Source organism: Cherax quadricarinatus, chromosome 66, assembly GCF_038502225.1.
Source record: "Cherax quadricarinatus isolate ZL_2023a chromosome 66, ASM3850222v1, whole genome shotgun sequence".
NCBI classification, from domain to species: Eukaryota; Metazoa; Arthropoda; class Malacostraca; order Decapoda; family Parastacidae; genus Cherax; species Cherax quadricarinatus.
This window is the reverse complement of record NC_091357.1, coordinates 11711710-11845646: the sequence shown is the minus strand read 5'-3', so window position 1 is coordinate 11845646 and position 133937 is coordinate 11711710. Positions and strand designations below refer to the sequence as shown.

The following is a 133937-nucleotide window of genomic DNA, read 5'->3' as shown; positions in this document are numbered from 1 at the left end:
GAGAGAGGGACATGGGTTATTATGGAGAGAGGGACATGGGTTATTATGGAGAGAGGGACATGGGTTATTATGGAGAGAGGGACTGTGGCATGCAAAGAGTACGTATTATTATTGTAAGAGTCTTATTTGCCTTCAGGAAAACTCAGAAACAACTGAAGTCAAAACCTTTAGAGATACTGGAGCATATTGCTCACTTATAAGAAAGGGAATATTACCCCTTTCAAAGAACACTTCTTGAATTCCTCTGTTTTATTGGAAGCATTTGGAGGAGCTATATATTCTGTCCCTTTGCATGAAATTTATGTACAGTGCAAATATTACACTGGGTACTTGACTGTGGGTGTATCCGAAGGATTCCCCATGAAAGATGCCATGGTATTACTGGGTAATTACATTACTACTGCTAGTGTGTGTCCTGAACCTATAATGATTAATTCTTCTCCGGTGTTGGCCATAACTCGGGCAACATCCCAAGGGTTGTCTGGCGAGAATGTTGACCTATCCTTGGACGACTCCGATCTCGGAATAGCCACGTTGTTTTACGAGGCACACCGGCCGGAGCCTCGTAAATCAAGTGAACAGATCCCGATCAAGCCTTCCTATTCCCAAGTTGCAGGATTGCCAGATATCTCTGTTTCCATGCCCGAGGGACTTTCCTTCCGGGAGGAACAACGAAAGGACCCTTCATTAAAATTCGCTTTTCAGGCAGCCATGGGTAAATCCTCTTTGGATCATCCCGTCAAGTATGAACTTAAAAACGATTATTTGATCTGCACTGAGACTGGAAAGGACTTGAAGGCACGGCAGCGTACCTGGATGATATTGTTGTGGTGTCTGATACTTGGGATCAACACCTATTTAGACTTAAGGCTCTTTTTGAGACCTTTCAGAGTTCCCATTTAACTGTTAATTTATCTAAGTCTTCCTTTGGCCAGGCCACTGTTACTTTTCTAGGCCATGAAGTAGGTACCTGGAGTTTACCTGGAGAGAGTTCCGGGGGTCAACGCCCCCGCGGCCCGGTCTGTGACCAGGCCTCCTGGTGGATCAGAGCCTGATCAACCAGGCTGTTGCTGCTGGCTGCACGCAAACCAACGTACCAGCCACAGCCCGGCTGATCAGGAACTGACTTTAGGTGCTTGTCCAGTGCCAGCTTGAAGACTGCCAGGGGTCTGTTGGTAATCCCCCTTATGTGTGCTGGGAGGCAGTTGAACAGTCTCGGGCCCCTGACACTTATTGTATGGTCTCTTAACGTGCTAGTGACACCCCTGCTTTTCATTGGGGGGATGGTGCATCGTCTGCCAAGTCTTCTGCTTTCGTAGTGAGTGATTTTCGTGTGCAAGTTCGGTACTAGTCCCTCTAGGATTTTCCAGGTGTATATAATCATCTATCTCTCCCTCCTGCGTTCCAGGGAATACAGGTTTAGGAACCTCAAGCGCTCCCAGTAATTGAGATGTTTTATCTCCGTTATGCGCGCCGTGAAAGTTCTCTGTACATTTTCTAGGTCAGCAATTTCACCTGCCTTAAAAGGTGCTGTTAGTGTGCAGCAATATTCCAACCTAGATAGAACAAGTGACCTGAAGAGTGTCATCATGTGCTTGGCCTCCCTAGTTTTGAAGGTTCTCATTGTCCATCCTGTCATTTTTCTAGCAGATGCGATTGATACAATGTTATGGTCCTTGAAGGTGAGATCCTCCGACATGATCACTCCCAGGTCTTTGACGTTGGTGTTTCGCTCTATTTTGTGGCCAGAATTTGTTTTGTACTCTGATGAAGATTTAATTTCCTCATGTTTACCATATCTGAGTAATTGAAATTTCTCATCGTTGAACTTCATATTGTTTTCTGCAGCCCACTGAAAGATTTGGTTGATGTCCGCCTGGAGCCTTGCAGTGTCTACAATGGAAGACACTGTCATGCAGATTCGGGTGTCATCTGCAAAGGAAGACACGATGCTGTGGCTGACATCCTTTTCTATGTCGGATATGAGGATGAGGAATAAGATGGGAGCGAATACTGTGCCTTGTGGAACAGAGCTTTTCACCGTAGCTGCCCCGGACTTTACTCTGTTGACGACTACTCTCTGTGTTCTGTTAGTGAGGAAATTATAGATCCATCGACCGACTTTTCCTGTTATTCCTTTAGCACGCATTTTGTGCGCTATTATGCCATGGTCACACTTGTCGAAGGCTTTTGCAAAGTCTGTATATATTACATCTGCATTCTTTTTGTCTTCTAGTGCATTTAGGACCTTGTCGTAGTGATCCAATAGTTGAGACAGACAGGAGCGACCTGTTCTAAACCCATGTTGCCCTGGGTTGTGTAACTGATGGGTTTCTAGATGCGTGGTGATCTTGCTTCTTAGGAACCTTTCAAAGATTTTTATGATATGGGATGTTAGTGCTATTGGTCTGTAGTTCTTTGCTGTTGCTTTACTGCCCCCTTTGTGGAGTGGGGCTATGTCTGTTGTTTTTAGTAACTGTGGGACGACCCCCGTGTCCATGCTCCCTCTCCATAGGATGGAAAAGGCTCGTGATAGGGGCTTCTTGCAGTTCTTGATGAACACAGAGTTCCATGAGTCTGGCCCTGGGGCAGAGTGCATGGGCATGTCATTTATCGCCTGTTCGAAGTCATTTGGCGTCAGGATAACATCGGGTAGGCTTGTGTTAATCAAATTTTGTGGCTCTCTCATAAAAAATTCATTTTGATCTTCGACTCTCAGTCTGGTTAGCGGCTTGCTAAAAACTGAGTCATATTGGGACTTGAGTAGCTCACTCATTTCCTTGCTGTCATCTGTGTAGGACCCATCTTGTTTAAGTAGGGGCCCAATACTGGACGTTGTTCTCGATTTTGATTTGGCATAGGAGAAGAAATACTTTGGGTTTCTTCCGATTTCATTTATGGCTTTTAGTTCTTCCCGTGATTCCTGATTCCTAAAGGATTCTTTTAGCTTAAGTTCGATGCTTGCTATTTCTCTGACCAGTGTCTCCCTACGCATTTCAGATATATTGACCTCTTTTAGCCGCTCTGTTATTCTTTTCCGTCGCCTGTAAAGGGAGCGCCTGTCTCTTTCTATTTTACATCTACTCCTCCTTTTTCTTAGAGGAATAAGCCTTGTGCATACATCGAGTGCCACCGAGTTAATCTGTTCTAGGCATAAGTTGGGGTCTGTGTTGCTTAGTATATCTTCCCAGCTTATATCGGTTAGGACTTGGTTTACTTGGTCCCACTTTATGTTTTTGTTATTGAAGTTGAATTTGGTGAATGCTCCCTCGTGACTAGTCTCATTATGTCAGTCTGGGGCTCCACGCATACATGTCTGAACCTCAATTATGTTGTGATCTGAGTATATTGTTTTTGATATGGTGACATTTCTTATCAGATCATCATTGTTAGTGAAGATGAGGTCTAGTGTATTCTCCAGTCTAGTAGGCTCTATTATTTGCTGGTTTAAATTGAATTTTGTGCAGAGATTTAAAAGCTCGTGTGAGTGTGAGTTTTCATCAGAGCTGCCTCCTGGTGTTATTACTGCAACAATATTATTTGATATATTCCTCCATTTTAGGTGCCTTAAGTTGAAATCCCCCAGGAGCAAGATGTTTGGTGCAGGAGCTGGAAGATTTTCCAGACAGTGGTCAACTTTTAACAGCTGTTCCTGGAATTGCTGGGATGTTGCATCCGGAGGCTTGTAGACTACCACAATGACTAGGTTTTGGTTCTCGACCTTTACTGCTAAAACTTCCACTACATCATTTGAGGCATTAAGCAGTTCTGTGCAAAGAAGTGACTCTGCAATGTACAGGCCAACCCCCCCCCCCCTTTTGCCTGTTCACTCTGTCACATCTGTATAGGTTGTAACCTGGGATCCATATTTCGTTGTCCAAGTGATCCTTTATGTGGGTCTCAGTGAAAGCCGCGAACATTGCCTTTGCCTCTGCAAGCAGTCCACGGATGAAAGGTATGTTGTTGTTTGTTGCTGGCTTTAGACCCTGTATATTTGCAAAGAAGAATGTTATCGGACTGGTGGTATTGTTGGTACTGGGGGGGGATTTTTTTTCGGCATTAGTATCTGTATCTGTTGGTTTGGAGTGGAGGCCATCGACTGTGGTTCCACTCCAGGAATGGCTGGATTTGGTGTACGATTTCTGCCATTTCCTGCCAGTTTTTTTTCCTTCCTGGCACTAAAAAACCTCTCCCTCTTGAGTGGCTGTGGCTACCCAGGTTTTCCCATGGCCTGGATGTTTTGTATCTTTTTGTCCCCTTTAGATGGTATGCCTGGCAATTTAAGTTATAGCACAGTCTTTCCTGTACTGAAGAGGTACACAGTTCAGGGTGAAAAAGCTTACAGGAAGGGAGTTTGCATTTTCCTGTTGTCATATGGGCATGGCATTTTCTAGGGTGGTCATAGTTGCACGTCCCATCTGTTTTTCCAGATTTCCCATGCCAGCAGATACCAAGTGCATAGTATGTGCACAGGCTTGGTTTCCGTTTGCCCTGGGTTTCTGTGACTGTATTCCCTGTTGGTGCATGTTTCCCTGTCTTACTTCTATCCTCCCTAGCACCAACAATGGAGCTCCCACCAGTTGTTTTTGGTAATATATCCTCACTATTGCTAGTGGAGTCCTCTTGTTTGCTATTTCCTGCGGTATTTCTAGTTTGCAATATTGGTTTTATCTTATCTTTGACTACACTTGTTTCCCTACTATGGCTCCTGTCCCCTATGAGGTCATTTATATGTATTCCTTCCTGCGTATAATTCCCGACTACCTGGACAAAATCTCCAGCTTCACCATTACTGTCTCCCAGGACAGCATCTCCAGCTTCACCATTACTGTCTCCCAGGACAGCACCTCCAGCTTCACCATTACTGTCTCCCAGGACAGCACCTCCCGCTTCACCATTACTGTCTCCCAGGACAGCACTATCAGCCCCACATTTACTGACTACCAGGACTTCATCTCCAGCCTTACAGTTTCTGACTACATGGCCAGTATCAAGGGCAGTACCATTCAGCCCAGACTTTTTATGTTCCCATCTGTTGTAGAAAGCTTCCAGGTTGTCTATGAAAGCAGCTTTGATGTTGTCCTCTTTTAATACCCTTGTGATTTTAGTCCACAGATTTATCTCATTTGGGTATACCCAAAAACACTTCCCTGTTTTAACACTGCTTGTAGCTAGTTCTTGGATATCTGCACAAGGGGCCTGACACCAATTTCCACAAAAATGACAATTTACCCATGTGGAAGCCCGTTTGTTTGACTGACCACAGACTACACACAGCTTCATAATGATTTGAATGGTTGATTTACTGCAATTCTACTAGGTAGTGGTAAAGTTGCTCCTAAACTTGCTAAAGTTCTTGCCATTAAAGATTATCCAGTTCCTCATGATAGGAAATCTCTTCAACGTTTCCTAGGCATGATAGGAGTTTACAGAAGATTCTGTAAGAATTTCTCAGATATTGTAGCCCCTCTTACCAGTCACAAAGTTCCCTTTAATTGGACCCCACAATGTCAAAGTGCTTTTGATAAAGCAAAAAGATTATTGTGTACTGCACCCATTCTTTTGTCTCCAGACTTCTCCAAACCTTTTTCATTACAGCTTGATGCTTGTGAGTCTGGGGTTGGGGCAGTACTATTGCAAAACGAGAACAAGGAGTTGCAGCCTGTAGCCTACTTCTCAGCCAAGTTCCAGCCGCATCAAAGGGCTTACTCTACCATTGAAAAAGAAGCCCTCGCGCTGGTACTGGCTTTGGAGCATTTCGATGTTTATGTTGGCCAGACATCGCAGGTGGTTACCGTCTACAATGATCACAATCCTTTAGTATATCTCCAAGCCATGAAGAACCACAACACAAGGCTCATGCGTTGGGCTTTACGACTGCAATCCTATTGTATTAAAATTTTACATATTACCGGCAAAGAAAATATGTTGGCAGACTCTTTATCTTGAGTCTAACTATATTATTTAATTGTATATTAGGTTAGGATGTGTTAGGTTACTTGTGGTAACCCCTTCCATGCTCTTTTTTTTATCCCCTGGTGTGGGTTTTTTTTTTAGTGAGGGGATGCGGGCTACCATCCGCCTGTATCTTGGACCTAAGCTAGCCCGACTGTCTGCTGTCTCGCTCTGAGTTTAGGGTTTGGCTTTTTGTCACGAGAAAAGCTGAGCTCTATCTAAGAGTTGGATGGTTGAGAGGAAAGGCGGTCCCATTATTTTGTGCCATGGTGGCACGGTTACCACTGGGAGGTGGCAGCCTAATCCTGAGCCTTCTCGGGGTGGGGGCAGGGCCGGATTAAGAAGTCTCCGGGCCCTAGGCTATTCAGATTGGCGGGGCCCCTTTGAGTTACGGGTAAGCAAAGCGACCCCTTCCAGCTTGGGGGTGGGGGGGGGTCGGTGTGAGCCTGTTTAAGGTCTAATTAAATACATTCTGGCTGTTTAGATTAAATTTAATAGGGAAAGTACATCAAGACACCCAAAACCATTTACCAACAGTCATTATAGCTATCTTGTTAAATCATGCATTTTAAAGAGAATAAACTCAAGACAGCATAGTATTACTAGATTAGGCTATTAAAGTAGTGACATCATGTACCTATTATATTCAGCATAACCACTACAGCACTATTATTCCCTTTATAAATCACTGACCATTATTGTTATCATTGCATCATGCATAAGACTATCAAATCATATAAACTCAAGAAAGTAAAGAATTGTTTATATTCACAGGCACTTCTTAAATAAACTTTTTTCTGGATTTCATATTGGCAAAATCATCAATTATATTCTGAAAATCAATATTTCATGTTAGATCAGACTCAATGGTCAACAAGTCTAGGTTACACAATTTGTCTTGGCTCATTGTTGAACGGAGCTGGTTTTTCACTCTTTTCAAAACAGAAAATGAACGTTCTCCTTCACAGTTAGTAGCTGGAAGTGTTAGGTAAAGGCGATACACTATGTCAACATTAGGGAAGGTTTCTGAGATACCTGCATTTCTTAAATGTTTCAAAGCAGCTGAGGGCGCACATTTTTCAGGTGGAGCTTTAATCTGATTCATATACCCAGAAAAATGAACTATTTCTTCAACAAATGTGTCCTGAACATCTGCTGAAAGGTGTTGTTGCAACTTTAATGCAGCTTCTCTCAATTCTGCATCTGGCATAGTAGTAATTTTGAACAGAAATCCAAACTTGTCATTGAGATTCTGGTAGATTTCTTTTCTTTTCACCAATTCTGTAATCACTGAATCCAGAATGACGAAGTATGTAGCTGTCTTACATTTCTGCCTTGGTAGCAACACAATTTCATTGTCTGGCTCTTCAAAATTGCGTTTCCTCTTCCTTGACCGCTGATGATCTGCCCGGTAACTGTAGTCTTTCACCAGCAGTTTAGCTTTCTCTTCAAACATTTCAAAAGCTTCATCATTGCGAAGTGAGCTTACAAATTCCACTAAGCCTGCATAGAGGTTAGCACAAGTAGCCATTTCAATTTCAATTTTCTGAAGTGTCTTGTTCGTGGCATTTAACCGTTCCAGTATACAGTCCCAAAGCACACAGAGTAAGGCCAATTCAAAATCTTCCAATTTTGATGCTAAGCTGGCTGCTTCGCTTCTTGTAGTTGCTGTCTGGTCTTCATCCTCTGCTATTTGGATCAAAGCAGAACGTATTTCAGCAAAGCTGTCTTTCAAAGCATGTGTTGCATCATGCCGCGCTGACCACCTTGTTGTTGATAATGATTTGATGACATCTCCATGAATGGTTGACTTGAGTATACTCCACCGATGCGTTGAAGCAGAGAAAAAATTAAAGAGTGCTCGTAAAAGTCCAAAAAATGAAACTGCAGCGACACAACACTCCTCAGCACATGACCCAACAAGATTAAGAGAATGTGCTGAGCAGGGCACATATTCAGCAAGTGGTTTGATTTGCTTGATACGGGCTTGCAATCCATTATATTTACCCGACATGTTACTTGCATTGTCGTAGCTCTTGCCACGGCAATCCATAATAGAGAGATCATGTTCAAGCAGAGTATCCAGTACTACATTCATCATTGTTTCTCCATCATGGCCTGAAAGAGGAATGAATTTTATAAAGCGCTCTACAGGCAAAGCGAACAATGAATGTCAATTGATCTGTATGTGAAATATCTGGTGTTGAATCTACACTTATTGCAAAGTATTTTGCAGTTTTCACAGCTGCTATGATGTTATTGAGGATCTTCTTAATCATCAGTTCAATAAATTCATTGCATATAGTAGATGACATGTAAGATACAGTGCCTCTTCCTGCATTCCCAAGGCGTGACACATGATTTGCTAAGAATGGATCGAATTGTGCTAACAGTTCTATGATCCCTAGGAAATTGCCATTGTTTTCCGAACCAAAAACCTCATTTTCTCCACGGAAAGCAAGTCCTCTTAGAGCTAAGAATTTTACAACAGCAACAACTCTTTCTAGAACTTTTCTCCAATAAGTGCGCTCTTTTTCAGTTTGATTTTCCAAATGAGAATCCAATAAGCCTTTTTTCTGTGCACGAAATACACTGGCTAAAATGCAGCTCCTGTGAGTGGTGCTGTTTTCATGTTCCTCGAAACGCTTGGAATTTTTCCAGTCATTGAACACCTGTGTGAAGGTATTTTCTTTGGTAGAAAATAGCTTGCATGCTGAACAGTACACTTTTCCTGAGCTTTCAGAGTATACCATCCATGATCTTTTCACAGTTTCTGAATTTGCAAGCTTCCTATAAAACATAGATGACTTTAAACAACGACGACTTCCATCATCATAAATCCTTGCTGATTTCCTAAAGTCAATGTTCAGAGTTTGACTGAAGTTTTCTGCAATGAAAGCATTACGTAGATTATTATTATTATTATTATAATCAAGGGGGAAGCGCTAAACCCGTAGGATTATACAGCGCCCAGGGGAGGGGGGATGTGGAAGGCATTCAGGCTTAATTCGGGGAACTGGAGCACAGATCCAATTCCTTAAATCAAGAGCCCCTCACCAACATCAAGGAACCTTCCATGAGGGGAGCATTACGTAGAGAATCTGGGATTACATTTGGCCATGAGGCAGGATCTTTTAAGACAAATCCTGTGGATGAAATGTCCATTGAGACATTGAGAGGAGACACAAAAGAAGTAGATGCTGGCTGAGAAATAATGGAGGGAGGGCTTCCTGTATGATCTGACGTATCTGCAGATTCAGCTGTACTGGTAACATCAGAAACTGTTTTCGTGAGCATGTCTGTGATCTTTCTGCAGCTTCCTACATCTTTCTTTTTCTGTTCTTCTTGAATTTTCTTCTTTCTTTTCTGTGACCCACTCGCATAAGAACGTCCAGCATCACGTTCACGAGATGCCATAATGAGGATGTATCACTGTCTGTAATCATGCAAATACAAATTTTTCATTATCAATTATTATTAATTTTTTAATTATTAAATTTTTTTTCTGTCAATTGGGGGGATATGGCCCTTGTAGCCCCATTTCCTCTGGCTGCGCATCTAAAAATTCAAAACGTTACCAGAAAGGAGTCATATACAGAACTTTTACCATAGATTAGGTTAGTGATTTGGGCTACGAATGTTTTACTAATTCATCCTCCTTGATCTCCAATTTACTTAAACAGAAATCATACCGAGTCCAAGAACAATGCACAATGGTATTTATATTACCATTTTCATAACTAAACTAATCATTATGTTTTGCATGATATATGGCCTACCACCATAGATAAGGACATGAGAATTAAAGAATGCAGGGACAATTTTCAGTTTCACCCAACCAACGATTTTCTGATGTGGCTTATGTGTTTCTGGGGAAGTATGTAGTTAATTAATTGATGTTCTACATCACTTCCGTCGCAACTTGAAAACTAAGCATTTGCAACGGAAGTGATGTAGAACATCAATCAATTGAGATCTGTTATTGAAATGATAAAGACTTAAAGACAGGACAAAGTGCTTTTAAAACCTACAAACGGAAGTCAGTTTGCGTTTTTAGGTTTTTCTTTATAGTATTTTTACCAAAAATGCGTCTTTACTGGTCAAGTAACCCTATCAGGTACCTCCCTTAACATTTAGAGGCGAAAACAAACATTTATCCATACACATCAATGTCTATCAACAACACTTCAGTTAATTTGTCACAGTACAAGTCTAGATAACGTGTAACTACTACAGAAAATTGGAGAGGAATCTCCCATACTCACCCATTAGCGGGAAAACACACCTGTTCTGATGTAAACAAAAGCGTGTTGAGTGTTGCCATCTATGGTTAGGTTTATTTATTTTTATTTTATTTTATTTCATTATTTATTTTTGTTTTGATTATTTTTTAAAAATAAATTTTACTCTCCAAACACTTGAACTTTTTAGGTAGGGACCCCTTTGCACTTGCACCATGTGTGCAGTCTTGGATGAGCCCCTGAACCCCTTGGACCGCAGGGCCCCCAAATGAGCAGGGCCCTAGGCAAATGCCTCGTTTGCCTATGCGGTAATCCGGCCCTGGGTGGGGGTGTGGCATGCAAAGAGTATGTAACCTTTATTCGGTGCATGTACACACCCTCATTTACAGGCTATCTCCCCCAACCAGCGAACCAGGTGACTGAGAGTTGACAATGGGGCCCCGTCATTCAACTAGTAACCAGGTTCCAGCCAATAAGAAGGTTTTGGCAATTGCAGAGGTTATGTGGGTACCACTCTCCTGTCTGCCCTTGTCATTTCCATTTTAGAGCTGGTTGAAGTGTCGTAGGGGTTCTTAAGGAGATACGAGGGTTGAAGGTAAACACCTTGTTGGATGGTAACACTATATATTGTCAGACTGTGGATGAGAGGTGGGAGCCCAGGCCTGCCGTGTTCTTGCCAGTTCGTAGGTGGTCCGTCGAGTGAGGACGAGGTAGCCTGTCCCGCTCACTCATGGAGCATCCCGTGACGTCATAAATCACTCGGCCTAATAGGGATCTTCTATATAAAGCACATGGATGGTACTATAATACGCTATACAACACATATAAGGGGATCAGCAACTATGCTGACAGAAGCACGGTCTGCTCTCTTGTGGCTTCTATTCTGCCTTACCGTGGAGTGCACTAATACCTATCACTGTACTTATTTATTTATTTAGTAATTTAGCATACATACAGAGGTACAAAAAAATACAGGTAAGAGCAGCATGCCAAAGCCACTTATATGCATAGCATTACGGGCTGGCTTAAAATTAACTTAAGATTAACTAAGCAATGATGAAATCAGTGATAAAACATTATTGTAAACAGATAACTATAAAGCACAAATGAGTATTACAAAGACAGGTCATATGGTTGCATGCATTGCTGTACATTCAGTCGAATGTAGTATTCTGTTAGGTAGTGTATTTAAAAAAATAACAAAGTTAGATTGGGTCCTAGGTTTAACATTTGTGTGATATAATTGTGAGTAACATATAGGATATACAATTTATAAGGTTCAGTTATTCAATATTTATTTGGTTTTGAGTGAGTAAGTGATCTTTGAGAAGAGACTTGAATTTATAAACAGGTAGTGTTTCTTTTATATTTACAGGTAATGAATTCCAGATTTTAGGGCCTTTTATGTGCATTGAGTTTTTGCATAGCGTGAGATGGACACGAGGAGCATCAAAGAGTGATCTGTGCCTTGTGTTATGGTCATGTGTTCTGTTGAGGTTGGCAAGGAGATGTTTGAGGGGAGGGTTAATATCAGAGTTAAGTGTTCTATGTATGTAATAGGTGCAGTAATAAGTATGGATGTTTTGTATGGTGAGTAGGTTGAGTGTTTTGAATATTGGTGGAGTGTGCTGCCTGTAGTGAGAATTTGTTATCATTCTAACTGCAGCCTTTTGTTGGGTAATTAGTGGTCTGAGATGGTTAATTGTTGTTGAGCCCCATGCACAAATTCCATAGGTGAGATAGGGGTAAATAAGAGAGTGATAAAGGGCCAGGAGGGCTGACTGTGGAACATAGTACCGTATCTTCGATAGTATGCCTACAGTCTTGGAAATTTTCTTAGAAATTTGTTGTATATGTGTATGAAATTTGAGTCTATTATCAAGGTGGATTCCTAAGAATTTTCCCTCTGTTAGCTTTGTGATAGGTGATCTGTTTATCGTAATGTTAAGAGGTATATCTGTAGCTCTGTTACCAAACTGAATGAAGTAGGTTTTGTCAATGTTTAGTGTAAGTTTGTTAGTCCTCATCCAGGTAGATATTTTCTGTAATTCGGTGTTTACAGTATTGGCTAGCGTGACTGGGCTCGGGTGAGAGAAGACGTATGTAGTGTCATCTGCAAAAAGTGTGGGTTTGAGTAATTGCGAAGCATTTGGTAGGTCATTTATGTATAGGAGAAAGAGAAGAGGGCCAAGGACACTTCCCTGTGGGACACCAACTGTAATTGGTTGAGCGGAAGAGCTTGCCCCATTTGCGTACACATATTGGCTTCTGTTGCTGAGGTATGACTTGAGGTAGTTGAGGGAGTGCCCTCTTATACCATAGTGTGACAATTTTACGTGGAGCAAGTCATGGTCAACTGTATCAAAAGCTTTACGTAAGTCAATGAAGATCCCCAGTGGGACTTCTTTTTTCTCTATTGCAGTGTATATATGTTCTAGCATGTGTATAATAGCATCACTAGTATTTTTATTAGGCCTGAATCCAAATTGGCAGGGGTTGAGAATGTTTTGGAAGATGAGGTAGGAGTAGATTCGTTTATGAATTAATTTTTCGAAGATTTTTGAGAGAGGGTGTAAATTGGATATTGGCCTATAGTTATTCAACTCTGTTTGGTCTCCTCCTTTATGGATCGGGGTGACCCTTGCTATTTTGAGAGCTGTAGGGAAGGTGGAGGATTCAATGGATTTGTTTAAGAGTGTTGCAATGATTGGTGATAGTACTTGTGACACTTTTTTGTATATAAAGGGTGGTAAGGTATATAAATCTCCTGCCTTGTTTTTTAGTGCGTTGATAATAAGGGAGACTTCGTATGGGTTAGTCGGAGCTAGGAACAGTGTGTTCGGGTAGTTGCCAGTGAGGTAGTCATTTGGTGGGGTATCTGAGCTTGGGATTTTATTGGCAAGGTTTTGTCCTATAGTGGAGAAGAAATCATTGAGTCTGTTTGCTGTTTCTGTTGGTGGGAGTTGGGGTTCATCTGATTTTGTTAATTTTATTTCGCTATTTCGTGATATCTTTTTTGTTCCCAGAATTTCTGATAGGGTCTTCCAGGTCTTTTTTATATCACCTCGTAAGTTGGATAATCTGTTCTCATAATACAGTTTTTTTGCCCTTCTTATCAGGCTGGTTAGGATTGACGAGTAATGTTTTGTTTGGTCTCTGGTTATGTGACCCATTCTGTACTGTTTTTCATATCGGTGTTTTGTATTTATGGATTTGAGAATGCTGGGTGTTAGCCAGGGACTGTTCAGTCTCTTAGCTGTCATCTGTTTAGTTTTTTTAGGGCAGTGCTCGTTATAGAGGTATTGGGTCTTTTTTAGAAAATTATTAAAACATTCGTCAATATCTGTATAGATTTCTAACTCAGTGTGCCAGTCAATGTTTGTTACTGCTGTTGTGAAGTTATTAATGGCTGCCTCATTGTGAAGTCTGAAGGTGACTTTAGTAGTGTCTTGGGGTATTTTACCAAGAGTTGTTATGAGGAAAGTAGGGTAGTGGTCTGTGGTATTATCTGTAATTATGCCTGATTTTAAAGGGGATATGGTGTTGGTCCAGATGTGGTCAAGTAGGGAAACACTAGTCTCCGTAACTCTTGTAGGTTTTGTTACTGTTGGTAGCAACATGCAGTTACTCATTGTGTTTGTGAATTCAGTAACGTGTGGGTCCTGGTCTTGCAGGAGATTTATATTGAAGTCACCTGAGAGTAGTAAGTGATCTTTGTTCATGCGTGCATCAGTTATCATACTTCCTAGGTTTTGACTAAATTGGCTAATGTTTGATTGTGGAACTCTGTAGATGTTTATCACTGTGAGAGGTTTTTGTAGGTATTTGGATTTGAATTTGGCTATTATATATTCCCCATGTTCATCCCTTGTGCAAGTATTAGTGATACATTCTAGTTGGTCTGAGTAGTATATAGCTGTGCCACCCCCTTGTTGGTCTGGCCTACAGTTGTGTATGGCTGTGTAACCAGGAATGGCATAGACATCTGTAGTATCAGGCTTTAGCCAGGTTTCAGTTAGTGTAATGATGGACATATTGGCATGCAAGGAATTTAGTAATGCTAGGAGGTCATCGTAATGCTTGCTTAAAGATCTGATATTGTAGTAAAAGATAGTTATGTTGTTGTTGGCTCTGAGAAGTGCCTTTGATTGTTCTGCTGTGTAGTAATTACAGCAACTGTTTGAATCATTTAAGTCATTAAATAAGAGGTTGGTATCAGGATCAATGCTTGTAATCATAAGATTTGTAGTGAATCTATAGTTAGAATTATCAACAAAGTAAATATTCTAAAGCTAAAAAAATAGCACCTGAATTATTTAACAAATGTAAAAATAATGAGCTAAGGTAGTTTTTTAAGCTAAAATAAAGGAGACAATATAAAAGGGACTAAAATAATTTGTGGTGAACAAATAAAGTGATGATTAAATAATGGAGCTTGGGAATATGATAGTAGGTAGTACTTTAAAGGTAATTCTTTAAAGTTAGAATTATAATATAAAATTATAATATAAAAGGGACTAATATAAGTTGTGGTGAACAATAAAGTGGTAATCAAATAATTGCACTAAGGTCTAATATAATGACTTTTGTGGAGTCTATGTTTTGAGCTAGAATGAGCTATAGTACAACTAGATTTAATCTAATAATATAACAATACAAATTAAAAATAGCACCAGTCTCTCACTAGTAATTGCAATATGGTCTAATATAATGAATTTGGTATTGACTATAGTACAACTGAGTTTAATCTAATAATATAAAAAAGGCACAAGACTCTCAATTGTAATTGCACTAAGGTGTTATATAAGTTGTTTACAAGTATAACTAGATTTAAATTGACAAGATAAAATATACAAGTTAAGGTAGCAAAAGAATAAAAAAAGGTAGAAATATATATATATATATATATATATATATATATATATATATATATATATATATATATATATATATATATATATGAGGTAGTTGGTACTAGTTAGCAAAAGATAGTTAAGGGCCTTGAACAATAATATAATTGAAATATACACTAATTGCACACACAATATAGTCACTAAGATATGAAAACAATCTTAGAGTAGGAATTATAATATAAACTTATAATATAAAAATACAAATTGAAATGGTACTTGCAACTGCACTAGAGTCTGGTATAGGTTGTTGACAAGATCAGGAGTATAACTAGATTTAAATTGACAAAACATAATTCACAATTAAAGTACCAAAAGAATACTAGTAAAAAATAACAAGGGTAATGTCTTGGTTATAATATGATATTAAGATGGTAGACAGGTAGACAGGTACACAGGTACAAAGGAAATATAAAGGTTGGAGTTGAATATACAAACTTGAAAATTTGGCAACAAAATGTTATGGGAAGTATAAAATAATGTTTAATGTACAAAAGTAAAATTGACTAGTAGTAAATATGGTGTTTAATAAAATTTTAGTAAGTAATAATGATTACAAAAAGTGAAAAAGTAATGTTTATTTCATTCAATATTGCACTGGTAGTTATACTAGAGGTTATATGGCAGTACAAGGTAATTAAGAGTACTCTAAGATAGTAAATGTGGTATTAAAACAGGTAAAGGTAATTAGACAAGTAATGGTTATTAAATGTCAAAAATGTTAAGAGTAAATTGAAATTATAGTAAAAATGATAATTATTAATTTTAGTAAGTAATATCAATTGATAGTATTTAAAAAAATATGAGGTAGTAATATGGACAGAGAAAGTATCAATTCAGCTAATGTTTAAGCAAACAATAGTAAATAAGAAAATTACATAAGGTGACTTATGCTTACTAGTAAAATCACAAAATGAGGTAGTTGATTATTTAATTACTAAGAGATTGTACAATGAAATTTGAACAATGGAGCAAAACATACACTACACTACGTAGGCCTTTAGGTTGGACATTGTTTAGTTATTCTCTGTAAGATTAGTATCCCTGAGAAATCGTGATAGATCATTCTCGTTCGTTATTGTGTACAGTTGACCTACATTTGTTTTCCTAACAAGAATTTTCCCATCTCGTGTGAAGCATTGGTGTATTGTGGCATTATTCTCCCGCTTAAGTTTTCTGACTCTATACAGGAGGTTCTGACGTTTTTTGGTAAGACACTCGTTTATGTATACCTCTTTCTTTACTTTAATAGATGCAATAATTAAGTCTTTTTTTCTGTCATGTGAGTGGAATCTAAGCATAACACTTTTTCTACCATGGGATCCTAGTAACCTGGCTTCTTTTATTTCTGACTCTGGTACAATAACACTTGTTTGGTCCTTTATGATCTGCAGAGTAATTTCTTTACTGTTTGTTTGGTTCATATCACTGGGAAAAAGTGGACTGTTAACTATTACTGCGTCAGATAGTTTATCTTGCTCAGTTTTATCTTCTTGGAGAGCAAAGTAGTCACTGAACTGGTTATCTAAGTTGTTCTTCCATTCTTTTACTGCTTCTTCAACCTTTGTATTAAGAGATATTATTTGTTGGGTATGGCTATCTATGACTGCTTGGATGGTCTTGTCACAGTTAGTCATTCCTGGTGTTGATAACTTTTGTTCAAGACTGAGGATTTTGTTTTCGAGTTGTGTCATCCTGGTGTCTTGTTTTGTTAGCGTCTCTCGAAGATTCATATTTTCAATAACTAAGTTGGAGATGCATGTTTTTAGGGTATCTGGATCGTTGGTCATACCTGAGAGACTACTTGGTAGGTTGAATCCGGGGAAGAGAGATGAGGATGGGCTGGCGGCAGCCATGTTTGTTGTTATTGTTGTGGTGTCGCCTTGAGTGGTGGTGAGTGGGGTGGTTGCTGGGCCGGCGTCCTCCTGGCTATACTTGTTGAATAGTTGATTTTTCGGTGTTTTCTTGCTGGCCTTGGTGCTGTTTCCTCTTAGATTGCGCCTCATAATACTACAGGAATTGTTGTAGTTAAGAAGAAGTTGTATTATTATTATTATTACAATCAAGGGGGAAGCGCTAAACCCGGAGGATTATACAGCGCCTGGGGGGGGATGTGGAAGGTATTCAGGCTTAATTTGGGGAACTGGAGCACAGATCCAATTCACTAAATCAAGAGCCCCTCACCAACATCAAGGAACCTTCCTTGAGGGGAGAAGAAGTTGTAGTTATACAAAGCTTAGGGTTACGTTGTTCGGCTGGCAGCGGGGTGTTGCTTTCGGTTTGTGGGCAGTCTTCCTTTGATCTCTATTATTTTCGATTTGTAGGTTTCACTGTTGGTAATCTTTGGTCATTCTGGGTGCTACGTTGGGTAGTGCAGTTTTGCTTGTAACTAGGTCATCATAGGAGCATTGGTAGCTCTGATAGTTGGAGAAAAGTACGGAGCTTGGAAGTCGCTGCTGCCGCTGCCGCTGCCGTTGGATTCAGTGTATATAGTGTATATAGTGTACATATTACTGTTCTAAATTGGTGAAGGATATTATAAGTCAAAACTTTTCTGCTGTGTTTATTTTGCTCCCTTTACGCCCAGGATAACAGGCCATTTGGACTCCTGGGTTGTAATAGGGACATGGGTTATTATTCAGAGAGACATGGGTCATCATGGAGAGAGGGTCATGGGTTATTATGGAGATAGGGACATGGGTCATTATGGAGATAGGAACATGGGTCATTATGGAGAGAGGGACATGGGTTATTATGGAGAGAGGGACATGGGTTATTATTCAGAGAGGGACATGGGTCATTATGGAGAGAGGGACATGGGTTATGGAGAGAGGGACATGGGTTATTATGGAGAGAGGGACATGGGTTATTATGGAAAGGGACATGGATTATTAAGGAGAGAGGGACATGGGTTATTATGGAGATAGGGACATGGGCCATTATGGAGAGAGGGACATGGGTTATTATGGAGAGAGGGACATGGGTCATTATGGAGAGAGGGACATGGGTTATTATGGAAAGGGACATGGGTTATTATGAAGAGAGGGACATGGGTTACCATGTATTTCTGGAGCGTCGGTTCTTGATCCTGCCTCTAAAGTTTCCTTGTCCGGTATTACTGGAATATCAGCACGATGGAAAAATAAACACAAGTGATTCCTTATTGACAACGTTTCGCCCACAGAGTTGCCTTATCAAGTCAAACACAGTCAGGTGATGAAATGTTGGGTAGGTTGTATTAGAGACGGACCTGCACAGGACGTACAGGTCCGTCTACATAACAAATGGCTTTTTATATATTATATCATTGATGTCATCTAAGTCTTTATAAGTTGCATCATGCACTTATAGAAATAAAGATTTTTATTATTATTATCACTCACTTTTACCACATGTTCTTAAGTATCAGGAGCCTACATTGGACATTTTGTCGTTATCTCTCCATTTTCTCTGATATAACTATAATACTTTCCTCAAGAGGTAAATCCCCCTTTTTCTTCCCCAGTTGGGAATACCAACTCGGAGGGATACCACATGTCCCACGCTGCCAGACGTAGGCCGTCTGTGTACTTTATTTCCTTGTCCGCTAACTATAACTATGCAAATTGAACCTAATTTTCGTAACTGTAACCTAAATTTCGTATAGTTGATAGTCTGTAAACCTGATAAACAAACCTGATAAACAATGAGATAAGTTTTTTTTATCAGTGTGTTTACGTTGAGAGTATTTTGTGATAGTTATTTTAGGAATAAAAATATTCTTGATCAGTGGTGAACAAGTTGCATGTTGTTTCCATAACCTTGGTGTAGCCGACAGGCTTCAAACCCTCATTAACCACCCACCCACAGGTTATATACACCGAGAGATTTATTCCCGTTTTGGAGAATAAAGTACATATTCTTGTCTGGTGGTGAAAATGTTAAGTACTGCCTTAATGACCCTCATGTAATTGATAGGTTTTAAATCCCATTGACCAACTAACCTTGTGGTCAGTTTGAGTGTCATAATATGTTGCAATATTGAACCCTGGAGATAAACCTTAGTGGCGAGTGTCAGTACGTGTTGAGCCGCGCTGGGGAGAGTGTGCTAGTACCAGCCAGTGTTGAAATTTATACCTCGAGTCCCCTGAACACTTTTAAGATTTCAAAATTGTTTGTAAAACCTTTGGTGAAGCAACTGCAGACGTTGGATCAGTTAGCCCGTGAGAGAGGTAGGTTTATCCTCTGGTGCTACACGTTCTCATGCCTGACACTGACTTTTTTTGGTTATCCTAGGTTCTCTACACATGCTGCTATGTATGGTAATCTATGTAATTATTTGTTTTTACCTGAATAAACTTAATTACCCAATATTAACATTTGCATCAGCAATCATGTCATGACTGTAGTACTAGTGGTCAAATTTCAGTTTGTTACACTAATAGTAGTAACAAAGTTGGTTCTTTATCTTGGTACACAGGATATATATACATATATACACACAGTCGCAAAACAACCACGGGGAGAGTTGAATGATAGTTCTAAGCAATCAACACGAAAGGCCAAGAGCTATCATTCAACCTCTCCCTTGGTTTTTCATCCTGTATTGCTTGTTCTCGATTTTTGCATAAGAGATGTATTCCTCTCGGCGTATATACATTGAGCTTAATCCCTATTTTGGGGTTTAAAGTATTCTTGTCTTGGTGTAAATGTTATGTGTAGTCTTAATGACCTACGTATAGTCGATAGGCATGTTGAAAATAGTAGAAAATATCTATAAGTTGATGAGTAAGGGATGCAACAGTTAGGCATCTTAGTTGAAACTTTTTACCTACACGGTGGGCAAAAAAGCAGCAGAAGTGACAAGGTAAAGCAACAATTTTGCTTTCTTTTGCGTCAACTTGCGTCTTGATGTGCACGTTGTCCTGGGTCTGGTGGCTCGGCATGTTCATCCAGGCCCTTGGTAACACACGTCATCAGTAGGAAAGAAATCGCCTGGTCGATCATCTGATTAAGAAAGTAATTTCCGAGACCACCTGACTTCATGATTGTAATACATAATCGCCAGGAACGAACTCCTGACACTGGTTTTTGCCAGATGGTGATCCATCACCTGACTTATCGTCATGTTAGGGATTCAGGGAAACTGGTCAGCCGGACTCGAGTCCTGGAGGTGAAGAGTACAGTGCCTGCGCTCTGGAGAGGTGGAGATATGTAGAGGTTGTTGAACTGTAGGATCGCCAAGCCTCTGGCAAGAGTGATGAAGCGAGTGATAATAAGTGTTCTTTTTTTTCGGGTCATCTTTCCTCGGTGGGAAACGGTTGATGTGTTAAAAAATTTGTTAACTCAACGGATCTATAGGCTGTACTTGTATATATATTATATATATGTATATATATTATATATATGTATATATATTATATATATGTATATATATTATATATATGTATATATATGTATATATATGTATATATATTATATATATATGTATATATTATATATATATATATGTATATATATTATATATATGTATATATTATATATATATATGTATATATATTATATATATGTATATATATTATATATATGTATATATATTATATGTATGTGTATATATATGTATGTGTATATATTATATGTATGTGTATATATTATATGTATGTATATATATTATATGTATGTATGTATATTATATGTATGTATGATATATATATATATATATATATATATATATATATATATATATATATATATATATATATATATATATATATATATATATATATATATATATATATAAAACCCATTATAGCATACACCACAGCTTTTAAACTCTCAAATTTATAACCCGCTTATGTTTATCCTGAAAAAAAAAATCAAAGATCCAGCAAATTTTAAATAGAGAACACTCCAGTAATTGGTTCAGTTTTGATCATTGCTTATTTTCCTGGTAACGTTGTAATTTCCTGGTTGAGAAAACAAACACGTTTTGTACCTTCTAAAACTTCATACTAGAAGCGAAGTTATGACCAAACTTCCCCCCCCCATGTACTGGTCTAACCCATTTGGGGTAACTTTTTAAAAATAGGTTAGACAAGTACATGAACGGGTGTACCTTGACTACAAGAACAGGCCTACTGGCCTAATATGAGCTAGTAGGCCTGCTGCAGTGTTCCTCCGTTCCTGGTGGGCATCTTGCATGTTTGTAAAATGGTAATAGCAATCACTGACTCTTGTGTCGGGGGAACGCTGGGAATCGCTAAAATAAGGGGAATATTAAAGTTTAAAAAAAAAAAATACAGGTAAGAAAAATTTGACGACTCTCCTAAAAACTACTTTCGACAGTGAAGTGTGTTAGTACACACCTTCAGATACATTAATATCTTTATTTCTACAAGTATATGTACAAGGTATACAGTCCTAGCTGACATCAATAACATACTACTATATAGAAAGCCGCTTGTTATGAAGAGTATTTCGGGCAAATTAGGTCGCTTTTGTCCCAGGATGCAACCCACACCAGTCGACTAACACCCAGGTACCCATTTTACTGATGGGGAACACAGACAACCGGTGTAAGGAAACACTCAATGTTGCCATCCTCCCCGGAAATCGAACCCGGACCCCTCGCCGTGTGACGAGAGCTTTAGCCACCACGGGGCGTGGTGGCATCTCTAGTGTAGGAGACTAGTTGATTGAAGGTGTCAAGCTGCGTCATTGACGTATACTTCAAGCAGCATTACGAGTGTGATGAGTGAATGGGTTTAGAGTGGTAGCGATGAGTGAGTGGGTTTAGAGTGGTAGAGATGAGTGAGTGGGTTTAGTGGTAGCGATGAGTGAGTGGGTTTAGAGTGGTAGCGATGAGTGAGTGGGTTTAGTGGTAGCGATGAGTGAGTGGGTTTAGAGTGGTAGCGATGAGTGAGTGGGTTTAGAGTGGTAGCGATGAGTGAGTGGGTTTAGAGTGGTAGCGATGAGTGAGTGGGTTTAGTGGTAGCGATGAGTGAGTGGGTTTAGAGTGGTAGCAATGAGTGAGTGGGTTTAGAGTGGTAGCGATGAGTGAGTGGGTTTAGAGTGGTAGCGATGAGTGAGTGGGTTTAGAGTGGTAGCGATGAGTGAGTGGGTTTATGTTATTACTGTTCTTGCTGCTGAACAGCGGTTTAGTGCCGATGGGGGTAGCGTAGGTAGCAATGATACGGCCATGGACTAGTTGGGCTTTAATTGGATAGGAGTGAGTACACAACGGGCAGTGTGAGGGAGTGACCGCAAGCCAATCCGTGGAGGGGGAGCACTTGTGTCTATCAAGTCGGTCGGCCTAGGAGTGAGAGCGAATGGGCTCAGCCTCCCACTGACCTGGGTGAGCCTACAGAGGGCAGCACCTAAATGCCGTGAAATATAAACTAGTCAGAACAGACAGCTAGGCTGTTTGTTCTGACAGTACAGGCTGTCTACATTTGCTCGGCCACGCACTTCGCGTCATACGGTGGGCCCGTAGGTATAAAGGAATTACTTACACTAGCTACCCCAGAGAGGGACTGGCTTTCACTCACTTGTAAATCAGAATTGGACATAAAAATGTAACAGGCAAAAAAAAACTCCCATCCAGGGGAAGAGAAAACTGGTTTGCCCACGCTGTTTCATTGAGGAGAGAGTCCGGAGACGTCAGCACTGGAACTAAAATCTTCTATATACAGGTTGTCCGCAGGGCTGAACGTCAGTTGACCACTCGTCTACGAACGTTGTTGCACCCTCACATCTGCAAACAATGACTGACAGTAGCATTTCCTAAGGTGTGACATGTGACTCAGAGGGCAGCACTGCCCTGACCGTAATACAGGCTTTTTTTTTTATATAAAAATACTGGGTGCACATACCTACAATAATACTATATCCATGGAATTCATTATACTCTGGGTACCCTTCTAAAAGTATTTACATAATTACATGATGTTGTCCACCCTGACTCCATTATCAACTAGCTATACAATGTGTGCACATTTATACCCATTTCTGCAAGCAAACAATTAGCATAACTAGCGTAGGAGTCAGACAAGTCAGTAGGTACGTCAATGTCACAGAAATGTACTGTTGTCCTGGGTCGCAGGCCATAAGTATGGAGCCTTACTGGGCCGTCTTCAGTAACAGTAGTAGTGGGAGAAGGGGTAGACGGGTTGTCCCTAGCATTGGTCTGATTGTGGCGTTGCAACGCACATGACTCCAGCTCTGCTTCGGCCTGCACATGGTCCACATACTTCATGTGATCAAGGTGGGCTTCCTTGATAGTTCCAGTAGCAATCTCCCTCACCTCGAAGTTATTGCCACGGAGCTGTCGGAGGACACGGTAAGGACCCACGAATTTCGGGACAAGTTTGTGCATACCTGGGGTCTGCGCTGGGTTGAGCAACATAACTTTGCAACCTGGTTCCACTTTGCTTTCCTTGGCAAGGGCATTGCGCACAGACGTGAACCTATCAGTAGCTTTCATAAGGTTCTCTCGTACCCGCTGGAAGACAAGCTGCGTTGTCTGCATCTTTACTACACTGGGGTTATCAGTATCATAAGTAGGTCGAGGTGGAGCAAACAGAATTTCGTATGGTAAGAGCTTGTCATAGCCATACAAAGCAAAATGAGGTGTCTCACCGATCGAGCTGTTGAGGGAGGAATTTAATGTACACTGAACATCTGGGATAGCCTCATCCCATGTAGTACAACTTGGGTTAACGTTTACCCTAAGCACCTCCAGGACTTTGCGATTTGTATGTTCAGCAAGACCATTACTCGCAGGGTGGCGTGGAGCTACTGGCGCTTGGTGAATGTTAAATCTGGAGCAAAGATCCTGCATTATGGCATTTATGAACTCAGACCCATTTTCTGACAGGACACTTGGGCAGGTATGACGGAGGACAACATGCTCACGGAAAGCACTAGCGACCGTTTCGGCGGTTTTATCAGGAATGGGTACTAACTCACTGTACCGCGTCAAGTTATCTACCATTACAAGCAGGTGCTTATTTCCCTTCTCCGAGGTCGAGAAGTTCGTCAACAGGTCGACAGAAGTTCTCTCCCAGGGCTCCTTTGTAATGGGATACTTTAGAATGGGGTTAGGACCTGTAATGGTACCCTTGTGCTGTAGGCAAACAACACACTGGTGTACATGCTTGACAATGTCCGCTGCCATCCTAGGCCAGAAATATTTCATTCGTGCCTGTTTGATACTGTGGTCCTTCCCGGGGTGCGCTACACCTGGGACATCGTGGATCAACCTAAGAGTAGCTGGTATCATGGACTCCTGTATCACCAGTTGGTATATGGTCCTGCCGGGGTCCACCAGCTGTGCAACACGGCACAGTACTCCTTGGTTGACCACCAAATCCTTCAGTGGAACGGGAGACTTGACCTGTAAGTCAACGTCCTCCTTGGTCAGGAAACGAAGGACTGGAGACCACACAGGGTCCTGTCGTTGGGCTCTCTCAAGATCCTTAACAGAGAATGAGTTGCCGACACTCACGAATGCTATATGCCTCGACAGGGCATCAGCTACAACATTTTGCTTACCTGGGACATAGCAAATTTCAGGGTTGTAGTCATTGAACGTGAGCGACCACCGAGCATGCTTTCCCGAAAGGTTCTTATTAGCAAAAAGGGCCAATAAAGGTAGATGATCTGTGTAAATCTTGATAGGATGATAGATGATATCCCAAAAATGACTCAAGGCCCATACAGTGGCTAAAGCTTCTAGCTCTGTCACTGAATAATTGACTTCCGCTTTAGTAACGACACGGCTAGCATAGGCAATAGGCTGTTGCTTACCATTAGATTCCTGTGACAAGATCCCACCGCTGCCACCACTGTTATTACTGTTCTTGCTGCTGAACAGCGGTTTAGTGCCGATGGAGGTAGCGTAGGTAGCAATGATACGGCCGTGGACTAGTTGGGCTTTAATTGGATAGGAGTGAGTACACAACGGGCAGTGTAAGGGAGTGACCGCAAGCCAGTCCGTGGAGGGGGAGCACTTGTGCTTATCAAGTCGGTCGGCCTAGGAGTGAGAGCGAATGGGCTCAGCCTCCCACTGACCTGAGTGAGCCTACAGAGGGCAGCACCTAAATGCCGCGAAATATGAACTAGTCAGAACAGATGGCTAGGCTGTGTGTTCTGACAGTACAGGCTGTCTACATTTAGAGTGGTAGCGGAGGGGGTGAAGGGCGAGTGAAACCAAAGTGATCCTAGCAACCCAGGTGTTACTCAGTACAAGTGTAAATTCTCCCTGGTATCAGGACTCGCGAAATCGTCGAAACACGATTGCAAACAAATTAGAGACCTTCAGCTGACTTAGGTTGGGCCTAACGCAGGCTTACCGGTCGACCCTTTAACAAAAAGGTATTATGTATGATTATATGATTATAACCATTATGGTTGTAAAGCATTTTTTTTACGGGTGGGAGCCTGAGATTTAGGACTCGCTTGCCATGGGTTCAAATTCCCACCCCTTTCCCCCGTTCCGTGATTTCTCTCGTAGGCAGAGTACCATCTTGCCACAAGTGTGGCTGTATTTTCCCCGTGATAATTGTGTAATATAAGCGCAAGTTTTATAGTCTGTCACCCAGCCTTACCTGACCTAGCTTGTAATAAAACATTTCTGGATGTAGGAAATGTTGACGCTCTGAACTCCTTAGAAAATTACCGCAGTAAAATCTGGTCATAAACAGTACTACAGGAACTTGGCTAGAGCCTCTTAGAGTTGGCCGTCACCTGATATCCACCACTGCTAGTGTCTACTGCCTGCTGCATCCTCTAGCCTCATGTCTGCCTTCCACCACTGTATTTTTTTTTTCTCTTTTTAGCGCTTTGTGACCCATGTGTGTTGAGCGCGCTGTGAATATTATATAGATGTCTGTAACAGCAACCAAAAATCCACTAGTGGGGAAACTTATTTAATACCCTAACCTATAGATAGTGAAATATGTTAAGGTTGCAGAAAGATTAATGTGGTACGCCTCTGTTCTTACCAGAGTATAAACAACTCAAGTTATAGCAGTAACCTTCGCTAGGAATAAAGCTAGCATACTCACGAAACGTGAACGAAAAATGATAAACGCTTCGTGTTCACATAATTGGAGTGATGGCCTGAGAAGTACTTGTGGTATGTAAGAGGTTTGGTCACTGGCGTCACAGATCATGACCTTGTTGGACATAATATCTAAGAGCAGTTTTGTTTTTCTACCTCTTTAATATTGAGGGTTGCATCCCTGGAAATAGACAACGGATATGCCAGAGTTTGTAAATAACATATCCTGGTGTTTCTTCGGTTATATAAATCAATCATTCACAGTAAACAGCTGTAGCGACTAATAATCATAATTACTTTTTATCAATATATATTTGCGATAACACAAATTCTGTGTTTAGTGAACCCCTGAAGTTTTTTTGTATTAGTGTTGAAACTGTCTTGATGGGAGGATAGACAAATAATCTCCATTGTTTTATTCAAAAATTTTGACACACACAGGCTGTAACAGTAACTAGGCTGCTGTCAACACTTTCACCAGCCACATGCTTCTTCAGAATTATACTGACTACAACTTGCATTTAACTCGGAATGTGACGGACACACTAGACGACGCTGCCCTCGGTCCTGTATCATTATCAAGCCAAGGCCAGTGTCTGCGTCAAGGCCACACTCTGGTATTTAGGTTCTGGGTGACTCGTAAGTGTTTTGGGCTTCATAAAAAAAAAGAATTCTCCCCCCCCCCCAAAAAAAAAATGTCAGGACAACCTGACCTCTCTGTGCATCATTGATGGGACCTCCGGAAGCCTCGTTGTTAGATATAAAACAGTATGTTAGTGATTTAGACCAACGATGGTGGCAGAAAGTGATGCTAGCACTCGTCAAACTGCAGCAGTCTACAGCCTCGCCGTCCCGAGCTTCCAGCTGTGACTGGGAAGGGCGAGGCCATGTGAACAGTCCCACCTGCATCGCTTACACAGTCATTTGACTTCCTGAAACCTTTTTATATTGGCAGTTTATTTCTTTAAGCAATATGGGTTGCTTGAACTTAGTGTAAATGTTTGTTGTGTGTTTCTTCGTGGTTTATTTCTGCTAATTTTATGGTTTGTATTTATGGTCAAGAGCACAAATTTATCCAAAGTTGGAATGCTCTAGATCTTTCATCTTCATTTCTAAGCTCTTTGAGAGTCTTGATACTACGACAGAAGAGCTGGATGATATTGCAGTACGGATGAATTCTAAAGAAAAAAAAACACTCATAATTCCGCGATGAAAATTACTGGCCCTCTGTTGCAGTCGTCCTTGGTTCATATTTGTTAAAATGGCTTATGACATTGTTGGAGGATTTTGTGTCGTCGGTGTACCCAGCAGTAGCATCGCTATTCACCAGCACAATGAACACTGTCTACAGCATTGAAATTTAGAGAATGGAAAGATGGAAGGGCAGATAATAACTTTTATGACTTCGCAAGATGGTAGGGAGAAATGGACATAAAAAAGATGGGGTAGAAGTCTACGAGGCTTTGTAGGCAAAGATGAGAGATAATACAGGCGACTGACACTACTGACTCTTCAAGAGCTTCGTGATAGTTTCAAGGAGGATGGGGGAGGGGGGATTGCCTTGATGCTAGTGAGGTCTTTTATAAATATACACTGAGTTTGTTGCAATAAATTCATAGTAAACGGGTGATATCACAATACGCATAACAACCACTAGAAAAAAAAATGGTTAAATTCGAAGTTAAATGAAAGCTCTTTCGTGTGAAATCACGAAATTGCTGGGAATTTCACGTTTTTTTTTCTACAGTGATTCTGCACACAATTTGTGTAGATTAGCTATGTGAAGAAATTTTAATGTTAATCACAGAACGGGTAGGGATGGAACACACGGCAGCAGTGTACCTTGTTTACAATTGTTATTGCGATTTCGTGAGTCACTGTAATACCTGGAGTTTACCTGGAGAGAGTTCCGGGGGTCAACGCCCCCGCGGCCCGGTCTGTGACCAGGCCTCCTGGTGGATCAGAGCCTGATCAACCAGGCTGTTGCTGCTGGCTGCACGCAAACCAACGTACGAGCCACAGCCCGGCCGGTCAGGAACCGACTTTAGGTGCTTGTCCAGTGCCAGCTTGAAGACTGCCAGGGGTCTGTTGGTAATCCCCCTTATGTATGCTGGGAGGCAGTTGAACAGTCTCGGGCCCCTGACACTTATTGTATGGTCTCTTAACGTGCTAGTGACACCCCTGCTTTTCGTTGGGGGGATGTTGCATCGTCTGCCAAATCTTTTGCTTTCGTAGTGAGTGATTTTCGTGTGCAAGTTCGGTACTAGTCCCTCTAGGATTTTCCAGGTGTATATAATCATGTATCTCTCCCGCCTGCGTTCCAGGGAATACAGGTTCAGGAACCTCAAGCGCTCCCAGTAATTGAGGTGTTTTATCTCCGTTATGCGCGCCGTGAAGGTTCTCTGTACATTTTCTAGGTCAGCAATTTCACCTGCCTTGAAAGGTGCTGTTAGTGTGCAGCAATATTCCAGCCTAGATAGAACAAGTGACCTGAAGAGTGTCATCATGGGCTTGGCCTCCCTAGTTTTGAAGGTTCTCATTATACATCCTGTCATTTTTCTAGCAGATGCGAATGATACAATGTTATGGTCCTTGAAGGTGAGATCCTCCGACATGATCACTCCCAGGTCTTTGACGTTGGTGTTTCGCTCTATTTTGTGGCCAGAATTTGTTTTGTACTCTGATGAAGATTTAATTTCCTCGTGTTTACCATATCTGAGTAATTGAAATTTCTCATCGTTGAACTTCATATTGTTTTCTGCAGCGCAGCCCACTGAAAGATTCGGTTGATGTCCGCCTGGAGCCTTTCAGTGTCTGCAGTGGAAGACACTCATGCAGATTCGGGTGTCATCTGCAAAGGAAGACACGGTGCTGTGGCTGACATCCTTGTCTATTTCGGATATGAGGATGAGGAACAAGATGGGAGCGAGTACTGTGCCTTGTGGAACAGCTTTTCACCGTAGCTGCCTCGGACTTTACTCTGTTGACGACTACTCTCTGTGTTCTGTTAGTGAGGAAATTATAGATCCATCGACCGACTTTTCCTGTTATCCCTTTAGCACGCATTTTGTGCGCTATTACGCCATGGTCACACTTGTCGAAGGCTTTTGCAAAGTCTGTATATATTACATCTGCATTCTTTTTATCTTCTAGTGCATTTAGGACCTTGTCGTAGTGATATACAATGACTGTAATATATATATATATATATATATATATATATATATATATATATATATATATATATATATATATATATATATATATATATATATATATATATATATATATATATATATATATATATATATATATAGAGAGAGAGAGAGAGAGAGAGAGAGAGAGATGTACCTACGCCGAGTGAGAAGTGGCAGACTCATTGTTACTTAACGTTATCCTGTTGTCTTGCGCTATCGTTCAGTGCATGAGCATGATTAAGACCCGATTCAGGAAACACTTTTCCTGCTTCCTGACGAACCTTGCCTATCTATGAGCATGTGGGTGCACAATAAACCCGCTGGTTAAGCGGCATAAAGTTGATACTCAGATTAAATCTGATTACCTCTTATTTCTGAGGCGTTGTATGACCCCGACGGGGTATTTTGTGGATACTATAAAGGGATCTCAGTGCAGTGTAAAGAATAAGAAGACGCAGGGCCTTGACTGGAACAGTACACAAATTACCCGCACATAGGACACCGAAACTTCTGACGACGTTTCGGTCCCGACTTGGCCCATTAACTAGTCACACAAATGGCAAATGGATAAGACTAAGACTGAATGAAATAAGTCTCTGACCCACCAGGAGAAATGGAAGTAGCAAGTGTACCAAGACGCGCGGTTTTTAATGATTGTGTGGAACTCGGATGACATTCGGTAGTGCAGGAGGAAGCTAGGGAATTAACGCTTGGCAAGTCATGATACAACTATTGTGATAACGCTCGGATTTGAATTTATAGTGCTCGTGAATTTGTTTAGTCTGTTGTGTGGTTAATGTGTTGTAGCCAGGCTACCACAACCTGAATGTCTGCCACCAGTGTTGTAGCCAGGCTACCACAATCTGAATGTCTGCCACCAGTGTTGTAGCCAGGCTACCACAACCTGAATGTCTGCCACCAGTGTTGTAGCCAGGCTACCACAACCTGAATGTCTGCCACCAGTGTTGTAGCCAGGCTACCACAACCTGAATGTCTGCCACCAGTGTTGTAGCCAGGCTACCACAACCTGAATGTCTGCAACCATTGTTGTAGCCAGGCTACCACAACCTGAATGTCTGCCACCAGTGTTGTAGACAGGCTGCTACCACTTTCATGTCTGCCACCATGAGCAGTAGAGAAATCTTTCATATATAGTTCCATTAATACAACGTGACCGTCTACAGCGATCAGAAACAAGTTGCTATTAACTACATTAATCTTGAAGCAGCAGGAAATATTCTCATAATTCAGGAAAGTCGCAGAGATCTAGGAAAAGGTCTCATAGACGACAATAACAGGCTTCAGATAAGCTATCACATCGTCAGATGGTGTTTTAACCTTAAAACGTTCGTAAAGATATTTTAGATAAATGGTTCAGAAAACAAAGTTAAGACACTTGTGCAGCACTTAGGTATCTTTATTCCACAATAAAAGTGCAGCACTTAGGTATCTTTATTCCACAATAAAAGTGCAGCACTTAGGTATCTTTATTCCACAATAAAAGTGCAGCACTTGAGTATCTTTATTCCACAATAAAGATACCTAAGTGTTGCACAAGTCTCGTACATCAGTAAAGATGTATTAACAATGTAACCGCTGTAATCTCTGGCAGGTAGAGGCATTCTAGGGAGATTCTGGTCAGATAACGTCCGAGCATTACACTGGCCATATCCGCTACACTGCCAATTGTGGTCATTGCCGTAGTTACAATAGTGATTTGTTTTTAATAATATAAGCTAGATGCTCAGCTAAGAGTCAGTTGGATCAGACATAATTAAAAAAGGAGAATCTCCCATTTTAATCCGATTATTAATCATGAGATGTGCTTAGTTTATACAAGCCACCCTTCTCGGGTGTGTGAGAATTGCTCTTGATCCAAGGGACTGGAGAATCCCTTTCATGACCCAGGTCCTGTATGATCCTTGCAGGTTTAGCGCTTCCCAGTGGAAATAATGCTGTATAGTAGCACTTTTCCCTAGCATGAAAGTTGACAGCCGCAGGTAGGAGTGTCTCACTGGATAACAGTTGAAAACAACAGGCGTGTCTGTTATCATTGACTCGCATGAAATTCCTTTTATCTTAACACTGTGAACTATAACTCAGCGGCAGGACGTGGAGAGGGAGATGATAGTGTATAGTTAACTATTTTGTCATATTTCTGGTGAATGCTTTCATCTTTTTATTTATACAATTGATCCGGATTATTTTCTTAATCTTTGCTGTACTCGTTGCACTCTGGCAGGGTCACTTGTTGCACTCTGGCAGGGTCACTTGTTGCACTCTGGCAGGGTTACTTGTTGCACTCGGGCAGGTCACGTCAATCTACTCATCATCTACTCTGTAAAGAAATACTTCCTACCGTTATTTTCACACTTGCCTAAGGTGTCCCTTCCTGATGCTAGCCCCAACCGGTTGAGTGTTTACTCAGAATTGGGAGATAGAGACCAGGGGGATATAGAGAGGACGGGGAAAATGAGCTGTGGGGAGGAACTGGGAGTACTCAGGTGACTAAGTGCTGTAGCAGTCGCTGACTGTTTGTAATTTCACTCGTTCTCCTTTTATATTCGCCCTGAAACCACACTATGGCGAGTATCATTCATGTTGGGGGAGGGAGGGTAACTTGGCAACTCAGAGCAGCCAAGGGAGTGGAAAGGGGGCTAAATCTCACCAGATGAAAATACTTTTCTTTATTTTTTTTTCAATTATTGCCCAATTGTCCCTTCATTATCACGACCAGTAAGCCAGCGAAAAGCCGGTCTAACCAAAACCTCCTCTGGCTTAACTCCTAAGTGAGGAACGCCCACCTCGGAAGGCATTTTTATATTTCTCCTGACAAATAAGACATTCCTACCTACGCTTGCACCGTTCGTTTTCTTATCCGATTTCCAGCATCAATTTCTGAGCGTTCCCTGGGTATTTTTTTTTAAGGTAGTCACTTGTATAAACGTGTACTTGTTAACAATTAACTGGCGGAATATCTGGGAACACAGAACACAGCAACGTTAACTCGTGCCCACGAGTTAACGTCGAGCTGTGTACTGGATAGTCATGCCCATGAGTAGTGTGACGTCTAGTTGTATATTGGATAATTATTTGTGACGTTTAGGGATTACGACAGTAGGAATATATTGAGCGAAGTAGGAAAAAAAAGGTAAACAAAAGTGGTACGAGTATAGAAGTGTTGTGGGAAGTGAGTGTAGCAGACGATAGTCAACATTATGCTGCATTTAAGAGTAAAAAAAAAAATGGACAGCACAATTAATTCATTTGTACACCTTATCTGGTAGTATTGTTATGAACGACTGTCTGGCAGCTTATCAGCACAAAATACTATATACCTGGAGTATGCCTTAATAGGGTTTCGGGGGTCAGCGTCCCCGCGGCCCGGTCTGTGACCAGGCCTCATGGTGCATCAGGGCCTGATCAACCAGGCTGTTACTGCTGGCCCCACGCAACCCGACGTACGAACCACAGCCCGGCTGGTCAGGTACTGACTTTAGGTGCCAGTTTCCCTGCGCTGTTTCAGTCCTACGGGTTGATCACTTTACTGTGATCATAACCCCGTGGTGGTACAAGTATAGAAATACCTAGTTGGATGAATCTTGGTAGAGCCAGTTAGCCACGTGGTTAACGCACTGGCCTTTGAGTTTTAGGAGTCACTTACCATGGGTTCAAACCTCAGCCGTTCCCTGTTAAGAATCCTAGGAGGCTGCATTCCAGGCGAGGATTGCTAGGCGTCAGCCCAGCTGCCACCTAGCTAGTATTGACTGCTGTAACCTTTCTGGAGACTGTCGCCATGGAGACCTGAATAACAGTAATACATCAGTAATGTATTACCTAAGGCGTTGTTGCAGTCTGACTCCCCCTCCCCCGTCCCCAGTCCCTATATGACCCTACGAGTGTAACGCTTCTCAGAATAGAATATAATCTCGTATGTCAGGGAGTAGTAGGTTGCAGCAGCGGTAGAGGCCATGTACCATCCACTTCCTCCAGTGTTGTACCATCCACTTCCTCCAGTGTTGTACCAACCACTCCATCCACTTTAATTACATTAACGGTAGACAACACAGGCAAGTTGATGAGCAAGACTCGTGTACAACACCCGGGTGTTCTGGCGAGAAGTCCCCTCAGGGAAGGTTCCTTGATGTTGGTGAGGGGCTCTTGATTTAGGGAATTGGATCTGTGCTCCAGTTCCCCGAATTAAGCCTGAATACCTTCCACATACCCCCCAGGCGCTGTATAATCCTACGGGTTTAGCGCTTCCCCCTTGATTATTATTATATCAGACTGTAACGCACAAGCCTGAGCATGGAGACTTGTATAGTGGAGCAGGAGGAGAGTGTAACACAGAAGCCTGAGCATGGAGACTTGTATACTGGAGCAGGAGGAGAGTGTAGCACAGAAGCCTGAGCATGGAGACTTGTGTACTGGAGCAGGAGGAGAGATGAAGCAGTTGAAGACGTCGTAACAAGCGGTCTGGGGCCTCCTGGTGGCAGTGGTGGTGGTGCTCACAATGGCACTAGTAAACATGTCATTATAACGTCACGGGGCTGCATACTGACCCGCCAATTAACTTAAAAAAAAAAAAAACTTACAAGACAATTGTTCCAAACTTCATGGAATGTTCTTAATACTACGCTTCATTAAGAGGGGCGCCTAGATGCCATAGAGGGCTCAAGGTCCAAGGTAATGGAGCTGTACATCTCTGTACAAACACTATCATGCTGAAATAAAAAAAAATAAGCAATCTCGTTTTTTTTTTTTAAATTCGGTGCCCCGCATGAACCATACGGGTTTAGTGATTTGGTTTTAACGATGTGAAATGTAGTTTAAGTTTTATTTTCGGTCGTGTGCGTAAGTATATACTGTAGTTTACACAGGAAAAATTACTGAGGGTAATGAACATGTGAAAATTATGTTGCATGCGTGTTGAATATGTGGTTAACATGGAGGAGTCATGTTGCATGACTGTTGTCACCTTCAACATGGTTTAATCACAATTATTCACTCTTGTTGCACTGTCACGGCATATGGTACTTGAAACACACACACACACACACACACACACACACACACACACACACACACACACACACACACACACACACACACACACACACACACACACACACACACACAAATCTCACTCAAGGAAAAAGATCTGGGGGTGAGTATAACACCGAGCATATTTCCTGAGGCGCACATCAATCAGATAACTGCTGCAGCATATGGGCGCCTGGCAAACCTACGGATAGCGTTCCGATACCTCAGTAAGGAGTCGTTCAAGACTCTGTATACCATTTACGTCAGGCCCATACTGGAGTATGCAGCACCAGTTTGGAATCCACATCTAGTCAAGCACGTCAAGAAATTAGAGAAAGTGCAAAGGTTTGCAACAAGACTAGTCCCAGAGCTACGGGGATTGTCCTACGAAGAAAGGTTGAGGGAAATCGGCCTGACGACACTGGAGGCCAGGAGGGTCAGGGGAGACATGATAACGACATATAAAATACTGCGCGGAATAGACGAGGTGGACAAAGACGGGATGTTCCAGAGATGGGACACAGACACAAGAGGTCACAATTGGAAGTTGAAGACTCAGATGAATCAAAGGGATGTTAGGAAGTATTTCTTCAGTCATAGAGTAGTCAAGCCGTGGAATAGCCTAGAAAGTGAAGTAGTGGAGGCGGGAACCATACATAGTTTTAAGGCGAGGTATGATAAAGCTCATGGAGCAGGGAGAGAGAGGACCTAGTAGCAATCAGTGAAGAGGCGGGGCCAGGAGCTATGACTCGACCCCTGCAACCACAAATAGGTGAGTACAAATAGGTGAGTACACAAAGTGAGAGTAGTCAGGAAGTGGAAAAGCCTAGCAAGTGAGGTAGTGGAGGCAGAAACCATACATAGCTTGAAGATGAGGTATGATAAAGCTCATGGAACAGGGAGAGAGAGGACCTAGTAGCACTCGGTGAAGAGGCGGGGCCAGGAACTGAGTCTCGACTCCTGCAACCACAATTAGGTGAGTACACACTCATCCCTAACACCCTTCAGCGGGTTTACATTGAGGCCGGTGAAAGGCTCTTGATCCAAGGAATTGGAGTTGTCATTCTTGGGCCCAGCCTCGGTATGACCCCGACAGGTTTAGCGTTTCCACGTGCATGTTACTAAGGATTCACTCACCGTGTACACATATAGTGTGCATGTACAAGTGTGCGTGTGCACATGACATTGCATAACATGACGTGCCTGGCGCCGGAAATGTTAGTGATATGACCACTCGCACGTCAGTACATCCGTGGTTATCTGGTTCACTTCAAGGCTTCGGCTCTTGCAAGCCCCCGCCTCTTACATAAAAAAAAGTTAAGCTTGCAGGAATAGTAATGGTTCTTGTAGCCTTTTAGCTACAAGCGATCACTTTTAAGTATCTCTGGCCTCCAGTCCTCTACGGATCCCTGGCCTCCAGTCCTCTACGGATCCCTGGCCTCCAGTCCTCTACGGATCCCTGGCCTCCAGTCCTCTACGGATCCCTGGCCTCCAGTCCTCTACGGATCCCTGGCCTCCAGTCCTCTACGGATCCCTGTCCTCCAGTACTCTACGGATCCCTGGCCTCCAGTCCTCTACGGATCCCTGGCCTCCAGTCCTCTACGGATTCCTGGCCTCCAGTCCTCTACGGATCCCTGGCCTCCAGTCCTCTACGGATCCCTGGCCTCCAGTCCTCTACGGATCCCTGGCCTCCAGTCCTCTACGGATCCCTGGCCTCCAGTCCTCTACGGATCCCTGGCCTCCAGTCCTCTACGGATCCCTGGCCTCCAGTCCTCTACGGATCCCTGGCCTCCAGTCCTCTACGGATCCCTGGCCTCCAGTCCTCTACGGATCCCTGTCCTCCAGTACTCTACGGATCCCTGGCCTCCAGTCCTCTACGGATCCCTGGCCTCCAGTCCTCTACGGATTCCTGGCCTCCAGTCCTCTACGGATCCCTGGCCTCCAGTACTCTACGGATCCCTGGCCTCCAGTCCTCTACGGATCCCTGGCCTCCAGTCCTCTACGGATCCCTGGCCTCCAGTCCTCTACGGATCCCTGGCCTCCAGTCCTCTACGGATCCCTGGCCTCCAGTCCTCTACGGATCCCTGGCCTCCAGTCCTCTACGGATCCCTGGCCTCCAGTACTCTACGGATCCCTGGCCTCCAGTACTCTACGGATCCCTGACCTCCAGTACTCTACGGATCCCTGGCCTCCAGTCCTCTACGGATCCCTGGCCTCCAGTACTCTACGGATCCCTGGCCTCCAGTACTCTACGGATCCCTGGCCTCCAGTACTCTACGGATCCCTGGCCTCCAGTACTCTACGGATCCCTGGCCTCCAGTACTCTACGGATCCCTGGCCTCCAGTCCTCTACGGATCCCTGGCCTCCAGTACTCTACGGATCCCTGGCCTCCAGTACTCTACGGATCCCTGGCCTCCAGTACTCTACGGATCCCTGGCCTCCAGTACTCTACGGATCCCTGGCCTCCAGTACTCTACGGATCCCTGGCCTCCAGTACTCTACGGATCCCTGGCCTCCAGTCCTCTACGGATCCCTGGCCTCCAGTACTCTACGGATCCCTGGCCTCCAGTACTCTACGGATCCCTGGCCTCCAGTACTCTACGGATCCCTGGCCTCCAGTACTCTACGGATCCCTGGCCTCCAGTACTCTACGGATCCCTGGCCTCCAGTACTCTGCGGATCCCTGGCCTCCAGTCCTCTACGGATCCCTGGCCTCCAGTACTCTACGGATCCCTGGCCTCCAGTACTCTACGGATCCCTGGCCTCCAGTACTCTACGGATCCCTGGCCTCCAGTACTCTACGGATCCCTGGCCTCCAGTACTCTACGGATCCCTGGCCTCCAGTACTCTACGGATCCCTGGCCTCCAGTACTCTACGGATCCCTGGCCTCCAGTACTCTACGGATCCCTGGCCTCCAGTACTCTATCATATTTACTCTTCAAGTTGAAAGGTCTTACATGTGCAACAGTTAGGCATCTTTATTTTGTATTGAAACTTTTCGCTTACACGGTCGGCTTCTTCAGTTAAATACAGAGGAGAATAAATTGGAGGCAGCACGAGCAGTGGCGAGGTAAAAATTTAACCAGTCCATCATCATCCCTGGAGAAAGTTCTTGAGGTGGTTATTGGTCAGCCTAGATAAGAGCTCTGCTGCATAGTCTGGAATAATGTGAAACAGAAGCACGAGAATGGTGTCTCATATACTGCCTCCTGCAACATCTTCGAAATCTTCCACGCCTCACCTTCGGTAGTATATAAGGTTCCATTCTCATGTTTCGGCTTTACATTGTTCCAGACTATAGAGCTGAACTGTTCTACGGGTTGAGGGACTGACCACCTCGAAAAAAAAAACACATTTCTCCCAGATCGTTACGTTATTTGACTGAAGAGGCCTACTGTGTAGGCGAAAAGTTTCAGTTGAACATAAAGATGCCTAATTGTTGCACAGATCTTCCATTTGTCGGTATTATACATCATTTTCGTCATACTGTTCAAGTTTCTCTGCCGCCTCTTGTAGTTCGTCCGTACTTACTAACCTAAGTCAGACACTACTGCCCTGCCTGGGCTCACCTGAGTTTGGGGCTCCCATCTCTCTCGTGTCTCCTACCTGCCTCTCTTCTAATGTGTCTTCTACTCGTCTCGGATCTCACAACTTCTCACCCATATTTGTCAGACAAAAATTTGACGCGAGTGTCAGTTATGATTCTCTAGTTCTTCATGAAGAATTTTACTGTCATAGGTCACCTATGGTGTTCACTCCCATTCCCCGAGTGATGTATGACCTTTATGGCTTTATTACCTCCCCGTGAACATAATATAGCCCTCGTAATAATAATAATATTTCCAAAAGTATATAATAGCTGATAGGCATAACTGACAACACTCGTATACTACAAACAAAGCCCTTGGTTATGCAGAGCATTTCTGGCAATTTAAGTTAATCTTTTCCCTTAGTATGCCACCCACAACAGTCGCCTAACACCGAGGTATCTATTTACTGCTAGGTAAACAGGGACAGCAGGTGTAAGGAGATCAATCCCAGACCCTCAGTGTGAGATCCCCTCAAGGGAGGTTCCTTGATGCTGGTGAGGGGCTCTTGATCTAGGGAGTTGGATCTGTCCTCCGGTTCCCTGAATTGAACCTGAATACCTTTCATTCTCCTCACATGTGCTGTATAATCTTACGGATTTAGCGTTCCCCCATGATTATAATAAGGTGACATCCCTCGGCAGCGGCAGCGGCAGCAACGGTATCCTACCAGCTCTTCTTTCTCAAAAAAACATCGCTCAACAAACTTGTGATGGCCTAAGTGAAAGTTCAACTACATGAACCCACGTAGACCACAACATGACCCAAGAATACTAAGAATGTAACCCAAATCTTGACAAAATTAGAAGATCTAAGGAAGCAGCCCTGCTAACCCAAACACTGCCCCCGCTGCCAGACAATCACTTAACCCAAGCTCCTAGAAAACAAGCCTTCTCCTCCATTGCTACACAGTATCTACTTCAGTGATACTATGAAAGGATATCGCAGAAGAAACAACACCAGTAATAAAAGAATAACAGCAAGGACCCTAGAACTCAACTTGTCTACCCAGCAGGACGCCAGTGTATCATCAACCCCCCTCACCGCCGCCACCCAGGGAACAACAACAACAACAACAAACATGGCTGACTCCCCCTCCAACTCCACTCCCTTCAAAGGATTCACCCATGATAACTCAGGTATGATTATTCCTGACAATATCAAGGACTACATCGTTGCTCTAGAAAATGAAATCAAAGATATCAAAGCAACACTCGAGCGACGAGAATCCAAGATAACCAACCTCGAGAATAAGATCCAAAACCTTGAAGAGAAGATTACATCGGGAAGTGTTGACACAGAAAATACTCTAAAAGCAGCTATAGCCAGTCACACTGAGCAAATAACAACAATAAATATGAAGGTTGAAGAAGCAATCAAGGACTGGAATCAGAACATGCACACTCGACTAAATGAATACCTTGATTTCCAAGACGACAAAACTGAACAAGATAAGTTGTCTGATGCAGTTATAATAAACAGTCCACACATTCCTAGTGACATAACACAAGCTCAGTGCAAAGAAACTGCTATCAGGATAATACAGAACCACGTACAAGTCATCGTGCAAAACAATGAAATCAAAGAAACACGTTTGCTAGGAAAACCAGGAAGTAAACACAGTATAATGATCAGACTTCATTCATACGATAAAAGAAAGGACCTAATTAAATCAGCAATTACAATGAAAAATGGAGTGTACATAAATGAGTGTCTAACAAAAAAACGTCAAAACCTTCTGTTCAGGCTGAGAAAACTTAAACAGGAAAACAAAATACATCAGTGTTTCACGCGATATGGGAAAATACTAGTAAGGAAAACATCAACAGGACAACAATATACCATCTCAAACGAACACGATTTCTCTACCTTCCTTAGAAAAGCTGACATTTCTTTAACAGATTAGATAAGTGCCCTTAATACATATATACGTGTGGTGCATATAGTGTACGTTACTATTATATTGTACATTATTATTTTTATTATTTTTCATCACTAGCTAATGAAATACCTCCAGTACTCTATACTTCCTTCTTACTGCTATTAATTGCTCATAATTTTAAATTACAAGTCAAATCTTACTCCAAATTAATAATATTCATTATTCTTACCTGTCCATTTAATTTTGTTTATCACTAATTGTTTTTTTAGTCACTTTTCATTGTGTATGCAATTAGTGTATATTCCAATTACTTTTTTGCAAGTACCAAAACTATCTTTTGCTAGCTAGTACCAACTACCTCATTTTTTTTACTTTTATTGTGCAATAAACTGCTCAATTTATTTAATATTACAAATCAGATCTTACTCCTAAACCAATATTATTTCATAGTGACCACCTGTCCATTTAACTTTGTTTACCATTACTTAATTTTAGTCCCTTATATATTTTCTCCTTTATTTTAGCTTTATATAACTACCCTAGTTTATATATTCACAATTGTTAAAATAATCAAGGTGCTATTCTCAGGTGCTAAAGTAGAATAAGTTCACAATTTTGCCATTATATTCCAAAGCTCATTTATTTGATTACCACTTTATTGGTCACCACAACTTATATTAGTCCCTTTTATATTATTATTTTATACTTTAATTCTAACTTTAAAGAATTACCTTTATAGTACTACCTACTATCATATTCCCAAGCTCCATTATTTTATCATCACTTTATTTGTATTAGTCCCTTTTTTATAGCTCATTATTTTACATTTGTTAAATAATTCAGGTGCTATTTTTTAGCTTAAGACTATTTACTTTGTTTTATACTTAATTCTAACTATAGATTCACTACAAATCTTATGATTACAAGCATTGATCCTGATACCAACCTCTTATTTAATGACTTAAATGAATCAAACAGTTACTGTAATTACTACACTGCAGAACAATCAAAGGCACTTCTCAGTGCCAACAACAACATAACTATCTTTAACTACAATATCAGATCTTTAAGCAAGCATTACGATGACCTCATAGCATTACTAAATTCCTTACATGCCAATATGTCCATCATTACACTAACTGAAACCTGGCTAAAGCCTGATAGTACAGATGTCTATGCCATTCCTGGTTACACAGCCATACACAACTGTAGGCCAGACCAACAAGGGGGTGGCACAGCCATATACTACTCAGACCAACTAGAATGTATCACTAATACTTGCACAAGGGATGAACATGGGGAATATATAATAGCCAAATTCAAATCCAAATACCTACAAAAACCTCTCACATTGATAAACATCTACAGAGTTCCACAGTCAAACATTAGCCAATTTAGTCAAAACCTAGGAAGTATGATAACTGATGCACGCTTGAACAAAGATCACTTACTACTCTCAGGTGACTTCAATATAAATCTCCTGCAAGACCAGGACCCACACGTTACTGAATTCACAAACACAATGAGTAACTGTATGTTGCTACCAACAGTAACAAAACCTACAAGAGTTACAGAGACTAGTGTTTCCCTACTTGACCACATCTGGACCAACACCATATCCCCTTTAAAATCAGGCATAATTACAGATAATACCACAGACCACTACCCTACTTTTCTCATAACAACTCTTGGTAAATTACCCCAAGACACTACTAAAGTCACCTTCAGACTTCACAATGAGGCAGCCATTAATAACTTCACAACAGCAGTAGCAAACATTGACTGGCACACTGAGCTAGAAATCTATACAGATATTGACGAATGTATTAATAATTTTCTAAAAAAGACCCAATACCTCTATAACAAGCACTGCCCTAAAAAAACTAAACAGATGACAGCTAAGAGACTGAACAGTCCCTGGTTAACACCCAGCATTCTCAAATCCATAAATACAAAACACCAATATGAAAAACAGTACAGAATGGGTCACATAACCAGAGACCAAACAAAACGTTACTCGTCAATCCTAACCAGCCTGATAAGAAGGGCAAAAAAATTGTATTATGAGAACAGATTATCCAACTTACGAGGTGATATAAAAAAGACCTGGAAAACCCTATCAGAAATTCTAGGAACAAAAAAGTTATCACGAAATAGCGAAATAAAATTAGCAAAATCAGATGAACCCCAACTCCCACCAACAGAAACAGCAAATAGACTCAATGGCTTCTTCTCCACTATAGGACAAAACCTTGCCAATAAAATCCCAAGCTCAGATACCCCACCAAATGACTACCTCACCGGCAACTACCCGAACACACTGTTCCTAGCTCCGACTAACCCATACGAAGTCTCCCTTATTATCAACACACTAAAAAACAAGGCAGGAGATTTAAATACCTTACCACCCTTTATATACAAAAAAGTGTCACAAGTGCTATCACCAATCATTGCAACACTCTTTAACAAATCCATTGAATCCTCCACCTTCCCTACAGTACTCAAAATAGCAAGGGTCACCCCGATCCACAAAGGAGGAGACCAAACAGAGTTGAATAACTATAGGCCAATATCCAACTTACACCCTCTCTCAAAAATCTTCGAAAAATTAATTCATAAACGAATCTACTCCTACCTTATCTCCCAAAACATACTCAACCCCTGCCAATTTGGATTCAGGCCAAATAAAAATACTAATGATGCTATTATACACATGCTAGAACATATATACACTGCAATAGAGAAAAAAGAAGTCCCACTGGGGATCTTCATTGACTTACGTAAAGCTTTTGATACAGTTAACCATGACTTGCTCCACGTAAAATTGTCACACTATGGCATAAGAGGGCACTCCCTCAACTACCTCAAGTCATACCTCAGCAACAGAAGCCAATATGTGTATGCAAATGGGGCAAACTCTTCTGCACAACCAATTACAGTTGGTGTCCCACAGGGAAGTGTCCTTGGCCCTCTTCTCTTTCTCCTATACATAAATGACCTACCAAATGCTTCGCAATTACTCAAACCCACACTATTTGCAGATGACACTACATACGTCTTCTCCCACCCGAGCCCAGTCACGCTAGCCAATACTGTAAATACCGAATTACAGAAAATATCTACCTGGATGAGGACTAACAAACTTACACTAAACATTGACAAAACCTACTTCATTCAGTTTGGTAACAGAGCTACAGATGTCCCTCTTAACATAATGATAAACGGATCACCTATCACAAAGCTAACAGAGGGAAAATTCTTAGGAATCCACCTTGATAATAGACTCAAATTTCATACACATATACAACAAATTTCTAAGAAAATTTCCAAGACTGTAGGCATACTATCGAAGATACGGTACTATGTTCCACAGTCAGCCCTCCTGGCCCTATATCACTCTCTTATTTACCCCTATCTCATCTATGGAATTTGTGCATGGGGCTCAACAACAAGTAACCATCTCAGACCACTAATTACCCAACAAAAGGCTGCAGTTAGAATGATAACAAATTCTCACTATAGGCAGCACACTCCACCAATATTCAATACACTAAACCTACTCACCATACAAAACATCCATACTTATTACTGCACCTATTACATACATAGAACACTTAACTCTGATATTAACCCTCCCCTCAAACATCTCCTTGCCAACCTCAACAGAACACATGACCATAACACAAGGCACAGATCACTCTTTGATGTTCCTCGTGTCCATCTCACACTATGCAAAAACTCAATGCACATAAAAGGCCCTAAAATCTGGAATTCATTACCTGTAAATATAAAAGAAACACTACCTGTTTATAAATTCAAGTCTCTTCTCAAAGATCACTTACTCACCCAAAACCAAATAAATACTGAATAACTGAACCTTATAAATTGTATATCTTAAATGTTTCTCACAATTATATCACATAAATGTTAAACCTAAAACCCAATCTAACTTTATTATTTTTTAAATACACTACCTAACAGAATACTCCATTCTACTGAATGTACAACAATGCATACAACCATATGACCTGTCTTTGTAATACTCACTTGTGCTTTATAGTAATCTGTTTACATTAAAGTTTTATCACTGATTTCATCATTGCTTAGTTAATCTTAAGTTAATTTTAAGCCAGCCCGTAATGCTATGCATAGTATAAGTGGCTTTGGCATGCTGCTCTTATCTGTATTTTTTGTACCTCTGTATGTGTGCTCAAATTTTAAATAAATAAATAAATAAAATAAATAATCAGTGTGAGATCTGAGGACGCTGTCAACCAATCTTATCTTCAGTACCAGTCTGGTATCTAACTTCAGTATCTTTGTGAACGATCAGGTGTGTGAGGGGGATGGGGCTCCATGCTGGCGCATATACTCGGATGAATTTAATACATGTGTATGAAGCCCGGAATAACTTATTTTCATTGTTTAGTTTGTGTTTAGGGCTTTCCTGAATTCATTTGGTTTGATTTTAGTTTCCAGCACTTGTTGCGCACAAGTTAATCCCAACCAACAATTCTGCGATTTTTTTCACTTTTAATTAACATCTGTAGTTACTTCCTCTCCTATTCCTTGGATTGAACCATACTGCCTATCAATAATCGGCAGGAGATGCAACATTTCCCCAATGAAAAGCAGGAGCGCAACGAGTACACTGAGAGACAACACAAGTGTCAGGGGCCCAAGACTGTTCAACTACCTCCCAGCATACGTAAGGGGGATTACCAATAGACCCCTGGCTGTCTTTAAGAAGGCACTGGACAGGTACCTAAAGCCAGTACCTGACCATCCAGCCTGTGGTTCGTACATCAGCTTGCGTGCGGCCAGTAGTAACAGCCTAGTTGATCAGACCCTGATCCACCGTGAGGCCTGGTCTCAGACCGAGCCACGGGGGCGTTGACCCCCGAAACCCTCTCCAGGTAAACTCCAGGTAATGCATTCCCCCCTCCTACATTTACTCTGATCAAATCATTATCTCTCATTCCCCAGGTGCGACCACAATGGAAAGAAGTTTTATTACCTAATTTTATTGGGGGTTTCTTTCACTGCATGTACATGTAAACCATACCACGGGCGGGGTTAGAACCCGTGATCAGAGTCTTAAAACTCCACACCGTTGCAATCGTGTCATTACGATTTCGTGAGTCATGTACATGTACATTTTGTGCTCAGAATGTGTGCCCTCGAGAACATTGATTTTTATGTATGTTTACATAGAATAAATAACTTATGGGTTTAGTGCTATCTTATGAATATAATAATCCCAATGTTGAACGTGTAATCATCTAGTGATAACGTTTTCTGTTCTTGTTCCCTGCAATGTTATCAGGATGTTATCACAGCGTGTATATACGTAAATGTTGTGTGTATTATCTTTGTGAGGGGATTGTGTGGGAGTTTATGGGGTCTCTGGGGGAGGGGGCCCCCCCTTCAACCCAGTAATAACCAGCCTCGGGGACCCCTCACAACCCTTCAACCCAGCAGTAACCAGCCCCCGGGGGCCCCTCACAACCTTCTAACCCAATAATAAAACCTCTAATAATATCTTTATTTCTAAAAGTACATGTGCAAGGTATACAGGCCATAGTTGACATCAATGACATACTACTATATAGAAAGTCGCTTGTTATGCAGAGCATTTCTGGCAACTTAGTTAAATTTTCTCCCAGGATGCGACCCACACCAGTCGGCTAACACCCAGGTACCCATTATTACTGATGGATGACCCAATGGACGACCGGTGTAAGGAAATGCGCCCAGTGTTTCCGACGTTTTCCGGGAATCGAACCCGGACCCTCACCGTGTGAAGCGAAAGCTATTGCCACCAGGCCATGGGCCACCGTAACACTTTTGACATTTTTATTCGGTTTTCCATACTTGTTACGCAGGCAGAGGCGTGGAAGAAGAGAATACATAACTGAGCAGATGTATTTATCAATATAAAGGCATACAATAGTGACAAGTAGATGTGTCAGACACTTGAACAACAGTTAAATACGTAGTTTTATCTTTTATATAAAACAAAAGCCACCTAACTATTGCACATACCGGTGTGTATTTATTATTCAAGTTCATCTTGTGGCTGTTAATATAACTTATCTACGGCACACTGATTGGAGTCTGTGGATATTCTGAAATATAGCCTCTTACACCCTCCCCTTCCCCCCGTTCCCTTTCTCCCTCCTTTGTCTGCTTTTATCTCCTCTAGGGAGGGTCCCATCCTTCTGAGGTGCCTTGATGCCGCTGGAGGGCTCTTCATCCAAGCAATTGGATCTAACCTCCATTAGACCAGATATGAATACCTCTTTCCCAAAGGTGCTGTATGAACCATTGGGTTTAGCCCTCCCCAGTGACTATAATATTTTATTAATTAATGAAGTCTTTCTGGTAAAGACTGGCATTCATTCTCATTAACTTGTGAAGATGTGCATATATATATATATATATATATATATATATATATATATATATATATATATATATATATATATATATATATATATATATATATGTGTGTGTGTGTGTGTGTATATGTAGGCTTATGCATAATTGCTAATAATTGTATGAAAAATTATTTCTTTAAATAAAAATTAGCGGCAAATACTAATTCTTATATAAGAAAACATGACTTTTGACTTTATTACATTCACAGGAGAGTTCTAAACCCCTAGTGGTCATACAGCTCCTAGGGAAATGGAAAGGAATCAGGTTTGATGCAAGGAAGGGATGGGTAGCTCCACTTCTTTGAATCGAGAGCCTTTCACCAGCATCGACGTAGCACACCTGAAGGGGCATTTTATCATGATAGTTTCGTATCTAGCAAAATATTTAATCTATCTTGCTTACCTTTTAATCCCTACGTTGAACATTTTCGGATTAGCTTCCATAGCGATTACTTGGACATTTCTCAAAACGTAGATTTTTTTTTTTTTTTTTGGGGGGGGGGTAACTTTCTTTTTTTTTTATCGAAGAAATACTTATATAGTATGAAGTTTTGTGTGAAATTGTTAGTGTGATATTTGGTATTGTCAGGTGAATTTAAACTATTGATAAAATACTAAATCTTTAATTTTAAATGTGATATTTATTATAAAGGTAAAATTTCTTTATTGTTGTAAGAAAAAAAAACGGAAGCCATGTTGATTACATTTATGTACAAGTTTGCTGGTCGCAGACTAAGACCTTAACTACAGTAAACATGTTCTAGATAACTATCAGTTTAATAACATGCATCTTGAGTGAAGGACAGACGTTGCAGAACAAACTTGTAGTAGCACAACGGTTACCTTTGTGGTTCTTTTTCAGAATTCGATAAATGTCTGCACGGAGCGTAACATTGTCCTAATGAAAGCTTGCTCTGTGAGGTCTTTTCACTTGTCGGCAGCATATTTGTCTATGGACCTTAGTGCTACCAGTCAGAGAAAGGCACTGTAGGAGTGTTTACCATAGTTGAGGGAACAGCGACTGGCAGGAGTCTTGGTTATTCCAACCAGTTATATATAGAGGTACGAAACTGTTTAAGAAGCGTAGTTGTAGTTTCAGACCAGCCTTGCTGTCCAGTCTGGGCTAACGGACGGAGAATAGTCTCTCCCACTGCGCTGAATGACACTCGCGAGTTTAGCAAGTCACGAAATACAATAGTGTTAAGGTGCCCTTTAAATCTGTAGACAATAACTAAAAAGGTTATTTGACAGCTGCCCAGCATGAATCTAAATGGCATCCAGTTTTCATTTCTAATTTGTAGCCTTGTGATTTGTTCTGGCCATTGTATCGTAATTATTTGAAACTAAGGTATTTTGCCATTTCTTAGCCCAGAGTATTGACAATATTGGTTCGAATCGCCACTGTCTGCTGCCTGTAGCTGTTATTGGTAAATAAGGGTGATTTAGAGTAGGCAATTTAGAAAGGCTTAAGCAACAGTAGCAAAATGCTACTTGGAAGTGGCAGATTTCTCTAGCTCCAGTCTTTGCCTTTCAATGTCGAGAAATGCCTGCTGGAAGGCGTGGTTCCTCTCGGAGTCTGTCTGCATCTGCCTGTAGATGTCGTGGAGGAGGCGCAGCTGACACTCTTGCAGGTAGACCCGTCGCTTCTCCAGCTGCAGGAATTCCTGGTCGTCGCGGTCGTCGTCCTGGTCGATGTCATTGCCTTCCGTGCGCGGCCGCTTCGTGCTGGGATGCCTGTAATTATTGTCGTCCTCTGGGCTGCCCACGGTGACTGTAGGGCTGAAGCTGTCGTGGTTGGTGTACACACTGAAGCTGTCGTGGTTTGTGCACACGCTAAAAGACACGAAATTTGTCAATTATGTTCGCGTAGACATTAATTAAAGGTGCACTTTCCAAAACCAGGAGGATAGTTTTCTCAGAATGATTATTTAATTTCTCCATGAGAGCAAGGAGCCTACTAAAAAAAAGATTAAAAAAAAACCTACATGCAAATACGCAGGAGGCTAAATGAAACATACAATGGGTGGTGGAGAGGGGGAAAAAAAAAGGTACCAAGGATGTTCGAAGGCGAACACTCAGAAGACTACGAATACAGAAGTACAATAGGATAGTGCGAGACATTAATTTAAGACTTTATATGAAAATGACTGGAAGATGTGGCCAGGGGCGGATCTACTATGAAACTAATGAAGCTAAGCTTCAGGGGCCCCAGAAGCGACTTAATCCACATTGCTTCAAAAATTGCTGGTTGTGAAGGAGCCCCAAAATGTAGGTACGCCACTGGATGTGACAAATGAAAAACATGAACATGAATATTCATAACGGATCGCAGGTCAGGTATAGTTCGTAAATATTGCGAGAGCTTTTCCTGCTGGAGGGGAACTGGAGATACACGAATTACATTTTATCTGGTAGATAAAAAACAGATATGACGAAATTATGCTGGAAAGTTGTAGATCTACCGAGGATGAGCAGACGAGTGGCTCTCCTGGACTATATGAAAGATTATTCAGCTGAATAAATTAAAAAGATAAAAGTAATTGACAGATGAGATCTTTAGCAAAAAAAAAAATCCCTTAAGGATGAGGACGAACGTTGATGAGACAGTAAACTCTAATCTAAAAAAAATTTAACCTACCCTCCTTTCCTCTGGCCAAATCTGATAGCTCCCTATATCCCTAATTTTGACCAGATTAGAGGTCAAACCCTGACCTATATCATCAGAAGAAACAGTAAGTGTTCAATTAAGGTGTCTGGGGTAAATGGAAGGCATTAGAAATTACATTAATAACAACTATCATAACGTAAAATATAAATTTTAAAATCACTATTTCTGCAAGAGGAAAGGAAGGATTCTTAAATAACACGACAAACCTTGAAACATTAGCCAAGAAGTTAGTAAGGTAATTACAGTGGGAAGGAAAACTGGTAGTAATTTTAAAACAAAGCTGTCTAATTCATGCCACAGACATGGACCTTTCTGATCATAGTAAATGGTGTATCGTACACTGTTGCGTTCCTTTAAAACAAAGCTGTCTAATTCATGCCACAGACATGGACCTTTCTGATCATAGTAAATGGTGTATCGTACACTGTTGCGTTACCTTTCTTTTTTTATGGTGTCCACCGCTGGTGTCGCTATGGCTGCTGCTCCCACACCAGGTTCTTCTGTAGCAACACAAGCAGTACATTAGTTAAACATTGCCCTGGTTTAAAAAATAATGGAGGCCTCACTGCGAAGCCCTCATTTATAGTATTGTTTTCACGATATTGTAAGTCTCCATTCATGAATGAGAATGGTTAGGTATGAGCAAGACCTGCCTAACATGGGCCAATAAGCTTATTGTAATGCTGTCATGTTTTTATTGATTTTTACAGTGGTTTTGCCGACATAATTAAGGGACGTAACAACTAGGGAAGCCGTAGGTTAGGTTAGGTAAGGTTCGTCAGGAAACAGGACAAATGTTTCCTGACGCGGGTCTTAGTCAGATGATGACCCGCCTTTGGAGCTTTTGGTCATCTGACCGAGGCCTTCCGCTGGCTTACCGGTCCACCCCTTTAAAAATTATGGTCATTTATAACCTTCTAAAAATAAAAAGGAAGAAAAAAGTGATATGGGGAAGCCGTAAAAATTCTACTGTCGTTGACAGTGATCTTGGCATCAGGTCACATAGTTTGATGTAGCCAACCACATATCAGTTGTAATATGTTGGTGAACCTCCCCCCTTCATTTTTTTAACATTTTTAGAATATACCATGCTTGTAGCCTGAAGAGCAATTGATCACTTGGCACACGACAGTGACATTTTTTTTTTAATATACCCTAACAAAGCCAATATGATGATTTACTTTACCTTTAAAGCACCTAGGCAGAAATACACCATGTGTATATACACTGTGGTATGAGGGTTCAGCTCATAACCAAAAGGACCAGGGTTAGATTTAATTAGATGGAAAGGAAAAAATGTGTGGTCAAATAACTTAACTCTTGCTGCCCCTGCTCACCTAGCAGTCAATAGATACCTACCTACCTAAGAGAGGTCCTAAGGTCACCAAGGGTGATAAGCCACACTGCTTGGTTTACTTGGGTTATTAACCCGCCTGAGATAATACCTAGGGAGGGTTTCGGGGGTCAACGCCCCCGTGGCCCGATCCGTGACCAGGCCTCGTAGTGGATAAGGGCCTGATCAACCAGGCTGTTATTGCTAGCCGCATGCAACCCGACGTACGACCCACAACCCGGCTATTCAGGTACTGACTTTAGGTGCCTGTCCAGCGCCTTTCCTCTACCCCTGCACTATCCACTGCCCCGCTGCACTCCATTACCTAATGGTAATGCTACCCATTACCCCTGCATCCTTCCCTGTCCGGCGGCGCTATATAACCCTTGTAGGTTTAGCGCTTCTTTGTTATTATAATGTCCAGCGCCTTGCTAGATTTTATTGTTATCTCTTAGTTTAAAATGTTTAAGAATTAAACAAGTACATGCCATATTTATCCTAAAAGTACTATAGGTAACAGGCGCACAAATACTGGCAAACTATATCTTCATATAAAGTAGTATGACATACCTTCGGAAGTTAGTGAATGATCCTGTAGACGCGAGGGGGAGAGAATCCCCCTTGAGGAGGTGCGAGACTTTAAATTGTGGTCCTGTTCATTAAAGTCACTTGACACTGATGAGGGTCTTATAGGCAGAGCATCAGCGTCTACCTCACAGATGAGGCCCTCTACTGCGCCTTCTACTGTTCTCTCGGTGGCATCTATCTCGCCCAAAAGTTCAAGAATTCTTAGATCTGTCTGGCTGTACAACACCTCAGAGTGACAGTCCGTTTTCTTTAACTTATTTCTACGGGAAACTTCTTTCTTTCTGTCGCTAAGATAATAATACCATTTTCGTCTAACTTCATCGGCAGTTCTAGGCTGAACGGTACACACCTCGTTAACTTTCTCGGTGATGGCTTGCCAGATAATCATTTTTTTCTCGTTAGTGATGGTACTGCAGAGTCTGGAGAAGAGCGTCGCCCTGTTCTTGTACACTTCGTCCACCAGGACGTCGATTTCATGAACGGAAAAGCGAGCTTTCCTCTTTTTCACTTCCATTTCACACTTGCACGGTACCATGAACTATACACTCGATGGCACATGAAGCTAAGAGTTATCATGGTACACTCGCAGGTGCCGTGAGCGACGGATAACTGTAAGATCACAAAATTCTCGTTAAGTCTTCTCGCTAAGATCTCGTTACACCACCGTGGGACAGTCTGGCGCCGCTGTGTGTACGCACTCGCACCCAACACTCTCACCTAGTCTATATTCTCACATTTTATACCCTCTTATAACACCACCCAGCGAGATGTATATACCCTGGTAATTAAATGACCTCCATGCCTAATTATGCTGAAGATTATTGGCGTGTGTACAGTTGCTGGCTGTTAAATGAGAAGAAAATAGAAATAAAAACAGATGGTGACGCCATTGGCATATTGTGTTACGGCGCATACGCAGACGATAGCAAAATGTCTCTCGCTAAACCCTTCTTTATTTACGCCTCCAGTTCAGTAACGTAACCAGGAAGGATATTAAACACGTAACTATTTCGAAACTAATTATAATACCGTGTGTAATATTTTGAGAGTCTTCCGGAGGAAAGGTGAGAGGGTAGAATGATGCAGCATCCGGGAGGAAGTAGAGTAGAGGCACCGCCCTCTTGTTCTCACCCAGCTGCTCTGGGCTTCACTTCTCTCTACACCTCACTCCACATCTACCTAAATACGTATATCCATGTACCATCGTCTTTTTGGACTAAATCAGCTAAGATTGCAGTATTCCTTTCCAAAAATACTTCCATTTTTTTTTATTACATTTAATGTCTTTGATTACATATAATGACGTTCCAATATATAAATTTTGCTTAAATAACATGTGACAAGTTTTAAATTGAAGATTTAGTGATGATACTATCTCTTGACCCGAATTTTTGGTTTATACGATGATCCAGCCATTTTGAAAAATTACGCTTTATTAAAACACAAAACCTGCTCTATATTCCGGTACAAGTTATTTGTGGAAATTAATTTGGAATAGAGATTAGCAGAAATACTTATTTTAGGACTTGCAGCACGTCAGGGCCAATCAGCGGTTAGTAATGATATTCTTGACCAATCACAGTGAACGTAAACAAAGACGAATCGAATGTAAACAAAGGTTCACCAGTCCCGTATTTACTGTGGAAAAAGACACTTATGTACAGTTCAGGACATTTATTAAAGGAAACGTTTCGTCACGAGTGGCTTCTTCTTCTGAAAAAGCCACTCGTGGCGAAACGTTTCCTTTAATAAATGTCCTGAACTGTACATAAGTGTCTTTTTCCACATCTTGTCGGTATCACCATACCATTTCCCCGTATTTACTGCTGGCAGAGTAAGGTTAAGTTAGTTTAACGTAGTTCAACATAAAATAATCCAAGTTTCTTATATTTGCACAAAATGTTGTCCAAGACAAAACCAAATTATTATTAAACATTTTTAGAAATTTGATTAAAATTAAGGAGCATATCTTAATTACAAAATTTGTTTGTTCCCCCTCCTTCCCCCCAAAAAATAATTTAATTACAAAAAGTGATAAAACGTTGTAATTTGCTCAGTTAGGATCTTGAATACTTAGTATTTCTATTCTGTGTCCTTGACGCTGGTGAGGGGCTCTTGATCTAGGGAATTGGATCTGTGCTCAGATTCCGTGAATTGAGTCTGAATACTTTGCATCCCCCCCCATGCGCTGTATAATCCTACGGGTTTAGCGCTCTCCATGATTATAATAATTATATATTCTATGATCCAAAAGTTGGCATACGTGATGCTTACAGTATTTTTAAAGCATTTTGTAAACTGTTAAAAAAAAAAAAAACCTAATATTGCTGGATGTTTGATGTTTTTGAGACAACAGGACTTTAAACTTGTAATAGCTTAGGAAACAAGACACAAATTCAGTATAATGAAATCCTTTTACTGGCAACATTTTGTCTACTCTGGGCTTTTTCATTATCAATAAAAGGATCTACTTACTCTGCATTTGTATGCTTGTTAAAATTATGTCAGTATTTTATACCATTCCTCTCCATCTATAATGGCTTATTTTGGTTATAGTTTTATTTAAGTTTCTTGTATATAACATTCATTTTTTTATTTTTACAATGGTCTTGAGAACCCGAAATGCTCAGGCATGTTAGTGGCTTTCTTTGTACTTAACAATAATTTATAACATGTAAATTACACATTGTATACTATGCAAAGAAATAAAAAAAATAAATCAATTTAATTTACAGGCACATAAAAGTTTATTATGTATATTTAGCCTACAGTAACCCAATAGTCAAAAATTGTTTCCATTGGGTCCTTTGTTAGATTGATATTATGTCAGTTATATGCCAGTAATATTAAATGTACAATGCAACATCGTAAATTCATGTGATGCATAAACACTCATATTAAAATAATATAACCAGGTAACTCGTTGGTAAAATGTTTGGTAAACGACCAAAAGTACAGAGGGTCAAACCCTGAGCGAGGCGAGACGTTTGGCTAAGTCTTTTAACACCTGCTGCGCTTGTTACCTTGCAGCAGACAGTTAATACTGTTAGTTATATCCTGGAGAAGGCCTTAAGAACTCCAATAAAAATAGGGAACTGCAATGCTTTCATGGGTTATTGTGAGTTATTAACCCTCTAGGACTACTAGTCCAAATTTTGTTTTAGATTTTGACTCTTGTTTCAGAGGCAGTGTCTCTTGACCTGTTGAGTTACTTAGCTGTTTTAGCTCTTCAGGTTTAAATAATAAGATATCACAATGACCCTAATAGAAATGTCACTGATTTTTTTTTTTTTTTTTTTTGGGGGGGGGGTGATTATCCTAGGTAATTTACACTGCAAGATAATTGTACTTGTGTACCTGTACCATAATAAACTTACTAATCTGGTTAATATTGACATTCAAAGAAAAGAATAAGAGAGATTTGGGTTTTGGGAGGGGTGGGAGTAACCCATTCAGTCTTTATTCCTAGAAGACAATGAATATCTAATAGGTGTCTTTATTAATCTAATAAAAGCTTTTGATACAGTAGACCACAGCATCCTTCTTCTTAAACTAGGACCTTATGATCATAGCAAAACAATATCTTCTATCCACCAGTCATCATTACCAGCCATCTTAGGGTTTACTGTAGCATGTAGCTAATACTATATTTTTTTTTTTCCAGAAAAGTAAATAGTGTCAGGCAGGGATGAGTGCACCAGGTGATTTTGGGTTTGCCCCACAAGCCCCATATCCACAGCCAGGATATGGCCAGTATCCTCCACCAGGCCAGTATCCTCCACCTGGCCAATACCCTCCGCCAGGACAGCCAGGTCAGTACCCTCCACCAGGACAGTATGGTCAATACCCTCCTGGGCAGCCTGGGCAATATCCTCCAGCAGGTTATCCTCTGCCAGACCAGTACCCACCACAGGGCTATCCACAACCAGGCCCATACCCACCACCACAGCAACCTGCGCAGGGTAAGTAACCTAAAATAAATACGTACTTGTGCATGTATGTACTGGTAATGCACTGCAATAATGCTTTTGGAAAAATACACATTTTAACCCGTAAACGGTCCAAACGTATATACGTATACGTTTTTTCAACATTTGAAAGTATGTAAAAAAAGTAGATCTTCTTTTTGTTTTTCTACATTTGAAAATGTGTAAAAAACTTTGATATATTTTTTTGTTGTTGTTATATTTGAAAATATGTAAGAAAAAAATTAGATCTACTTTTGTAGGACTACACATGTGAACGTAGATCTGCTTGGACCATTTACGGGTTAAAAGATGAATCTTTAAGGATGTTGTTTATTGTAATTACTGTAGATTATAATACATCATAACATCAGTAATACAGCACTCAATTTAGAATGATCGGTTGTCTGGTACTTTTATTAAATGTTTTATTTTATTACTGCAAGAGGTGGGGAGGCCATAAGTGGCCAGACTGCAACATTTTTTCTTACCTCCTGTTATGGAAATTAGTATACAGTGGAACCTTTGAATTTGAATTTAATTGGTTCCTAAGTGGTGTTCGAACTGCAAAAAGTTTGATGTCCAAAACAGTGTTTCCAAGGATTTAATTACCAGCCTTACACACTAGAGGATGTTGAACTGACTGCGAGTTAGGTCAGTATCAGAGGTCACCTCAAAGCACTTTTGAAACAGGTCTTTTGTATAAAGCTTTTACAGCTGAATTATAAAAAAGCCGGTGCATTCGACTCCAGAAAAAAAAACTTTCAAAGACCGGGTCAATTTTTTCCAAACGGAATTCTTTGGATTCCGGTTCATTCGAGGTCCGGTATGTTCAAACAAGAGGTTCCAATGTACATAGTTGGTATTCAAGAAATCATGAGATCTGAGAAGAGGTTCAGTTGTTCAGACTTGCTAACCCTCCTAAAGACAAATGAAACTTGTGTATAGATTTTGTATAATGCATTGTACTTTGGAAGCAAAAAGAAGCAAGCTTCTTTATACAATCACTCAAGTACATAATTTTTTTGTTTTGTGTATGTTCAGTACATTATGTACTGGGATTCTGTTACCTAACACTGCATAATGTTTTGAAGACTTAAAAACTTTGTGGAGAGTTCAGTGAACTTCTAGCAGGACTAACAAGCAGCATGTCTGTATTAGCTCTTGAACCATATTTTTATTAAGTACTGTTTAATGTACATCTCCTATGTTCATTAGCACCTGGGCTAATGCTTCAAACACTGCTTAGGACTACAGCACCGCTCGATATAACCTTGGTGAAGATTAGCTGATGAGTAAGCAGCAGACATCTTGGATTGTGAGATTAGTTTTTGATTCTTCCAAGCATTGTAGTGTGTTTGTCCCTTAAACCATGAACAGGAATCATGTCATCATCAATCAAAATAATGTAGAAGGCCACTGAGAATACTCATGCAGGGTACAATCTGTGAAAACTCAATATCTGATATGGGTCAATCATAAAACCAAATTGTCAATCCTTGTGAATGCTAGGAGAGGATTCCTTGTACAGGCTTTGAACTTGAGCTTAAAATTCTTTACTCATCTCCCTGTTAACTAGAAAAATCCTGATCATTGCAAACACACATGCACATATATAGAGTGGGTGTAACATCGCAAGTAATCTTTCACATACATCTTGACCCCAATCATCCTGTGTGTGGAAAAAATATTGGTGTTAGGATTAGACCCCTTTGGCCTAGACTTTGTGGTTCTGAATGGCTGTCTGGGTTTGATATTACCAATATTTATAACTGGTATGTCATAACATGCTTAAAACTACAATCCTGTGACAGGACAGTCACCAGGTTTGCATAATCTTAGTATAGTTGAGTTTAAGTTCTGGAGGGTAATGTGTACATTGACTGGCAGATGGCGATCCCTACTCCCATAAGTGAATTAGAGTATCAGGGATATAGCCTAAGTTATGAAAGGTGTCCTGGTGAAAACCTAGATTTTAGGATTTGATGTCCTCTGGAAGTGTCTGGAAGGTAACAGCTGTCAAGGGATTCATTGACGCTCATTAGCCGGGTTAGAGTTCTAGAGGCAGAAAATAGTGTTTGCACTTTTAAAGGATAAGCAAAGATGTTGCAATTTAGGTCATTTTTAGTTATGGTCGCACCCTTCTGGCAAGACAACTATTGAATGAAGGATAATGGAAGTTTCTTTTGTCATCCTTTCTTGGTAGGAAATAGCCAGTGTGGTAAAAATATATAAGTGGAAGGAGGGAGGAGGAAACTTTTACTTTTTTTTTTAAATTTTTGATCAAGAATGAATTAATCACATCATCAGTTTCTCTTTTAATGTTGTGGTCTTATGTGGTTGGCAGACAAATAGCCAACCAGTGTATCAGTTTGGGAATTAGTGTAAACTAACTGCCGTGTTCATTGTGATGCTTAAAGCTGGGCTATGCCAATTATCCTTGAATTAAATTTTTAGAAACTTTTTTTTTTATGCCTTTATGCCACTTATATTTCTACTTCCTCTGACTCACAATGGTTCAAAATTCCTTAATTAAACCTCTTAACTTTTTCCTCTGCCTCATTGTATTGGCATCTGCCCCTTATTTTCTTATTAACAAACTGGCCATCAAGGCTTTATCTCTTCTATTTTTCTAGTTCGCTTTTTTTCTTATGGGCTTAACATTTGCTAGGACTGGAATGACTTTTAATCAGTAACTGCCATTTCCAACTTGTATACACTTGTTTTATCCCACTGGAATGATCCCCTATCATTCTTGATTTTGAAAGCATCATCTCTTAATGGTATTGTATAATGAAAAGGGAAAGAAATTAAACAAAGTAAGTTTCCTTCTCATTTTGTTGGTTCACTTGTGTGAGTTCTCTGTTATGCGATGTCCCACATCTGTTTTTTATTTTGTACATAATGCACATTCGGTACGTGTGATCAGCGCAGTTCATAAAACATTGAAGTTTATGCTGAATCAAGGTTGATGGCCTAACTGAGCTTAGTACCCATGTCATAGGCCTGGAATGCATCTACTGCATAGTCACCTGCTTAAGGACGAGCAGCGAGGTGTGTCCGCCAATTTTTGAGTTGAAATTTCCTAGTGGTGTTAGAACATTTAAGTCAGACCACACAACCCCCGTCCCCCCCCACACACACACCTTTTTTTATTCCAAGATATGCCTTATTCATTTCTACTAGAACTTGCTCTGGGAGGGTTGGTAGCCTTGGCATTATTACTTCCTAGCAGTGCTGCTGGTGCCAGGGATCCTTGACATTTCTCATGTCAAGATATTCAGCATTTTGTTTTTTTCCTGTAAGTGAATGGAAATGGTGGCTGCACAAACTAGCAGGTGTTTAGTGTGGCTGTAAGTTACTTTATTTTGCAATTAAGATAAATACGAAGGATGGTAACCTCTTGACCTTTGATGCCCTTACTGCAAGATGTTGAAGCTTGCTACTCTTTTCACATTTCTCCTCACACCAAGCTTCTTGATTGTTATGCTATAAAGATGGCAGTACTACAGTCTGTGTAATTTATAGAGGAAAATTTTTTCTTTACTTTGTTTTTCACCCAAGAGTTCTCAATTCATTGCTGCTTGCCTAATACTGTATTGTGAAATCTTGGATGCCACTCACTGGCAGGAATAGTTTTTAATCTTAATTCTGGTTGTATTAGTTTTCCTGGTAGCACTGTCTGTAGCTTCAAGTAAAAAATGAAACTAGTTTGGTTATACACTGTACTATGAAATAGGGAAATACAAACTTATTTCAGATGATATATGGTGTAAGTCTTGAATTTTTCTGTGTTGAATGAACAACCCGGTCCTTGCTAGGACACCTTCTCCCCTGTCCTCCACACCCAAGTCACAACTTGACTCTAGGCAGTTTAACCAGCTGTATAGTATGCTTACCAACAGACGTTTTGATATTTGTCTAGCATATAATATCTTTCTTCTTTCAACACACCGGCCGTATCCCACCAAGGCAGGGTGGCCCAAAAAGAAAAACGAAAGTTTCTCTTTTAAATTTAGTAATTTATACGGGAGAAGGGGTTACTAGCCCCTTGCTCCCGGCATTTTAGTTGCCTCTTACAACACGCATGGCTTACGGAGGAAGAATTCTGTTCCACTTCTCCATGGAGATATGAGGAAATAAACAAGAACTAGAAAGAAAATAGAAGAATACCCAGGGGGGTGTGTATATATATGCTTGTACATGTATGTGTAGTGTGACCTAAGTGCAAGTAGAAGTAGCAAGACTTACCTGAAATCTTGCATGTTTATGAGACAGACAAAAGACACCAGCAATCCTACCATCATGTAAAACAGTTACAGGTTTTCGTTGTACACTCACTTGGCAGGACGGTAGTACCTCCCTGGGCGGTTGCTGTTACCAAACTACTACCTAGGAGCATATAATATACTGTCAATATTTGTCTTTGTGCTGTCTATGAAGTTAATGTAATACAGTACTGTAGTGTGCATTTGTGCTAGAGCTTGTGTTTAATGGTGAAATTTTTCATGTCACTAGATTGTAATTTGTCATGTAATGTATTTTCTTATAATATCAAACAGTTTTGTCAGGCTAGCACTTTGTAAACTACTACTTTTTTTTTTATCATGCATGTTGAATGTGTGTTAAACAATGACAGGTAAAAAATGTTATAAAATTATTCTGAAGAGTTGCCATTCCATTTTTACAAGTTTTGACTAAATTAAAATTCCAAGTTTTCTTGGACTAAAACACTGGGTAAAATATTACTTTTCACTCATTGAATATAATTAAGTGTAATTACAGTACAATATATTGTTGCAGTTAATGCTGTACTGTACGATCATGTACACTGCATAAGTGGCTGGGGAGAATGATGCGTAATATTTCAGTTGAAGGAAGGCATAATCCAAGGTGTATTTATTTCCTATTTTGCACTTTTTGCTTCATTCTGAATATTGGAGCCATTTTGCTCTTTTATTTACAAATTTGCAATTGTTTGCATGCAGCAAGCACAAAAATTCAATAATGTCTAATAAAATAAAAATTGCACTTGCTGCATATTTATTTTAGCTATAAATATATCATTGCATCGCACCTATATTAAGTTAGATGATTACTTTCCATGAATGTGGTTTCAGTCTTGTGCCTGAAAAATGCAGCAGTAATCTAAAATGCTGTACAGTGTTAAATTACCATGAAAGTCAGTTTAACGTTTATGAATGCTCAAGTAAAAAAGTTTTAAGGTGGTGTCTCAAGTCGTTTTACTGCTTCTGTTAACCACATTTTGATACTTTAAGATTTCCTAGTGTTTGGACAGTTTTCTAAAAGAATTCACTCTTATGCATGAATTATATAAAGAATTCATGATTCTTAGGCTATGGAGGACCTGTTTACCCACCATTACCAACTCCTGGACCTCAACCAGATGAACCTCAGCCTGGTGAGCAAGATAGTCGGTGGACTGTGCTAACAGTAGATTTGAATGTAATGAATATTACCGAATCAGTTTAAATAAAGTACATGCTCTAAGCTGTGTTACAGAAGGACCCCAGCTTGCAAGCTTCCCAGGTTATAATACACAGATCTGCACTGAAGAACAGTGCACATAAGACACCAGTTAATTTTTCACAACCATGAAGCTACAGTACAAACGTGTGAAGGGTTATTGTTCCTTGTACTAGTAATTATTTCTATTTGAACAGCTTTCAAATAAAAATAAAACACAGGAATGCAGCTGGTCTGTAAGTTGGGGTTCTTTGCTGATTGCATGCAGTTTACTTATATGCTGCACTAATTAACTCCTTTATTGGGAAAAGCATGTTTAAGAACAGTTCAATTCACATATTACTTGCACTACAAATCAGAAAGTTGACCTCTGATTGTTTGCTTTAAGTTCACCTGGGATTTTTAATCCTAGTACTCGAGTTCAGTTTTGCAATATTAAATAGTCGAATGTAGGGATCAATATTTATGGCAAGTGTGGAGTTTCAGATGTGATCTGCTAGACCTTTGGCCAATATTGTTGGTTCATCATGCCTGCATGATGCATGGAGCAGACTGTCTGGAGGCAACAATGTAAACACAGGTTGAATTTCAAATCGACAAGCTCTGTGTACTGTATATAGCTTTGTATTAGTATACATGTTGGCCTTAGGAGAAACTACGTATTTCTAAATCCAGCTCTGATGCTTGCAAATGTACCATAAACAATTTCCCTCAACTTTAATTCATATCCTGTGCAGCTGTTTCCTTGGTAAGATCTCTGATTGCCAGCTCTTAAATAGATTCTTGCAATAGGTAGATTATTTTAGAAGTTAAATACATAGTGTTTGCATGTGAAGTCAGAGGATGTGTGTTTGTCACACTGGCAGTCAAATGTGTGCCAGTAATAATGTTTACCTTACAAATCACAAAGCTTAATATTGTACATTATTACTTCTATACATTTATTTTGTTTGCTTTTCAACACTTCAGTCATCTCCCACCGAAGCAGGGTGACCCAAAAAGAAAGAAAATCCCCATAAAGAAAAATACTTTCATCATTCAACACTTTCACCTCACTCATACATAATCACTGTCTTTGCAGAGGCACTCAGATACAACAGTTTAAGATATTATTCCAAACTGCCAATATCCCAAACCCCTCCTTTAACCCGTAAATGGTCCAAACGTATATATACGTTTTTACCGCTAGTGCCCCAAACGTATATATACCTTTTATTTGTCATACATTCAACATTGCTACGATAAGCCTGAGTTGCATAGACATGAGAGAATGGGTGTGTGTGCACTAACTTTGTGCCATATTAAAATAATTGGGGATGCCTGGGTACCATATGCTCTTTTTTCCTATTAAAAAAAACTTTTTTTTTTTTTTCTCAAAAAAGTTGGGGCACTACGGTACAGAACGTTTATATACGTTTGGACCGTTTACGGGTTAAAGTGCAGGCATTGTCCTTCTCATTTCCAGGACTCAAGTCTAGCTAACTGGTTTCCCCGAATCCCTTCACAAAATATTACCCTGTTTGATTCATCCTGGGGCTAGGACCAAGAGAACATGTAGGCCAGGATGAATTACAGCAGTTGGATATGCTGAATGTTGAAGACAGAGTAAAACAACTGAAGCTAAATCATGTTTATAAAATTGCTCACAAACAATGTCCAGAATATCTTGCTGTCAATTTTGTCAAGGTTGGGAACCAAAGCAATCATAGTACTAAGGGGAGAGAGCACAACTTTGTAGTACCCACAGTCAGTGGCCAGGCTTCAAACACCTTTTATTGTACAGCAATAAAGGAATGGAACAGACTGCCTGCACATGTCAAAGCCAGTCATAGCATGAACCAGTTCAAGAAGAGTGCCAAAAGGTGTGTGATGAATGTAGCTACAGAAAGGGAGGGGAATGATTTTCTATTTTTTAGCTAACATATGTGTAAATTTTACCTTATTCCTAGTAATGACCCTCGTATTGTAGATAGTCTTAATAACCTTGGTGTAGTAGATAGTCTTTTTAGTATGATAATAAGATGTTATCTTCATTGTAGAATAATAAGAAAATATTATAACCTTTATATTATAATAATAAGGTAAAAGGACCCCAATGGAAATAAGTCACTCTGTCTGACTTTTTTGGGTTATCCTAGGTTCTCTTCACATATGCTGCTACGTATGATAATTCTATGTAACTGTATTTGTGTATACCTGAATAAAATTACTTACTTACTTGCTCACACTCCAACAGCTCGTCAGGTCCCAAAAACCATTTGTCTCCATTGACTCCTATCTAACACACTCACACATGCTTGCTGGAAGTCCAGACCCTCGCCCACAAAACCTCCTTTACCCCCTCCCTCCAACCTTTTCGAGGACGACCCCTACCCCGCCTTCCTTCCCCTACAGATTTATACGCTCTCCAAGTCATTCTACTTTGATCCATTCTCTCTAAATGACCAAACCACCTTAACAACCCCTCTTCAGCCCTCTGACTAAAACTTTTAGTAACTCCACACTTCCTAATTTCCACATTCCGAATTCTCTGCATAATATTTACACCACACATTACCCTTACACAGGACATCTCCACTGCCTCCAACCACCTCCTCTCTGCAGCATTTGCAACCCAAGCTTCACACCTATATAAGAGTGTTGGTACCACTATACTTTCATACATTCCCTTCTTTGCCTCCATGAATAACATTTTTTGTCTCCACAGATGCCTCAATGCACCACTCACTTTTTTTCTTTCATCAGTTCTATGGTTAACCTCATTCTTCATAAAACCATCTATACATATATATACAAATTTAATGCTGATAAAAGAATTCTGAAGTATTGATATATTAGTTTTTATTTGTAGTGTGTTCACATTTTACGGCAAGTAAGTGTGGCCTGATCTGCTACTACCTATCCTGTGAGATGTAGTGGAAAAAAATAGTTGTAGAAGTCATGAAGGGTCTTGCATACCACTGGGCATAGATTACTTACTTTATCAAGACAGTTATTTATGTACTGTATTAAAATAGCAATGTATATCCAGTATCTACTCACTGTAATGTGTAAATATAATCTTAAAAGCTGACAGCTGCTTTGAACATTGGCCACTTGCTATATTTGATAAGATTGTAACCTAGTAAGTGCACTCATTCAGCTAGTGAAATTTGTGTATACAAACTCAGTGATTTTTGAGGTCTTGTATTAACAATTCCTATTTTCTGTTAGGTTTCTTTGGACCTGTCTCAAAGTGGCTTGATGTTTGGACATGCTAAAATAGTGTCATTATGTTAATAGTTCAGTAATTGGGTATCTTTATTGTTGAAACTTTTTACTTGTTCAGGAGGCTTCTTAGTCAAAAATAGAGGTGCCTTAATGTTGGAGGCAGCAGAAGCAGTGGAGAGGTAAATGAGGTGATCAGTCCCTCATCCTTAAGTGTTCCACTTCATAGTCTAAAGGGTATGGAACTGATGACTTGGCCTTAATGGAGCCTCTTTTGATTGACTTCAGACTTTCAATACTGGTACATGTATATTGTAATTAGAAGGTAGGGATTGCTGTTTGAGTGTACATTCCGGTTTTGTTTAAAATGGTGCATTTTTTCCCATGAAATAACCATAACAGTATGCCTCTTCTGAATGGCTTAAATCTTTAATGACTGATGTATCTTATCAGAAGAATGATACCATTTTATGTTAGGTTATAGAGGTACCAGTTTACTAAGGTAGTTAATGGACTTGGAATTGATTGTGTGTATGTGTGTGTACTTGCCTAGTTGTAGTTGCAGGGGTCAAGTCACAGCTCCTGGCCCCGTCTCTTCACTGGCCGCTACTTGGTCACTTCCCGCTCCGTGAGCTTTATCATACCTCTTTTAAAGCTCTATATGGATCCTGCCTCCATTACATCACTTCCCAGACTATTCCACTTCCTGACAACTGTGACTGAAGAAATACTTCCTAACATCTGAGTCTTCAACATTCAACTGTGACCTCTTGTTGCTGTGTCCCATCTCTGGAACATTGTGTGTCTGTCCACCTTGTCAATTCCTCTCGGTATTTTATATGTCATTATCATATCCCCCTATCTCTCCTGTCCTCCAGTGTTGTCAGGTCGATTTCCCTTGACCTCTCCTCGTAGGACTTTCCCCTTAGCTCTGGGACTAGTCTTGTTGCAAACCTTTGCACTCTCTGTAGTTTCCTTGCGTGCTTGGCTAGGTGTGGATTCCAAACTGGTGCTGCATACTCCAATATAGGCCTAATGTACATGGTGTACAGGGTCATGGACGATTCCTTATTGAGATATGTGAATGATGTTCTTAGGTTTGCTAGTTGCCCATCTGCTGCAGCAGTTATTTGGTTGATGTGCACCTCAGGAGATGTGCCTGATGCTATACTCACCCCAAGATCCTTTTCCTTAAATTAGGTTTGTAGTCTCTGGCCCTCTAGACTGTACTCAGTCTGCAGTCTTCTTTGCCCTTCCCCAATCTTCATGACTTTACTCTTGGTGGGGTTGAACTCCATGAGCCAATTTCTGGACCAGGTCTGCAGCCTGACCAGATCCCTTTGTAGTTCTGCCTAGTCCTCGTCCGATTGAATTCTTCTCGTCAACTTCAAATCACCTGCAAACAGGAACGCTTCTGAGTTCATTCCTTCTGTCATGTCATTCACAAATACCAGAAACACTGGTCCTAGGACTGACCCCTGTGGAACCCCACTTGTCACAGGTACCCACTCTGACACATCACCAAGTTACCATGTCTAGCTGTTGTCTTCCTGACAGGTATTCCCTGATCCATTGCTGTGTGTGCGTGTGCATGCATGTGCGTGCATGTGTGTGTGTGTGTTGCGCATTTGTGTACACGTGTGTGCACACACACATAACACCAGGCACATCTCCTGAAGCGCACATCAACCAAATAACTGCTGCAGCATATGGGCGCCTAGCAAACCTCAGAACAGCATTCCGACATCTTAATAAGGAATCGTTCATGACCCTGTACACTGTGTACGTTAGGCCCATATTGGAGTATGCGGCACCAGTTTGGAACCCACACCTAGCCAAGCATGTAAAGAAACTAGAGAAAGTGCAAAGGTTTGCAACAAGACTAGTCCCAGAGTTAAGAGGTATGTCCTATGATGAGAGGTTAAGGGAAATCAACCTGACGACACTGGAGGACAGGAGAGATAGGGGGGACATGATAACGACTTACAAAATACTGAGAGGAATTGACAAGATGGACAAAGACAGGATGTTCCAGAGACTGGACACAGCAACACGGGGACACAGTTGGAAGCTGAAGACACAGATGAATCAAAGGGATGTTAGGAAGTATTTCTTCAGCCACAGAGTAGTCAGGAAGTGGAATAGTTTGGGAAGCGATGTAGTGGAGGCAGGATCCATACATAGCTTTAAGCAGAGGTACGATAAAACTCATGGTTCAGGGAGAGTGACCTAGTAGCGACCAGTGAAGAGGCGGGGCCAGGAGCTTGGACTCGACCCCTGCAACCTCAGCTAGGTGAGTACACACACACACACACACACACACACACGTACGTATGTACGTATACAGCATTTGAGCTTTATAACTCTAATACAAAAGCATGAGGTTTGCAACTTGGTGAAATCGGTGGAAGAGTTGGATGGATGCAGTTGTCGAAAAAGTGGTCAGTTGTCGTCTGGGCCCACCAAATAGAGAAAGCCTTGTCAGTGTTGCATACCTTTACTCTAATGAAACTGGAATATTTTTTAATTTCATGCTATAACTGGAGAATTCCTCTTCTGGCCAGCTGGTTTGTCTTGCTTAAGGAAAAGTTTGCATTGATTGTGTGCTTTGTAAGTGCCAGTTTGCCAATTTTATTTGAAAATGGAAAATTTCAATGTATTGGTTTTCATGGAATAATTTGTGAATGACTCGTCTGATTGGCTTCAAACCTTCAACTCCGATAACTTGAATGGAACTTTTGAGCAACTTCAAACTTAATTCTGGTGTATTTTCACAAAGGAATGTTAATGTTATTGAGCCACGTAAGCCTTACTCTGCCTATTTTATCAATCCATTTGTGAAACTGGTCCCCATGGAATAACTAGAGTATCTCTTCTGATTGGCTTGAACTTTCTTGAAAACTGGTGAATCTTGGTGGCAGGTTTGAAATGGTTTTGGGTTGTGGGGGTTCCAATTTGTCATTTTTATTGAAGAAAGAGATATTAGCTTTCACATGTCAACTTGTGAATTCCTCTTGTGATTGGCTTAATCTTCAAAGTTAATCTTTAACTACATTACAGACTTACACTATGCTCTGTATTCCATTTAGGAGTATCAAAGTGGAGGGGAGACTTAGCATGTGAGATAAAGGTGATAACTGTCTTGAATCTTGCAGACAGAGTCATCTTTTCATTTTTGTCACTTTCCTCCTATACAAAGGAACTATTCGTGCTTCCTGCCATTAGTTAAGTACCTTCCTTTTCATGTGTATATTATATGACTATACCAACCACTGCAAAACTACAGTTTGAACCTTCTCTGTTCCAGCTGTTTTAACACTTTCATCCTACCCATTACTTCATTCAGGTTTCTATCAGTATGTCAGTAGAAAAATAGGTTGGCATTTTCATAATCATTAGTTTTTGTGAAATATTTGAAAGCTTTTTTTTTTTTTGCCTTATCTGCTTCTGCCTGAAATCCATAGGTAGTGTTACTGCTATTAGTCAACCACATTGTGGCTTGTGCAGTAAGGCCCCACTTAAATGGCAGGTTAGGTTCCAGGCTGTTGCCAGAAAGCAGACATCGCCAGAAAGCAGAATGCCATTTTTTTCCATTTATAAATGTATATCAGTGCCAGACAACAAGGTTACGCTAACTTATAGTAAGTTAGTAATAGAACTAGGCATTAAAAAACACAATAGAAAGTAAAATACATACACTACATTCATTACTTTAAAATATTTGTAGCCTTATTAATTAATGTAGGGCGAGGGTGAGTAGTACTTATTTCTATGAAGTCAGATGTAGGTAGCCCTGGCTAAATATGTATGTAACTTAATATACAATATTTAAAGCAGCCCAGAAAGATAAAATACCTACACTGCAGTCCAGAGTCATATTATTACCATCGACATACCTTGTTCACTGAATTTAATCGTTTCTAATGACTACCTTTAGATGCCATCATAAACGAAGGGAGAAGTACTGAATAATTCATGCCAAGAATTGTAAACAAAAGCAGAGTGACTGGGCCAAACGCAGATTCATGCACATTTTCTTTGGTGCTGGACCAGAGAAACATAATGTTTTTCCCTCCGCCTGCCATATAAACATAGCATGTTTATATGCTATGTAATGTGTTTCTTGTATAATTTTGAAGAAAATATCATAGATGGATTAATGAATGTCTATATTAATGTAAAATAAGACATTTAATGTGCCCAAGAGTGATTATTATTACATACTATTAGTATTATGGCATTAAAACTAGGACACTCTTTAGTGATTTAATGTGTACTTGCATGCCAGCACAGTGTGTAAGTATATTTAGGTACAGGTACACATAAGGATTATCAGAGTATACATATAAAACATGCAATAACTTTAAAACACTTGAAATTTTGGTAAGTTTCCAGACATAGAGAGATGTGATCATGGAGAGTAAACAAACCGGGTGGTGAGTGCTGTATTAGAAAGACCGCTCACCATATAGAGTTTTGGTCATAATTTGAAATAGTCATATTAATGGAATGCCGTACGGCGAAATGCTGTAAAGCAGGGCCCTACTGTACCTTGTTATTGTACAACTGTACATTACCTACCATATGTTCCTGTGATTTGTCTAGAAATTTTGCTATTATGTATACCAGCTCCTGTTTAGAAGGAATCTTGTTGGCCGTTTCTACGATGTCGCTCATTGTTTTATATTAGTGAAACTCCATATTCTTTTGGAGTACTTTCTTGAAGACCCACATATGCAGATGATCCATGAAAATGCTACAGTTGAACACATGAAGTAGGTATTTTTTAATGCCAACTTTTGCTTCTGCCCCCCCCCCCCCCAAAAAAAAAAAATCTATATAAAATATAGCTGATCCTTTGAACAACATAGTTTTGAACCGCATGGATCCACTTGTATGCGGATTTTTTTCAATAAATATATTGAAAATTTTTGGGGGAGACTTGCAACAATTTGAAAACACTCGCAGACGAACAGTGTAACCTAGAAATATTGAAAAATTTAAGAAAAAATTAGGCATGTTATGAATACATAAAATATATGTAGATACACTAGTATGTATATTTTATCATTTACTGCCATAAAATGTTCACACGTCTGTTATAAAAAATTATCTAATTTTAAGCACAAACACTTACAGATAGTACATGGTGCCTTTCACAGTCAAGAGAAATGTAAACAAGAGTGTAAATATGCAACATTAAATCATAACTACACAAAATTAACTGTATTTCTTTGAGCTCGCTTGATTGCTTTTGTTTGGCTACATTAACATGTGTAAATATACATTTGCCTCTTATTTTGTGGAGTTTTAAATTATTTGCATATTCCTAACATGTAGATATTAACTTATTAAATATTTGCATCTTTTAAGTTCATTTTTAATACATTATATTCCTGTTGCTGCATTTATCCCTACAAAAAGTTCACAGTTGCTGTGGTGGTTTAAATGTGTTACATTAACATTAAGAGCTTCTTCCCAACCAAGTGGGTATAAACCTTCAGTAGCACTGATGTAAATAGCTTGTGTAGAAGAATTTCACCTTTATGTATTCCTACCAGTTTTGTGTAGTTTGTGTATACTACTTGCAGTGCTAAAATTTTTGTAAATGTCACAAGTAAGTCATACAGTATAAGTTTCTTTAATGCCTTGGTTTCTGGGCTTTAAGAGTGCTGCACCTACAGAGTTTTTTCAATCTGAAGCATAATGTTACTGTAGTTGTTGATCATATTATCTTTGGAGCATTTGCTGGGCAATTTTTAAGTGATCTATAATACTACATTGTATCTAAAGCCTGCTTGTTTTCCTGATAAATTAAAATTGCATTATCTTTAAAATATATAAGTTAATGCTGTACAGTATGACTGTGTACCTAGTGTGGGGGTGTCTTTGAAAGTTCAGGTTTGAACACACACACACACACACACACACACACACACACACACACACACACACACACACACACACACACACACACACACACACACACACACACACACACACACTCACACACTCACACTCACACTCACACTCTCACTCTCACTCTCACTCACACTCACACTCACACACACTCACACTCAGGGAGAATGACCTAGTAGCGACCAGTGAAGAGGCGGGGCCAGGAGCTTGGACTCGACCCCTGCAACCTCAACTAGGCAAGTACAACTAGGTGAGTACACACACACACACACACACACACACACACACACACACACACACACACACACACACACACACACACACACACACAACCACCCCAACCACCCCCAACCACCCCCAACCACCCCCAACCACCCCCACCCCACCCCCACCCCACCCCCAGCCTTTTTGGTAGTGATCTTAAATTTGTCAAGAAGACAGTTATTCATTGATCCTTTTGTTTTAGATTCTAAGTAATGCAAATATAAAATTGAATTTCTTAATAAAAAAATAATCAGCTTGAGAAATACTTTTCATGTGATTTTGTACCAACACAATTCATAGCTGCTTGTTACCCCTCAGGAGGATGGATGCCTGCACCAGTTGTCAGTAACTGCCCTCCAGGACTAGAGTATCTCACGATGGTGGACCAGTTGCTCATTAAACAGAAAGTAGAGCTCCTGGAAGGCAAGTATTAAAAGATAGGTAATAATTTAATCATAGCAGGTTCTCTTTTTTCTCTTTTAAATCTTTGATGGGTGGGCTATTGAGGTTTTGCAGCCAAGTGACAAAGGTCCGTTGACTTGCATGGTTTGTCACATTGGACATTACTGCAAACTTGTACTGATAAGTTGTGTGATACTTATGGTTTATATAATTTTTTTTTTTTTTTTTCAACAAGTTGGCCGTCTCCCACCGAGGCAGGGTGACCCAAAAAAGAAAGAAAATCCCCAAAAAGAAAATGCTTTCATCATCATTCAACACTTTCACCACACTCACACATAATCACTGTTTTTGCAGAGGTGCTCATAATACAACAGTTTAGAAGCATATACGTATAAAGATACACAACATATCCCTCCAAACTGCCAATATCCCAAACCCCTCCTTTAAAGTGCAGGCATTGTACTTCCCATTTCCAGGACTCAAGTCCGACTATATGAAAATAACCGGTTTCCCTGAATCCCTTCACTAAATATTACCCTGCTCACACTCCAACAGATCGTCAGGTCCCAAGTACCATTATATAATTACATGATGAAAAATCTCTGCCTACACTCGAAAGGATGCGCAAGCTTAGACAGTACTTTGTACATGCCAGTACTTTAGGGCTGGGTAACAGTTTGTCAGCTGGTGGTACCTATGACTGGTAGGAAAAAAAATGTGTATTACAAAAACAGACCTTTTCTTAGTTTCACCTATGACTTTTAGGCAAAATGACCTTTCTAATAAAAGGTCTGCTTTTGCTATAGGTACGTATTTTGTCCCAGCACTTGTCAACGTATTACTTGACTTCAACTTCCTGGACTGTACCACACCATCTCAAAATTGTAAACATTGACAAAGTTGAACCCACCTGTGGATGCTCTAAATTATTATATGCCAATGTATTCATTAGAAAAAATTTTATATTCCTGTCTATTTTGTCACCTTGTACTTGGGTTCTGTGACTCATCAGGGGCAACACCAAGGAAAGACAAAAATATCATCCTCCCCTACCAAACCCCCAAAATAAAAATAGTGTTTTAAGCAAGTCCCATAGCCCCTCTTCTAACCAGACTGCCACTAAGTCCCTCCTTTATAAAACTTATGGAGCCACTCTTGTTCTTTGGCCAAATTAAATAGTATTTAAGTTTTAGAATTACTTCAATATATTGCATGCATTATTATGCAAGTATAAATATTGATATTTATAGTGTTATACATAGTACATCGCTATACTGTATTTACTTCTATATCCTGTTCTTTTAAGGTAAGGGGGAACCTTGATGCTTGTGAAGAGCTCTTGGTCCAAGGATTTGGAGATACTGTCCTCTTGAATTGACCTTGAATACTGTGCATAGTTTCCCAGTCATTGAATGATTCTTCTGATTTAATGCTTCCCAATGTTATAATTATATCCTGTCCCTTATATGTATTTCTCTCCAACTTTCACATACTAAAACTGTTGTATTTTTTTTCAGCCTTTACTGGATTTGAGACTTGCAATAAGTACAAGGTACAGAATTCCCTTGGCCAGCAAGTGTACTTTGCTGCTGAAGACACAGATTGCTGCACTCGGCAATGTTGTGGCCCCATGCGACCATTTGACATGAAGATCATGGATAATGCACAGAATGAAGTGATCCATTTGAACCGTCCTCTGGCTTGTGCCTCTTGTTGTTTTCCCTGCTGTTTACAGGTAATTTATCTTCATGTTATCAGTATTAAGTACAGGGGACCCTCCCTTTTTGTGATTAATCTGTTCCAGAGAGTCTGACGAAATGTGAAATTCACAAAAACTGAAACCATTTTCCCCATAAGAAATGTAAATCCAATTAATCCGTTCCAGCCACCCAAAAGTATTAACAACAAATAATTTTTTATAGATTAAATATAGATTTACTTACAGAAAAGAATGGCAAATAAATATAAACCACTGATAACATGTATAAATGAACATTTAACATGAAACTTGCCTTTATTGAAGACTCTTGTTGGTGTATGGAAGACAGGGAGGAGGGGAGAGGAAAGAGAGAAGAGAGGTTATTGTTTGGAAGGGGAATCCCCTTCCATAAGGACTTCAGGTAACAAGTCCTTATCCGGGGTTACTTCCCTTCTTTGTGTTTGAATAGCACTTGGACCAGCTTGAGTCACTGGACCCCTGTCACATAAAAAATTATTCCAGAGAGGTCTGTTTCTGGCATCTCTCTAAGATTTCCCTAAAATGGGACATAGCATTGTCATTGAACGTGTTGCAGACACGGTCTACAACAGCTTTGTTAGGGTGATGTTCCTCCACAAATGTTTGCACCTCGCTCCACTTTGCACAAATGTCCTTAATCTTTGAAGATTGCACATTCTTACCTCTCTGTTCCTCCTCTGCAGCAATTTCCTCAGTTTTGATCTGTTGCTGTTGCAGATGAAGCTCTTGTAGCTCTTCTGTGGTTAACTCTTCACTGGTCCTGCACCAACTCTTCCACATCCTGGCCACTCGCTCCAACCTCATGGAATTCCCCAATGCCACAATACATTCCACAGCAGGCGTAGGGTCGACAGGGTCACCCCCTAACCCTTCAAAATCTTGGACACATTCTGGCCACAATTTTCTCCATGCAGAGTTCATCATCCTGGAAGTCACTCCCTGCCAAGCCTTATCTATAATTGAAGATATAATTGAAGATATTGAAGTGATCCCTCCAGAACTCTTAGGGTCAATTCAGTGTCCGAGGTCACGTCAAAGCACCTTTGAAACATTGCTTTGGTGTAGAGTTTTTTGAAGTTTGAAATGATCTGCTGGTTAACCCTTTGACTGTCGCAACCCCAATCCTGAGGTGTCTCCTGGTGTCGCAAAATTTCAAAAAAAAAAAAAAAAATTATTTTTTCTTATGAAATGATAGAGAATCTTTTCCCGATTGTAATGACACCAAAAAAACGAAATTTGATGGAAAACTGACGGAATTATGCTCTCACGAAGTTAGCGACCGCGGCGATATTTACAAATCGGCGATTTCGCTCACTTTGAGCCCTATTTTCGGCTAATTCCATTGTTCCAGTCGACCAAACTCATAGCTATTTCTTTAGAACTCCATTTTTTCTATCGATTGAGTACAAGAAATTGCCCATTTACTGATTTCAACTACCCAATAATGTGGTCAGAAATTTGCAATTTGGCCAATTTCACGAAAATTAAAAAATATGACAATTTCAAAATAAGGTCCAGAATGAACAATGCAGACATTCCTGGCCCTAAAATAACATTTTCTTTGTTCATCAGTCATGTCTCCAGGCCCCTCTGATATTACTCTTGCTTTCTATTTTGAATTTTTATTCAAACAAAAAATAAGAAGACTTACTATTATGCAGACTACTGCAATACTGTAATAATTGTATAAATAACATCAACCCATTCATGACTGCATATTAGAATGGCTAGTTGGACATTTATTGGACAATGACATCATTTGTTTACTTTTGAACATTGGCAAAAATCAAACATTTCCCCTACTTTGAGCTCCATTTCCAGGTTCTTTTTATAGTAAAATCAATCAAATTCACCTCTATTTCTATAATATGTTTTCCATTCTATCAAATGAGACCAAGAAAATGAGAATACAACAATAAATACTATACGAAAATAGACCACAAAGTTGGCATTTTAATTAAAAAAAATGGTCGGAGTTTTTTTTTTCTCATTATGCACTGCGTGCTCCAGGATTTTTTTTTTATATGGTGCACACTGACCACACAGACCCATTCTCTCACATGTGGGCCTACCAGCTTTCTCCTGCTTGATTTGAAGCCGCTAGAATTTATGAGTATATATACGTCAAACACGGTACCTTGTAAGACGTATATATACAGCCGTGACAGTCAAAGGGTTAATGGGCTGAATGAGAGAAGTGGTATTTGGGGGCAGGAATTTCACTGTGATGAAATTAAACTCCTCCAACAATTGGTCTTCCAAGTCTGGAGGATCAGCAGGAGCATTATCCATTATCCATTAACATACAAAGTGCTTGTCAGATGTTATTGTAAAAAATTGTAGTTATGTAACCATTTTCACCCCCTTTCCATCTCATGGGAGGTTCCTTTGTCCTTTAGAGAGTTTAGTTCTATGGAATTGGACCTTGTCTCACCTTCCTTGGATTGAACCTGATTGCCTCCCACTACTCAGGTACTATTTGACTCCTACAAGTTCAACTTTTTACCCTTGCAACACTGCAACCTCTGTACTCAAGCAGTACCCCCACACTGTCATATGTTTTCCTCCACTACCCTACAGCCACATACCTACACCTTTCACTCAGGCCCACACATAGTATCCACCCACATTGCTACACACTTGCCTCTAACCCCCTCCCCTCTCGTCTACCCACACCTGCCTCCACACACCTACACCATAGTCACACCAACACACACCTGCTTGCACTCAACTCCCCCCTTACACACACACACACACACACACGCACATGCACACGCAAGCGCGGAGAAAAAAGCGATTGAAGGTATCATGAAGGTGATAGGCGAGGAAGACATGACCCAGGTGGCAAATTTTCGGAGAATCGGGTGGGTCACAAAGAAAAGGAATCGGCCTCTCAAAGTAATTTTCAAGGCAGAATAACTCAAACCATGATCCTGCAGGAGAAAGCACAGCTGAGAGGCAAACAGGAGTTCATGAGTGTGTACCTCGATCGAGACAGAACACAGGAGGAAAGGATGATACTGAAAGAGAGAGTGCAAAAATGAAAGGAGGAATGGGAGGAAATGAAAAAGGAGAGCAGAATAACCCAGGAACAGGTAGAAGGACAAGCACACCCCCCCCAGAAACACCTGCAGAAGTACTCCAGCCACGACACCCCCAAGGCAACTGAACAATCCAAACCAACCATCACACACTGATCCCTCTGTTCCCATCCCCCGCACCACGAACCCTACCCCTACAGCAACCCCCTATGGGAGCTCTTCCTCCACTGCAACCCCCCACAGGCCCCCACCAGGGCTCCTGCTCTCCCAACCCCAGTGTTCCCCCAGGACCACAGTTACAGTATTAGAACAGAAGTTGAAGGTTTGGTACACAAATACGGATGGATTAACTAATAAATATGAGGAATGGCAAGAAAGAATCAATGAGAAGTCCCAAGACATCATAGCAGTTACAGAAACTAAACTCACGGAGACAATAACAGATGCAATCTTCCCACCAGGATACCAGTTCATGAGGAAAGATAGAAGGGGTAGAGGGGGAGGAGGGGTTGCTCTGCTTGTAAAAAAACGATGGAAATTCGAGAAAATGGGAGGCATAGACGAGACAGGAGAAAGGGACTACATAGTAGGTACACTTCAGTCTGGGGAGCACAAGGTGGTCATCGCAGTGATGTATAATCCACCACAGAACTGCAGGAGGCCAAGAAAGAAATATGAAGAGAGCAACAGAGCAATGGTGGACACGCTTGCTGAGGTGGCAAAGTTGCTGGTTATGGGGGATTTCAACCACAGGGAGATTGACTGGGAAAACCTGGAGCCACATGGGGGTCCCGAAACATGGAGAGCCAAGATGTTGGATGTGGTACTGGAAAACCTCATGCACCAACATGTTAAGGACACTACCAGAGTTAGAGGGGAGGATGAACCAGCAAGATTGGACCTTGTGTTCACCCTGGGCAGTTCGGACATTGAGGACATCACATATGAGAGTCCCCTAGGAGCTAGTGACCACGTGGTTCTGTGCTTTGAATACATAATAGAGTTGCAAGTTGAGAGAGTAACAGGAGTTGAATGGGAAAAGCCACACTATGAAAGAGGGGACTACATAGGGTTGAGGAACTTCCTGCAGGAGGTTCCATGGGACAGAGAACTGGCAGGAAATCCAGTAAATGAAATGATGGAATATGTAACAACAAAATGCAAGGAGGCAGTGGAAAGGTTTATTCCCAAGGGCAACAGAAACAATGGGAAGACCAGAACGAGCCCCTGGTTTACCTGACGGTGTAAGGAGGCAAAAACAAAGTGCAATAGAGAATGGAAAAAGTAAAGAAGGCAGAGAACACATGAAAATAGGGAGATTAACCGCAGAGCCAGGAACGAGTATGCACAGGTAAGGAGGGAGGCCCAGCGACAGTATGAAAATAACATAGCATCGAAACTCAAGACTGACCCGAAACTGTTGTGTAGCCACATCAGGAGGAAGACAACAGTCAAAGACCAGGTGATCAGACTGAGGACAGAAGGTGGAGAACTCACAAGAAATGATCAGGAGGTATGTGAGGAGCTAAACAGGAGATTTAAGGAAGTTTTTACAGTAGAGACAGGGCTCTGGGAAGACAGCACAGAAGGGAACATCAAGAGGGAATATACCAACAAGTGTTGGATGACATACGAACAACCGAGGAGGAGGTGCATAAGCTGCTAAGTGACCTTGATACCTCAAAGGCGATGAGACCAGACAACATCCTCCCTGGGTCCTTAGAGAAGGAGCAGAGATGCTGTGCGTGCCTCTAACCACAATCTTCAACACATCCCTTGAAACTGGGCAACTACCTGAGAAATGGAAGACAGCAAATGTAGTTCCCATATTTAAGAAAGGAAACAGAAATGAGGCACTAAACTACAGACCTATGTCTCTGACATGTATTGTGTGCAAAGTCATGGAGAAAATTATCAGGAGGAGAGTGGTGGAACACCTGGAACGGAACAAGATTATAAATGAAAACCAGCATGGGTTCATGGAAGGCAAATCCTGTGTCACAAACCTCCTGGAGTTTTATGACAAGGTAACAGAAGTAAGACACGAGAGAGAGGGGTGGGTTGATTGCATTTTCCTAGACTGCAGGAAGGCCTTTGACACAGTTCCCCACAAGAGATTAGTGCAGAAGCTGGAGGATCAGGCGCATATAACAGGGAGGGCACTGCAATGGATCAGGGAATATCTGACAGGGAGGCAACAACGAGTCATGGTACGTGAAGAGGTATCACAGTGGGCGCCTGTGACGAGCGGGGTCCCACAGGGGTCAGTTCTAGGACCAGTGCTATTTTTGATATATGCGAACGACATGATGGAAGGAATAGACTCTGAAGTGTCCCTATTCGCAGATGTGAAGCTGATGAGAAGAATTAAATCGGATGAGGATGAGGCAGGACTGCAAAGAGACCTGGACAGGCTGGACATGTGGTCCAGAAACTGGCTTCTCGAATTCAACCCTGCCAAATACAAAGTCATGAAGATTGGGGAGGGGCAAAGAAGACCGCAGACAGTGTATAGGCTAGGTGGACAAAGACTACAGACCTCACTCAGGGAGAAAGACCTTGGGGTGACCATAACACCGAGCACGTCACCAGAGGCACACATCAACCAAATAACTGCTGCAGCATACGGGCGCCTGGCAAACCTGAGAATAGCGTTCCGATACCTTAATAAGGAATCGTTCAAGACACTGTACACTGTGTATGTTAGGCGCATACTGGAGTATGCAGCACCAGTCTGGAACCCACACCTGGTCAAGCACGTCAAGAAGTTAGAGAAAGTACAAAGGTTTGCAACAAGGCTAGTCCCAGAGCTCAGGGGAATGTCGTACGAGGAAAGGTTGAGGGAAATCGGACTGTTGACACTGGAGGACAGAAGGGTCAGGGGAGACATGATAATGACATACAAGATACTGCGGGGAATAGACAAGGTGGACAGAGATAGGATGTTCCAGAGAGGGGACACAGAAACAAGGGGTCACAACTGGAAGTTGAAGACTCAGACGAGTCACAGGGACATTAGGAAGTATTTCTTCAGTCAGAGTCGTCAGGAAGTGGAATAGCCTAGCAAGTGAAGTAGTGGAGGCAGGAACCATACATAGTTTTAAGAAGAGGTATGACAAAGCTCAGGAAGCAGAGAGGGAGAGGACCTAGTAGCAATCAGTGAAGAGGCAGGGCCAGGAGCTGAGTCTCGACCCCTGCAACCACAATTAGGTGAGTACATACACACACACACACACACACACACACACACACACACACACACACACACACACACACACACTCTGTTCGCTGATGATGTGAAACTGATGAGGAGAATACAAGTGGGAGAGGATCAGTTAAGATTACAAGGGGATCTGGACAAACTACAAGTATGGTCCGACAAATGGCTCCTGGAGTTTAACCCCAGTAAGTTAAGGTCATGAAGATTGGGGAAGGACACACAAGACCACAGACGGAGTACAGGTTAGGAAACCAACAGCTGCAAACGTCAGTTAAAGAAAAGGATCTTGGGGTAAGCATTATAACAAACATGTCCCCTGAGGCACACATCAATCAAATAACTGCTGCAGCATATGGGAGATTGGCAAACCTGAGATTGGCGTTGAGACATCTGAGTAAGGAGTCATTCATGGCATTGTACACAGTGTACGTAAGGCCTATCCTGGAATATGCAGCGCCAGTATGGAACCCTCACTTAGTCAAACACGTCACGAAATTGGAGAAAGTGCAAAAATTTGCAACACGATTAGTCCTGGAACTGAGGGGTATGTCTTATGAGGAGAGGTTAAGGGAACTCAACCTGATGACACTAGAGGATAGGAGGGATAGAGGGGACATGATAACAATGTATGAAATACTAAGAGGCATTGACAAGGTGGACAAGGATCGAATGTTTCAGAGATGGGATACAGAAACAAGGGGACACAATTGGAAACTGAAAACCCAGATGAGTCATAGGGATGTTAGGAAGTATTTCTTTAGTCTTAGAGTTGTCAGGAACTGGAATAATCTGGAGAGTGAAGTAGTGGAAGCAAGTTCCATAAATAGCTTTAAGAAGAGGTATGACAAATATCATGGAGCAGGGAGAGAGTGAATTAGTATCGACCAGTGAAGAGGCGGGGCTAGGAGCTATGACTCGACCCCTGCAACCATATATAGGCGAGTCATGTTCTAGGTGAGTATATAGGTGAGCACACACACACACATGCACACACACACACACACACACACACACACACACACACACACACACACACACACACACACACACACACACACACACACACACACACACACACACACACACACACACTCACTCACTCACTCACTCACTCACTCACTCACTCACTCACTCATACATACATATCCATCCATCCATCCAACTTCCCCAGCAATCTGCACTTGCCACACCCACTTGTGCAACACCCCTCCTCCCCACTGTGGCCACATGCTTTCGCTGCACACCCAGCAACCATCCATGCCTGTAGCATGGTGGGAATTTTCCACATGGGAACCAACCTGATTTCAAATTTTTCCTGAACTTTATGGCTTGGTGGAGTATTTTGTGAATGGTGACCAAACCAAATTAAATTTTTTCTAAGCTTAGCTATTTCAGACAAGCTGAAACTGCAATATAAATACAATTAGTACTCTTATGAGAATGCACTACTAAATCAGTGTTTCAGTATTATTTTTTGAAGCACTGTTTAGGTTTGGAGGTCTAAGGAAAGTGATCCTATTTACCCCCTTATGTGTTTTTCAGGTAAGTAACCTGCACAAATTGTCAACATCATCTTTACTTCAGTGAAAAAAAAAAAGTGCTTGTCTGTACTTTCTCAAGTATGAGTCGAGTCCAGTGAACCCAGCAGCTTTCTTCGTATTTCACTGTCTTAGCAGAAACAACTTGTGGTACATGTACTATGCCTAAAAAAATCACCATATATCTTCATATTTCTGTCATCAGTTTCTCTTCTTTGCACATAACTTTTATCAACTTAATGTAGTACTGGTATTGTGTGTGGAAATTAGGAGAAGGTGTGGAGTTAATAAAAGTATTAGTCAGAGGGCTGAAGAGGGGTTGTTCAGGTGGTTTGGTCATTTAGAGAGAATGGATCAAAGTAGAATGACATGGAGAGCATTTAAATCTGTAGGAGAAGGAAGGCGGGGTAGGGGTTGTCCTTGAAAAGGTTGGAAGGAGGGAGTAAAGGAGGGTTTGTGGGCGAGGGGCTTGGACTTCCAGCAAGCGTGCATGAGTGTTAGATAGGAGTGAATGGAGGTGAATGGTATTTGGCACCTGATGAGCTGTTGGAGTGTGAGCAGGGTAATATTTAGTGAAGGAAATGGGAAGTACAATGCCTGCTCTTTAAAGGAGGGGTTTGGGATATTGGCAGTTTGGAGGGATGTGTGGTGTCTTTATACGTATATGCTCCTGAACTGTCATATTCTGAGCACCTTTGCAAAAACAGTGATTATGTGTGAGTATGGTGAAAGTGTTGAATGATGATGAAAGTATTTTCTTTTTGGGGATTTTCTTTTTGGGTCACCCTGCCTCAGTGAGAGGCAGCCAACTTGTTAAAAAAGAAAAAAATTGTTTAATTGCAATGTCCCATAGGAACTAACCCTTCATTGGAATTCTAAGTACATGTATATGAATTGTCCTTCCCTATAACTCTTGAATTTTTTATTCATAAATTCACAAATGAGACACCATGTGATTTGACTGCAAATTCAATACTTGAAATACTGTGTTATTGTGAAATATCTCTTGGGAAATGTACGTTTACTTCAGTGATGTGGTCATCAGAGTGACGCTTAGCACTAGAAAATTGGATAAATGAAACTGTTATACGTATAATCTAAATTCAGTGGACCCCCGCCTTACGATATTATTTCATTCCAGAAGTCTGTTCGGGCGCCGTTACCGAACGAATTTGTTCCCATAAGGAATATTGTAAATTAGATTAGTCCGTTTCAGACCCCCAAAAATACACGTACAAAAGCACTTACAAAAATACACTTACATAATTGTTCGAGTTGGGAGCTGATCGTAAGGCGGGGGTCCACTGTAATTTTTGTTTTTAACCGGCTGTATCCCACCAAGGCAGGGGCATTAAATGTTTATTAACAGAAATGAACACATTAGTCCTTAGTGTACCATGGTCCTGTACAACCCATCCAAGACCAAATTTGCGGACCTATAGACATGATTGTAAATTGACGGTGTACTGTACCATTATACAGTATAAACCACATCTCATATTGGAATTATTCCAGTAAAGTGGGACAATGTCACAATGCTGTATATCTCCTTTTCAAAAAAAAAAAAAAATCTGTTGTCTGCCAGTTATCCTGGTGTGTTCAAATTCTTCTCTTGTAATAACTCCTGGTTTTATGGCACTGTTTCCTCTCTTATCTGAGAAAACTGTCAATTTAGTTAAGGTGCGAGATCAACAAGGCTGTGATGGATATGTTGGTCAGCAGGCCACTAGCAGCAACAGCCTGGTTGACCAGGCAAACACCAGACAAGCCTGGCCCAAGACTGGGCTCAGAGAGTAGAAAAACTCTTGGAACTCATCAAAGGTATGCATATCAAAGGTATTAATAACTAAACCACGAGACTTGTAGGCATTTTGGCCTAGATATAAATTTAGTTTCAAGTTAGTATAGTAAGTATTTCATATCTACATAGGTTATATTACTTCTTTAATAAAACTTCAAATATCATAACAAGCTTTTCACTCCCATTCACCAGCTCATGTGATGTCAAGATCTCTCACATAGTTTTAGCTTCCCCAGCAGTGGGCTGGTGCAGCTCGGTCAGCTGGATATAAATAATTGCCCTCCAGCCCACCTTGGTCTGGGAGCTAGCCTGCCCAAACTGAAGTCCAAAACCATTTTAAGCTTCAGTGTTGTTTCAGTTTATGGAAACATTCTTAATTTACATATTCATAAATACATGTACAGTGGACCCCCGCATAACGATTACCTCCGAATGCGACCAATTATGTAAGTGTATTTATGTAAGTGCGTTTGTACGTGTATGTTTGGGGGTCTGAAATGGACTAATCTACTTCACAATATTCCTTATGGGAACAAATTCGGTCAGTACTGGCACCTGAACATACTTCTGGAGTGAAAAAATATCGTTAACCGGGGGTCCACTGTATAGTATTGACTTAGGAAACTTTTGAATAACAAAGAAAAGTTAAATAGGCTTTACAGAGACTGTAGTCTTCTACATAATGAAATTAACCCATTAAGCAATTTTTGTTTTGCTCTCAGATTAAACAGTGCACATTCATTTTAGTTAATTTTTGCCCAGTTGCAGCTAATATTTAATCTAATTCCACTTTATTGTAAGATACAGAAAATTGTATAATTACTCTGAAATTAATGTTCATTTATAACGTGTGGTACTGTACATGTTTAAAGCTAAACTGAGTATTTATATACACATTCATAGTTAAATAAATAAATAACAGAAAGGCACAATACCGTGACTGGAACGAAACACAAATAACCCGCACATAAAAGACAGAAGCTTACGACGACGTTTCGGTCCGACTTGGACCATTGACAAAGTCACACTAACAGAGGAGGAGCAGGACGGCTATATATAGGCAGGAAGAGGTGGAGGTAGTAGTAGTGGTAGTAGTAGTAGTAGTAGTAGTAGTACAAGAATTGTATATAATACCGACAGGATGAAATGACACATGCACAACACCCGGGCATCCCCACCGTAGACGTTTCGCCATCCAGCCAGCCACTGGATGGCGAAACGTCCACAACAAAGACAACCAGACGCCGCACATGTGTCTAATTTCATCAGTAGATGTAGTAGAAGAAGAAGAGGTAGTAGTAGTGGTAGTGGTAGAAGTGGGAAATAAGGAAGACGAGCCAGTCAAATACAAAGGAAGGGGAGCACTGCAAGAGAGCTAGAAACCCACAGAGGGAGAGCAAGCGCACCGAGGTGCTTGAAAGGGGAAGTGGTGAAATAAAATAAAGAAGGAACAGAAACACGAGACAGGAGAGAGAAAGACAACCCAGAGGAGAAAAGGAGAGAGGAAAGGGGAAGAGGAAGAAGAAAAAGAAGAAGAAGAAAAAATGAGGATTCAGGTTAAGTCATGGGTGTTCTGAAGTTTGGAGCATTTTACAATGTAGTGGGAGAGGAAGGCATCTACAGAGACGAAGCCAGGGCTAAGGTTCATACAAGGAAAGTTGTGTATAAGAGAGGATTCAACTAAACGGCGACTGTTCGAGTTGGAAGTAGGGAAGACAGTTTTAGCAGAAGACCAGTCAATAGGATGGCTATGATCTCTGACGTGACAGAAAAGAGCATTGTTAGTGTCGGCAAGCCTAACACTATTTTGTGCTCCCTAAGTCTGTCAGAAAGAGATCGACCAGTTTCTCATAGTTAGAAATAATTTTTACACCATCAGCAAAAATAGTTTTGGGGAAAGAGAGATAAGGAAATATGTATAACCAGTTGATAATTCTCTTAGTCTTTTAGCCATTTTGAATATTACTACCACTTATTTTAATCATTCATTAATCAATCTACAACTAAGTTATACAGTATGCCCCTTTAAATTGCACTAATATGTTGAGGCATAAATTTTGTCTTGAGTCCCCTAATATGAGCAGTAAATGTGGAGAAACAATATTCATCATTCCTTCAAGCAATTAATTTGCTTATTTAAGTAAATGGCTAATGTTTATTATTTTGCAGAGTATCGAGGTTACCTCGCCACCTGGTAACGTTATAGGTTCCGTCCGTCAAGAGTGGAGTATTCTAGCCCCGAAGTACACTGTCCGTAATTCTTCAGATGATGTCATTCTCAGAATTGAAGGTCCAATCTGCACATGGAGTCTTTGTGGTGATGTTGAATTCAAGGTGAGCTGGTGTAACTAAAACTTGGTTATCACTTGCTGAGAAGTCAGTATTTGTTGAATGCTTCTTTTGTACTTTGTCAGTACAGGTCGGCCATCACTAATCTGGCATCATTGGGACCTGTAGTGTGCTGGATTAGTGAGTTTGCCGGATTCTTTTTGCTACATCTTCCTCATTTGCATCACTACTTTCTTCTCCACTGGCTTTCTGCTGTGGATTTATAGCCATCTGTACAATTTTTGAGTCGGTATAATGATGAAATTTGAAATTATGCTAGCCGAAATTAGTATCGGATTACTGATGGAACTGGATAACTGATTGCCGGATTAGTGATTCTCAGTAGTACCAGTTATCTCAGTACCAGTAACCAGTTACTAGTGTCAGTAGTAATGGCTCGTATACCGACCGTTGCTGATCCTCTGCTCCTGCGTGAATCACTGACTGTTATTCACTGTTACAGCTGACCTAGCATGATTTGTATGCCGCTCACCCTCTAGGCACTGTAAGTCAGTTGAAGGCTAGACAGGAGAGACGCAGGTCAGGCTTTGGTGCTCCCCATATATTCTGTCTAACATACGTACTTAATGTCCTACGAGTGTTTATTACCCAATCCAGGTTTCGGACCCCACGTGACATGATGGCTGACCGGTACTATAATAAAAAAAAGGAATTTTTTCTTTGCAAATACAGTATTTAAAAATTAATGAAGAAACTAACCTGTTTAATTAGTATCTAATTTCTTATACTTAGGAGTAATTTATAAAGGGACACATCAAGGTTTGCAAGTATATGGAATAGGTGGTAAGTTACTAAATGCTGTAAAGAGTTTTTATGAGGATAGTGAGGCTCAAGTTAGGGTGTGTAGAAGAGAGGGAGACTACTTCCCGGAAAAAGTAGGTCTTAGACAGGGATGTGTAATGTCACCATGGTTGTATAATATATGTATAGATAGGGTTGTAAAAGAAGTAAATGCTAAGGGGGTGTTCGGGAGAGGGGTGGGATTAAATTATGGGAAATCAAATTCAAAATGGTAATTGACACAGTTGCTTTTTGCTGATGATACTGTGCTTATGGGAGATTCTAAAGAAAAATTGCAAAGGTTAGTGGACGAGTTTGGGAGTGTGTGTAAAGGTAGAAAGTTGAAAGTGAACATAGAAAAGAGTAAAGTGATGAGGGAATCAAATGATTTAGATAAAGAAAAATATAAATAAAGATATAAACAGCTATTGGAGGATAGATGAGCTAATGAGAGCATAGGCAATGGGGTCGAAGAGGTATGGGGTAGGTTTAAAAATGTAGTGTTAGTGTTCAGCAGAAGTTTGTGGTTACAGGAAAGTGGGTGCGGGAGGGAAGAGGAGCGATTGGTGGAATGATGATGTAAAAAGAGTAGTAAGGGAGAAAAGGTTAGCATATGAGAAGTTTTTACAAAGTAGAAGTGATGCAAGGAGGGAAGAGTATATGGAGAAAAAGAGAGAGATTAAGAGAGTGGTGAAGCAATGTAAAAAGAGAGCAAATGAGAGAGTGGGTGAGATGTTATCAACAAATTTTGTTGAAAATAAGAAAAAGTTTTGGAGTGAGATTAACAAGTTAAGGAAGCCTAGAGAACAAATGGATTTGTCAGTTAAAAATAGGAGAGGAGAGTTATTAAATGGAGAGTTAGAGGTATTGGGAAGATGGAGGGAATATTTTGAGGAATTGTTAAATGTTGATGAAGATAGGGAAGCTGTGATTTCGTGTATAGGGCAAGGAGGAATAACATCTTGTAGGAGTGAGGAAGAGCCAGTTGTGAGTGTGGGGCAAGTTCGTGAGGCAGTAGGTAAAATGAAAGGGGGCAAGGCAGCTGGGATTGATGGGATAAAGATAGAAATGTTAAAAGCAGGTGGGGATATAGTTTTGGAGTGGTTGGTGCAATTATTTAACCCTTTGACTGTCGCGGCCGTATATATACGTCTAACGAGGTACCATGTTTTACGTATATATACTCATAAATTCTAGCGGCTTCAAATCAGGCAGGAGAAAGCTGGTAGGCCCACATGTGAGAGAATGGGTCTGTGTTGTCAGTGTGCACCATATAAAAAAAATCCTGAAGCACGCAGTGCATAATGAGAAAAAAAAACTCCGACCGTTTTTTTTAATTAAAATGCCAACTTTGTGGTCTATTTTCGTATAGTATTTATGGTTGTATTCTCGTTTTCTTGGTCTCATTTGATAGAATGGAAAACATATTATAGAAATAGAGGTGATTTTGATTGATTTTACTATAAAAAGAACCTAGAAATGGAGCTCAAAATAGGGGAAATGTTTGATTTTTGCCAATGCTCAAAAGTAAACAAATGATGCCATTGTCCAATAAATGTCCAACTAGCCATTCTAATATGCAGTCATGAATGGGTTGATGTTATTTATACAATTATTACAGTATTGCAGTAGTCTGCATAATAGTAAGTCTTCTATTTTTTGTTTGAATAATAATTCAAAATAGAAAGCAAGAGTAATATCAGAGGGGCCTGGAGACGTGACTGATGAACAAAGAAAATGTTATTTTAGAGCCAGGAATGTCTGCATTGTTCATTCTGGATCATATTTTGAAATTGTCATATTTTTTTAGTTTTCGTGAAATTGGCCAAATTGCAAATTTCTGACCACATTATTAGGTAGTTGAAATCGGTAAATGGGCAGTTTCTTGTACTCAATTGATAGAAAAAATGGAGTTCTAAAGAAATAGCTATGGGTTTGGGCGACTGGAACAAGGGAATTAGCCGAAAATAGGGCTCAAAGTGGGCGAAATCGCCAATTTGTAAACAGCGCCGAGGTCGCTAACTTCGCGAGAGCATAATTCCATCAGTTTTCCATCAAATTTTTGGTGTCATTACAATCGGGAAAAGATTCTCTATCATTTCATAAGAAAAAAAAAATTTTTTTTTTTTTTAAATTTTGCGACACCAGGAGACACCTCAGGATTGGGGGTTGCGACAGTCAAAGGGTTAATAAATGTATGGAAGAGGGTAAGGTACCTAGGGATTGGCAGAGAGCATGCATAGTTCCTTTGTATAAGGCAAAGGGGACAAAAGAGAGTGCAAAAATTATAGGGGGATAAGTCTGTTGAGTATACCTGGTAAAGTGTATGGTAGAGTTATTATTGAAAGAATTAAGAGTAAGACGGAGAATAGGATAGCAGATGAACAAGGAGGCTTTAGGAAAGGTAGGGGGTGTGTGGACCAGGTGTTTACAGTGAAACATATAAGTGAACAGTATTTAGATAAGGCTAAAGAGGTCTTTGTGGCATTTATGGATTTGGAAAAGGCGTATGACAGGGTGGATAGAGGGGCAATGTGGCAGATGTTGCAGGTGTATGGTGTAGGAGGTAGGTTACTGAAAGCAGTGAAGAGTTTTTCCGAGGATAGTGAGGCTCAAGTTAGAGTATGTAGGAAAGAGGGAAATTATTTCCCAGTAAAAGTAGGCCTTAGACAAGGATGTGTGATGTCACCGTGGTTGTTTAATATATTTATAGATGGGGTTGTAAGAGAAGTAAATATGAGGGTCTTGGCAAGAGGCGTGGAGTTAAAAGATAAAGAATCGCACATAAAGTGGGAGTTGTCGCAGTTGCTCTTTGCTGATGACACTGTGCTCTTGGGAAATTCTGAAGAGAAGTTGCAGAGATTGGTGGATGAATTTGGTAGGGTGTGCAAAAGAAGAAAATTAAAAGTGAATACAGGAAATAGTAAGGTAATGAGGATAACAAAAAGATTAGGTGATGAAAGATTGGATATCAGATTGGAGGGAGAGAGTATGGAGGAGGTGAATGTATTCAGATATTTGGGAGTGGACGTGTCAGCGGATGGGTCTATGAAAGATGAGGTGAATCATAGAATTGATGAGGGGAAAAGGGTGAGTGGTGCACTTAGGAGTCTGTGGAGACAAAGAACTTTGTCCTTGGAGGCAAAGAGGGGAATGTATGAGAGTATAGTTTTACCAACGCTCTTATATGGGTGTGAAGCATGGGTGATGAATGTTGCAGCGAGGAGAAGGCCGGAGGCAGTGGAGATGTCATGTCTGAGGGCAATGTGTGGTGTGAATACAATGCAGAGAATTTGTAGTTTGGAAGTTAGGAGGAGGTGCGGGATTACCAAAACTGTTGTCCAGAGGGCTGAGGAAGGGTTGTTGAGGTGGTTCGGACATGTAGAGAGAATGGAGCGTAACAGAGTGACTTCAAGAGTGTATCAGTCTGTAGTGGAAGGAAGGCGGGGTAGGGGTCAGCCTAGGAAAGGTTGGAGGGAGGGGGTAAAGGAGGTTTTGTGTGCGAGGGGCTTGGACTTCCAGCAGGCATGCGTGAGCGTGTTTGATAGGAGTGAATGGAGACAAATGGTTTTTAATACTTGATGTGCTGTTGGAGTGTGAGCAAAGTAACATTTATGAAGGGGTTCAGGGAAACCGGCAGGCCGGACTTGAGTCCTGGAGATGGGAAGTACAGTGCCTGCACTCTGAAGGAGGGGTGTTAATGTTGCAGTTTAAAAACTGTAGTGTAAAGCACCCTTCTGGCAAGACAGTGATGGAGTGAATGACGGTGAAAGTTTTTCTTTTTCGGGCCACCCTGCCTTTGTGGGAATCGGCCAGTGTAATAATAAAAATAAAAAAAAAAAATTGGATATCAAATTGGGGAGGAGTATGGAAGAAGTGAATGTTTTCAGATACTTGGGAGTTGACATTTTGGCGGATGGATTTATGAAGGATGAGGTTAATCATAGAATTGATGAGGGGAAGAAAGGCGAGTGGTGCATTGAGGTATATGTGGAGACAAAAAACTTTATCTATGGAGGCAAAGAAGGGAATGTATTATAGGTATAGTAGTACTAACACTCTTATATGGGTGTGAAGCTTGGGTTGTGAATGCAGCAGCGAGGAGGCGGTTGGAGGCAATGGAGATGTCCTGTATAAGGGCAATGTCTAAGGGCAATCTTGGAAAAGGCTAGAATCATCGAAATATGTGAAGAAATATGATTTTCACTGAATTTTCAGCATTTTCTTTATATTTAACACATTTTTTAAAAAAAACAACGAAAATCTTTAAAAATCAGCATTAATACTGAATGTTTCATATATTTTGCAAAAAAATTCAGAGTGTGGAAATTAGAAGAAGGTGTGGAGTTAATAAAAGTATTAGTCAGAGGGCTGAAGAAGGTTTGTTGAGGTGGTTTGGTCATTTAGAGAGAATGGATCAAAGTAGAATGACATGGAGTGTTTAAATCTGTAGGGGAAGGAAGGCGCGGTAGGGGTCGTCCTCAGAAAGGTTGGAAGGAAGGGGTAAGGGAGGTTTTGTGGGTGAGGGACTTGGACCTCCAGCAGACATGCATGAGCGTGTTCGATAGAAATGAATGGAGACGAATGGTATCTGGGACCTAATGATCTGTTGGAGTGTGACCAGGGTAATATTTAGTGAAGGGATTTGGGGAAACCGGTTATTTTTATATAGCCGGACTCGAGTCCTGGAAATGGGAAGTACAATGCCTGCACTCTAAAGGAGGGGTTCGGGATATTGGCAGTTTGGTGGGATATGTTGTGTATCTTTATACGTATATGCTTCTAAGCTGTTGTGTTCTGAGCACCTCTGCAAACAGTGATTATGTGTGAGTGAGGTGAAAGTGTTGAATGATGATGATGAAAGTATTTTTCTTTTTGGGGATTTTCTTTTTGGGCCACCTTGCCTTGGTGGGAGACTGCCGACTTGTTAAAAAAAAAAAATATCAAGGTTAACATCTGGTTTCTGTAAACTAATACACAAGTGATGTTTAATCTGTTAAAATGTATCCCATATTATTGGCCTGTATGGTTTCACACTTTCCATATTTTGGACAAGTTTATCAGCTTCGCTGTCTATGAAAATTTGGGAGCTTTCTAATTATCGTTGCAAGAGTTTAAATGTAATTAATCTAATCTGCTTATGAAGTCTCTTCTTTCAGAGCAGCTTGTTGCACTTAAAGATTATGCTACCAGAATTAAAAAAATTTAAAACTGGTCTGTATGTGATTTAACCCGTAAACGGTCCAAGCAGATCTACGTTCACATGCGTAGTGCTCCAAAAGTAGATCTACATTTTTTTTACATATTTTCAAATATAACAAAAAAAAATCTACTTTTTTATATACTTTCAAATGTTGAAAAAAACATATATATACGTTTGGACCGTTTACGGGTTAAACAGGCCTTGTACAGATGCCATAAAAAGTCAAACTATGCATTGGTTTTGTTTAAGAACTGACTGAAGTTCCCACAGAATTTAAAGTGTTACATATGAGACAACTGAGGTTATCGGCACTATTCTTTCATTGTACGTTATAGACCCGAGTAACAACTAGCTGTGCCTGAGGCTTTGTCATAACTCTGACTCGTATACTTGTTAATACATAAACCTATGTTTATAATGCTGTCAGTAGCATTTACAGATTACAGTATATTTCCACATGTACATTTCCATGGCAAATTTTTGTCTTAGTACAATCAAATATTATACTCTCCCCCAGGCTTCTTTGACTAAAAATGTAGTTCAGAAAACTTATCAGGTACATGTATTCCTATTTCCCAAATAATGCATGAAATTCTAAACTCCCAAAGAGTATCCCTTCAACTGAGGAAGATGTACGTATCATTTTATCTTGCTTTATCTGTGGTAGTGACTCCAGACTCAAGAATTTTCTTTTTATTATTCATGCTTTAAACCTAATCATCAGTAAAAAGATTGATAGGCTTTCCCATTTTCAGGTACTATCAGCTGATGGTGATGTTCAAGTTGGCAAGATCAGCAAACAGTGGACAGGTCTTGTGAAAGAGGCCTTCACTGATAGTGACAATTTTGGTATTACTTTCCCCCAGGATCTGGATGTTAAAATGAAAGCCACCTTACTTGGTGCAGTGTTCCTCATTGTAAGTATCCTGTTTTTATTACTTTCATTTGTTTCATGGGTTTTAGTTAAATTACAATACATTATTTCTTATTATTGTCAGAAAAATTTTGCATTACTTATTTTACAAAAGGAGCATGTTTAATATGAGTGAATGACAAGAAACTCGTTATTAGTAGAAGTGCTGTTGAAGTGTGAGAGGGGTTCTGGAAGTGGGAAATACAGTGCCTACACTCTGAAGGATGTCAGAGGGTAGTCTGATGATGTCGGCAAACTCCTGGGAAGAGGGAGTTGAATGATGGTACCTGTGCCTTTGACATATCTTTGAATCTTGAGATTTTTTTGTACTCCAAGAGCCTGGTCTTGGATCAGACTTGTTTGCTGCTTACTTGGTCATTCATGTTGTTGCTACTGACAGCCTGCTGGCTCGCCTCCCCATCACAATCTGGTTGATCTGGGACTTGAAGATACTTGTCCAGTTCTTTCTTTCAACACACCGGCCGTATCCCACCGAGGCGGGGTGGCCCAAAAGGAAAAACGAAAGTTTCTCCTTTTACATTTAGTAATATATACAGGAGAAGGGGTTACTAGCCCCTTGCTCCTGGCATTTTAGTCGCCTCTTACGACACGCATGGCTTACGGAGGAAGAATTCTGTTCCACTTTCCCATGGAGAACTTGTCCAGTTACCTCTTGAAAACTATGTACTCTTGTTCCAGCAGTGTGTTTATATCTTCTGGTAAGATGTTGAATAGTCTTGAACCACAGATGTTGAGTGTTCTGTTATGCCCATGGTGCCCCTGCCATTCACTGGGTTTATTTTACACTTTTCACTGATATGTTATAGCATTGTACAAATTTGGGGCATGGCCCACAGGTACTTTTCATGTATGGTATATATTATCGTATATTTTTCTCTCTTCATTAATTACATGTTTAGGATACTGAAACATTCCCAGTAATTTAAATAATTATTGGCTCTATGCAGGCTTTAAATGATCTCTGTACCTTTCCAGCTCCAGTACCTGTTTCTCTGACCAGGGCTGTCAGCAATTAGCAGTACTCTAAATGAGAGAACACAAATTATTTTAAATTGTCACAAGTGGCACCATTTCTTATGTTTTGGAGTTCTCCTTATCCACCCCATCTATATAATGGTTATCGTGACATTTACCTAGTTTTTTGACACAAAGGTCAGCCAGTTAATTACTCCCAGGTCTTCTGGGTGTTCCTTTTGTGCTGTTTGATGGTCCTCTCGGGTATTGTACAAAGTGTCCCTCTTGCATTCTTCATTCTTTCCATATCTAAGCAGCTGAAACTTATTACCATTGAATGTTATATTATCCACCACCCTCTGGATCACTCTATTTTTCTGCCTTCTACCGAGGTGATTATTATGCTTATTTTATATCTATTAGTGGTAAGAATGGTGGGTGTTTTTGTCAGTTGTGAGGATAAACTATAGAGGTGCCTGGATTGTGCCTTGGTACTGAGCTTTTTACCTCGCTGATGATGAATTTAGTTTTTTTTTTTGGGGAGGGGGGCACTCTGCCTTGGTGGAAGACACCTGTTGAATTAGAAAAAAAAAGAGGATGCATACTAAACAGGATACAAAACAGATGTGGGGCTCTGGAGAAAGAAGTGTTTAGGGAAATGAGGATGATACAGCCTCTCCTCTCTTAGCAATGTAGTACTACTTGTTTACCGACGACTTGGATTTACGACAGGCTGTCTGACCAGTATGCATACGTAAATAATGTATATTAGAGCTGATTTCCTCTATTCTGTTTATTACAATATACAGTACACTACTGTATAAACATTTAAAAATATTCTAAAAATATTATAAATTGTGCAAAGGTGACATTAAAACAATATCAAAGATCGTTGACACAAACCAACTACCATTATAGTATGCCGCTTGCTTAGCGACGAATTCATTTACCGATGTGGTCCTAGGAATGGAACTTTGTTGTTAAGTGAAGAGAGGCTGTGAGGAAACAGCATTAATGTTATAAATTACAACCACACTAAATACCATAAGTGCAATATAAAAGATATGAAAACAAATTTAATAGCTTAATTGGGAATTAGTTCTACCTCATTTTATTTGGAGTCACCAAGTGAATTCACAAATCCATCATCCTCTGGGGTGGGTATGTTTGTATGAGTGTGTGTGCATGTACACATGTATGTGAATGCATGTGTGTGTGTGTGTGTGTATATATATTTGGTCTTCTTGTAGATTGATGTTTTCACAATTTAAATATTTTTATTTTCTACGTATTTACATGGTGAAATGTTAAATTTCTTTCTTTTGATGTTTCTCTTAATATCAAGCACCATTTGGGTATGTGTAATTAATTACAACGTTTATTGTTAAAAGTAGAAGTATAATCATTATATTCTGTACTTACCTTGTTATATGTATTTATTTTTCTCTGGCTTGTACTGTATCAAGAAGTCTTCCTTTTCTAGTTTCATAAACTTAGATATTTGGGTAATTGTATTTTCTTATTTTCCTCATGCAATAGAGAGGCTATTTTTTTTGCTTTGGATTTTTTTCTTTTTCATCTTTGAATGGTTTCTAGTGCTAGACTTTTAATTTTGGATGGTTTTGAATTAACTTGAATTGTCTTGACAACTGAGCCTCCATATGGCATTGGCATCTTGTATATCATTTGGTGTTTTTCCTCTACTTTTATTCAAGAAATACTTTATTGGCTTATGGAAGGCTCTCACTGTTGCCTTGAATCACTCTTGTGCTTAGCCAGGTAGTATGCCTTGCTGATCTAGCCAACTTGAAAACTGGTTGCATATCTGTGGGGTGAGGTAACTTGGCATTGAAGTCTCCCTACCTTGGTGAGAGATGGCGGTGATAAAAAAAAAAAATCCTGCTAGTGCTCCTGTCTTTTCAGTTTCTTGAGTTGTCTTGTGTGTAGTATTGTCCATGAATTTATATCATTCTGGGAATATGCTGTTCACCCATCCTTTTCTTTCCTGTTTAATATGTCACTTTGTCATAGATTTCATTCCAGTTGTTCCAACCTCTCATTTTACTATGTGAATTTTTTTTTACTCAGTACATGATGTTAATTGCTTCCTACTTTTTCAAATGCAGTTTTCTTTGTTAGGTTTATTTAGGTTTGTGTATTACAGTACACTAAATACAGCAGTCATGATACATTTGGCAATGAAGTGGCAACAAAAACTTTTCTTCTTTCAACAAACCGGCCGTATCCCACCAAGGCAGGGTGGCCCAAAAAGAAAAACAAAAGTTTCTCTTTTTAAATTTAGTAATTTATACAGGAGAAGGGGTTACTAGCCCCTTGCTCCCGGCATCTTAGTCGCCTCTTACAACACGCATGGCTTACAGAGGAAGAATTCTGTTCCACTTCCCCATGGAGGTAAGAGGAAATAAACAAGAATAAGAACTAGAAAGAAAATAGAAGAAAACCCATAGGGGTGTGTATATATATGCTTGTACATATAGTAGCAAGTAGCAAGATGTACCTGAAATCTTGCATGTTCATGAGACAGAAAAAAGGATGCCAGCAATCCTACCATCATGTAAAACAATTACAGGCTTTCGTTTTACACTCACTTGGCAGGACAGTAGTACCTCCCTGGGCGGTTGCTGTCTACCAACCTACTACCTACATGGAAACTTAATGTTTATCATTCATGATAAAAGGATGGACTAATTACTGAAACTGTTTCTAAAAGAAGTTGCTCTTCTGTGAGGGTTAACCAATTCCCTTGTATCCTTCACATTACTTTTCTTGGCAGACAGTATTTGGTTTTTTACTGCCTGAGCTGTACTGTATCCTACTTCATTGGTGTCAAAAATTGTCTCTGGCACTTGTAGTGTCCTTCCTCTTTTGTCCATTGTCTTCTCTGCATCTTTTTCTATGTACCAGCATCAGAATGCAGTGATCTCTTGCTCTTAGGAAAGGACTTGTCTTTCCTATGTGCATACATACAGATTTTAAGTCTTTCTTTATTTTTAAATAGATAGTAATCTGTGTAGTGTTGTTGCAGTTTAGTTCATTGTATTTGGTAAATCTGCTATTAACACTGTAATTAAGAGATAAAAATGTAAAAGTATGTATAGTTCAGTGAATGGAATACTTAGTTTTTAAAACATGATACTGTATAGGGAAATGTATTTTAAATATTTCTTACTTAATTGTACTAGAATTTCTAATTTTTATTTCCTGGTACTGTCCTTATGTGTTATTTGTCACCAACTTTCAGGATGTAATGCATTTTGAGAAGGCCAATGACGACTGATGACTTGTGGCAATAAAAATAAAAAGTACAGTACAACAATGGCCATTTCAGTAACAAAATGGCTTATTTTAACCCTATTGCCATCAGACACATTTCACTAATGAGAATTGTACTAGTATTACTTGTTAATTTATTTGCTTTTAAATTAAGGAATGGTTGTGCTATGCATGCTTTGGAATTAAAGAACCTATGAATATTTCATGTTTACGGTACATGTATTTATTGTATTTCAAGATAAAAAAAAAAAAGTTACACAAATTTATTTTAATCCTTGTTAATAAGTATTTTAATGCTCAATTTCTGCTGTAGTACCCTAGGAACTTGGTTGGAAAATGTGAATCCTGTCCTTACCTATTGCTTTTTTTAATGCTGGTTAGGTCTGAATGCTCTAAACTCTTGTTCAACTCTGCTCCAGTTGTTACCCTGTGGTGTTGTGCAGGCACCAGCCAAGGCCTCTGATCCACCCACTGTAATTGTCAGCCTGCTTCCATTGTGCGTACACATTGCTCTTGCCTCTTTATTGTGGAGACTTCTTCAGCCATTGCCACATTTTTTTGAGTTCTTGTACTCAGAATTATCTTTGGGATTTGTGGTAGCCAGTTCTCAACGATGTCCCTTTACATGCTCCAGGCTTTACTTGGCTGCTACTTACACTGGTTTGCTTGGCTCTCAAGATGGTGTGGCAGATCATTTTTCCTTGGAAGCCAACCCCTCCTATCATCTACTGCTTTAAGACCAGTGGGTCCCAGTTGCATTTTGAGGTCCTAGACATGCATTTTGCTGGATCCCTGCTATTTATCTGTTAACTCTGGCAGAGACTGGCCAGTATCTGTTTTAACAAGCCGTTACTAAGGCATATGTGAGAATGTATGCTCTGTCCCTTAAGTTTTCAAGGGACCTAGTCTCCTCCTGTCTTTCCACTGGTTCCAATGTTGGACATTCCTCTAGTCATCCTTGATAACTTTTTAGGATTGTTGTGCTACACCGGTTAACAGATATGTAGTGACTGTATTAGTTTACGTATTTTAAAACTCAAGAAGGAGCTTTTGAGAATTATTTAGGTCAATTATTGTTGGTCTGATCTTCCAGACATGATCCCACCACAGTATCAGTATCAGTAGGAAGGTTTCAGGCATCACAATGAAGCCATTCACTAGGTCATCAGCAGTCTTGTTCCTCCCTTTTTCAGTTAGAAAACAAATTGGCTTGCTGTATGGGGCACATATATAGTATCAATCTTTTCTCCAAGGTTTTGAGTAAGATTTTGTACTTTAGCTCAAAATAGTACTAGTGGTAAGTACATTGAGATTTAATCAGGTTTGTTGTTACACACACAGATGTTTAATTATAAAGGATTGTGCACTTTGAGGGTTAATTCAACCATACTTTCCAGAGGGTACAAGGTTAATTGCTATTTACTCTTCCTTCATATATTGTCTTGTCTCTTCTCATTTTTTTAATATACCAGTAGGTGTTCTAGGGTGTTTAAATTTTGATGAAAGTAAACGAGAGTAATCTTATGGTGAGAGTTACTGACTGGCACTTCCCAACTAGCATGACCATCCATCAATAAGTAACAAAATTTTCCAAACGAAATCTGGATTTGCTGACGGCAACTTTGCACCTCGGTTATGAAGTTGTTGTAATATGTATATATCATGCAGTTCAACAAATTTAAATAAACTGACAACTTGCTTCTGACGGTGAAAGGGTTACATTAAGTTAAGCAACTAAATAAGGTAGTAGCAAAAGGCATGTTGTTTATATTTTGTGTGCTTGTGTATCACCTGCTGCTGTTGTAATCATGCATTTATTAATGATGAAAAATAAATGCAGTGTGAATAGCTTGCTTAATTTTGATGCATGTAAAAATTCCCAGATTTTTGACAAACTTTTAAAAGTAATTTTTGTTTAAATTAGTTTTTGACACTGTGGCTAATTGATATTTGCGTGAGGTCACCAGTACATACAGCGTTTGACTATTTGGCTCGACAGTATGTAATCAGCAATGTATTTAATGTTTATTAATTTTATTTGCTTCCACTTGACAATGAAAGTAAAACAAATTAGGATTTGGCCACTGGTGTATTGATCCTCCATAAATGAGGTCACCATGTAAGGCATTAGACTTTTTGCTTCCTACTAATTATTTTGCTAAATATATTGCTCTTTATTCTCCATTATATCTTTTTCGTTAATGAATGGTTTCAGTTATTTTTCTTAATTTCGCTCATGCTGATATATCGATCCAAATTATGAGGCAAAATTCTTCCATAACTTGCCCCTTTAAAAATACAATGTACTTGTAGGTTTATTTTAATTGATACATAATTACTGTTTTTTTTTTTCCAACAAGTCGGCCGTCTCCCACCGAGGCAGGGTGACCCAAAAAAAAAAAAAAAGAAAATCCCCAAAAAGAAAATACTTTCATCATCATTCAACACTTTCACCACACTCACACATTATCACTGCTTTTGCAGAGGTGCTCAGAATACAACAGTTTAGAAGCATATATGTATAGAGATACACAACATATCCCTCCAAACTGCCAATATCCCAAACCCCTCCTTTAAAGTGCAGGCATTGTACTTCCCATTTCCAGGACTCAAGTCCGACTATATGAAAATAACCGGTTTCCCTGAATCCCTTCACTAAATATTACCCTGCTCACACTCCAACAGATCGTCAGGTCCCAAGTATCATTCGTCTCCATTCACTCCTATCTAACACGCTCACGCACGCTTGCTGGAAATCCAAGCCCCTCACCCACAAAACCTCCTTTACCCCCTCTTTCCAACCCTTTCGAGGACGACCCCTACCCCTCTTTCCTTCCCCTATAGATTTATATGCTTTCCATGTCATTCTACTTTGATCCATTCTCTCTAAATGACCAAACCACCTCAACAACCCCTCTTCTGCCCTCTGACTAATGCTTTTATTAACTCCACACCTTCTCCTAATTTCCACACTCCGAATTTTTTGCATAATATTTACACCACACATTGCCCTTAGACAGGACATCTCCACTGCCTCCAACCGTCTCCTCGCTGCTGCATTTACCACCCAAGCTTCACATCCATATAAGAGTGTTGGTACTACTATACTTTCATACATTCCCTTTTTTGCCTCCATAGATAACGTTTTTTGACTCCACATCTACCTCAACGCACCACTCACCTTTTTTCCCTCATCAATTCTATGATTAACCTCATCCTTCATAAATCCATCCGCCGACACGTCAACTCCCAAGTATCTGAAAACATTCACTTCTTCCATACTCCTCCTCCCCAATTTGATATCCAATTTTTCTTTATCTAAATCATTTGACACCCTCATCACCTTACTCTTTTCTATGTTCACTTTCAACTTTCTACCTTTACACACATTCCCAAACTCATCCACTAACCTTTGCAATTTTTCTTTAGAATCTCCCATAAGCACAGTATCATCAGCAAAAAGTAACTGTGTCAATTCCCATTTTGAATTTGATTCCCCATAATTTAATCCCACCCCTCTCCCAAACACCCTAGCATTTACTTCCTTTACAACCCCATCTATAAATATATTAAACAACCATGATGACATTACACATCCCTGTCTAAGACCTACTTTTACCGGGAAGTAGTCTCCCTCTCTTCTACACACCCTAACCTGAGCCTCACTATCCTCATAAAAACTCTTTACAGCATTTAATAACTTACCACCTATTCCATATACTTGCAACATCTGCCACATTGCTCCTCTATCCACTCTATCATATGCCTTTTCTAAATCCATAAATGCAATAAAAACTTCCCTATCTTTATCTAAATACTGTTCACATATATGCTTCAATGTAAACACCTGATCTACACATCCCCTACCCACTCTAAAACCTCCTTGCTCATCCGCAATCCTACATTCTGTCTTACCTCTAATTCTTTCAATTATAACCCTACCGTACACTTTTCCTGGTATACTCAGTAAGCTTATTCCTCTATAATTTTTACAGTCTCTTTTGTCCCCTTTCCCTTTATATAAAGGGACTATACATGCTCTCTGCCAATCCCTAGGTACCTTCCCCTCTTTCATACATTTATTAAACAAAAGTACCAACCACTCCAACACTATATCCCCCCCTGCTTTTAACGTTTCTGTCATGATCCCATCAGTTCCAGCTGCTTTACCCCCTTTCATTTTACGTAATGCCTCACGTACCTCCCCCACACTTACATTCTGCTCTTCTTCACTCCTAAAAGATGGTATACCTCCCTGACCAGTGCATGAAATTACTGCCTCTGTTTCTTCCTTAACATTTAAAAGTTCCTCAAAATATTCTCGCCATCTACCCAATACCTCCATCTCCCCATCTACTAACTCCCCTACTCTGTTTTTAACTGACAAATCCATATTTTCCCTAGGCTTTCTTAACTTGTTTAACTCACTCCAAAATTTTTTCTTATTTTCATTAAAATTTCTTGACAGTGCCTCTCCCACTCTATCATCTGCTCTCCTTTTGCACTCTCTCACCACTCTCTTTACCTTTCTTTTACTCTCCATATACTCTGCTCTTCTTATAACACTTCTGCTTTGTAAAAACCTCTCATAAGCTACCTTTTTCTCTTTTATCACACCCTTTACTTCATCATTCCACCAATCACTCCTCTTTCCTCCTGCCCCCACCCTCCTATAACCACAAACTTCTGCCCCACATTCTAATACTGCATTTTTAAAACTATTCCAACCCTCTTCAACCCCCCCACTACTCATCTTTGCACTAGCCCACCTTTCTGCCAATAGTCGCTTATATCTCGCCCGAACTTCCTCCTCCCTTAGTTTATACACTTTCACCTCCCTCTTACTTGTTGTTGCCACCTTCCTCTTTTCCCATCTACCTCTTACTCTAACTGTAGCTACAACTAAATAATGATCCGATATATCAGTTGCCCCTCTATAAACATGTACATCCTGGAGCCTACCCATCAACCTTTTATCCACCAATACATAATCTAATAAACTACTTTCATTACGTGCTACATCATACCTTGTATATTTATTTATCCTCTTTTTCATAAAATATGTATTACTTATTACCAAATTTCTTTCTACACATAGCTCAATTAAAGGCTCCCCATTTACATTTACCCCTGGCACCCCAAATTTACCTACTACTCCTTCCATAACATTTTTACCCACTTTAGCATTGAAATCCCCAACCACCATTACTCTCACACTTGATTCAAAACTCCCCACGCATTCACTCAACATTTCCCAAAATCTCTCTCTCTCCTCTACACTTCTCTCTTCTCCAGGTGCATACACGCTTATTATAACCCACTTTTCACATCCAATCTTTATTTTACTCCACATAATCCTTGAATTAATACATTTATAGTCCCTCTTTTCCTGCCGTAGTAGGTTGGTAGACAGCAACCTCCCAGGGAGGTACTACCGTCCTGCCAAGTGAGTGTAAAACGGAAGCCTGTAATTGTTTTACCCGATGGTAGGATTGCTGGTGTTTTTTCTGTCTCATAAACATGCAAGGTTTCAGGTACGTCTTGCTACTTCTGCTTACACTTAGGTCACACTACACATACATGTACAAGCATATATATACACACCCCTCTGGGTTTTCTTCTATTTTCTTACTAGCTCTTGTTCTTGTTTATTTCCTCTTATCTCCATGGGGAAGTGGAACAGAATTCTTCCTCCGTAAGCTATGCGTGTTGTAAGAGGCGACTAAAATGCCAGGAGCAAGGGGCTAGTAACCCCTTCTCCTGTATATATTACTAAATGTGAAAGGAGAAACTTTTGTTTTTCCTTTTGGGCCACCCCGCCTCGGTAGGATACGGCTGGTGTGTTGAAAGAAAGAAAGAAAGATATATATATATATATAATTGGTAATTTAATTATGCTGTGAGTAATAAAGTTGATAGTGGGCTTCACTAATTTCTTTTTTCTTTTTTAGGATTTCATGTTCTTCGAGAAACAAGGCAACAAAGAAAATGATGGTATTGGAATGCTCGGTTAAATCATTGGATGAAAAATTTCAGAGGTTTATTATTTTTATCCTTTTTTATTCCTCCCTTTTATTGACCTCCATGTATACAGTGATTAACATTTTATAAACACTCCATTTCAGGAAGGATGGAGTCTTTGCTCTAACATTATAATTAATATTTGCATTATTTTTAAAAGTGCCTAATTACAGGTCTCCCTCAGCATTCGCGAGGGTTAGGGGATCAAGAGCCTCATGAATGTTGAAAAACCGTGAATGTTTGGTGCCCCAATATATTGTAGGGAAATATATTGCAATACTGCTTCCTTAACTTGTTGAACCATGAATAATCATAAAATACATGAAAACGTCGTAAATTGTACTAAATATATACATGTTATGCTTTAATAACGTATGTTATTTAATAACATGTATGTTAATAACATGTATGTTATTAAATACCACAGACTCCACCACTGCCTCCACCAGTGCCTCCACCACTGCGAGTCCCTACTACCCTCCCTCCGACCCCCGCAACTGGCAGGCAGCCCTCCCACCACTCAGTGTGCTGAGTGTTTTGTTTGTTCATTATTTGCTATTAAGCTACAGAATAAATAATGTAAACCCATTCATGACTGCATATTGGAATGGCTATTAGGAAAGATGTTAGACGGTGACATCACGTGTTTACTCTTGAACACAGCAAAGAATCGAACATTTCTGCTATTGCTAATAATAATAATAGTAGGAGACGGCCGACTTGTTGAAAAAAAAAAAAAAAAAAAAAAATAATAATAATAATAAATACGATATAATTGAAGAAGGAAATTGTACAAAAATACGAGGGAGTGGTTGACACATTGTCAGTGTGACTTTGTTTATGCTGGAGTGAACGTTAGTCTCCCTGCTCTTCCAAACATTTCACAATAATTCAGCGGTTGAGGCAGTGGCATTTAATAACATATATGTTATAAATAATAATAGTACATGTTATTATTAATAACATGTACATGTATTATTATTAACATGTATGTTATTAAATACCATTGCCTCAATCACTGCCTCTACCACTCCAGTCACACTCAGTCTACAAGCACCAAACACAATGAATTATTGTGAAATGTTTGGAAGAGCAGGGAGACTATTGTTCACTCCAGCATAAACAAAGTCACACTGACGATGTGTCAACCACTCCCTCGTATTTTTGTACAATTTCCTTCTTCAGTTATATCATATTTATTATTTATTATTATTATTATTATTATTAGCTGTAGCAGAAATGTTTAATTCTTTGCAGTGTTCAAGAGTAAACACATGATGTCACCGTCTAATACCTGTCCGAATAGCCATTCCAATATGCAGTCATGAATGGGTTTACATTATTTATACTGTAGTTTAATAGCAAATAATGAACAAACAAAACACTCACCACACTGAGTGGTGGGAGGGCTGGCTGCCAGTTGCGGGGGTCAGAGGGAGGGTAGTAGGGACTCGCAGGTGGCGGGAAACTTAAATATGATTTGGCGGCTGGGAATTTGGTGGCTGGGAATTTGGCGGTTGGGAATTCGCGAATGTGTGAAGCCCGTGAATGTTGAGGGAGACCTGTACTTAATAATGTTTCATCTCCACACCCTTTCATTGACCTCTGATTTATTTTTAAATAAAAAACTTTCCTCATTTTTATTTTTATAACGTTTTATTTTAAATGGCCTGAATAATTTTAATTTGCATTTTTTCTCCTGTTTTTCATATTTGCTGTAAAATGGTATTGAAGATTGAATGATTAGTTCAGATTCATGCAGTATAGCAAGACACACTTTAACAAACCAAGAAACTAATTAACTAGTGGATATGTATGTACACTTGCATGTGCACGCGAACACAATGTTCATTCGTGCTATACATACACGTACATACAAGCTTCTGACCTGGTATTGGCAGGTACAGTATTGTACTTCATTTAGCTTGTATTAGATTTATATAAACTTTATACAAATATACACAACTATATATATATTATTTTATAATGTATAGAAAACTGCATATATAAGTGAGCTGTTTATTATTTTGTGTGAAAAATATGGTATGTTACTTAACAGAATACATTATTTTTTAGGATGTATGAAGAAAGTTGAATATTGTATATTAACTAAATTAGGTTTTTCACAAAGAATGTAAAATTGTGGATTTAATGCAGCAGCCAAGCTTCATTCATTAAACTAAATGTACAAATAATAAGAATTATTGTAACCAGTACAGTTATTCTTGGTAATTGACATGCCACGTGTTTCTGAAAGTTAACTCAGGTGTTTCTCATATTTTGCTTTTTTTTTTTTTTTGTCCTCCTGCTTCTCACTCCTTTCTTGCCCCCTCTTTATTTTATTCATTTCTTCTTTTCTTTCCATCTCTCAATCTTCCTTTTCTCACTCCAGCTTTCTCCTCTTCTTTGTAATTCTGTTCTCTTCCTACTACTAAATCTTGTTTTCCTCAGTTTGCACAAAAGCTTAAATATTTTAAACTGCACAAGTAATTATAAATGTTATTTGTCATTAATTTTTTGCCCTCTGTTATCATACTTCTTTTATTTCCTGACATACATAGTGTCCCCATCTGTTGTGCAATGCTGAATAACCTTCATGATTTTAGCAATTTTGATTATTTCTATTACTATTTCTTCCACTACCATCATATTCTGTGAGACTGTACAATAGTTTAATGATTCATAAATCCCTTATGGCAAAATTATTCTCACTGAAATAAATTAGTATTGATAAAGAATGAATCTTAAGTGCAAACAATTGGTTTGAATATTATCTGTTTAAAAGAAAGCTACAAATAACTAAATTTAAAAAGAAAAACTTTTGGGATAGCAGCTTTGTTCTAGACAGACCGAAAAAAAAAAAATTACAAGAATTTAAGATTTTAATTTTTTTTTTTAACCCTGACAGTCTCCCACAGAGGTAGGGTGACGCAAAGAAAAAATGCTTTCATAAAGTTTTTCTTTTTACATTTAGTAATTTATACAGGAGAAGGGGTTACTAGTCTCTTGCTCCCAGCATTTTGGTCGCTCTTACGACAAACAGGTTACGGAGGAAGGATTCTTCCCTTCCCCATTGAGGACAAATTCACATACTGTATGAATTTTCTGCTCAGATTGTGTAGCTGATAAATTTTGTTTCTGAACTGAAGGAATCAGGCACTAAATAAGATGCCAGTGTCTTAAACATTTTGTCAACTTGTATTTTTTCAAATTTTCAGTGCTAAAACAAAGCCCTACTTTCCTAATGAGAAAGAAGTGGATACTCTTAATTCATTACTGCCACTCACCAATATTTTGCATCCTAGGCAAAATGACACTTTTTCTCTTTCCTCCTTCACCTTGCTACATATACTGAAACTTTACCCTTGCTTACTCTATTTATCTCTCAAGTTTCTGGAGCTTTCCCAATAACTATTTTTAATGTGGATAGTTTATGCATCAAGCACTGAATTGTTTCATTATATTGGAAAGTGTAAATCTATCCTTAGTTTGTACTCCCTTTTGCTCCACAATATCCCAAATAATCTGTTCAGTTTGTTGTAATGTGAAATAAAAGAGCAGAATTTCTTAATGTGCCTCTGTTGGTAGTAAAGATTATACATCGCCTTGAACATACATTGCCCTTATAAATCTTATTAGGAAACTGTTATTAATCCATGTTAACCCAGGTGTGGATTACTGTGTATTCATACAAATATATGAGTGTATAAAATTACTAAGAACTCTGCCTTCCATTTGTCCAGAGCTTGTATTTGCTCTCTCCTACCATTAAATGATTTTGTTACCCCTTACCTAGATCAAACTTGATTATCTCCTGTTACTAAGGAACTATGACAGTTATGGGTTTAGTGCTTCCCTGTGAATGTGTTATCAATTGTACCTTATTAATTAGTATATAGTCTTGTAGAGTGCAACCATGTACAGGAGGGCCTCGCTTATACAGCAGGTTAGGTTCTGAGCTACTGCTGTAAAGTGAATCATCGCTTTTTTCACTTTCAAATACATATAAAAGCCTGATAACATGTTTACACTATCATATATTAAGTGACCAATATAGCTAGGCCTAAAAAATGCATACAGTAAACACGTTACCTTAAAATATTTTAATTTTTAGTTTAATGAGTGGTGGATCTATTTATTGTAGAAAGTCTGAATAAAGTTAGAATGGGTGTAATTGAAAACTGCTGTATTAGCAAAACACTAAAGCAAAGCACTGTAAAGCATGGCCTTCCTGTATTGGAATTAAGCCATGAATGATACTGACATCATACACTACCATGAAGCAACTATTGTGTATCCATCTTGTTCCATAAGATGTATAATAATATTCAGTGTATAGACTTAAAACTAGCTAATTTTTTTGTTCAGAACAATTTTTCTTTATATTAGGATTTTGGCAGTTTGGAGGGATATGTTGTGTATCTTTATATGTGTATGCTTCTAAACTGTTGTATTCTGAGCACCTCTGCAAAAACAGTGATAATGTGCGAGTGTGGTGAAAGTGTTGAATGATGATGAAAGTATTTTCTTTTTGGGGATTTTCTTTCTTTTTTAGGTCACCCTGCCTCGGTGGGAGACGGCCGACTTGTTGAAAAAAAAAAAATAGGATTTTTAATCTAGAATTTGTTTGAGGACAGTTATTCTAAATATCAAATAAAGTACTTATAGTGCTGTGGATTTCTTTAGGAATTGTAATTTTCCTGCTTATTATATTAGCAATATTTTCCTTTGTACAAATAGTCATTGTGTGTATTCAAAGTTTTTCAAATTTGCTTCCTGCTATTTCAGGATTTCCATATCTTAATAAATTGGGGTTTTTCCATAATTTTCAAAAACTTATGTTTACTGTATTTTCATAAGTTTATGTGTGTGTTTTTTTTTTTTTTTTTTTCTCGAGTCGGCCGTCTTCCACCAAGGCAGGGTGACCCAAGAAGAAAGAAAATCCCCAAAAAGAAAATACTTTTATCATTCAACACTTTCACCTCGCTCATACATAATCACTGTCTTTGCAGAGGCGCTCAGATACAGCAGTTTAGAAGTCCCCATGCACATTTCCCTGTCTTCTGCTTCATCTTTCCCTCAAACAAACCCAAGTTTAAATGAAGTTTTGCCATAAACTCTTGATTTCTTAACTGGCATTGATTTCCTACATACTGAACTGCAGTGCTATATGACCCTGGTGGGTTTAGTGTTTAGTTTTGATTATTATAATAATACATACTGAACTTTTTAGGTAGTAGGTTGGTAGACAGCAACCACCCAGGGAGGTACTACCATCCTGCCAAGTGAGTGCAAAACGAAAGCCTGTAATTGTTTTACATGATGGTAGGATTGCTGGTGTCCTTTGTCTGTCTCATAAATATGCAAGATTACAGGTACATCTTGCTACTTCTACTTACACTTAGGTCACACTACACATACATATACAAGCATATATATATATATATATATACATACACCCCTCTGGGTTTTCTTCTATATTCTTTCTTGTTCTTGTTTATTTCCTCTTATCTCCATGAGGAAGTGGAACAGAATTATTCTTCTGTAAGCCATGCGTGTTGTTAGAGGTGACTAAAATGCCGGGGGCTAGTAACCCCCTTCTCTTGTATAAATTACTAAATTTAAAAAGAGAAACTTTCATTTTTTTTTTTTTTTTTTTTTTTTTTTGTCACCTTGCCTTGGTGGGATAAGGCTGGTTGAAAAAAAAAAAATACTGAACTGAGACCCATCCTTTCTCTTGCTACCAATGCCTAGTATCTTTCACCTGTACTATGCAGTAGTGATTGACCATTATGGGTTTAGAGTTTTCTATAACATTAATGCTAATTAATAGGGTACTACACTACTAATTAATGATAAAATATGAATCTGTTTTCTAATTTAGTGCTGAAAATTTAAGGTTGCTCAGAGGATGCATTCTCATGTTGCAAGGAAATGAAACTGTGGAAGAAATGGTTTCATATTAGGGGAATGGCTTCAGGCATTCTCTTCTAGGACTACTGCTTAAGATCACCTTGTCAGTACCTTTAGTGGGGGTGTCTTGATGTTCACGAAGGACTCAAAGACATTTGCGATACTTTCAGCCTCGCATCAAACCTGATTACCTCCCATTCTCCATGCACTGTATGATCCCTACTGGTTTATGTATTCCCATAAAAGTAATTGCCCTGTTAATTATTTTGCACCTTCCAGTACTAGTGGTCAGAATGTGTTAGGCATGCTGCTGTTTTTCCAGAGTGATTCATCAGAGGTCATTTATTAGAATCATCTGGAATTTTCATAGTTATGTGTAGTTCTTGCTGTTACCCACATTGCAACTATGTCCACTTCATCAGTCATAGTTGCTTCATACTATATGCATTACAGGTTATGCAGGAATTGGACTTCCCTCACCCCATTGTCCTTTGTGTACAGCTTTTGGTTATGTCACATTTCTAGTGAGATCTGTTTTTTATTGGATCACTGATGTTCAGGGTAATAAACATTCACACTCGGCCACTTGGTCAGCTATTCCAAACCTGGTTTTCCCATAGGTATTCCTTACAAGAATTTTTCAGTGCTCTCACAACCTCCGCTACCAATGGCAACAATGTTGGTGCACCCAAGATTTATACACCCCTCTCAATATTCATCTTATATTTCTCCATCCCCTCTAAATGTCTAAACCACTTCAACAACCTTCCTCGTCCCTCTCATTAATACTTTTAGTGACTTCACACCACCGCCACCTAATCACCAAACTCTGAATTTTTGCATAATTGCATAACATTCACACTACACATTGCCATCGAACATCTTTACTATCTCCAACCTCCTTGTTACATTCAGCACCCATGCAAGTGTTGTTACCACTATATTCTAGTACATTTATCTTTTTTTACCTTATTGAATAAGTTTTGTCTCCACAGGTGCCTTACTGCACCACCCACTTTTTTTTTCTTTCATCATTTCTATGGTTCACCTCGTGTCATGTAGAATCATTGACGACAAGTCTGCACCCAAACATCTAAACATATTTACTTCCTCTATACTCCTTCCCTCTAGTCTAATAGTGTATTCAGTCTCTCATTGCATATATTTTTTAAAGCTCTCCTCACCTTGCTAATTCCAGTGTTTTTTTTTATACACACACACACACCTAAATTTGTTTACCAACTTTTGCAACTTTTCCAAATCTCCCAAAAGAACAGTGTTATTGGCAAAACATACCATATTCACTATCTTTCAATCCCGCCTCTCCCTAAGACCTTAGTGTTTACTACTTTTACAACCCATCTATAAATGTTAAACAACTATGGTTACATCACACATCCTTGTTTAAAGCCATTACTGGACAGTAAATCTCCCTCTTTCCTACATACCCTGATGTGTGCCTCACTATCCACATAAAAGTTCCTTATTGCTTTAAGTAACCTACCATCTATTTCATGCATCTGCAGTGTCTGCCACATTGCTCCTTAGTCCACTGCATCTTTTTTTTTTTTTTTTCAACAAACCGGCCATATCCCACCATGGCGGGGTGGCCCAAAAAGAAAAATGAAAGTTTCTCTTTTTAAATTTAGTAATTTATACAGGAGAAGGGGTTACTAGCCCCTTGCTCCTGGCATTTTAGTTGCCTCTTACAACATGCATGTCTTACGGAGGAAGAATTCTGTTCCATTTCCCCATGTAGATAAGAGGAAATAAACAAGAGCTAGAAAGAAAATACAAGAAAACCCAGAGGGGTGTGTATATATATGCTTGTACATGTATGTGTAGTGTGGCCTAAGTGTAAGTAGAAGTAGCAAGACGTACCTGAAATCTTGCATTTTTATGAGGCAGAAAAGACGCCAGCAATCCTACCATCATGTAAAACAATTACAGGTTTACATTTTACACTCGCTTGGCAGGACGGTAGTACCTCCCTGGGCGGCTGCTGTCTACCAACCTACTACCTATACAGTGGACCCCCGCCTTACTATATTAATCCGTTCCTGAGATCTCATCGTAAGCCAAAATTATCATAAGGCAAATTAATTTTCCCCATAAGAAATAATGGAAATCAAATTAATCCGTGCAAGACACCCCAAAGTGTGAGAAAAAAATTTTTTTTACCACATGAAATATTATTTTTAATACAAAGTGAAGAAGACATGCACAATTGCTACTCTACTAAGAATAGAATACATGACACTTACCTTTATTGAAGATCTGGTGATGATTGATGGGATGGGAGGATGGGAGAATGTGGAAGTTATTGTTTAGAAGGGGAATCCCCTTCCATTAGGACTTGAGGTAGCACGTCCTTTTCAGGGGTTACTTCCCTTCTTTTAATGCCACTAGGACCGGCTTGAGAGTCACTGGACCTCTGTCGCACAACAAATCTGTCCATAGAGCTCTCTACCTTCCATTCCTTTAAGACTTTCCTAAAATGGGCCATAACATTGTCATTGTACAGGTTGCCAACACGGCTTGCAGTAGCTGTGCCAGGGTGATTTTCATCCATAAAGATTTGTAGTTCAACCCATTTTGCAATTTTCCTTAATCTCTTTTTTCAATTCCATACTAATTCTCGCCCTTTTTACCACATGGATGGCACTAGAAGCTTTGTTGGGTTCTATGATGACTTATTTTGCAGTTACAAGCACTAAAAACACTGGGATAATGTGAAATGTACCGAATGTATGCGTAGATGCGACCGCACTGGCTTGCTTGTAAGCACTGGTGCTGAGGCCACACGTGGGACGTGTCCCGGACGAATCACATAAGGCGAGTATTTTATTGTGAGGCGAGGCAAAATTTTTGCGTTCAAATAATTCGTATGGCGGATTTAACGTAACACAATGCGTTCGTAAGACGGGGGTCCACTGTACTGTATCATATACCTCTTCTAAATCCATAAATGCAATGAAAAGTTCCTTACCTTTATTTAAGTATTGTTCACTTGTATGCTTCAATGTTAACATTTTCATTACACACTCCCTCCCCTTCATAAAACCACCTTGCTGCTCTGTAATTCTGTTGTATAAGAATGGTATATAATACCGACAAGATGAAATTAAGACACATGTGCAACATCTGGGTATCTTTATTGTAGACGTTTTGCCATCCAGTGGTTTTATCAATACAAATTCTAGGACATAACTTGAAGACAGTAGAACTATGTACAGAAGATGAGGTAATCAGTCCCTCAACCTAGGAGTAGGTGCGAAGAGCACCATAGTCGTGGAGATTCTGAAGCAGAAGAAAGGAGCCTGGCGCTTATATAGTAACGTCAGGTGTAGCAGATGAGGGCATAGTCACTGGTAGGCGGGATTCCCCAGTGAAAGTAGGTCCTTCCCAAAGAGATGGGTTAGTTGTAGTTGTCGTAGCCGTGAAGGTTCTGTACGTGTCTATATAAGCGCCAGGCTCCTTTCTTCTGCTTCAGAATCTCCACGACTATGGTGCTCTTTGCACCTACTCCTAGATTGAGGGACTGATTACCTCATCTTCTGTACATAGTTCTACTGTCTTCAAGTTATGTCCTAGAATTTGTATTGATAAAGCCACTGGATGGCGAAACGTCTACAATAAAGATACCCAGATGTTGCACATGTGTCTTAATTTCATCTTGTCGGTATTATATACCATTCTTACACAACTTGTCAGACACTGCAACATCATGGAATCTTGATTCTGAGGACATGTACATAACCTTCACGTCTACGACAACTACTACTACAACTAACCCATCTCTTTGGGAAGGACCTACTTCCACTGGGGAATCCCGCCTACCAGTGACTATGCCCTCATCTGCTACACCTGACGTTACTATATAAGCGCCAGGCTCCTTTCTTCTGCTTCAGAATCTCCACGACTATGGTGCTCTTCGCACGTACTCCTAGGTTGAGGGACTGATTACTTCATCTTCTGTACATAGTTCTACTGTCTTCAAGTTATGTCTTAGAATTTGTATTGATAAAGCCACTGGATGGCGAAACGTCTACAATAAAGATACCCAGATGTTGCACATGTCTTAATTTCATCAATTCTGTTGTATTCATAATTCTTTCAGTAACAGCTCTACCACACATGTTACTTGGTACACAAAGGAACTATGCATGCTCTTTTCAATCCCTAGGTATCTTTTTCCACTTTCAAACTTTTTTTGAATAAGTTTACCAACCATTCCAAAACTGTATCCCCACCTGCTTTTAACATTTCTGTCTTAATGCCATCCACCTCAGCTACTTGACCCCCTTTCATTGTGCCACTGCTTCACCTACCTTCCCAAACTCTCATCTGGTTTTTCCTCACTTTTCACTGCAAACATATTATTATTTTTATTATCACACCGGCCGAGTCCCACCAAGGCAGGGTGGCCCGAAAAAGAAAAACTTTCACCATCATTCACTCCATCACTGTCTTGCCAGAAGGGTGCTTTACACTACAGTTTTTAAACTGCAACATTAACACCCCTCCTTCAGAGTGCAGGCACTGTACTTCCCATCTCCAGGACTCAAGTCCGGCCTGCCGGTTTCCCTGAATCCCTTCATAAATGTTACTTTGCTCACACTCCAACAGCACGTCAAGTATTAAAAACCATTTGTCTCCATTCACTCCTATCAAACACGCTCACGCATGCCTGCTGGAAGTCCAAGCCCCTCGCACACAAAACCTCCTTTACCCCCTCCCTCCAACCCTTCCTAGGCCGACCCCTACCCCGCCTTCCTTCCACTACAGACTGATACACTCTTGAAGTCATTCTGTTTCGCTCCATTCTCTCTACATGTCCGAACCACCTCAACAACCCTTCCTCAGCCCTCTGGACAACAGTTTTGGTAATCCCGCACCTCCTCCTAACTTCCAAACTACGAATTCTCTGCATTATATTCACACCACACATTGCCCTCAGACATGACATCTCCACTGCCTCCAGCCTTCTCCTCGCTGCAACATTCATCACCCACGCTTCACACCCATATAAGAGCGTTGGTAAAACTATACTCTCATACATTCCCCTCTTTGCCTCCAAGGACAAAGTTCTTTGTCTCCACAGACTCCTAAGTGCACCACTCACTCTTTTTCCCTCATCAATTCTATGATTCACCTCATCTTTCATAGACCCATCCGCTGACACGTCCACTCCCAAATATCTGAATACGTTCACCTCCTCCATACTCTCTCCCTCCAATCTGATATTCAATCTTTCATCACCTAATCTTTTTGTTATCCTCATAACCTTACTCTTTCCTGTATTCACCTTTAATTTTCTTCTTTTGCACACCCTACCAAATTCATCCACCAATCTCTGCAACTTCTCTTCAGAATCTCCCAAGAGCACAGTGTCATCAGCAAAGAGCAGCTGTGACAACTCCCACTTTGTGTGTGATTCTTTATCTTTTAACTCCACGCCTCTTGCCAAGACCCTCGCATTTACTTCTCTTACAACCCCATCTTACCTTAATTTGCTTACCTTAATTTGTGCTGGACATCTGTCTTTTTCTCACAATAGTCCAACAGCAGTAATTTAACATGCTCTGTATGCGAGTGCCCATCCTGCCTGCAGTCAAGGAAACTGCCACAGCATTATAGCCAAACTATGGTTTGATGACGGCAAGCTCCCTTCAACAGTCATTTTAGTATTTTTTTTTCCTTCCTTACAGTCTTTATGTAATTACTGCTGGAATGTAACAACTTTTTGCCATCCCCAACCTATTATAACTAGTGTTGTGACCATCCAGCAAAATAATGTAGAGCACAGCTCCAGGCCCCACCTGCCCTGAGAGAATTTATAATGGTGCTTCCTGCAAACCAAACCTTATTGCTTAACTTGCTCTAAAGATCATACAAGAAGCCAGATGAAATTCACAATTTAAAGAAGACATCCCCTTCCCCTTGAGGAATAGCTCATTCTCACACCAATCCCTCAAAGGAGGTTGATGCTGATGAGAGGCTCTTGATGTAGGGAATGGATCTGTGCACCAATTCCCTGAATTAAGCCTGGATGCCTTCCATCTCCCCCCCCCCCCACAGGTGCTGTATGATCCCTGTGGGTTTATACCAACAGCCATTCTGCATTATTTATTCCTCGGCCCATCGAGGGAGGTGCCTCAATGCCAGCAAGGGCTCTTGATCCAAGGATAGCTGTATGACCCTGGTGGGTTTACCACTTATTTTTTATTATAATTGATCCAGGGAACTGGGGTTATCTTTTTGTCAACCTGAATACTTCTCATTCCCCAGGCACTATAGGACCCCAGTGGGTTTAGTGCTTCCCCAAATAAAATATTCTTCATCAGCCATGTTGGCAAACATCACAAGGTGTTTTTTCAAATTGACTTAATGCGGTATGACCCTAGCAAGTTCAGCACTTTGTTTGGATTATAATAATCATTGACTTTAGGTTGGTTGAATATGATTTTATTAAATGTATTTTATAGGTTTGTGACATATCAAAGTAATTTAATCAAACTTAAAAGTTTTTTTAGAATATGAAACTTGGAATGGTTGATGAGCAAATGACAACCAATGACTTCTCAAAATAAGACTTGAATTTCAAGGGAGGTTCCCTTGATGTTGGCAGATGGCTCTTGATCCAAGAAATTTGACTGTGCCCATTCCTCAGACTGAACATGAATGCCTCTCATTGCCCAGGTGCTATATAAACCCTACAGGTTTAAGTCCCTTGTGGGTTTAGTGCTTGGTTTTGATTATAATAATGATACAGGTTCAAGTTCCTCCTTTCCCTTCAATGGAGGTTCCCTGATCCCAGTGAAGGGCTCTTAATTCAAGGAGCTAGACTTAATATACCTTTAATCAACTCTTAACGCCTATATGGTTAGTTTCCCCTTGTTTATTGTCATGGAGCACTAAACTCATAGGGATTATACAGCTGCTGTGGCCCTGTGTGGAGGGAGGAATGGAAGGTATTCAGACTAATTTAGGGAACTCGAACACAGTTCCAATTCCCTAGATCAAGAGCCCCTCACCAGCATCAAGGAATCTCACGTGAGGAATTCAGTTTAATTAAAAAAAAATTGGGTGTACGCTGAAGAAGCTTAGGAACTGTGACTTAATAGCACGGGTGACCCAGATGCTGTAGTTGAACATCCACAAGAGTCCCAGGAGCTGTAGTTGAACTCTGGAGGATTACTGTATGGTAGTGCCAAAAAACTTAAGAATATACTTTAGACATGTGGGTGATTGTGACTAGGGCCATTAGGCCTATTGACAGGACTGTAGCTCTTATGTTCCTCATAGGGATCACAAGGTCAATGGACCTGTCTGAGGGAAGACACCAGACATGAATTGAAGTAGTCTTTTGGTTGTGCTTAAAATACAATCCCCTCAAGGGAAGTTCCTTGATGCTGGTGAGGGGCTCTTGATCTAGGGAATTGTATCAGTGCTCCAGTTCCCTAAATTGACCTTGAATACCTTCCATCCCCCCCCCCACATGCGATGTATAATCCTACGGGGTTAGTGTTCCCCCCCCTCAAGGAAGGTTCCTTGATGTTGGTGAGGGGCTCTTGATTTAGGGAATTGGATCTGTGCTCCAGTTCCCCGAATTAAGCCTGAATGCCTTCCACATCCCCCCCCCAGGCGCTGTATAATCCTCCGGGTTTAGCGCTTCCCCCTTGATTATAATAATAATAATAATAGTGCTCCCCCATGATTGTAATAATAATTTATGCTCTGCAGTAATACTGAAATATAGATAAGTGTTTGTACTTTGTAATAACCTTTACAAACGTTATATATATATATATATATATATATATATATATATATATATATATATATATATATATATATATATATATATATATATATATATATATATATATGCAAAACAACCACTCTGAAAGAATAGAGAAATTCCAAGCGCTTTCGTGACTACTCACATTAATGTGATTAGTCACGAAAGCGCTTGGAATTTCTCTATTCTTTCAGAGTGGTTGTTTTGCATATTCTGAAATCACCTGTTTACTGTGATCTTATTGCATATATATATATATATATATATATATATATATATATATATATATATATATATATATATATATACACACACACACACACACACACACACACACACACACACACACACACACACACACGAAGAGGCGGGGTCAGGAGCTGTGAATCGACCCCTGCAACCACAAATATGTGAGTACAAATAGGTGAGTACACACACACACACACACACAATTTGAAATCAAGTCCAATAATTATAAGTTTAGTTTAGTTTTGGTGGAAATGTTCTGCATAATCAGGGACTTGCAATAAAGGGAGGCCAAGCCCATGATGACACTCTTCAGGTCACTTGTTCTATCTAGGCTGGAATATTGCTGCACTCTAACAGCACCTTTCAAGGCAGGTGAAATTGCCGACCTAGAAAATGTACAGAGAACTTTCACGGCGCGCATAACGGAGATAAAACACCTCAATTACTGGGAGCGCTTGAGGTTTCTAAACCTGTATTCCCTGGAACGCAGGAGGGAGAGATACATGATTATATACACCTGGAAAATCCTAGAGGGACTAGTACCGAACTTGCACACGAAAATCACTCACTACGAAAGCAAAAGACTTGGCAGACGATGCACCATCCCCCCAATGAAAAGCAGGGATGTCACTAGCACGTTAAGAGACCATACAATAAGTGTCAGGGGCCCGAGACTGTTCAACTGCCTCCCAGCACACATAAGGGGGATTACCAACAGACCCCTGGCAGTCTTCAAGCTGGCACTGGACAAGCACCTAAAGTCAGTTCCTGATCAGCCGGGCTGTGGCTCGTACGTTGGTTTGCGTGCAGCCAGCAGCAACAGCCTGGTTGATCAGGCGCTGATCCACCAGGAGGCCTGGTCACAGACCGGGCCGCGGGGGCGTTGACCCCCGAAACTCTCTCCAGGTAAAGTACATCAGTGTTAACTATTCCTGAATCATTTGTAAAATATACTTTGTAGAAATAGTTAATTATTTATCGAGGGAAGAGGGACACGGATGGTGGTGGCAGCTTATTTCATTAATGGGACAGAGGCTGTCACCATCTACCCTTCCCTCCCTAGGAACAAGCCTGGTCACCCCGGCATTATTTGATCCTGTGGCCTGGTAGGCAAGGCTCTCGCTTCACACGCTGAATATCCGTGGCTCGATTCCCGGCAAGGGTGGAAATACTGGGCGTGTTTCCTTACACCTGCTGTCCCGTTCACCTAGCAAACAAGTAGATACCTGGGTGTTAATCCACTGGTGTGGGCCGCAACCTGGGGGACAAAATTTAAGGACACCAGTGAAACCAAGACAGACAGTCCATGGATAACGCACTGGCTTTCTTGGGTTTTCCTGAGTGGCTAACCCTCCGGGGTTAAAAATCCAAACAAAACCCTATCAGTCTTATCTCTTCCCATGAATTTAATGCAAATATAATAATAATAATAATACAAGAGGAAAACTAGCTAAGCTGTTCTACGTGATGGAACATGCTAGGAAGAACCTAAGTAATTTATACTATGTATGATAATTGTTAGGTAAACTCCAGGTACTTGTCGATAGACACTTGGCTTGTTTTATGCACTTACGTATGTGTACCTGTACCTTAATAAACTTACTTATGGTGATCAAGCATGATCTAGGAACCAGAGAAGTTTGTTGGTTAAACATAGTTCTTGTCCTAACCTTGCAAAATGTCAGAGATAAGGGCCGTCACACAGTAGATCGGTGGTCACCCCTTTACGTGCCAGTGTCTGGTCAATATCTCCCTGGACATAGTGTCAGAGGCAATATGTCCAGGGACTGGGCCGACAGTTTTACTAGTAACTTACAGTAGTAAATTATTGAGGATCGGCAGGCACCAACAGCCTGATCCATCAAGTTAAGTTTAGCACTTAACTTGAAGGTACGGGCCACGGGGACGGTGATATCCCAGACGCCTGGTCAAGGAGTGGGCCGTAGGGGCGTTGACTCTCGGAACGACCTACAGGTTTACCTGGAGAGAGTTCCGGGGGTCAACGCCCCCGCGGCCCGGTCTGTGACCAGGCCTCCTGGTGGATCAGAGCCTGATCAACCAGGCTGTTACTGCTAGCTGCACGCAATCCAACGTACGAGCTACAGCCCGGCTGGTCAGGTACCGACTTTAGGTGTTTGTCCAGTGCCTGCTTGAAGACAGCCATGGGTCTATTGGTAATCCCCCTTATGTATGCTGGGAGGCAGTTGAACAGTCTCGGGCCCCTGATAGTTGTGATAGATGGTTGCACAATTAGTGCATTTACTTCCATGACCATTACAGTGAAGCAGATTCAGTAAATTTAAGGCAAGTATTATGGAGCCAAGGGAATTATTATTATTAAGAACAAAAAGGCACAATACCGTGACTGGCACAAATAACCCGCACATAGGAAAGAGGAGTTCATGACGACGCTTCGGTCCGACCTGGACCATTCACAAGTCATGGGTTGTTTCTGTATTATTATTATATTCAAACCAAAGTTATAAACCTGTAGGTGAGGTTGGGCCCCCTAGCTGTCATGGCCTTGTTGTGACACACTACACTCCCGTCTGGGAGGTCAGCGGGTCAAGTCCCTCAAGAGAGGACAGAGCCTTCACACACACTCACACTAGCAACCCAGGGAGAACCAACCACTGGTGTTAAATATCCATTTAATAAAAGAGTAAGATATATTTTCTTGGAAAGAATAAGGCAAAATATGCAGAGGAAACTTTTAACTGTAGAACGTTTTACCCCTCGTGGGTGAAACGTTTCCTTCCACATTGTCTTATTTTTACACACACACACACACACACACACACATTATATAATATATGGAGGTCACCAGAGATTCGGGGGATTAAAAAAAAGATATGCCGTATCTCTTAATGCATAACTGTAGAAATTATAAAATGATTATAGTCACATTTATAATTCTGGCTGACATTTGGAGACTGCTTAAATTTCTCTCTCTCTCTCTCTCGAGAGAGAGAGAGAGAGAGAGAAAGAGAGAGAAATTGAGTGTGTGTGTGTGTGTGTGTGTGTGTGTGTTTGTGTGTACTCATCTACATGTGATTGCAGGGGTCGAGTCTCATCTCCTGATCCCGCCTCTCCGCCGGTAGCTGTGTGTGTGTACTCATATGTACTTGCCTATGTGTGGTTGCAGGAGTCGGGGCATAGCTCCTGGCCCCGCCTCTTTGTTGGCCGCTACTAGGTCTACTCCCGGCTCCAAGAGCCTTATTTTAAGGCTGTCTATGGATCCTGCCTCCACTACGTCACTCTCCGGAATCCAGATTGTTCCATCTCTAAGGGGGAAGAAATACTTCCTAACATCCCTGTGACACAACTGAGTTTTCAACTTCCAGTTGTGTCCCCTTGTTTCTGTGTCCCATTTCTGAACCATTCTGGCCCTGTCCACCTTGTCAATTCCTCTCAGTATTTTATACGTCGATGTCATGTCCCTTCCCCTATCCTTCGTGTGTGTGTGTGTGTGTGTTTACTCACCTATTTGTAGTTACAGGGGTCGATTCACAGCTCCTGGCCCTGCCTTTTCGCTGATTGCTACTATGTCCACTCTCTCCCTTCTTAAAGGTATGTGTGGATTCTGCCTCAACTACTTCACTCTCCAGATTGCTCCACTTCCTGACAACTCAGTGTGTGTGTGTGTGTGTGTGTGTGTGTGTGTGTGTGTGTGTGTGTGTGTGTGTGTGTGTGTGTGTGTGTGTGTGTGTGTGTGTGTGTGTGTGTGTGTGTGTGTGTGTGTGCGTATGCCACTGAGTGAGAGTTCTTAAGTTTCAGGAATAAAATATAATCTGGTGAGTTTTAGGAACTGCAGACCTGCTTGCTGGAAGTCATATCCTGGGCAAAATGCCAACGTTTAAGACTAGACTTTCTGGAAGCAGCCGATTGCTGAGTAAAAAGGTGTTAGCACACTGCAGTGTATTTAATAAAAAGAAAATCCGAGAGTGCAATTTTCAGTGTTTCTCAGTTAACAAGTTTTTGATTGTGAAGTCGACTTATTTAAAAAAAAAGTCGGCATACACAGTTATTCAACCATCTATTATTCTATCATTTAATTATATACCTAGAATATAATATTATAAATTTTAAATTAAACACGTGTAATCTAACACGGTCTAGGAATAAAACAGTCGATATAGATGCAAAATAAGAGAAATCTATATATAAAATATCTGAGAGACGCTTCAATTCTCCTTGTTCCTTATTAATGTCCTTCAGTAAGTCCTCTGAACCTAGGAACACTTCAGTGATGGTTACAGACCTGAATGATGACGATTTTATCCTTGTATTCTGTGAGTTCGACAATGTCTACTTTCCTGATATCTGTTTGGAAGTTTAGAAATAATTTTAGGTGAATTGACATTCTTATTGTAAACGAAATTTCTTTTTCATTCTACATTGAGTGAGTGTGTGTATGTATATATATATATATATATATATATATATATATATATATATATATATATATATATATATATATATATATATATATATATATATATATAATATATATATATTATGTCGTGTCGAATAGGCACAATTGGTCAATTAGTAAGAATTCATTTCTAAAAATTTCTCTTATACGTTTAAAGATATATTTTTTCATTGATGTTAATGTAAAAATTAATATTTGTGTACCAAAAGAACCTTAGAAAACTTACTTAACCTTATTATAACAACTTAATTTAGCCTAATCCAACTAAATATATTTTAGATAAGTTTACAATAATTTAGTAATACACAAAGACAATGAACTATATTTTTTCGTTAAGTTCAGAATGATTTATGCTAAATTATTGCATACACAAATTTTCGCTTGCATTATTCGGCAAGAAGAGCGTTGCTATTTAAGCCAAAATCGCAAGTTTTACCTATTCGGCACGACATATATATTAAAATGTGTTACTACAGTAGATATGTTTACACACATCAAAATGTGCTGCATCAGGTTTCCTGTAACATCACATTACAATAATTCGTGATTTTTTCATATGATCCAAATACTGAATCCATCCGCATTCTTGGGCTGCCCTCATTTATATTATATTTTACAAGTTAAGATGGTGGACTATGTTTATTTGGCACTTTTGTCAGGTTTGATGGTTTCCCTGTCATACACCATCATGTATGATGGTTTCCCTGTCATACACCATGATGTATGATGGTTTCCCTGTCATACACCATCATGTATGATGGTTTCCCTGTCATACACCATGATGTATGATGGTTTCCCTGTCATACACCATCATGTATGATGGTTTCCCTGTCATACACCATCATGTATGATGGTTTCCCTGTCATACACCATCATGTATGATGGTTTCCCTGTCATACACCATCATGTATGATGGTTTCCCTGTCATACACCATCATGTATGATGGTTTCCCTGTCATACACCATCATGTATGATGGTTTCCCTGTCATACACCATCATGTATGATGGTTTCCCTGTCATACACCATCATGTATGATGGTTTCCCTGTCATACACCATCATGTATGATGGTTTCCCTGTCATACACCATCATGTATGATGGTTTCCCTGTCATACACCATCATGTATGATGGTTTCCCTGTCATACACCATCATGTATGATGGTTTCCCTGTCATACACCATCATGTATGATGGTTTCCCTGTCATACACCATCATGTATGATGGTTTCCCTGTCATACACCATCATGTATGATGGTTTCCCTGTCATACACCATCATGTATGATGGTTTCCCTGTCATACACCATCATGTATGATGGTTTCCCTGTCATACACCATGATGTATGATGGTTTCCCTGTCATACACCATGATGTATGATGGTTTTCCTCTCATACACCATCACGTATGATGGGTCTCGTCCTATACTCGCTAGATGCGAGTTATATTTTGGTTTACCTGTATAATGTCTTATTTTTTCCACTGTACCAACATAAAATATATTAAACAAATTAAGTTATTTGGTTAGATTTTTTTTAGGTAATACATTTCGGATACAACAGTTAATGTTGGAGTACACTCCCTTATAATTAAGTAAATATATTTAGGCACAGGTACACACAAGCATAATTATTATACCTAGTGTGACTTACCTAAGATAACTCAAAAAAGTCAGTGACTTATTTTCATTGGAATCCCTTGACCCATCATGTGCCTTGGTAATATTTTGACAACCTCCTGCAGAATGGGTATGTATATTAGTATGTTTATGCGGGTACAGGTATACATAAATACAGTTATATAAATCATCATACATGGTAGCATATGTGTAGATTACCCAGGATAACCCAAAATAGTCAAAGTAACTTATTTCCATTGAGGTCTTTGTATTTCCATTGGTGTTCTTAAAAGTATTACGACAATTAGAGCATTGGGCTTATAACCGAAACGACCAGGGTTCAATCTCGGGCAGGGCAAGAGCCTCGGGCAGGTCTCCTGGCACTTGCTGCCCATATTATGGTTAGGTTAGATAAGATTCGTCAGGAAACAGGACAGGTGTTTCCTGACGCGGGTTTTACTCATATAATGGCCCGCCACTGGAATTTTTGGTCATCTGACTGAGACCTTCCGCTGGCTTAATATAAGATTAGGTTAGCGGTACTTTTTTTTTTTTTGCCTATGTTACGTAGCAGTAAACAGATAAGATAAACTTCATTTGGGAAAATGTGCAGTGGTTCTGAGGGCGAAACAAATGATTTAGATTTAGATTCAACATTTCAACTTGCTATATATACAAAATATATAATAATAAAAAAACCTATAGGAAGCACAGTATCTAGGCACAAAAAAATGAAATATTATGAAGAGTTTACCTAACCTAACACCAACGGGTAAGCCATAATACTGGCTTATTGTGGATTATTAATATCCCGGGTTAATAAAGGACCCCAATGGAAATAAGTCACTGTCTGACTTTTTTGGGTTATCCCACGTTCTCTACACATATGCTGCTATGTATGATAATTCTATGTAACTGTATTTGTGTATACCTGAATAAACTTACTTACTTACTTACTATAAGCAGGATAAATTCCTTTTAGTCTTATCATTAGTGTTTGTTAGAATGAACTAAGAAATAAATTCATTCTCTGTAAAAGCCAAAATGTTTTAGAGAAAATGATAAAAGCGGACACAGTACAGGGTGAGTCAGCCAGTAATGCCATTTATCAAATAAATTACTGCATTTATCTACATTAAACGACATTGTTTCTATTAAGATAAACTTCTGTATCTCAATACGGGTCCAAAGAACGTACAAGTAACCAAACAGTTGGGATATATCATGGTTAAAATTGAGAAATATATGAATAAGTGGCAGTTTAGCCGCTATATAGATCCAGTTTTGGCGCGCAAATCAACAGTGTGAGTGAAGCAGCGTTGTTGAGGAGCAGCAGGACATTGATCCTCTACAAGATGTCTTCAACCAGTACGTTTGTCGGTATTGGTGAATCTCAACGTGTCAGTAGCAGGTACGTATGCTACTCTGTACAGGCAATAGCAAAGTTGTTAAAATTAAGGGCTATAACACTTATAAGTATGGGTAATGGAGGATCACGTGTTGTGGGGCTGGGATCAGCTGGTTCTCGCCCACTTTAAATAATTAATATTGGCTTGATTGATGTTATTCCACTGTTATTTATATTCCTTCGGCGTTTTTTAAGCTATGAAGAAAGTAATTTACTTCAGCCGTAAGAGGGAAAATATGTTGACAATGAGTATTAATCTGGCGGCAAAATGCTATGGTATTGTCTAGTGATGCTGTCAATTAGTTTTGCTGAAGTTTACGGTATTCCTTATTCTAAACACTCCAGATGGTTTAATACATTCTTTACTTTTAAATCTGGGAAGAATCTGTAGAAAAGTTTTACTATGGTTGAAAAGTTAGGCTTAATTGGGTATATGTATGAAAAGTGTAATAACATGACGTGCTGCTTGATGTATAATGTATACACTCTTAAGTGACAACTGTAGTAGTGGTTTATCACCTTTAAGATGGCCTCTCGTGCTCCTGGAACCTTCAGTCTTGCTCCAGTTTCAGCCGTTACTGCTTTAATGTTTAAAGATGTGAAATACTAGCAGACTAAAGTTTACGTTGAGCTCCGTTGTTAGGGTATTTTTGGATCGCTAGCTGCAGTGAAGTTTATTAGTATTTTGCGAATTACTAATAATGGGTTGGGGAACTGATATCGGTAAAGTGCTCTTGATTCAAGTTACTGGGTTTGTCCTTTCTTGGATTCAGCCTGATTTTCCTTTAAACTCGTGTGCTGTATGACTCGTATAGGTTTACCGTTCTTCCCTATGAATCCTAAGCCTTCTCGTACGTTTACATAGTAACACTATTGACTAAAATCCTCACTCGGCACTTCCCCGTTGTCGTGTAATGCGGATGTTGGGGGAGGGAGGGTATGGTGGGGGCGGGGTGTCGAGTCATTCTCCCTCAATCTTCGGTGCTACCTTATACAGCCCCCCCCCCCTCCACTTCCACACCCAACCTTCCCATTCTTCTTTCCACCCTCGGAACTCTTCAACTCTACCCCCTTTTAGCCCACCCCTTCATTATAATAACACCACCTGGGCCCACAATAACCAGCCTGTCCCTTTTTCTCTTCCTCTCTGCAAATATCCCTCTCCATTCATCCATATTATCCCGCCTACCTGTCCTGCTCCCCTTATCTACGGATTGCGAAAAAGATTTAGGAGTTCTGGTTAGCAGTAATCTGAAACCAAGACAACAGTGCATAAGTGTTCGCAATAAAGCTAATAGAATCCTTGGCTTCATATCAAGAAGCATAAATAATAGGAGTCCTCAGGTTGTTCTTCAACTCTATACATCCTTGGTTAGGCCTCATTTAAATTATGCTGCACAGTTTGTCACCGTATTACAGAATGGATATAAATTCTCTGGAAAATGTACAAAGGAGGATGACAAAGTTGATCCCATGTATCAGAAACCTTCCCTATGAGGATAGACTAAGGGCCCTGAAACTGCACTCTCTAGAAAGACGTAGAATTAGGGGGGATATGATTGAGGTGTATAAATGGAAGACAGGAATAAATAAAGGGGATGTAAATAGTGTGCTGAAAATATCTAGCCTAGACAGGACTCGCAGCAATGGTTTTAAGTTGGAAAAATTCAGATTCAGGAAGGATATAGGAAAGTACTGGTTTGGTAATAGAGTTGTGGATGAGTGGAACAAACTCCCAAGTACCGTTATAGAGGCCAGAACGTTGTGTAGCTTTAAAAATAGGTTGGATAAATACACGAGTAGATGTGGGTGGGTGTGAGTTAGACCTGATAGCTTGTGCTACCAGGTCGGTTGCCGTGTTCCTCCCTTAAGTCAATGTGACCTGACCTGACTAGGTTGGGTGCATTGGCTTAAGCCGGTAGGAGACTTGGACCTGCCTCGCATGGGCCAGTAGGCCTTCTGCAGTGTTCCTTCGTTCTTGTGTTCTTATCTACGAGAGTAGCCCCCCACCTTGAGTCCTGCCCTCTTTTAACTTTTGTTATATTAGCCTGTACAAACAGATGGTCGGCGGAGGTAGTTTTGTTCGCCAGGAAACATTTCCTGACACTGGTTTGTCGCGTGACCTGTTAAGTGGTCAAGCATCCAGTGGATATAAGACTCATGTTTATCTGCAGAGAAGGATGACTAGGTTGATATCGTATCAGAAGTCTTTCGTACGCAGAAAGGGTGAAGGTACTGAATTTTCACTCGCTGGAATGAGGTAGAATTACGAGGGATATGACTAAAGCAACTTCAAAAATGGAAAACGTTAACACAAAATGACGTTGAAATTATCGATTAAAGCACCTTTATAAATTGAATAACCCTTGCGGGTTTAGCGCTTAATTATGATTATAATATAAATGGAAACAAAAGGGATGTAAATGACGTTGAAATTATCTAAAGACAGGACTCTTCCCTAGGGAATTTTCTTGGTTCCGGTGAGGGGCTCGTGATCCAAGAAATTACGCTTGTGCTCTTCCCCCGGATCAAACCAGAATGCATCCCATTTCCCAGGCTCTGATCCCCCTATGGGATAAACACTCCCCCATGAGTGTAATGCGAGCTAATTAGATATGGGAGGGATACAGGGAGGTACTGGTTTCGCAAGTTGTAGTGTAGAACGAACTCCCACCTAGCTTCATTAGGGACAGGACCTTTGAGTAGCAAGTATACAGTAGGTTGGACGAGTATAAGTGGGTGTGGTTAGAAGAGTTGGGCCTGACTAGCATGGAGCAATATTCCTACTGCTTGAAGGATACCTGAAGGATGTTTTCGGGTCAACGCCCATGCGGCCCGGCCCCAGACCAGGCCGCCTTGTGGATTAGGCTACTCAATCTCGCTGTTACTACTGGCCGCACACTTTCCAACGTAGGAACCACAGCTCGGCTGATCGGGAACCGATTTGAACGTATCAGGTTCCCTTTTAAATACAGCAAGAAGTCTGTTAATCCCCTTTATGTAAGGTCGGTGGCTGTTGAAATCTTCGACCTCTTCTACTTTTCTGGTTTTGATTGGGGGTACTTTACACAGAATGCAGTATGCAGATTTGGGACCAATCCTTCTAGGATTTTAGAGGTATACGTTAATTTCCTCACCTGTGTTCCAGAGTACAGTTAGTGACTTCCAACGCTCCCAGTAATTTTAGGTGCTTAACTTCTGCGTGCAGTGCAGGTTCTGTACATTCTCAAGGCGTACAGTTTCATCCACCTAGAAAGGGTCTGCCAGATTACAGAAATGTTGTCTAGAGAAGCTTTGTATCTTACTTTCCAAAGTTCTTGTTATCCATCCTGTCATTTTCCTCGTGGTTGAAATATGTTGTGGTCCTTGGAAGCAAGATCCTCTGACATTATCACTCCAGTAATGTTCATTCTTATGTTCTTTGTATCATTAATATACTCTCCTCGGCTAGGTATTCACATTGTATATAGTGCATCACGATAATGACTATATTCTGTTCAATATTAAGGTTGAGAAGGTCAGTGGCTGAGGTTTTAACCTCGGTCACAGCATAATTGAATGAATTGCTTAATGGATGTGAAAAAATTATTTAAAATAATGGTCCAATATGACTTTTATGACCTAACTTGGTTTTTGCGGTCTGCTGCTCAGGTTTAGTATTCTAAAAGTCTTTCGTAATTACTGATGTTAGGTTTAGCTTTTAATCAGTTTTAAAGAAAATTATTTTTGGCAGTCGCCAGTAAGAATTTTTTGGATAAATAAAAATTGTAAAGGGCTCCACACCCGCCCCCTTTTTCTCTTTCGAGTAATTTGGCTGCAACTTACTCTTAGTCCCCAATGTACCCAAATGTAAGACTACCTCCCAGCAGAAGTGGCTTGGCGCATAATCTGCAACAGTTTGGTAGCTGGGATGGGTGGAAGGAGTGGCCACATTTAGCATGGGATGGAAGACGTGTTGCCACTTATTTAGCTTGGGATGTTACTATCTAAGGACAACTTGAAATAAAGCTAGAACTTGAGTTTGACTCCTAACCCCAAAGTGAGAAATTGACGCACTTTTGATAATGTCGGAGGATCTCACCTGGGATCAGTATCACAACTGTAAGGATACTAATTAGTATGGTTGAGATTCTTCAAAACAAGGGATACCAAGCCAATGCTGAACCTGTCATTAGTTCTCTAGGCTTCTGGAATATTTCTGTACGCTGAGTTTTAAGGCAGGCGAAACTGCGGATCTAGAGAATGTGCAGGGAACTTCCACTGCACTTGAAAGTCCTGTCAAGCCCCGTAATTACTGGAAACTTTTGAAGTCCCTTGACTTGTACTCGCTGGAACGTAGGCGAGAAAGATGCATCATTATTTATACTTGAAAAATCGTAGAGGACACTGGTCCCAAATCTGCACAAAACTCGCTTTTTACAGAGTGTCCGGTAGACTAGGCAATATACCCCTAATAAGCAGTGGTGCTGAGTACTGAGAATGTATAAAGGGCCTATGTCTACCATCATACATAATAGGGGATTACCAGTAGGTTCCTGGCTGTCCAGAGAACTGGATAGGTTTCTAAAGTCTTTCTGGCAGCTGGGCTGTGGTTCGTATGTTGGACCGAGACCAGCAGCAGCAGCAGCCTGGTTGATCAAGGCCTGGTAATGGACAGGTCCGCGGGAGCGATGGCCCCCCGGAACATTCCAGGTAAGGCATGTGGCCACGTGTTTAGGCTGGGATGTTGACGATGGCCAGGAAGAGAGGGAAATCGTTAAGAACAGACTGTGTACGGCCGGCGAGGAAGAGGGGCGTAAGAACCAGCAGCAGCCAGAAATCGATACCTGGTACTAGCGACAGACCCGCGTGGTGTGCCTGGGTCATGACTCAGTGGTTAACGGATGAAGTCTACCTTCCCGGCTGATGTTAGTCGTAGTAGCAGCCCTTGGTAACTTTCTTGTTCCGGATCCATTCATTTGGGTTGTATAAATTAGGGCAAGATACTTTTTATCAATTGCAATAAAAGCGTAATTGTAAAAAAATGTACACGTAAATAAACTAAATGATCTGTTGTGCTGTCGTGTTAAATTTTTCATGTGTCCAGACTACTACAGTACTCAGGCTTGGCGTTATCGTTCACTTTAATTCTGATTAGGCTTTTCTTATTGCTATGTTGACGCTAATTATTTGCCCATCTAGTGATAACCGGAAATAAGCTCTAGCTTTACTCCATTTTGACATTGACGGGTTTATAGCATCACATGGTATAAAAATTTTAAAAGCCTGCCCCCCCCCCTTTTTTTTTGTCATTTGGGTAGATTTTTTTTCTAGTCTTCACTGTCGGGAGAGGAACAAATAAAATTAAAATGGAAGATTGACGTGGGAATACCTTTTAAAGAAATGTTTAGGACATTGTAAATAGTCTACGTACAAATTTGAAACGGTACTAATCAAGTATCCCTTCAACAAAAGGTAGGTTTTTTAAATCTTGGTAGTACATATAATTGAATACCAAGCTGAAGTTAGACTGCGTGAGAAAATAAATCTCTTGAACTGACTGCCGTTACCTGGATGCCTTATTGAACCGCCTTAAAAGGCGGTAGACTTTCTCGGTAATTTTGCCATAACATAAATATTCATGATGCGCCTCTACCTATGTGCCACTGACTTAGGCTTGCTACCGTACTTTATTTCCAACTGTTTGGATAGCTAGTAGCTAATGCATATTCTTTAATGGCGTAGGCTGTAAAGTCGCATGAGGAAAATTAAAATCAGTTAGCGACTTTGCAGTGCGTATAAAATAAATTCAAATTTGGAATTCACCTGTACCAGTGTTCGAATTAGTATAGTTAGGTACGGGCACTAAAGCTGTAGTATTTTAGCAGCCGAATTTATTTTTTTAGTTGAAAGTTTTTCGTGTGATTTATCTTAATTTCGTAGGGAACTACCAAATCCGTAGGTGTCGTAAAAGCGCCTGGTCAGTCACGTTCGATCTAAGGAAAAGTAGTGTAGCTCCATTGCCTTGGAGTGCTTCACGGGCCTGAAGGTATCATTAAAGGGGACTAAACCATACCCCCGGCCGGGATTGAACCCGCGGTTTATTTGCAATCGTGTCATTACGATTTCTTAAGTCAAGGGGACTAAATATATGTAACATTGAAAGTTTTGAACGGCTATTGTATTTGATAGTTACATCGTCACACAAGATGGTTTTTGACGTTATGTGGTTATAATCATAACCAAATTTTTAAAGGGGGTGACCCGGTAAACCACCAAGACCTCGGTCAGATGACCAAACCCTCCAGCTGTGGGTCATCATAACTGACTCTCTTCATTAAACACTTGTCTTGTTTCTCGACAAACCTTACCTAATCTAAGATGGTTTTCGTACCTTGTCGGCCGAGTCGGAGACTTGGAGGGAGAGTGGTGGGGTACGGTGATGTTTTATTAAATTTAAATAAGCAAAGGAATTTAAAGTCAATTCAGGTCCTGTGGAGTCATTACATGGTAATTAAAATCTCGGGTGGACTCTAACCCTCCGTGAAAAGGTGTAAATGCACGCGTAATATATGCAGAAAATTGATCAGAGATAACACGTTGAGAATACAATATGGGACGCCATACGGAAAAAAATCTCCAATAACTGATCTTAAGAACTTTTATAATGCATAAAATGAGTAATTTGTGGGAGATAGTCAGTTGCATAGTGATTATTTTCTACGTTGCACCAAGTTCACAAACGCAGTGAAAAGGAAAGGGGGGGGGATGTAAATTGGTTAATTATATACAAAACAGGCAGGAGAGACGAGCTCTTAATAGGGTCATCATTACCACCCTTGTGTGATCTTTGTCGCTTTCACTCCATATTTGACTTGAAAAAAAAATATTAGGGCACTTGCAAATTTATTAACCTACTTCACTTTGACCTACGTAACTGAATCTGACCCTTGCCCTCCAGATATTATACATTGTAACAACATCCGTGGTCTCTAGTATTCAGCATCTTCAGATATTAAACGCTGAACAAATAGAAATCTTGGAGGAAACTCGGTAAGTGATGCATCAACCAGTCTGACGTGGGCCAGAGGGCCACCAGAAGCAGTGGTTTGGTTGACCAGGCTTGTTGCTGCACCAAAGAAGCCTGACCCAAGACTGGGCACAGGGCGTAGGAAAACACTAAGCCTTAGACATAAAGGTATGGCATGTTTATCTGATTCTGGATTGTCTTGATGGACAAGGTGAGCGAGGTGCAAGGACTTTCCACACGCACACTATTAGAAAATTGTGCTGCTGACTGCCTACAGTATAGGCACAAGGTACGTAACTTTATCAGTGCTGATCTAGGGAAAGTGGGAGTGTCCCTGAAGTCTTATGGAGGCAGGTTATAACCTTTGCAATCTGTAGTATAGCGGCAAGATTTGTGCATGCCTTTAATTTAAACTTGTTAGACAGAGATTGGCAGTATAACCAGTAATGACGTTCTGGGAGCAGTGTGTGAACTTTAGTGTTTAGGCAGCTAATCTAACTAGTTTTAAAAATAAAGGTAATATTCATAACGGTTCATTAGTAATTTTAAAGGAATCTGACACTGGTATTACATTTGGTTAAAGCCTAAACTTCACGTTGAATATAAACTACACAATTCTTGTTGCAAAGTTTTCCCCATAACTACAATGCTGTACTGGTCTAAGCTATGCATTAACTCTGCATGTGAGACTTTCCTGGGTCAGTTTTTGATAGCTATATGCACCCCGTACCCAACCTGTGGGTAGGTTTTGAAATTTGATCGCTTTGGCATTGAGTCAGAGTTCTTAAGAACATAAGAACATAAGAACGAAGGAACACTGCAGAAGGCCTACTGGCCCATGCGAGGCAGGTCCAAGTCCCTACCGGCTTAAGCCAATGCACCCAACCTAGTCAGGTCAGGTCACATTGACTCAAGGGAGGAACACGGCAACCGACCCGTTAGCACAAGCTATCAGGTCTAACTCACACCCACCCACATCTACTCATGTATTTATCCAACCTATTTTTAAAGCTACACAACGTTCTGGCCTCTATAACGGTACTTGGGAGTTTGTTCCACTCATCCACAACTCTATTACCAAACCAGTACTTTCCTATATCCCTCCTGAATCTGAATTTTTCCAACTTAAAACCATTGCTGCGAGTCCTGTCTAGGCTAGATATTATCAGCACACTATTTACATCCCCTTTATTCCTGTCTTCCACTTATAAACCTCAATCATATCCCCCCTAATTCTACGTCTTTCTAGAGAGTGCAGTTTCAGGGCCCTTAGTCTATCCTCATAGGGAAGGTTTCTGATACATGGGATCATCTTTGTCATCCTCCTTTGTACATTTTCCAGAGAATTTATATCCATTCTGTAATACGGTGACCAAAACTGTGCAGCATAATCTAAATGAGGCCTAACCAAGGATGTATAGAGTTGAAGAACAACCTGAGGACTCCTATTATTTATGCTTCTTGATATGAAGCCAAGGATTCTATTAGCTTTATTGCGAACACTTATGCACTGTTGTCTTGGTTTCAGATTACTGCTAACCAGAACTCCTAAATCTTTTTCGCAATCCGTAATATTAAGATCTACATTATTTAGTTTATATGTGGCATGGTTATTGTCCTGTCCAACATTTAGAACTTTGCATTTGTCTATATTAAACTGCATCTGCCACTTCTCCGACCACTGCATCAGTCTATTCAAATCTTCCTGGAGTGCTCGAATGTCCTCGTCAGAATGAATTCGACGGCCTATTTTGGTGTCATCGGCAAACTTGCCGATGTCGCTCTTTATGCCCTCATCTATGTCGTTTATGTAGATTGTGAACAGCAGGGGGCCCAACACTGACCCCTGTGGAACACCGCTCGTGACGCTTCCCCACTCTGATTTCATTTACAAAGTGCCAAGTAACACGCAAATAATCGGTATCATTTAGGGTTCCTTAAATTCAGTGTCCCTACTTAAGTACATCCTTCAGTCAGGAATGCCTTTAGTGTTTTCTCGACATCTGATGCTTCAAAATCAGAAATATATATTTAACCCAGCCGAAACCGGGCATAAATAACCTCCAGAGCGTTGATTTTGTTGGTTGAGGTAGACATCCATAAAAAGCCATCAAAATGCATGATAGCATGAAGACTTCAAAGGAAATCTGTACCCCCTGTACTTTGGAAGCTCGTGACGTTGTAGCGAGTGTACGTGGGGGTGAATAAGTAAACAACCCCTTCCACTACCAGGTGGTGACCTTTACTTTGAGAAATGTTTACTCTTTAGTGAAATTAACTCGTGAAGAGATTGTTGCTAAATACGTTCACCATAGATATGGAGCTCTACAACGTGGTAATGCTTTAAGTGGCATTCAGAGGCTAATGGAGCACCAGGCCCACATAAAGCTTTCTGGGACTGACTCATAACCAGCTTAGCCGGCCATGTGGAGAGCGTCTGATAGGTGGGTGGGTGAGGTAGATGGGAGTTGGGGGCTTGCTTTTTTCCATCCATCTTCACCACCTGGTAACTACAGCCTCAAAAGTAAGAATGAAAAGTTTCAGAACGAATCGCGGTTTAGGAATAATGGTTCAGGAAATTGAAACAATATTATCCCAACTTGTATTTTAGTTTGTTTTATGTAATTGGGGGCAGGACGCACCTTGTACCGGGACCTACCTTGACTGGCAACTACTTTCCTAGTGTTTTTATTCCATTGGAGTTTTTAGCATTAGATACACATGTAATATACCTGGGACCGGTCTAGTCTCCCTACTCCCGCATCCCGGCCTGGGGCCAAAGTTTTCCGGTGGTTGCCTAATCAACCAGGCTGTTGCTGCTATAGGCCCACTGGCCTATAACGTCGATCTGATACCTGCATGTAGTGATTTTCACTTAATTTCTGCTAGTAATGTTGATTAGGCCCCGGGATGTTAAGTGTTGTATTGTGACTATGGCATCTGCTTTTCATTGGGTTTATTTTATATTAAGTACGTTATAACAGTGTAGGGTTGGGACTAAACTCTCCATCTTTCACTTTTAATTTTCTCTGGAGTAGGAATGCTTTTCATCTGTGCGGGCAGTAAACTCTTCTACCTGATGCCTACCTGATACCTATCCTGCATTGAATGAAACGCTTAAAACTGCTCCAGGCAAGAGCACAAGCGATGTGAATTTGGATACGCGTATACCTTTTACTGAACACTTGAATTCCTGATTTTTTTTTTTACACATTTAAGAACCAGAGTTTTCTAATTCATTCCCCCCCCACCCTGGATGCAACCCACAAAGTAACACAGGTACCCGTGTTGGGCAGGTGTAAGGAAACTTTTTTTTTTTTTTTTTTAAAACGGGGAATGTATCCCTTTACCTTGCGTTAATTGCATTATGGGGAAAAGTCTTGTAATTAAATTATCTGGAGGCGGGTAGTTCTGGTCTGTTCATTTAAACGAAATAAAATTGTAGGCTTACTAAAAAGTTAAAAAAAAAATAGTAGTCTTAATGCAAATTAAAAATAGGGGTAGTTAATTACACTAGTAATTAATGAGCTTTTGTTAGCACATCCATGTTTGACGTGGGTCTTTGAACCTTGTGTATCTTCATCCACTCAGTGAATAAGCAACCACTGGCATGGCGGTACGGTGTTTCCGCCACATTGAACACACAGCCTTTTATAGTCTCTCATACAATCCTCTAGCGTGAAGGGTACAATTTGCAAGGTTATACCAAGGCTAAAAGATTTAAATTTAGCTTAAGAGGTAAAGGCTACCTCCGTTGTACCTGCATCTGATAAATGCAAGGCTGTCAGGTGGCCAGTTTTTGTATGGCCAGCCCCTGGGTACGGGTAATGACACTAGGCCAGTACACCTCTGATAGTTACTTGTCTGCTGCTAATGCTTTCAGTGTAATAATGTTTTGTGACCGATTTTCGTGTATTATTGATTGCTTAACTTGTGTGAACATCTTGGAAGCGGTTTGATTCATTCCAGCTGAAGCGATTGTAATCTCAAGGTCGTCTCGAATCCTCACGTGAAATGCAGGAAAGAGGCTTTAACTTTTTTTTTTTCCCTCTAGTGATGGTCCCGAGGCTTTCACTTTATACTTGGAGACTGTGGGACTTTACGTTGATTGGTTCAGTGTTAGTTTGGCGATGAGGTAAGGAGTTTGTGTAAGAATGTTTTATTGGTGGATGAGTGTCCAGTGTTTTGAGGGAGGGGGGGGGGAGATTGTGATGTTGCTCCAACCCTTGAGAGGAGGGGGATTAATACAAGAGCATCTTATTCATTAGGGTGCGGGGACAATCAAGCTATACAGAGGAGCAAATGCACCTGTTATCAGTGGTTTGTATTCACTTTTCTCAGGTAATGCATCATTGAGATCTTAACCTTCTCTTCCCACCCATATTTTTCCCCTTTCAGTAATCTTAAATGGTACCTTACCAGAAATTCTTTAGTAGTGTAATAAAAAATTTGTATTTCTTTGTATGGAATTTTCCCTGTATATAAATTCCCTGTTATAT

At 40.2% G+C, this 133937-nt stretch overlaps 3 protein-coding genes across 11 annotated transcripts in view; 2 read left to right on the top strand and 1 right to left on the bottom strand.

Moving 5' to 3' along the window:
* The first annotated feature begins 19156 nt into the window (after positions 1-19156).
* Positions 19157-104726, top strand: scramb1 (scramblase 1). Of its 8 annotated transcripts, XM_070099082.1 has the most exons (9): positions 19157-19317; positions 54552-54849; positions 60209-60274; positions 70048-70152; positions 71649-71866; positions 83639-83803; positions 90557-90718; positions 94952-95012; positions 100935-104726. In XM_070099082.1, exons 2-8 carry the CDS (start codon positions 54576-54578, stop codon positions 94985-94987), a joined length of 1026 nt encoding a protein of 341 aa, XP_069955183.1. In that variant the 5' UTR covers positions 19157-19317; positions 54552-54575; the 3' UTR covers positions 94988-95012; positions 100935-104726. The 8 variants fall into 8 exon arrangements, with proteins under 8 accessions (XP_069955183.1, XP_069955182.1, XP_069955184.1 ...); XM_070099081.1 differs by lacking the exon at positions 94952-95012; XM_053799060.2 differs by lacking the exons at positions 19157-19317; positions 94952-95012 and adding an exon at positions 51557-51668.
* Positions 46906-51422, bottom strand: LOC128689905 (myb/SANT-like DNA-binding domain-containing protein 4). The gene is made up of 3 exons (XM_053778374.2): positions 50870-51422; positions 49403-49466; positions 46906-48131 (listed from the first exon to the last, which is right to left on the bottom strand). Exons 1-3 carry the CDS (start codon positions 51420-51422, stop codon positions 47786-47788), a joined length of 963 nt encoding a protein of 320 aa, XP_053634349.1. The 3' UTR covers positions 46906-47785.
* A 17567-nt stretch (positions 104727-122293) lies between the features above and the next one.
* Positions 122294-133937, top strand: part of LOC128704066 (microtubule-associated protein Jupiter) — a 97490-nt gene continuing 85846 nt past the window's right edge. Inside the window, exon 1 of one of the 2 annotated variants that reach the window (XM_053799067.2) lies at positions 122294-122432. In XM_053799067.2, the coding sequence (XP_053655042.1) occupies positions 122377-122432 (56 nt within the window). In that variant the 5' untranslated portion in view covers positions 122294-122376. The remainder of the gene's footprint in view (positions 122433-133937) is intronic. The other variant, XM_053799074.2, reaches the window with a different exon arrangement.

Coding starts and splice junctions, on each gene's coding strand:
- LOC128689905 (XM_053778374.2), bottom strand. CDS start 51,422: ATGGTACCGTGCAAGTGTGAAATGGAAGTGAAAAAGAGGAAAGCTCGC. Junction 49,467..50,869: donor TCATTCACTAACTTCCGAAG/GTATGTCATACT, acceptor GTGTTGCTACAG/AAGAACCTGGTGTGGGAGCA. Junction 48,132..49,402: donor GACACCATAAAAAAAGAAAG/GTAACGCAACAG, acceptor CGTGTCTTTTAG/CGTGTGCACAAACCACGACA.
- scramb1 (XM_070099081.1), top strand. CDS start 54,576: ATGAGTGCACCAGGTGATTTTGGGTTTGCCCCACAAGCCCCATATCCA. Junction 83,804..90,556: donor GTGGTGATGTTGAATTCAAG/GTGAGCTGGTGT, acceptor TCCCATTTTCAG/GTACTATCAGCTGATGGTGA. Junction 90,719..100,934: donor TTGGTGCAGTGTTCCTCATT/GTAAGTATCCTG, acceptor TTTCTTTTTTAG/GATTTCATGTTCTTCGAGAA.